This window comes from Hyperolius riggenbachi, chromosome 3 (assembly GCF_040937935.1).
Source record: "Hyperolius riggenbachi isolate aHypRig1 chromosome 3, aHypRig1.pri, whole genome shotgun sequence".
Lineage (NCBI taxonomy): Eukaryota > Metazoa > Chordata > Amphibia > Anura > Hyperoliidae > Hyperolius > Hyperolius riggenbachi.
Window position 1 is genome coordinate 183,596,920 of NC_090648.1, and position 113,886 is coordinate 183,710,805.

Consider the following 113,886-nt stretch of genomic DNA (forward strand, 5'->3'; position numbering starts at 1 on the left):
TATGGGGTACCTAGTTTCAGCGCCCTGCGCTGAGCGCCATGTGCCGAAACCACCTGCTTCGCCTTCTCTCTTCTCTGTCACCCCATCTTACCCTCACAATTTAATCATCCAAATCTTGTTATTAGTAACCTAAAGCAGGCCATACATGCATCAATTGTTACTGACAGATTCTCTCACTATGATCGAATCGTAATGACTTTTCCACCTGGCAGTACTGAGTATGTACAATATGTGGCCTATAGGGTGTCATACTTTAGTGAAATGGGTCGTGGGCTGCCACTGACCACCAATAAAAAGCAGGTAAGCAAGGCATGGATGTTGCTGGGTGGGGGGCGGGGGAATAAATTACCTTACACGTGATGCAATATTCGGGGCCCTAGAAACCGTACATACCTCCATACATACCATGTGATGAGTACATGTAGTGAAAAAGGACCGAATGCTATTGCATTCTTGTCAGTAGTATATTTTTTCACATGGCAGCTTTATCCCTGTGATTTCTGTTTGTTCCTCTGTGTTTTCATTTTTTTGTGATTTTCGATTCTTTTGTTTGCATTTTGTTTTGTTTTTTCAGAATGCAGTTTTTCCATGCATACCAATGAGACCCGATCACCAGTGAGGTTCATAACAGAGTCTTCCATTGATAAGGGGGTGGGGGGGGGCAGGTTTGGAATGATAAGCATTACTTGTCTACAGGGGGCTGCTTCTCTAGCCTCCTGTCCATATGAGATTCAACATTTTCCCCAGAAGAAACTGCAGCTGCCACTTTTTTGAAGCTCCGGTGATGATGTCACGTTTGCGGCGGGCTGGGATCAAGCAACACCACTGCAAGCTTGAAACTGGTACCGGCTATTCCCGGCGGCTGAATTACCTCTTTATTTTCTAATTTGAACTCCAGCTGTTGCTAGCACCCACATTAGTCACTGAGCGCCGTTATAGCTGTAATTATCATTACGGCCTATGGCAATGCCTAAAGCATAGTACCAAAATTAGCTGATTTGCTCTGTGGGGACAGGGGGCTAGAGAAACACTCCCTATTTATTACACTCCCCCAGCAGCACACTTTATGCTCACCTAATGGGGAGGTTCATTTTATACTTTTTACTTACTGCAATCTGGACTCATTAAAACATCCTGTTTGCTCCTCTGAAAGGGAATTTGTAACAAAAAAAAGAGCCCTTGGGTGCTACTTACCCCGGGAGGGGGAAACCTCTGGATCCTGATGAGGCTTCACTCGTCCTCCTAAGCCTCAGGGATCCAGCGCTGGCAGCACCCGAAAAATCAGCCGGCTTGTCAGTGGTGCCTGCAGCGCGCAGCAATATTTACCGCCTGCACAGGTGCAGTAACAGCTTTCTGATAGGGTCCGGCGGAAATAGCCATGCCTGATCTCCGCCGGAGCCCATCGGAAAGCTGCTACTGCACCTGCGCAGGAGCACAGATGGTAAATATTGACATGTGTGCTGTTCGGGGACTGCCAGTGCTGGATCGCCGAGGCTTAGGAGGATGGGGGAAGCCTTATTAGGATCCAGAGGCTTCCCCGTCCCAATGTAAGTACCCCCAGGGGAAGTTTTCTTTATTACAGATTCCCTTAAAATGCAACAGGACCTTTTAATGCATCACTCACTGCAGACGCCGCTGGACATGCGCTCCTGCCGCTCGCACCTGCTGAGACTGACATGTGTTCCCTGGGCCAATTAAAGTGCCTGTATGGAAGGATCATGACGTCAAGGAGAAGCCAATGATCATTCCTGTAACAAACACTTTGTTCAGAGCACACAGACTAAAATGTGTGGGGACATCTAGCGGTAAAAGAAAAATACATAAAAAAAACACAAGCAAAATGAATTGAAGTCCGCACTGTCTTCTAAAATTATCCAAACTTTATTGCATCAAAACAATTAAAACATAATAATAATAATAATAATCCGAACATTTGTATAGTGCTTTTCTCCTGTTGGACTCAAAGCGCTCAAGAGCTGCAGCCACTGGGACGCGCTCAGGAGGCCACCCTGCAGTGTTAGGGAGTCTTGCCTTGAACTCCTTACTGAATAGGAACTGACCCTAGCCAGGATCGAACCCTGGTCTCCCATGTTGGCAGAGCCCTTAACCAGTACTCTATTCAGCCACTATAATGCTGTAAGATAGCGAAAGTCCGCTGTTTAGGGCTCTTGCCCTTTATCAAGCCACCCAGCATAAAATCAGTACAAAAATTACACTGCTATATACAGTATATAGAAGAGTCAACCAGTCACAGGACACCTAGCTGCAAGTGGACCTGATGGGTAACTGAATTAATTTTTGACACTGGCCACAGTAAGACGGCCACTTCTAGTTTTGACTGGCTAAAACCCAAAGTGGCCATATATATAAACTGAACCAAGCAAACTACTAATTAAAGCTAAGGTCATACTCCCTATTTAGACCAGTCCTAATAGTATCAAGCTCACTAATCCATTTATCTTCTGTTTTAAGGAGCATTTTATGGCTATCACCAAATCTAACACTAAGGGGTATCCCTTCAACTCACAGCTGACCAACATTATGCCTAAACATCGTAAAATGTTCAGACACTGCTTATTCCTTATCACCATTGGGCTCCCTGCACACTGCATGCGATTCCGAATCCGATTTTTAATCGTTTTTTACATCCGATTCCGATTTTTCATCGTTACCGCATGCTGCGTTTTTTCTGTTGATTGCATTTTTTCTGTTGATTGCATTTAGGGAAAGTTGGAATTGCAAATCGGAATCGGAAATGGAATTGCAAAACAGATTTGCAGTGTGCAGGGAGCCTAACGTATCGCAGATTTATGCAACAATATTCTTTTCCTAAGTTCTTGAGTAGTCTTCCCGACGTAACATTTTCCACACAGACATTTGATCATATATATACAACCCACTTGGAGTTACATGTATATCTGTCACAGCTTTTGTATTTATTGCCCTTTGTCGGATGAGTGAAGGTGTCCCCATTAATGTTATGACAAAGATGACACTCCAAACATGGAAAAGTGACACAACGGGAATTGACAGATCTCTTGGAGCTAACTTCAGAATGTACTAGTTTACTTCTAAGGAAAGTGGCTCTTTTATAAGAAAATAGAGGAAACCGACTAAATTCCCTAATATGAGGAAGTGAATCACTCAAAATATTCCAACTGTGATGTAAACATTTGTCCACTTCATTACTGACTGTACTATGTGTAGATACAAACTGCACTCTCCCAATAGTACGATGACTTCTCTTAGGTCTGCTCCTTTTTCCTAATTGCTCCTTTAGAACTTTATCAGGATACCCCCAAATTTAAAATCGATCGACCATATCATTAAGTCTTTCTGTCTCTCTGTGTCCCCAACTAGTGTGAGAATAAGGTTACGGTGGGTGTTAGGCGTTAGTATTAGCATAATTCCAGATTTACTACTATTGAGGATATATATCTGTAAAATTACCGATATTCTACTAACAGCATTTCCTCACACTACCATTTTACCAGGCGCCCCTTTTAAGTGTTTAACAGTATTAGGCCAATAAAATCCACTTCATGCTTGGCTATTTTCAAGATTCATATAATGCGCATGCAAACTAAATTGTTAACATCTCTAGTGCTGAGGTTCTGCCAATGTTCTAGGTAGGTGAGCAGTTGAATTGCCACAGTCTGGGCACAATGCCACCTAAAAAGAAGCAGGGAAGTACATGTAAGTCCAGAAAGTCTTGTAAAAAGCCATTTTCTGGTAAGCAGATACACTCCAGCTATGTAACACGTTGATGTATGAATTTGGCGCAGTTTGTATTCAGGGCAAAAATTGACTAGTTAAAAAAGAATACAAATGCATTTCATCGGTCAAATTTATACAAATCACAAAGTCATTAATTTGGAAATGCATTTATTTTCTACTAATAAGTGTTTATTTATACCTACAATGTATGTTCCACCTCTGAAGTACTTTTTATTATTATTTAAAAAAAAACTATAAATCAAACAACAAAGAAATATAGTGCTGAAATAAAGAGACAGTGTGGTGTAAAAATAGTATTTTGCCCAAGAATGGTGGCGTTGTACACAAGATGTTACTTTATTTTCTCTTTTGGTAACCCAAGCAGCAAGAAGAAGTAATTACTTGACAGCTTCCATGCAGAACATACACCTAAAACGACGCGCCCCCTTCTCTGTACTACATCTCCCAATACGCATTTCGGCAAGCGTTTCTACACCGTTGTCATGGTGGCTATGGGTTACGCGCAATATGTCTTGCCTCGGCGCTCCCTGCGTCATCGGGTGCAACTGTAAATTACTTCCTCCCTAAACAACAAGACTTGACCTCTCCGTTCCGGAAAGAAAATAATTTGACGGACGCAAAGGATCGTGGGAGTCCACTGGCTCCAGTTCCTCGGCCAAGATGTCTGACATGGAGGATGACTTCATGTGCGATGATGAGGAAGATTATGATTTGGTAAGTGATAAGCAGCTGCAGATGAAAGTGACTCGTCCGAAGCATCTCATGCTGGCGGTATTTCTTGTGTGTGCGCAGCTGTAGCCGGAGGTGGGGAACTGTGTTGGCGGGACACTGAGCAGATCTCTCCTTCCCCTTCAGTATAAGACAGGTGGAAACATAACGGGCTGCAATGTTCTCGTTCTGGTCGGTCACCCCCTCACTAGCTGTGACAGCAAGATGGCGGTGCGGGGTGTAGGAGGCCCACCTCCAGAGCCCAGCTGTGCAGCGTGTCCCATAGGCCTCAGGAAAACTCTTATCACTTGCATAACCTCGTGTTTGTTGTGTCATGTAGGAAGGTGCAGAAGGGCTTAAGCTTTACTACCTGGCAGTGCCCAGTTTACTTCCTGGTGTGTAGGAGTCCACCTTAGTCTTCCGGTCTCTTCAATCACCCAACAGTTTGCACAGGAGACATCCATAGATTTCCTGTCATTTTCGTCCCCACGTATCTGCACTAGAGACAATCACTACCTTTTTGTCATCAAATGTTTACACAAAAGGGCACAACAAATTTCCTTTACATTTACATCGCCAAGAGTATCTTTGTGTCACTTCCATCATATAAAGTGTCTGCACAGGGGGCCACCTGCCTCTTGCTGTCACTTTCATCACCAAGTGTCTGTGCTGCAGGAGGCCACCTGCATCTTCCTGTCACTTCCTTCACCAAGTGTCTGTGCAGGAGGCAACCTGCAGCTTCCTGTCACTTTTTTTGTCACCAAGTGTCTGTGCAGGAGGCAACCTGCAGCTTCCTGTCACTTTTGTCACCAAGGGCCTGATTCACAAAGCGGTGCAAAGTGTTTGCACGCCTGTGAAAAGCCCTTTAGTGATAAAATGAAACTCGTGCGAAATTCCCGCATGCAAAGTTTTGCGCGCGCAATCGTGCGGCGCACGGTGCAGTGTGCGCGATGCGCCCAATAAACCCTATGGGCGCTGCTTGCGCGCGGGACTTTGCGCGTGATAAAGAGCACAAAGCGGTGCTAACTCAGCGGTACAAAGGTTATCACGCCTAAAGTCATTTAGGCGTGATAACTGAGTTATCACCGCTTTGTGAATCAGGCCCCAAGTGTCTGTGCAGGAGGCCACTTGCATTTTCCAGTCACTTCTGTCACAAAGTGTCTGTGCAAGAGACCCCAGGATCTGTCCCTTTTATCATCAAGTATCTGCACAGGATGCCCCCAGGACCTGTAATTTTCTTAACCAAATCTCTGCACAGGAGGCTGCCTGCATTTCCTGTCACTTACATCACAAAGTGTCTGCACAGGAGACCACTTGCATCTTCCTGTCACTTCCATCACCAAGTGTCTGCACAGGAGGCCTCCACCATCTTCTTGTCACTTCTATCACCAAGTAAATGCACAGGAGGCCACTTGCATCTTCCTGTCCCTTCCATCATGAAGTGTCTGTGCAGGAGGCCACTTGCATCTTCCTGTAACTTCCAACCCCGTGTGACTGCCCAGGAGGCTACCTGCATCTTCCTGTCACTTCAGTCAAGTGTCTGTGCAGGAGGCCACCAGCGTGCTGTAACTTCTGTCACCACTGCACAGTAGGCTACCGCCAACTTCCTATCTTGTCTGCCACCAAGTATCTTCACGGGAGATGACTTCTAGCTTCTAATTTCCATTACTACATATCTGTGCATGAGGCACTGTGCCTACCAAGTGTTTGTACAAGAGAACACAAGCTTCCTGCCCATCACCAAGTATTTCCACAGATGCCCAGCACTAACTTCTCATCACTTCCATTTGGAAGTGTCTGCATATGAGGTTTAGAGCACCTCCTGGCACTTCCATCACTAAGTGGCTGCACAGGAAGGCACAGCTAGCTTCCTATCACTTGTATATTGAAATGTCTGCACAGGAGGTTACCACTAGCTTATTCTCCCTCCCAGTTTTATTTTTACACAGTATTGCTTCTTTCTAATTTAGTAATTGTGCAGGTAACCTACAGATTTCTGGTGTTTTTTCACAACTTTTATTTTATATAACCGTCTCCCAGATTTTTTGCACCTCTGCTTTAATTTACTACTGCAAAAGCCAAATAGCATATGTCTGAGGAAAAAAAACCTGAAGTGAAAATATACTAATAAGATAAACAATTGTATCTATAGTCATAATACTAAATATTGCTGTACTTCCCTGGAATCCCATAGTGGTTTTTTTTTTGTGTGTGTGTTTGTTTTATATAAGAGTTGAAAATCTAAATTTATAGTTTTGACTGTCTTGGGTACTTAAAGGGACTCCGAGCAGTGCAGAAACTATGGAAAGATGCATATCATTTTAAAGCTCTCTTTCTCCTCTTTCCAATGATATATGAACCGCTGCCCTACGTCTTTTAGTTTTCGCTATTTTCGCGATTGAAATTGCCGCGACCGCGATTTCGATCGCGAAAATAGAGAAAACTAAAAGGTGTAGGGCAACGATTTAGGTGTCGTCAGAAAGAGGAGAAAGAGAGCTTTAAAATGATATCCATCAAGCCATAGTTATATTGTATTACACAGGACGACACTTTCCCCAGTGTCAGCAGCTCCATTCTGCTGAATGCAGCTGCTGACTTTGACAAAAAGTCGCCCTGTGTAATACAATATAACTATGGCTTGATGGATATCATTTTAAAGCTCTCTTTCTCCTCTTTCTGACGACACCTACATCGTTGCCCTACGCCTTTTAGTTTTCTCTATTTTCGCGATCGAAATCGCGGCCGCGGCAATTTCAATCGCGAAAATAGCGAAAACTAAAAGGCGTAGGGTGGCGGTTTATATATCATTGGAAAGAGGAGAAAGAGAGCTTTAAAATGATGTGCATCTTTCCATAGTTTCTGCACTGCTCGGAGTCCCTTTAAGTGTAGTTTTTTTTTCCTAACACAGAAATCTTGAACTATTCAACTCAGTTGTGTTTTTGCCCCCTGCACCACAGACTTTTGCATACTCAGCTTTATCGGCGAGAGCTGCCAAATTTACAAACAGATTATAATAATAGAAGACTGGATGAGAACATCAATATCTTTGTCTCTCAGTGTCAAAGACCTGTCATGGTCATATAGGAATAGGCACATGCAAAGTGCTAGGGTCCATTGAGGTTGTTGGTATAATGCTGGCAGGGTGGCAGACACTTTGTCACATCTTTCCCTGGAGAATGTGGTTTGGGATTTTAGGCATGAAGGATTGCGGAGTGTTTCCACTGTGTGAAAGAGTTGAGCTGCTATGCTCTTGGTCGTAGATATTTTGTGTGAGATAGTCATATTTATTTTTTTTTTTTTTTATTTTTTTATTTTTTTTTTTTTTTTTTTGTTCTTGTTTATTGCTTCTTGGTATTGTTTGAGTTGATGTACTAGGCTGGATTTATGCTCCTCAGACTCCAATTTGTGCCACTGTCTTTATCGTCTGCACCCTTTCTTTTTTACATCCATAATTGTTTTGCCAAGTCAATTACCTTTCTAGTTTTTGGCTGTTGATTTGATATACCATGGGGCATTATTGTATGTTTTGTATACCATATTTTTGTACTAGGTGAGTGTTAAGGTCCATAGGACTATGGAGCATATTTGCAAAAATCCAGCTTGGCAGTTACGCTTTCTGAGTTATTCAGGGGACAGTATCTTGATTGTTTCCTTATGCTGGGCATACAAGGGTCGTTTTTTTGTTATCAATCGAGCCGCTGATGGCTCGATTGATAATATTCGATGTGTCCGTTGACCCGCCGGATTGATTCCGCGCTCTATACACGTGGGCGGACAATAGCGGAAAATGGATCGTGTATGCCCAGCATTAGAATGCTGCTTGATAGGGTGATGTTCAATAGAAAACTGTAATATGTGATGGTCTGACCATACCACTGGGGTTACCATCATGGTGCTATTGTTCATCCCCATGTGAAACAGTAAGGGCTCATTCACACTAAGGGCGTTTTTGCCCTTTTTTCAAGCGCAGGCGATTTTCAAAATCGCCCATAATAAAACGCTTGTGCAATGAATCTCTATGAGAAGGTTCATATCGGCGCGTTTTGCCCGTACCATTTTTGGGCGTTTTTTGCTATAAAGGAAGGTATAGGAAAAACGCGAAACGCTCACAACATCGCTTTGTGCAGTGATTGCGTGAACCTTTTTAAGAATAAATTGTATTTATTAATTTCCAGGTCAAAGAGTTCAGTTTCTGACTTGCGTCTGGGAGTGATTTAAAAAAATGCTCTGGAAAAGAGCTTTTACCTGAAGCGCAACGGAGCGCCGGGAGGGGCACAAACGCAAAATGCTTGCATTTTCTATTTTAGGTGTGAATGAGGCCTAAATCTAGGGTATATCATCTTTTGTGGGTAACAGATTTTACAACTTGTGTAAAGCCTAGTCCGCTCATGCAGTTTACTAGTTAATTTGCATCTTGTGATAGATTGTCATGAGCCCAGACGTTGAGGTTACCAAGGATAATCCATCTTGGATAAGACAGTGTCAGTGTGGCCAGTAGTTCTAGGTATTCCTCTAGGAAGGGGCTTAGCATCTCCAGGGAGACGGTAAACCACTGAAATTTTGATGCCTTTTCCAGTTGAGAACTGGGCACCTATATAATTAAAGGGCTTTGTTGGGCCAACATTCAGAGCTCTGAGCTGCAGGGTTGTTTTACCAAGAATTGGTACCCCCTCCCCCCCTCCTCTGCGGTCTCATCTTACCTCACTTAAGACAGAGTAATTGTTTGGAATGGTTGCTTCAAGAATGAGACCTGCATTCGTAATAAAATTATAATGTCTGTATGTAGCTTAACCACTTAACGACTGCCCACTGCACAGGGGCGGTCAGAAAGTGGATGCCGCAAGGACCAGCTCATGCCCAGAAGCGACGGTCCTTGTAGGGGCATGGGCGGCGCGATCGCGTCATTCGTGGCGCGATCGACCGCCGGGGACTGGCTCCGCCCACCTCGCGCTGTAACCCGCCGTCCGTTCGGAAGCGCCGGCGGGTTACTAGCACCCGGATCGCCGCATACAAAGTGTATAATACACTTTGTAATGTATACAAAGTGTATTATACAGGCTGCCTCCTGCCCTGGTGGTCCCAGTGTCCGAGGGACCACCAGGGCAGGCTGCAGCCACCCTAGTCTGCACCCAAGCACACTTATTCCCCCCCCCCCCCCGCCCCTGATCGCCCACAGCACCCCCCAGACCACTGTTTGCACCCAATCACCCCCCTAAACACCCATCAATCACTCCCTGTCACTATCTGTCAACGCTATTTTTTTTAATTCCCTAAACTGCCCCCTGCTCCCTCCTGATCACCCCCCCCCCCCCTGTGTACTGTATGCATCTATCCCCCTGATCACCTGTCAATCACCCATCAATCACCGCCTGTCACTGCCACCCATCAATCAGCCCCTAACCTACCCCTTGCGGGCAATCTGATCACCCACCCACACCAATAGATCGCCCGCAGATCCAACGTCAGATCACCTCCCAAGTGCAGTGTTTACATCTGTTCTCTACCCTAAACACCCACTAATTACCCATCAATCACCCCCTGTCACTGCTACCTATCAGATTAGACCCCTATCTGCCCCTAGGGCACTCAATCACCCGCCCACACCCTCAGACCCCAGCCCTGATCACCTCGCCAGTGCATTGCTTGCATCTATTCCCTCCTCTAATCACACCTTGAGACACCCATCAAGCACCTCCTGTCACCCCCTAGCACACCTACCCATCAGATCACGCCCTAATTTGCCCCATGTGGGCTCCTGATCACTCGGCCAAACCCTCAGATCCCCCTCAGACCCCCTTCCGATCACCTCCCCAGTGCATTGATTGCATCTATTTTCCCCTCTAATCACCCCCTGAGACACCCATCAATCACCTCCTGTCACCCCCCCCCCCCCCCCCCCCCAGCACTCCTATCCATCAGATCAGGCCCAATACACCCTGTCATCTAAAAGGCCACCGTGCTTATGACCGGTTCCACAAAATTCGCCCCCTCATAGACCACCTGTCATCAAAATTTGCAGATGCTTATAACCCTGAACAGTCATTTTGAGACATTTGGTTTCCAGACTACTCACGGTTTTGGGCCCGTAAAATGCCAGGGCGGTATAGGAACCCCACAAGTGACCCCATTTTAGAAAAAAAGACACCCCAAGGTATTCTGTTAGGTGTATGACAAGTTCATAGATTTTATTTTTTTGTCAAAAGTTAGCGGAAATTGATTTTTATCGTTTTTTTTCCACAAAGTGTCATTTTTCACTAACTTGTGACAAAAAATAAAATCTTCTATGAACTCGCCATACACCTAATGGAATACCTTGGGGTGTCTTCTTTCTAAAATGGGGTCACTTGTGGGGTTCCTATACTGCCCTGGCATTTTAGGGGCCCTAAACCGTGAGGAGTAGTCTAGAAAGCAAATGCCTCAAAATGACCTAAGAATAGGACGTTGGGCACCTTAGCGCACCTAGACTGCAAAAAAGTGTCACATGTGGTACCGCCATACTCAGGAAAAGTAGTATAATGTGTTTTGGGGTGTATTTTTACACATACCCATGCTGGGTGGGAGAAATCTCTCTGTAAATGGACAATTGTGTGTAAAAAAAATCAAACAATTATCATTTACAGAGCTATTTCTCCCACCCAGCATGGGGAGGTGTAAAAATACACCCTAAAACACATTATACTACTTCTCTTGAGTACGGCGGTACCACGTGTGGCACTTTTTTACACCCCAAGTGCACTAAGGGGCCCAAAGTCCAATGAGTACCTTTAGGATTTCACAGGTCATTTTGCAACATTTGGTTTCAAGACTACTCCTCACGGTTTAGGGCCCCTAAAATACCAGGGCAGTATAGGAACCCCACAAATGACCCCATTCTAGAAAGAAGACACCCAAAGGTATTCCGTTAGGAGTATGGTGAGTTCATAGATTTTATTTTTTTGTCACAAGTTAGCGGAAAATGACACTTTGTGGAAAAAAAACAATTAAAATCAATTTCCGCTAACTTGTGACAAAAAAATAAAATCTTCTATGAACTCACCATACTCCTAACGGAATACCTTGGGGTGTCTTCTTTCTAAAATGGGGTCATCAGTGGGGTTCCTATACTGCCCTGGCATTTTAGGGGCCCTAAACCTTAAGGAGTAGTCTTGAAACAAAAATGACCTGTGAAATCCTAAAGGTACTCATTGGACTTTGGGCCCCTTAGCGCAGTTAGGGTGCAAGAAAGTGCCACACATGTGGTATCGCCGTACTCAGGAGAAGTAGTATAATGTGTTTTGGGGTGTATATTTACACATACCCATGCTGAGTGGGAGAAATGTCTCTGTAAATGGACAATTGTGTGTAAAAAAAAAAAAATAAATCAAAAAATTGTCATTTACAGAGCTATTTCTCCCACCCAGCATGGGTATGTGTAAAAATACACCCCAAAACACATTATACTACTTCTCCTGAGTATGGCAATACCACATGTGTGGCACTTTTTTGCAGCCTAACTGCGCTAAGGGGTCCAAAGTCCAATGAGCACCTTTAGGCTTTACAGGGGTGCTTACAATTTAGCACCCCCCAAAATGTCAGGACAGTAAACACCCCATAAATGATCCCATTTTGGAAAGTAGACACTTCAAGGTATTCAGAGAGGGGCATGGTGAGTCCGTGGCAGATTTCATTTTTTATTTTTTTTTTGTCGCAAGTTAGAAGAAATGGAAACTTTTTTTTTTGTTTTTGTTTTTTTTGTCACAAAGTGTCATTTTCCGCTTACTTGTGACAAAAAATAATATCTTCTATGAACTCACTATGCCTCTCAGTGAATACTTTGGAATGTCTTCTTTCCAAAAAGGGGTCATTTGGGGGGTATTTATACTATCCTGGAATTCTAGCCCCTCATGAAACATGTCAGGTGGTCAGAAAAGTCAGAGATGCTGGAAAATGGGAAAATTCGCTTTCTGCACCATAGTTTGTAAACGCTATAACTTTTACCCAAACCAATAAATATAGGCTGAATGGGTTTTCTTTTCATTAAAAACATGTTTGTCCACATTTTTGGTGCTGCATGTATACAGAAATTTTACTTTATTTGAAAAATGCCAGCACAGAAAGTTAAAAAAATCATTTTTTTGACAAAATTCATGTCTTTTTTGATGAATATAATAAAAAGTAAAAATCGCAGCAGCATTAAAATTGCACCAAAAGAAAGCTGTATTAGTGACAAGAAAAGGAGCCAAAATTCATTTAGGTGGTAGGTTGTATGAGCGAGCAATAAACCGTGAAAGCTGCAGTGGTCTGAATGGAAAAAAAGTGCCTGGTCCTTAAGGGGGGTAAAGCCCACGGTCCTCAAGTGGTTAAAGGGAGTTGTAACATCCAAAAATAAAAAATTGCCTAACAATAGTGCCCCAATTGTATAGATAAACCCCTTTGTTTCTAAGGAAATAAAGAAGCCCAGCACTCCCAGTGTATTGTTTAATTTTCGCAGATAGAAGCTGACGTTTCGGGACTCGCATGTCCCTTTTTCAGGGCATAATAGGTCTATCCAACAATATCTAGAACAAACAATAATACTGCAATTAGTGGATGGGCACTAAATAACACAAAGGGCTTGATTCACAAAGCAGTGCTAAGTGTTAGCACGCTTGTGATGAGCCCCTTTGGGCGTGATAATTAACACTCGTGCGCAAAGTCCCGCGTGCAAAGCGCGCACGAAACGTCGCTTCGCGGTGCGACTTTAACAACGCACCTGATGCCCCTATGAAGTCGCATGGGGTGCGATTTTTAACGTCGCATTATGCGCCATTAAAGTCGCACCCCATGCGACCTTATAAGGGCATGGGGTGTGTCGTTAAAGTCGCACCACGATGCAACGTTTCTTGCACGCAAGACTTGGCGTGCGATCAGGTGTACACAGTGGTGCTAACCCAGTTAGTGCTATAGTTATCACGCCTAAAAGTTTTTAGGCGTGCTAACTGGGTTAGCACCGCATTGTGAATCAAGCCCAAAGTGTTGCTGCTGGAGATGCGCACACCCACGTGACAACTGCTATAAATTACAGAGACTGGGAAAGATAATGCAACGAATGTCAATACCTGTAAGGAGTCGGAAGTGCTATACTCTGTAGTATAACTACCAAAAGCAGAGAAAACAGCTTATCCAATCAATCAAACAGAAAATCAAAACATAGCTTTCAGAGCAAGGAAGACAAAAATAACAAGTCAAATAACCCCTCCATATCGCTTGACAGCTCCCTAAACCAGCGTAACCAAGTATTCCTAAGGGGCATTTATATCACTGTCCTAACCTAGTTAATGTCCCAAAAATCCCCAAAAAGTTTGCTTCAGTTTCATGGACCAGTGTGGCATTCATGCGTTTTTTTTTAAGAGATTATATACATTTGTTTTATGATCTGCACCATTTGGAATTCCAATCTCATCTATTACAAGCATTTAGTACATATTTGCCTTTTTTGACCATCTTAAGCCGCATCTACACGCGTAGATGCGGCCGCGATGCTCCTTATCAATCGAGCCGCTGATGCGGCTCGATTGATAAGATCCGACAGGACAGATCTTGCTTCCGCCGATTCCCTGCTCGCTCCCCGCTAGGGGACAATGGCAGGGAATCGAGCGGAAGATGCGCGGCGCGGGGACGAGCGGGAATCGAGCGGGTATTGATGCACGCGCGGGGATGCGGCAGGCAAACGGAAGAGGCGATCCGGCGGCTAATTGAGCCGCCGGATCGCTGCAATGTCCCATAGTGTAGATGGGGCTATAAAGTTGCAAGTCCCTTGTCTGTATGTGAAAGCACTGACAGTCATTCACTCAGGGTAAGCTGGATAGCGTACTGGTAAGGCTGTTGCCTTTGACCAGGGTACGAATCCCGGCTCAAGCCAATACGTAAAACAGGAGTCTTTGAGTAAGACTACCTAATGATCCATGTCGAGCGCCCTAAGTGGCTGTTGCTGTCATTGCAGATATTGAAGCAAACGGCCACTATTTCCAGGCTCTGCTCCTTTCACTCTAGGCGAGGAGCTTTGCCCAGAAAAAAACTTTTAGCCATGATCACTGTACAGAGACCAAGCAGAGAGCCTGAGCTCACTTTTCCGCTTCTGTGCATTTTTTAGCAATGCATATCAGTCTGTAACATTGATGTGTTGCTGAAAAATGCATAGAAGCATGTCAGTGTGCTCAGGCCCAAAAGGTCAATTTGTCAATTTTCTTGCCATTCGATTTCATCCTTGTATTGGATTGGGGAGAATAGATTATGTTCCATTGTGCTTGAACGTTGAATATTGGCTAATAGCGGTTTGAATCAACCAGTTTACTCATTTGGACACGATAGAAACTATCGGTCGATCGTGAAGGAATCGGCTACTGATCACATGATTTTAATCGGCACAGAATCCATTTTTGGTTTCAGAGCATGGAGGCACAACATCGTTAAGCTCAATTAGTGAAGGAGAATCGCATAGGATCTATCGCAGTGTATGGGTCACTAGTCGAGCGAATTTCAATCAACTACACAGTTGCTTATTGCCCAATAGTCGACCGCTGAATCGCTCGTAGGAAAATTGAAAATTGAGTAATGTATGGGCACCTTTAGTCGCCAGTACATGAAGGTTCTGTGATCGTTAAATCTGGCGGGGAGGAGGTTATTACATGGTTTTCATTGACTTAAAATTTTGCTATTACACGGTAATAAATGTAATACTCCTTCTATAAAAATGAAAGTGGTGATTTATCTGTCTGTTTCTGTGCATACAGGAATACTCAGAAGACAGTAACTCTGAGCCCAATGTTGATTTGGAAAACCAGTACTATAACTCCAAAGCATTAAAGGAAGATGATCCCAAAGGAGCCCTCTGCAGTTTTCAAAAGGTGAGACTGTCTGTTGGCTTAAAGCTAAGTACACACAATGGTTATCGCCCATTAGGGATTGGGAAATGATTCCTTGGGCGACAATTCAAGAAATGATGCTGTATAGACACAATCCTAGCCTTGAGACTAGCAGCGTGTTTTGTTGCTATGGAGGGGGGCAGAGGGCCGACAATCGGTACACGACAGATCGGTCGTTCTAGAGGGTTTAAATTAGCATTGTGATCAATTGCTGATTTATATTTCCTAGCTGCCAGGTTATGGGTTTTGGCATTGAAAACACAAAATTCCATAGAGTTTTCAAGGTCAAGAAGTGAGAGAAAATCTCTGTGATGGGTAATCAGACAGCAAAATAAACACATTTACATAATTCAAAACTAAAAAGAAAATTTGTGAAGATGAGCTTTAAATGAGTGGTGTATTTGTCAGGGCTGTGGAGTCCGAGTCGAGGAGTCGGAGTCGGGGCAATTTTGGACACCCGGAGTCGGAGTCGTGGTTTCAGAAACTGAGGGGTCTGAGTTGGAGTCGGAAGATTTTTGTACCGACTCCACAGCCCTGGTATTTGTAATCTATAATCTGAACATTTGTCTAGCGCTTTTCTCCTGTTGGACTCAGCGCTCAAGAGCTGCAGCCACTGGGACGCGCTCAAGAGGCAACCCTACAGTGTTAGGGAGTCTTGCCTTGAACTCCTTACTGAATAGGTACTGACCCCAGGATTTGAACCCTGGCCTCCCATGTCAAAGGCAGAGCCCTTAACCAGTACACTATCCAGACTGCTACACTATCCAGCCACTTGTACTTAATGGGCTTAAAGGGACCCAGAGCACAGTAATAAAATTAAAATCTGGACTTACCTGGGGCTTCTTCCAGCCCCCCGTAACCCACGAGGTCTCCTGGCATCCTCTGGGTCCCTTCCACGGCTCCGGTAATCTTGCTGAAGTTGCACGTGTACCGCGTCATCATGCTGGTCAGCGTCCTGTGCGGTGCAGTCTTTAGAGGACCATACATGCGTTGGGTACGGGCACAGGCTGTTGGTCTCTATTACCGGAGCTGCCAGTGGGACCATGGAAGGGACCAAGAGGATGCCAGGAGACATTGCGGGTGGCTGTAGGAAGCCCCAGATAAGTACAGATTTTAATTTTATTCCCGGCTCAGGGACCCTTTAACATAATATTTTTACAGTGCCCATAGACTTACAATTACTGGTTCTTTTCCGTTAGCCGGGCACATCAACTAAGTGGCGATAAAACTCCACCAGAGTTGCATCTTTCCCTACTATCCGTGGCGGCCTGGAGGGGGAATAGTAATTAACGCCACCTGGTGGTTACACCTTGCTAACAGAATAGTACCCAATTACTTTTTCTTTTCTATACCCAACACATTCGATTACTCTGAAATCTGCTAGGAAACTATTCCCTCAATGTCTAGTCGATCTGACTTTTTACCAAAAATCAATCAATAGTATTTAAAGCGCTTGATTTTTACCAAAAATCGATAAAAAGTATCAATCAGACAGGATTGAAAACCTAGGGCGATTGCGTGAAGAGCATGAGTGGCTGTAGATAGATGGAACATATCATTGCACTGCACCATACAGTGCAATGCAGCGGCATGATACATTTTTTTTCCTAAAAGGTTCCCTGCTGTAATCCATTGAAAATTGATATACAGTCTGTGGTAGAAGTCAAATCTAATCGGATAAGAATCAATTGTTTTGCCACATTGGGTGGCAATAAGTGTACAGCCATTTTCTCCTGCAGGCTTAAAGGGACACTTAAGCCAGGAATAAAAAATCAGTTTTACTTTTCTGGTGCTTATACCAGCCCTCTGCAGCCGTTTCCTGCTCTTGCAGTCACTCACGGAGCCTCCGGTCCCCACCGCCAGCTAGTTTCATGTTCGCTGACAGGCCTGGCCACGCATATTTTTCTTCACGTTCCCATCCGCAATAGCGTCTTGCACCTGTGCAGGATGCTAGTGAGGGTGGGAACATGAAGAAGGATACGCGTGGCTAGGCCTGCGCAGGCTCGGAAAGCCCGCCGACTCCCTGTCAGCGAAAACGAAACTAGCTAGCGGCGGGGCACCAGAGGATCCGCGAGTGACTGTGAGGGCACGGGACAGCTGCAAGGGGCTGGTAGAAGCCCCAGCCAAGTAAAACTGATTATATATATATATATATATATATATATATATATATATATATATATATATATATATATATATATATATATATATATATATATATATATATATATATATATATATATATATATATATATATATATATATATATATATATATATATATATATATATATATATATATATATATATATATATATATATATATATATATATATATATATATATATATATATATATTCCTGGCTTAAGTGTCCCTTTAACAGTCACTAAGTTATGTAGCCCTGAACATTTGTTATCTCTGAATTGCAGGAGACGTGCTTCTGTCTGTGAAGCTGCAGTCACACTCTACTCTGTAGCAGTGATGGTTGTGTGGTGCTGTTTCGGGCAAGAGTCTAGTATATTTACATCTGCTCCCACCCACATGGTGTTAAGCAATCTGACCCAGCATTCTGAATATGCTCATTTGATAGAATAGGTATTGTATTTATCACATGTATTAAACTGTTCTTTTTGTTTTAGGTGTTGGAATTGGAAGGTGAGAAAGGAGAATGGGGATTCAAAGCACTGAAACAGATGATCAAAATAAACTTCAAATTGGTAACCACTTTTTGTTGCTTACATTATGCTAAGCTTATGTAGACATTGATGTATCACTTTAGCATGAACTCTACCATTGCACCTTATTAAACCAGTTCAGATTTGAAGGTGTGGGTCTCGCATTCTAATTAGTTCTCCCGTAGATTCCAGTACATGACACATCCTGGTTTAAAAGTCACTGCTCATGCATTCGCTTGCCTGTGGACACTCGGACACTGCATGTGTCTGTGCAAAGCGAATAATTGCTGTTGTAGGAAATTACAGTAATCGTGCATTAAAAGTTTAAAAAAAATAAAGTTTTTTCAAAATTTTAGTAAAGTGACAGTATCGTACTAAAAAAGTGTTCACTGTAGTGAATTGTTAACCTCTACCTAACTAACCACTTTTGTCACATATACTTGGCCTTAAGATTTGTGGAGAACTGTAATTGCTGTCACCTGTAGCGATCGGATGCGATTGCTAAGGTGACAATTTGGGGATTCAATGCTGTAGAGATGCATCACTGCTGTTGCCTAGCAGTATATCTGTACAGCACTGGAGTCCCCAAAGTGTGCAACCTAGCAAGCCAAATAATATATTAAATTGTTCTTTGAAAAAAAAAATGACCCAAAGAAAGCCTAGATTGCTCCTTTAAAAGAAAAAAATTACATTTCGCACTTTGATGGCATAAGTAAAAAGAAAAACAGTGTTGCTGTATCTATAGCTACACAGCTGAATTGCAAAAAATTTCAGCAACCTTGAAGGTAGAAAAAAAAAATGTTTTGTAAAAAATACCTTTTAATGGCTAACTAATAGAGTTAAATGATGCAAGCTTTCTGGGATCTAGTCCCCTTCTTCAGGCATATTTCCAGATGTTAGCTGAACCTTAAAGGAAACCTGAGACAATAAATTTTAAAGCATAAATACTTACCTAGGGCTTCCTTCAGCCTCCTTTAGGCTGTGGTCACCGGGAGCATCCTGTGCCGTAGTACTGGGCCAGCCAGCAGAGCATCGAAGCCTCACAGGAGGATATCGAGGGAGCCCGCGGCCTAAAGGGACCTGAAGGAAGCCCCAGGTAAGTATAAATGCTTTTACATTTTTTGTCTCGGGTACACTTTAAAGTGTACCAGAGCTGTCAGTATAGTAAGATTAAAGGATACCCGAAGTGACATGTGACATGATGAGATAGACATGTGTATGTACAGTGCCTAGCACACAAATAACTATGCTGTGTTCCTTTTCTTTTTTTCTGATCCACAGAACCCCTTTAATCATTAAACCTAGATGTACTTAGTCATTTGTTCTAAACAAAACAAACAAAAAGAACTCTAAGGGCAGACGTTAAAAAAAAAAAAAAAAAAAAAAAAAAAAAGAAGATAAGAAATGTAATGACTGTACAGTTCTGGTGCCATTCAAAAAGAAAAATAACTGTTTGGGTTTCCTTGAGGCCCCGTTCACACTGCACGTGTTGCCGTCAGGATTTCGGCAACGCGAATAGGAGTCAGACACGCACGACTTCAGAAGTGCATAGACTGCACTGTCTGATGTTCCTACTGCATGCGTTCTTGAACAGTGCGGTCCGCGAACGCATGCTGCACGCATTTTTTAACAAAATGCATGGCTGACCCATTCACTTTAAGTGAATGGGATCAGCCACGCAACACATACAAATGTAGATGGCGCGTGCTTGTACATGTTGCCTTCCGAACGCGCGGCCATCCGTGTTTTATGTGAACAGTGCCTAAAGAAAACCTTGACTGGGGGGGGTGGGGAGGAAGAGGTTTAATTTACCTGGGGCCCCCTGCTAATAGCGCAGGACACTATAGCGGGCAGTAATGCAAAGAAAGCTACACGTGGCCCGGGGGCGCAGTTGCCGTGGGCTTACAAGTCGACAGTAACAAAACTTGCTGGCGGCGGTGGAATGGAGGATCGTGGTGGACCAGTGTGAGACAGGAAGGCTGCAAGGGGCTGGCAGAAGCCCCAGGTACGTGAAAAACTTTTTTTTTTTTTTTTTTTTTATAGTTTTACAGTTCCACTTTAATAGCAATACAACAAGATTAAGGTCCCATCTTACATTGAGTCCCCCAGGGGCACAGGTCCCAAACTTAAAAATACAGTGAGCTTCCCTAATGTGCAACAATATATTCTATAAGTCACCACCCCTTTCTTGGAGGGTTGGTAGACACTATCTGTACCCTGAAAAGAAAGAGAAACAAACCATCCCCTTGTGGACTCCAGAAATGTGTATGGCTATGTTAGAGATATCAAAACTCATCCGTGATGAAATGTTCAGCTATGATCAGCCAAAGTAGTCTTATAGTACAGCCCCCAATTAGTAATCTAAAGGTAACAACATAGACCACAGGTGGCGAACTCCAGGCCTGGAGGGCCAGATGCATGCCAGTGTTTAGTATGGACTGAGAAAGAAAGGAATGTGTTCTACCAGATGGACCACACCTTTCCTGAGTCAGACCCATCAATTAATTTGAGCTGTGCCACAAATGTGTGAGGACCTCAGCCCTCGAAGGACCGGTTTGACATCCCTGACATAGACCATACTCTGTTATAAATAATATATTGATTAACCTGGAAAGAGCCTCCACTCTTTACAGTTGCGATGATGCATGAAATCTGCAAGTGATCACACTGCATTTGTAGGACCCTCTTGTCAACCACCAATTGCAGCCTCAGCGGGGGGTTTTGAAAAGAAAAGGCATGAGAGTTAGGATAGGCACTTGCCTATATGCAGATCACTCCATAAATATCAGGGGCATTGCAATAGAGAATGCAGAGGATGTGATTGTTCTGGAGCCCACAAGGGACCCTCTTCATTGGTGCTGCAGTGGTAAAGATCTCTACTCTGTATGTGCTTTGAATACTTGCGATCATGAACTCCCCTCGCTTAAACCTCTCTTGACACTGCAACTTTCCCTGGCATGGTTCTAAATTAAAAAAAAAAATTGTGCTCCGTATCAATTGTAATGTATAGAGCGCTTGAATGGTCCTGATGTAAAGCTTGCACTGGGGCCCATAAATCTGTAGCTACAACACAAATTATTATTTTTAATTTATCATCAACCTCTAAAACCGATAAGAATTTCCAGACGATGCCCAGAGAGAGAGAGCTTGGTTTTAATAAATGTAGAACAGGAAAGGTTATCCCACTTGTGCATGCTCATAACTGAAATGTCACTACAGCAAATTCGCTAACCTTCAAATGATCCTCACAATGTTTTGATTCAGGAGAAGGTTGTACACTTTTCCAACCTAATAACACACATTTTTAATTTTGCAGAGTAACTATCCTGAAATGATGAACAGATACAAACAACTCCTAACTTACATCCGCAGTGCTGTCACCAGAAACTACTCTGAAAAGTCTATCAACTCAATTCTTGACTACATCTCCACATCTAAACAGGTTTGGTATTATTATTATTTTTATTAAGTCATATGTGGGTTTTGTAGTAATCCCGGCAAATCCGAATGCAAGTGAATGAGAATCAAACCACCTGAGGGCCTGTCAAAAATGGCTCTTACTGCATCGATATGATGTTCTCCCTGGAGGTGCTCTTTTACTTGCTGTTCTGCTTTATGACCTTCTATAAAATTTAAGGGAGATACTGTATTTAGCTAGTAAAGGTTCGTATACACGTCCGATAAAGATCGTTCGTTACGAACGATTCGTGACGTTTACACGATATTCAAATTAGACGGAAAAGATCGTTCGTAATGAACGATTGTGTACACACGTGAACGATATAAGTATAAAGTACTGAGCGACGAACGATTAAAAAATGCGTGCGCAAACGGAAGTGACGTTATGACAGGCAATAAGAACATGCGTTATCGGACGATCTTTGTACACACTGCAACGATTGAACGATTATCTTTCGAAAAAATCCGCCGGGTTGGATCGGTCGGATTGAACGATAACGGTCGTTATCGTCCCAAAAAACGATCGTTGGAAAATTTGGAGCGCACGATTATCGGTCCAATTGTCGTTATCGTTCGTTTTTGAACGATCGTTATCGTACGTGTGTACTCAGCTTAAGACTTGCTTTTACTTATATCCGTTTCTGGAGGGAAAACTGGCAGTGATTCTATAACCACGGTTTAGCTGAGTTTTAGAGCAAACCTGTCTGAATTGCATGTCAACAGCTATGCATACTGTCGATAAGATATATATATATATATATATATATATATATATATATATATATATATATATATATATATATATATATATATATATATATATATATATATATATATATATATATATATATATATATATATATATATATATATATATTATAATTTTTTTTTTTTCTTGTTGCTTGCATGTTTTACAATTCATGTTTTAAATCTCTTCCATGCGTGCAGGAATTGGCAACCCTGGTTTTTACTACGTCTGTGTATATGACAGTGACTGTTGGCTTCCCTGAAACATTTGTTCTACCTCCAACTGTAATTAGTACAGTGCTGATTTGCAAATAAAACAAATATATTGGTATGGGTAATAAGAACAAATACTTCTCACATGAGGCCCTGAGCTGTAGTTTTATGTTTCTCTCAAGACCAATGACAAGACATATAACTTTTATATTGCACTTCTCTCCTGGAAGAATCAAAGTGTTTCATAGTTGTTGCCACTTAAAGGGATATGGAGAAGGATATGGATTTTTCCTTTTAAAATACCAGTTGCCCGGCTCTCTTTCTGATCCTGTGTCTCCAATACTTTAGGACACAGCCCCTTAACAAGCATGCAGATTAAATGCTCTGACTGAAGTCAGACTGGATTAGCTGCATGCTTGTTTCAGGTGTGTTATTCAGCCAATAATGCAGCTAATGAGATCAGCAAAACTGCCAGGCAACTGGTATAGCTTACAAGGAAAAATCCACATCCCTCTCAGTTTAGGTTTCCTTTAAGGTGCTCTTCATGAGCGACCAGAAGTGTTGTAGAGCCTTGCCTAAAGACTCCTTGCTTTTTTACATAGAGGCTTGAGCCAGGATTCGCTCCACCTGGTAAAAGGCTAGAACCCTACATCAAAGGGACCACCCTTAACCAATATCCTCTCCAGTCTCCAAGACTAGGAATAGCTAGCTGATGCAGGATTATTCAAATTTGTACAAATTTAGATTAAAAATGGATCAATCAAAACCACCTCTACAGAATTCGACTAGTTAATTTTTCAAGTTGCATGATTTTGCATACAAAATGTGCATAATCTTGTATCAACTCAGAACTCTGCATCTCACTAACAATCCCTGTTATGACCAGAAATGGTGACAGATATCCAATGGGGAAACAAATTAGAAAGGAAGGGATAAACACACATGAAAAATAAAAGCTCTTGTCTAGATGAACACTGGACAGAACCGTTTTTTAAACTCTAGTTTTCATAACTGAACATAATCCTATAATAAAGACCAGCTGAGTAAGAGAAGAGAGTAAGAGGCCAGAGAATTACCTAGTTTTTATGACTTCATCATAGCTATGCAACAAACTGAAGCTATAAGAGTAAATCCATGAAATACATTGTAGTCTCCCTTTCCATAAAGTTTTCCAGCTCTCTCGGGTTTATCATTACTTTAAGTCCTTGCTTCCTCAGGGTCGCATGGACTTACGAGTTACTTACTTTGAAGACGGGTGTAGAAATAGATCATTAGAGGTGGGCATCATTTAATTTTTATATGCGGAGCTATCCACCATGGCTGGTGATCCAATAGCTGGATTCCTCTCAGCTTGGGAGAAAGAGTTGATGACAACTTATAGCCCCACCTCCTGGACATCATGCTATGATATTTTGTTTCGTGGTAGCCTTTATTATTTAACCTTAGAGACGAATTACAAGTTGTTTCACCGTTCTTACATGACTCCCTCCAGATTACATAGGATTTCCTTAGCCAACAATAGAGTGTTTTAGGGGTTGTCCACATGAGGGCACTCTTTATCACATTTGGTGGGACTGCCCCCGTGCTTCCACATTTTGGCATAATATGTGTAACTTCACTACAAATTTCATCTGTCCAAGGTCGCCCTTTTTCTTAACATCCGGCTACCCTACCTTTAGGTTATAGAAAATACAAGGTTAAGTACCCCTCATCACCTGATATAATTTATGGCAGTGAAATTGTATTTGGCCTCCCAGTGGAAACAACCCAGACTGGTCCTTGACTCTGTTATCGCCGGAGTCCACAGACTCATGTTTTTTGAGAGAATGTTAGCTATTTCCTATGACCGTATGGTTCACTTTGAGAAGACCTGGGAACCCTGGCTGACCTATGCTGATGCTCAGGGCCTGACTGACTTGGTCTACTTATCTTGATTCACTTGACCTGTACTCATGCAGATCTTTTTTGTTTGTTTCATGCCTGTTCCAACTACCTCACCTCTCCCTATGTGACCCAGATGCTTCTTTGTTGTTTGTTTTTCTAGTTCAAGCAAATTTAACGGTTCAATACCTTTTGCATTGTATGTTTTTTGCTTTCTTTTTCATCATGAACCGGAAATCAATGGAGATTCCCTATATGCTCTTTGCACTTTCATTTTGTATGTAAAATAAGGGCTACTTACCCGGGGCTTCGTCCAGCCCTAAGCTCCCAGCATGTCCCTCACCGCAGCTCTGTACACAGCCGTTCGCCACCTCTGCCTCCCGGTCCGCGGTGCGCCTGCTGGAGCGGCGGCATCAATCACCGCCACATGGACCGGAGCGTACTGCGCAGGTGCAGAACTACTTTAATGACAAGTTGACTTATAAAAACGTCCTGCTAGATCCTCTTAATGGCTCCAGGACATTTTTATTAGTCAGACGGTGCTACTGCCACTTTTCGCAGGTGCACGTGCACCATGAAAATAGTGGGGAAAAAAACACCAAAGAAAAAATACACCTTTATTTCCAAATACTATATTGTCACCATACTTTGTACTAGGGACATCATTAAAATCTTGTATTAACCAGAACAAATAGGCAGATACAATGTGTGGGTTTTATGCACAGTAGCAGTGTTTATATTAAAACTATAGGGGATGAAATTGGAGAAATAGTGTGTTTTTTGTTTTTTCATTTTTCATTTTTTCCTTGTTTTTCCCTTTAAAATGCATAGAAAATAAAGTAATTACTGAAAACAAATATCAACCCCAAAAAGCTCAATTGGTGGTGAAAAAAAACAAGATATGGATCATTTCATTGTGATTAGTAGTGATTAAGCTATTGGCAAATTAAAGGGATGAGCACTGAAAGGTGAAAATCACTCTTGTCCGTTAGGGTAAAAAACGCCTTTGGGGTGAAGTGGTTAAATAATACCAGTTGCCTGGCAGTCCTGTTGATCTATTTGGCTGCAGTTGTCTTAATCACACCAGAAACAAGCTTGCAGCTAATCTTGTCAGATCTTACAATAATGTCAAACGCCTGATCTGCTGTATGCTTATTCAAGGTCTTTGGCTAAAAGTATTAGAGGAAGAGAGAGGATCAGTATAGTGTGTATTTCATTTTAAGAAACTGTTTTAACCTTTCTGCTTGGCAAGCTTCATGTAGGTTTACTAATCTTTTCCTTTTCCCAGATGGACCTGTTACAAGAATTTTATGAGACGACGCTTGAAGCTCTGAAAGATGCTAAGAATGACCGTTTATGGTTTAAAACAAACACAAAGGTACCTTGAAAAGTGTAATTTTTTTAAATAAAATTTAATGGCGCCCATGAGTTGAGATTGACATGTCAAAAGGAGTGAATTTGTCAGAAATGACTTTCAGCCAGTTAGCTGAAATAGAGGAAGCAGCGTAAACAGTCTGCTGGCTTTCTGCCATTTCTCATGAGAAGCCAGTGCAAATAGTGTTTGTGGTGCATTCAGCATTTTTGGAGCGATTGCATTTTAGTATTATATGATCACAAAACACAATCATTCCTAGATCGCCAGCGATCAGCAAAACGCTACTAAAGCGCCCAGTGTGAACTAGCCCTAACAGCTATTGGATTGTGGTATCTGCAAGAATCCATGAGATATTCATCCAACTGTCATACCTTTTTATAAAAAGTTAAAGGGATACTGTAGGGGGGTCAGGGGAAAATGAGTTGAACTTACCCGGGGCTTCTAACGGTCCCCCGCAGACATCCTGTGTTGGCGCAGCCACTCACCGATGCTCCGGCTCCGCCTCTGGTTTACTTCTGGAATTTCAGACTTTAAAGTCTGAAAACCACTGCGCCTGCGTTGCCGTGTCCTCGATCCGGCTGATGTCATCAAGAGCGCACAGCACAGGCCCAGTATGGTCTGTGTCTGCGCAGTACACTCCTGGTGACATCAGCGGGAGCGAGGACATGGGCGTGCAGGCGCAGTGGTTTTCTGACTTTAAAGTCAGAAATTCCAGAAGTGAACTGGAGGCGGGGCCGGAGCATCGGTGAGTGGCTGCGCCAACACAGGATGTCTGCGGGGGACCATTAGAAGCCCCGGGTAAGTTCAGCTCATTTTCCCCCGACCCCCCCCCCCCCCCCCCCCCCTACAGTATCCCTTTAAGTAAAGTGAATCATGATCCTTGTTGTTACAAATAAAGTTACACATCAGATTTTTTGTGAAAATCTAATTATTGGATGTTTTTTTGCAGCTCGGCAAGTTATATTTGGAAAGAGAAGAGTTCGGCAAGTTACAGAAGATTTTACGTCAGTTACATCAGTCTTGTCAGGTTAGGAGTACATTTTCAGTTTGACTCAGTTCTTTTTCATAATAATCTTTGAGCTTGTTTTCATCTTTAAAGTGTACCTGAGATTTCAAACAAAAGGATTTATACTTACCTGGGGCTTCCTCCAGCCTCCTGTAGCCCGTCTACTTCCTTGCCGTCCTTCCGGTCCTCTCAATTGCGCAGCTTACAGCCCCGGTAAAGTCCCTGACTGATTTTTGGAGATTCCTTAAAGGGAACATTAACTGAGAGGGATATGGATGTTTCCTTATAAACAATACCAGTTGTTCGGCAGTCCTGCTGATGTCTTTGGCTGCAGTGGTGACTAAATCACACACCTGAAACAAGCTTGCAGCTAATCCAGTCTGACTTCAGTCAGAGCACCTGATCTGCATGCTTGTTCAGGGGCTGTGGCTAAAAGTATTAGACACAGGACCAGAAGGAGAGTCAGGAAACTGGTATTGTTTTTAAAAGGAAAAATCCATATCCTTCTCAGTTTAGGTTCCCTTTAACTGAATGCATCTGCATCAGTATGTGATCTGAAAAGTCACCACTTTGGATTGTTTACATCTTACATTACCCCTACCTATGGAGCTTGTTTTTGAAAAATGATTCTATAAGAATTTTGCACCAGTTTTTTTCATATTGTTAGTAGCTGGCACAGGAGAAGTGTAGCCATGCCCTCCTCTTGACTATACAGCAGCCTGTCTGCTTCAGTGTATTGTGAAGGCTGGTGTATGGTCAGATGGGCGAGCGAGAGCAGAGATAAGGTTGGGTCTGTAGTCATACTCCTGAGTGCTGGCAGCAGAACCAGCTGGTTACTACTCCTCATAGACAGACTTTCAGAAAACATCAATGTGAGGAAGATGCCACTCGTAACTGCCTTCATCAGCACTTTCACTTTGATAAAACAGCAGCTTCTCAAAAATTCAAGCGTGCAAATTTAAAAACAATTAATTCGGATTGCTTTTGATCAATAACGCTATTTTATTAAATTTTATTAAATGGAAGAGCCAGAACATTTTGATCACATTGAATCGAGTTAAAGGGATACTTAAGTCAGCTAAAAAATAAAAAATAAATAAAAAAAAAGCAGTGTTACTTACCTGGGGCTTCTACCTCCCCCCTGCAGTCGCCCTGTGCCTGTACCAGTATTCTACGATCCTCCATTCCCCCACCACAGCCCAGTTTTGTTTTCGCCAACTGAGCCTGTCGCCGGCCACTGTGTCCTAGTTTGCGCTGCTGTCACCAGGATCCCCCTGTGCAGGCGCTGTACGAGAAAATCTCTACTGCGTAGAATGCTCCCAGCGACAGGAGCTAGGACGCTCGCTTTGGCCGGCGATAGGCTCAGTCGGCAAAAACAAAACTGAGCCGCAGTGGGGGACCGGAGGATCATGGAGTACCAGCGTGGGCACAGGGTGGTGACGACAGGGGGGGGGGGGGCAGTAGAAGCCCCAGGTAAATAAAGCTGACTTAAGAATCCCTTTGTTTTAAACCATTGAAATAATTAATGTATATCTTTTGCATTCATTTCAAACTGTATAGTTTGAGGATTACATTAAAAACTTTCTGCAAGTAGCTAGCATAACCGTTAGTGGGTATTGTCAAGGGTGACGTACTGAGAGCTAATGAAGTTAGCAACTGCTACATAGGTGTGTGCACAAAGATTTGTCTCCTCCTGGGATCGAGGCTCAATTCCTCGGGCAATGGTTTGGGCAATGGTTTGGGCAATGCATATGTGTTGCCATGCTACTAACACGCATGTTTTCTGTTGCTATGGAGGGTTTATGGATGGTGCACAACAGGGCAGCTTCCAGTGGGATTTGTGAGTAGGGGAACAATGGGCTTGGATGTTGGGTGTAACGGTTACTAAATATCTTTATGCAAAGTTGGGGATATTTTTGAAGTGGCACTATAGTGAACACTTTTTATTCTGATTACCCTGCTAACATGTAGATACAATGGAACCTTGGTTTGCGAGTAGAATTCATTCCAGAAACATGTTTGTAATCCAAAGCACTCTTTTATATCAAAGAAAATTTCCCCATAAGGGTTAATGGAAACTCGGTTGATTCATTCCACAATCCAAAAACAGTTATAGTAAAATAGAATAAAATTAAAAATGTAAACAAGACTTTCATTCGAACTAACAGAATAATTGCCATCTGTTTGCTTGCCCCAACCCTTTTCTTTGTGTGGCTTTAACCACTTAAAACTAATGGGAACCTGTGTAAAAAAAAAAAAAAAAAGTCAGATACTCACCTAAGGAGAGGGAAGGCTCGGTCCTAATGAGCCTTCCCTCTCATCTCCCGGTGCCCGGTCCTGCGCAGGATTCCCCGTAGCCATATTCGACCGTTTCGGTCAAATACTGCCACTTCTGCCGCCGAAGGGAGGTTTCAGAAGTCTTCGGGAGCACTCGGGCTCCCGAAGACGAGCTGCTGCATACTGCGCATGCGCGTTTGCCCTCTATGGTCTGTGACGCACTCTCGCGTGAGCAGTATGGAGCTGCAGGCCGGCGGGAGCCCGAGTGCTCCTGAAGACTTCCGATGTCCCTGCGGCAGCGGATTTGCACGGAGGATCCAATGGGCATCAGGAGAGGGGAGGCTCATTAGGACTCAGAGCCTTCCCTCTCCTTAGGTGAGTATCTGACTTTTTTTTTAATGGGGTTACATTAGCTTTAAGGACTGCAGTCTTAAAACCCCTTAAAGCGGAATATAACCTTGCATTTCAACTTTGCTCTAAAACATTATTTACAGCATATTATATGCAACCAGCATTTTTTTTTTTTTACTAGACCAGCATTGGAAGGGTTACACAGAGTTTTAAAGTTCCTGGAGATTTCTGCAGACGCATCCAAAGCTGAAATAGATACATTTTGTTAACATAAATGTATCTAAGTGTTGAATGTGACTCACTCTCTCTGACTGAGCTGGAGGACAGCCAAAGTGTGTAACATTCAACACTTGTAAACAAAATGTATCTATTTCAGCTTCGGATGCGTCTGCAGAAATCTCCAGGAACTTTAAAACTCTGTGTAACCCTTCCAATGCTGGTCTAGTAAAAAAAAAAAAATACTGGTTGCATATAATATACTGTAAATAATGTTTTAGAGCAAAGTTGAAATGCAGGGTTATATTCCGCTTTAAGGACCAGACACTTTTTATTTATTTTTTTTTCCATTCAGACCACTGCAGCTTTAACGGTTTATTGCTCGGTCACACAACCTACCACCTAAATGAATTTTACCTCCTTTTCTTGTCACTAATACAGCTTTCTTTTGGTGCTATTTGATTGCTTCTGTAATTTTTAGTTTTTATTATATTTATCAAAAAAGACATTGATTTTGTAAAAAATAAAAATGATTTTTTTAACTTTCTGTGCTGACATTTTTCAAATAAAGTACAATTTCTATATACATTTTTGTCCAAATTTATTGTGCTACATGTCTTTGATAAAAAAAATTCCAATAAGTGTATATTTATTGGTTTGGGTAAAAGTTATAGCGTTTACAAACTATGGTGCAAAATGTGAATTTTCCCATTTTGAAGCATCTCTGACTTTTCTGAGCACCTGTCATGTTTCATGAGGTGCTAGAATTCCAGGATAGTATAAATACCCCCCAAATGACCCCATTTTGGAAAGAAGATATCCCAAAGTATTCACTTAAAGGCCTGGTGGGTTCATAGAAGATTTTATTTTTTGTCACAAGTTAGCGGAAAGTGACACCTTGACACTAAAAAAAGTTTCCATTTCTGCTAACTTGTGACAAAAGTTGCCACGGACTCACCATGCCCCTCTCTGAATACCTTGGGGTGTCTACTTTCCAAAATGGGCTCATTTGTGGGGTGTGTTTACTGTCCTGGCATTTTGGGGGGGTGCTAAATTGTAAGCACCCCTGTAAAGCCTAAAGGTGCTCATAGGACTTTGGGCCCCTTAGCGCACCTAGGCTGCAAAAAAGTGTCGCACGTGGTATCGCCGTACTCAGGAGAAATAGTATAATGTGTTTTGGGGTGTATTTTTACACATACCCATGCTGGGTGGGAGAAATATCTCTGTAAATGAGAATTTTGTTTTGTTTGGACACAATTGTCCATTTACAGAGATATTTCGCCCACCCAGCATGGGTATGTGTAAAATGCACCCCAAAACACACTATACTACTTCTCCTGGGTACGGTGATACTACATGTGTGACATTTTTTTTTGCAGCCTAGGTGCAAAAAGGGGCCCAAAGTCCTAGGAGTACCTTTAGGATTTTACAGGTCATTTTGAGGTATTTGGTTTCTAGACTACTCCTCATGGTTTAGGGACCCTAAAATGCCAGGGCAGTATAGGAACCCCACAAGTAACCCCATTTTAGAAAGAAGACACCCCGAGGTATTCTGTTAGGTGTATGGTGAGTTCATAGAAGATTTTATTTTTTTGTCACAAGTTAGCGGAAATTGATTTTTATTGGGGGTTTTTTTTTCAGTGTCATTTTCCATTAACTTGTGGCAAAAAATAAAATCTTCTATGAACTCACCATCCTCCTAACGGTATACCTTGGGGTGTCTTCTTTCTAAAATGGGGTCACTTCTGGGGTTCCTTTACTGCCCTGGCATTTTAGGGACCCAAAACCTTCAGGAGTAGTCTGGAAACCAAATGCCTCAAAATGACTGTTCAGGGGTATAAGCATCTGCAAATTTTGATGACAGGTGGCCTATGAGGGGCCAAATTTTGTGGAACCGGTCATAAGCAGGGTGGCCTCTTAGATGACAGGTTGTATTGGCACTGAAGTGTGGGAAGCGCAGGATGTTCTCAAATCGTGACCTTGACATGGCAGCAGAGAACATGGGCATGTGATGTATTGGGTGCGTAGACCAATAAGACCGCAATACATTCTTTTTGACTAGACCCATGTTAAGGAGAAGGCCCCAAAAAATGTTACGTTCGGAAACTTGGAGCGGTTTCCACCGAAAAGGCTTGGCATGGTAGCTTCTTGGATTGGTGGTTGCATATTGTGTGGCATAACAGTTGGTCTCAGCCACAATTAAGTCGCAGAGACCAACAGTGATCAGAAAAAAAAATTCTGTCACTGCGGTGGGGCGGGTGAGGGTTTTGCCGGGTGATCAGAAGACCACATGGGGCAGATTAGGGCCTGATCTGATGGATAGGAGTGCTAGGAGGTGACAGGAGGTGATTGATGGGTGTCTCAGGGGGTGATTAGAGGGGAGAATAGATGCAATCAATGCACTGGGGAGGTGATCGGAAGTGGGTCTGAGGGGGATCTGAGGGTTTGGCCGAGTGATCAGGAGCCCACACTGGGCTAAATTTAGGCCCTGATCTGATGGGTAGGTGTGCTAGGGGTGACAGGAGGTGATTAATAGGTGATCAGGGTGTGATTAGAGGGGGGAATAGATGCAAGCAATGCACTGCGAGGTGATCGGGGGGGGGGGGTATGAGGGTGATCTGAGGGTGTGGGCGGGTAACTGGGTGCCCGCAAGGGGCAGATTAGGGTCTGATCTTATGGGTAGCAGTGACAGGTGGTGACGGGGTGATTGATGGGTGATCAGTGGGTGATTAGAGGGGAGAACAGATGTAAACAATGCACTTGGGAGGTGATCTGAGGGCGGGTCTGCGGGCGATCTGAGGGTGTGGGCAGGTGATCAGGTGCCCGCAAGGGCAGGTTAGGGTTTGATCTGATGGGTGGCAGTGACAGGGGGTGATTGATGGGTGCTTTACAGGTGAGCAGTGGGTGATTACAGGGGAGAATAGATGTATACAGTACATGGGGGGGGGGGGGGCTGCGGAGGATCTGAGGTTGTGCAGTTTAGGACCTAATCTAAAATATAGCGTTGACAGATAGTGACTAAGTGATTGATGGGTGATTAGGGGGGTGATTGGGTGCAAACAGTGGTCTGAGGGGGGGGGGGGGGTCTGAGGAGTGCTGTGGGCGATCAGGGGGCAGGGGGGGGGCAGGATCAGTGTGTGTGTGTGTGTGTGTGTGTGTGTGTGTGTGTGTGTGTGTGTGTGTGTGTGCGCGCTTTTACTAGAAGGGCTGCCTCCTGCCCTGGTGATACCTCGATCACTGGGACCACCAGGGCAGGAGGCAGCCTGTATAATACTGTTAACTTAACGTATTATACACTTTGTAAGCTGCAGATCGGGGGTTAACAACCCGCCAGCGCTGCTAATTGGCCGGCGGGTTGATGTAGCGGGTGGGCGGAGCCTAATGCCAGCAGATGCGCGAACACCGACTACTCAGTCCCCCAGGTACCGTCGGCGTTACGCGGTCCTGGGGGTGCCACTTTGCCGACGCCCATAGGTAGTAGGAACTTATTCAATGACCGTTACTTTTGAGGATTATATGGAAATGTGACTTTGCACAGTCTCTACACTTAGATCAAGCACAATTAAGTACAATCCCACAGTGCCACAGAACTATCGGCTCAGTTGTGCTGACTTGTATACTTTCTTTTTTTTTTCTTTTTTTTTTTTTGTATATCAAGTCAAAAATTCCCAAAAATGTTTGCTTGTACAGCAAAGCACTCTTAAACCAAGTTACTCTGTCCAGTGTTTTACTGTACTAGGGAAGACGGGAAGACATCAGTTGTCAAACAGAGTTTTCAATTTCAAAACCTTATGAAAGTGCTAATTTGCATCTTGTGACAGCTTTTCTTTGTAGGGAACCAGCCTTAGTGACGAGCTACCCACTTGGTTTGCTCTAACTGCCTTCTTCTGTATGTGTCACTCGCTCAAACCCTCTCTCACACGCTTTTTACCACTGAAATCATTCCTGCACACAGGGCTGTGAAAGTGTGGTGGCCTGTGTAATTGCTGTTTAAATTATGAGAAATATGAAAATGACCAGGCTAAAGAAGAAGGCCTCAAAATTGAACTTCCAAGCTTCTATGTCTGTTTTATGGCTGTTCCTTGACCACTCTACTGTAGCTTCTGCTGTGCTAAGTGGGGACAAAAAGAATGTTTTACTTATTATTTTATATATGTTTTTTTTTCAGCCCAGTCATTCAGCTTATGTAATTCTAACTCTCGGGGGTCCTCCAGGGGTAGGAAAGAGAATTACATGAGCGGGAAATCTGACGTGTTTAAATGTATTCTCTGTATCTGAAAACTGTTATTTTGACTAAAGTCCTAAATGTGTATTTACTATTTGGAAAATACTTTTTTTGTGGATATACCGGTGTTATTGCCTGTAGAACACTAATTAGTTTTGTATGTTTAGACTGATGATGGAGAGGATGATCTAAAGAAGGGAACTCAGTTACTGGAGATCTATGCTTTGGAAATCCAGATGTACACAGCACAGAAAAACAATAAGAAGCTGAAAGCACTCTACGAACAATCCTTACACATAAAATCTGCTATACCACACCCCCTTATTATGGGAGTCATCAGAGGTGAGAACTGAATGCTGTGCATTATTTTACTAATTTGTGACGGCACAGAGGAAAATGGTCCTAGTTTCCTTGTTCTGGATGCTGCAGATGAGCAGGGAATAAGCAAGAGGTGTTTGTCTGTACTCGTGTTTGGCATATAAATAGCAAAATAAGTTTCCTCCCCAGAAATGGTCGTTTCAGTTATTGGTGCAGATGTCATCTCATATTTTTTTTGTATTTTAAAATGATTCTGTACGGTGTAACAAATGAGAATGTCTCCACAGTTTGCAGCAGTTTTTGGTATAGTAGTCTAAGCACACCTTTCCCAGCAGCAATACAAAGGATTGACTATGTAAAAGGCAGGGTTTACACTTGTCAAACTAGAATGCAAATTCACATTTGTACTTGGTGACCCTGAATTGAAAAAATTTACCCTAGGGGGTACTTATCTCAGAAAGGGGAAGCCTCTGGGTCTTAAAGTGAACCTTAAGCCAGAAAAAAAAATGAGTTTTACTCACCTGGGGCTTCTACCAGCCCCCTGCAGCAGTCCTGTGCCCTCGCAGCCACTCACTAATCCTCTGGTCCCCCGCTGCCAGCTAGTTTCGTTTTTGCCGACAGGCCCATCAGGACTGGCTACGCGTAGCTTTTTCCGCATTCCCGACTGTAATTAGCGCTATTGCGGGCCGCAACGCATACAAAAATACGCGTTGCCGCATATGTATGCGTGCGTAATGCGGCAAAAACGAAACTAGCTTGTAGCGGGGGACCAGAGGATTAGTGAGTGGCTGCGAGGGCACAGGACTGCTTCAGGGCGGTGGTAGAAGCCCGAGGTGAGTAAAACTTTTTTTTTTTTTTCTGGCTTAAGTGTCCCTTTAAAGAGGCTTTCCACATCATCCTCTGCAGCCCTGTTCCAGTAGGGAAACCCTAAAGAGGCTTTTCCATGCACCCTAGCTCCATCCTGATCTGCTTTCTACGAGCCGCCTGTGCAGTAGTATGGACCCGACCGGGCTCGACTATTTCCACAGGAACCCGAGTGGGATGGTGGTTAGTGAGCAATGTGCACAGAGGCCACAGTTTGGGGGTCCCGACGGATGAAACCTCTTTAGGATCCAGAGGCTTTCCCTTCCCTAAGTAATTATCAAGAAAAGTGTATTGCAGATATCCTGGGTTTGCTTTAACCACTTAAAGAGACACTGAAGCGGAAAAAAGATGATTTTATGATTTGTATGTGTAGCACAGCTAAGAAATAAAACATTAAGATCAGATACATCAGTCTAATTGTTTCCAGTACAGGAAGAGTTGAGAAACTCTAGTTGTTATCTCTATGCAAACAAGCCATTAATCTCTCCGACTAAGTTAGTCGTGGAGAGGGCTGTTATCTGACTTTTATTATCTCAACTGTTCCTGGACTATTTACTTTTCCTCTGCTAGAGGAGAGTTCATTACTTCACAGACTGCTCTGAAAGACTCATTTTGAATGCTGAGTGTTGTGTAATCTGCACATATTATAGAATGATGCAATGTTAGAAAAAACACTATATACCTGAAAATAAAAGTATGAGAATATTTTCTTTGCTGCTAATCTTCTAGTAATTATTCATAGTACACAACTAATTCACTATATCATTTTTTTTTCGCTTCAGTGTCTCTTTAAAGAGTAACTGTCAGGCTACAAAAGCTAATTTAAACCTCTATTCTCCTGTGTTAAACAGTTGAGAAGGAAGCCAAAAAGGCATTACTGAAGATAAAAATCTCTCTTACATTTGATGTGTGCTTATCAGCAAAGCTGTTATTCCCAAGCTCTTAGGAAGACGCAAGCCGCATACCATACTGCAAAGCATTCTGGGGCTCTCCCCTCGGCTGCTAATGAGAAGTTACAGGGTCAAGTAACAATAGCATGTAACTCAGTCCAGCGCACAGCACTGATAAATCTCCCGGCAGAGTACACTGCAGGAGTCCGCTATTGTTCCTAGCCACATGGCTCATTAATATTCACTGCACACTAGTGTTATTCAGTACGAGCTTTTCTGTGATCAGGAAGCAGGGAGGACATGACGACACATTTGGCTTCATAGGAGACAGACAAACATGGAACCTGCCATGAGCTGTCAGGAGCATCATTCTCTGCATATACTATATAAAAATTCTGTGAAATCCAAACGTGGACAGTGAAATGCATATGTAATGTAAGTACAGCCTATATTTAGCTACTGATATATGTGTTTATTTTCTCTGAGACCTTATACTTAACAGCTCCTCTTTAAGGACTGCAGTCATAAAACCCCTTAAGGACCAGAGCCTTTTTTTCCATTCAGACCACTGCAGCTTTAACGGTTTATTGCTCGCTCATACAACCTACCACCTAAATGAATTTTGGCTCCTTTTCTTGTCACTAATACAGCTTTCTTTTGGTGCTATTTGATTGCTGCTGCGATTTTTACTTTTTATTATATTCATCAAAAAAGACATGAATTTTGTCAAACAAAATGACTTTTTTTACTTTCTGTGCTGACATTTTTCAAATAAAGTAAAATTTCCTATACATTTGAGCGCGAACGTTATTCCAGGGCTGTGGAGTCGGAGTCGTGGAGTCGGAGTCGTGGAGTCGGGCAATTTTGGGTGCCTGGAGTCGGAGTCGGGAAAAAATGCACCGACTCCGACTCTTAATGAATTTGTAACTGTAATTAAAATAGAAAATATGATAAAATGTTCTATTTCTCAGATAATAGTCATTAAAAATAATGTATATATACAGTATATATACAGTAATAGCTGTGCTTAGTATACAAAAATGAAATAAACCAATCAAAATTAGTTACTTGTGCTGCTTCAATAAAGCAGTCCACGTATTTTTAAGGTCAGATATACTGTACATATCTGATTGTGACTGTATATATGATGTGTACACAGGAATCTCTTATATATACTAAATAACATCTATGCTGTAAGAATAAAGCCTGATGTGTAGCTATGTCACTAATAGAGATGGTCAACAAGATGGAAATAATTCTGCATTGATGCTGATTTATGCAAATGTATGCACTCCCTTTGCTGATGAAATAAAATAATTTGATATGTTATTAAAATTTGGTTTGGTGACTACAAATTAAAGGGTAACTGAGACGGATGAAAAGTAAAGTTTTATACATACCTGGGGCTTCCTCCAGCCCCCTTCAGGCTAATCAGTCCCTCACTGTCCTCCACCACCCGGATCTTCTGCTATGAGTCCCGGTAATTCAGTCAGTCAGCGGCTCCCACAGTCAGGAACATTCTGCACCTGCGCAATAGTGCTGCACAGGTGTAGTATGCTCCTGGCGGCGGAGTGTGTGCATGCGCACTACGCCTGACTGGCTCAAGTACCTGGACTCATAGCAGAAGATCCAGGTGGTGGAGGAGGACAACGAGGGACTGATTAGCCTGAAGGGGGCTGGAGGTTACCCCAGGTATGTATAAAACTTTAATTTCATCTGTCTCAGGTTTACTTTGTTACACAGTAGTACTATACTCTACATATGCACTCCCCACAGAGCTGCAGGGAATCCACTGAAAATGCTGTGCACATTGAACACAGAGGTGTTGTCTGTTTACAATCTCCTCATTCCCCTGCAGAGTACCTGCACATCATTCTTACATGTACCCACACTTACATTGCCTAGGGCCTGATAGATGTTCTTTGTTCCGGTTTGTACCTTTTACAAGTACTCTTACCAAGGACTAGTTTTAGTCTAAAGGGAATAAATATAGTAGTCTACATATCCTTCTCACTTCAGTTGTCTTGTAAAATTCCTAAGCGTTGGCAGTTATGAGACGAATTTCATGTTACATACTTTTAATCAACAAAATTGTAATATGCAAATTAGAGGAGTCGGAGTCGTGGAGTCGGAGTCGGTGGAATCCTAAACTGAGGAGTCTGAGTCGGTGGATTTTTGGACCGACTCCACAGCCCTGCGTTATTCTGCTACATGTCTTTGATTAAAGTAAAAACATTCAGTGTATATTTATTGGTTTGGGTAAAAGTTATAGCGTTTACAAACTATGGTGCAAAAAGTGAATTTTCCCATTTTGAAGCATCTCCGACTTTTCTGAGCACCTGTCATGTTTCATGAGGTGCTAAAATTACAGGATAGTATAAATACCCCCCAAATGACCCCTTTTTGGAAAGAAGACATCCCAAAGTATTCACTGAGAGGCATGGTGAGTTCATAGAAGATTTTTATTTTTTGTCACAAGTTAGCGGAAAATGACACTTTCTTCTAACTTGCGACCAAAAAAAATGAAATCTGCCACGGACTCACTATGCGCCTCTCTGAATACCTTGAAGTGTCTACTTTCCAAAATGGGGTCATTTGTGGGGTGTGTTTACTGTCCTGGCATTTTGGGGGGTGCTAAATTTTAAGCACCCCTGTAAAGCCTAACGGTGCTCATTGGACTTAGGGCCCCTTAGCGCAGTTAGGCTGCAAAAAAGTGCCACACGTGGTATTGCCGTACTCAGGAGAAGTAGTATAATGTGTTTTGGGGTGTATTTTTACACATACCCATGCTGAGTGGGAGAAATTTTGGGGTGGGGTGTATTTTTACACATACCCATGCTGGGTGGGAGAAATATCTCTGTAAATGACAATGTTTTGATTTATTTTTTTTTACACACAATTGTCCATTTACAGAGATATTTCTCCCACTCAGCATGGGTATGTGTAAAAATACACCCCAAAACACATTATACTACTTCTCCTGAGTATGGCAATACCACATGTGTGGCACTTTTTTGCACCCTAACTGCGCTAAGGGGCCCAAAGTCCAATGAGTACCTTTAGGATTTCACAGGTCATATTGCGACATTTGGTTTCAAGACTACTCCTCGCGGTTTAGGGCCCCTAAAATGCCAGGGAAGTATAGGAACGCCACAAGTGACCCCATTTTAGAAAGAAGACACCCCAAGGTATTCCGTTAGGTGTATGGTGCGTTCATAGAAGATCTTATTTTTTTGTCACAAGTTAGTGATAAATTACACTTTGTGAAAAAACAATAAAAATCAATTTCCGCTAACTTTTGACAAAAAATTGAATCTTCTATGAACGCTTCATACACCTAACAGAATACCTTGGGGTTTCTTTTTTTCTAAAAAGGGGTCACTTGTGGAGTTCCTATACTGCCCTGGCATTTTACGGGCCCAAAACCGTGAGTAGTCTGGAAACCAAATGTCTCAAAATGACTGTTCAGGGGTATAAGCATCTGCAAATTTTGATGGCAGGTGGTCTATGAGGGGGCGAATTATTGTGGAACCGGTCATAAGCAGGGTGGCCTCTTACATGCTCGGTTGTATTGGGCCTGATCTGATGGATAGGAGTGCTAGGGGGGTGACAGGAGGTGATTGATGGGTGTCTCAGGGGGTGGTAAGAGGGGAAAATAGATGCAATCAGTGCGCTGGGAAGGTGATCGGAAGGGGGTCTGAGGGTTTGGCCGAGTGATCAGGAGCCCACACGGGGCAAATTAGGGCCTGATTTGATGGGTAGGTGTGTTAGGGGGTGACAGGAGGTGATTGATGGGTGTCTCAAGGTGTGATTAGTGGGGGGAATAGATGCAAGCAATGCACTGGTGAGGTGATCAGGGCTGGGGTCTGAGGGTGTGGGCGGGTGATTGGGTGCCCTATGGGCAGATAGGGGTCTAATCTGATGGGTAGCAGTGACAGGGGGTGATTGATGGGTAATTAGTGGGTGTTTAAAGGAGAGAACAGATGTAACCAATGCACTTGGGAGGTGATCTGACGTCGGGTCTGCAGGCGATCTAATGGTGTGGGTGGGTGATCTGATTGCCCGCAAGGGGCAGGTTAGGGGCTGATGGGTGGCAGTGACAGGGGGTGATTGATGGGTGATTGACAGGTGATCAGGGGGGATAGATGCATACAGTACACAGGGGGGGGGGTCTGGGGAGAATCTGAGGGGTGGGGGGGTGATCAGGAGTCCCCAGGGGGCAGTTTAGGGACTAAAAAAAAAAATAGCGTTGACAGATAGTGACAGGGAGTGATTGATGGGTGATTAGTGTGCAAACCGTGGTCTGGGGGGTTGGCAGAGGGGGTGGCCTGCCCTGGTGGTCCCTCGGACACTGGGACCACCAGGGCAGGAGGCAGCCTGTATAATACACTTTGTAAACATTACAAAGCGTATTATACTCTTCCTATGCGGCGATCGTCAGGTTAACAACCCGCCGCCACTTCCGATTGGCCGGCGGGTTGACGTCACGGGTGGGCGGAGCCTATTGCCGGCGGATGCGCGCGCATCCCAGCACGCAATCCCCGGCAAAACAGTGCCCCAGGACCTGACGCCATTCTGCGCTACGTGGTCCTGGGGCTGCTACTTTGCCCCTGCCAATATGCAGTAGGCGGTCAGCAAGTGGTTAAAACCAGTATGTCAATGGATCGTTGAGACTTAAATGCGAATTACACATGCAGGTAAAAAAAATAATTTAGACTCAAGGCTCTGAGATTCAGTTTTATCTCACAGGAAAACTGTCCTAGGCTAATTGACAACCAATGCCCACCACTCCTATTACCAGTATTGTGTAAGCAGAAATGGTTACTGCTGACCTATGGAAGCGGCTTAGTAAGGCAGGAAGAGGCAAGTACAATTTCAACCCAGATTGCAGTCTCACCCCACACACCTTTTTATTTTAGTTTATTTATTTAGTATTTATGTAGCACTATCTTCCACAGCACTTTATAGAGTATATAGTCCTGTCACTAACTATCTCTCAGAGGAGCTCACAATCTAATCCCTACCATACTTATTTGCCTATCACACTCTAAGGCCAAGTTCGGGGAAGGCAATTGAGTTATCTGTATGGTTTTGGGATGTGAGAGGAAACATAGGAGAAGATATACATTCCATGCAAATAGTATTCTGACATATTTTGGACCGTGTACCCAGCACTGAAAGGTAAGAATGCTATCCACTAGGAAAAAACGCATCACAGCAAAGAGAAATGACATGGGGCAGTTGTATCGTAGGAAACTGCAATGTTTACTTTAGGTTGCCTTAGGTTTACTTTACTTCACAGGTTCTCTTTAAAGCGGAACTGAAAAGTCTTTCAAACATATGTTTCACTTACCTGGGGCTTCTGCCAGCCCCCTGCAGCCGACTTGTGTCCACGCCGTGACCTACAGATCTTCTGTTTCCACGGTGCTGCTCACTTTCACTTCCCCTGGCCGCATGCATTCTCATTGACGCTGTCATCGCCGGGAGCGTACTGCGCAGGTGCAGTAGAGATTTTCTGGTAATGCACCCGCGCAGGACGCTCCTGGCCATGGGAACGTGTACGATGATACATGTGGCCAGGGCGCAGTGGAGGTCGACTTAGAAGTCGGCTTCCACTACGAGGAGAAAAGTGAGCAGCGGCGGAGGAACAGAGGATTGTTATGTCGTGGGCACAGGTCTGCTGCAGGGGGCTGGCAGTGGCCCCTTGTAAGTGAAGCTTTTTTTTTTTTTTTTTTTTTTAGACCTTTCAGTTCCACTTTAAATTATTTAGCAAGATCTAACCTTTTAATGTGCTGTAAACTCTGCACCAGTCATGTGGATTTGATAAGTTGTGTTGTTATCAAGGCATAAATAGATTTAACATATCTTTTACTTTCCATGGGTCCCTTTAAGTCGCTGCATTATTCCAAGAGGTATCGTGCTATGGCCTAGTGAATATGACGTAAATGAAATGTTTGCTATGTTTCTTGTACCTACTTCAAGGAAGTGACTCAGCTCTTCTTTGTGATAATCTATTCCTAGACTTTGCTTTGTTTACTCTGTTTATTGTACATTGTATTTTCAACCTTAACTGTAACTGAATAACACTTGCTGTACCAGATAAATGACAGCCACAGGTACACTATATGAGCTGGTCTTTTAAGAAGTTCTAGATTCATTTCAGCAGTTTGATCTAGTGTTTGATTTAAAGAGAGTCTGAAGCGAGAATAGATCTCGCTTCAGACCTCATATATATAGCAGGGGCACGTGTGCCCCTGCTAAAACGCGGCTATCCCGCAGCTAAACGGGGGTCCCTTACCCCCCAAATCCCCTCCGTAATGCAGGGGAGCGCTTCCTGGTTGGGGCAGGGCTAACCGCCGCAGCCCTGCCCCACGCGCGTCTGTCAGCGCGTATCTCCGCCTCTCCCCCGCCCCTCTCAGTCTTCCTTGAGGCAGGGGTCACACTTACCGGCTTTCGTACGCGTTTTCTGCACAGAAAAACTGACTTCAACTAAGAACTCATGTTAATCAATGAGCTAGGTCACACTTTAATGCAGATTTCGCATGCAGAAAAAAAACTGACATCTTGCGCACTTTGTCAGTTTTCTCTATAAATTACATTAGCTGTTGTAAGGTAGAGGTCACATTTGTCTTTGTTTTCTGAAAAGTGTAGAAACTGAAAGGCAAGTGTGACCCCTGCCTCACTGAGAGGGGCGGGGGAGAGGCGGCGATGCGCCGCTGATAGACGCGCTGGGAGGCAGGGCTGCAGCCGTTAGCCCTGCCTCCAGGAAGAGACAGCCAGCGACCATTTTCCGACCAGCTTTTGCGGGGGGTGGGTTGGGGGTGAAGGGACCCCCGTTTAGCCGCGGGATAGCGGCGTTTTAGCAGGGGCACACGTGCCCCCTGCTATATATGAGAGCTGAAGCGAGATTTAGTCTCGCTTCAGTGTCTCTTTAAGCAGCAATACATAAAATATGCAAAAATGTTTCTATGCATAGCCATAATAAAAGTTCCGAAGACATAACAAAAGTTGTTTAGGTGATCTCTTTAATCAGTAACTATATACAAGATTTCTTTGCTAGCTTTCAAAACTTTAAAGTGAATCTGAAGGGGGAAGAAAAAAAACTTAAAGGGGCACTATGTCGAAAAATGTAAAATGATAGATATGTGCAAACATAGACACATAAGAAGCACATTTGTTTTCCAGAGTAAAATGAGCCATAAATTACTATTCTCCTATGTTGCTGTCACTTACAGAAGGCAGTAGAAATCTGACAGAAGTGACAGGTTTTGAACTAGCCCATCTCTTCACAGGGGATTCTCAGGGATTTATTTATTTTCAAAGGCACTTAGTGAATGGCAGTTACTCTGTCTAACTGCTAAAAAACTGTGTAGTGAGCAGGGAATCATTGTTTAACCCCCCCTGCCGTTTCAAAAAAAAAAAAAATCAGCAGGGAGGGGGGCGCAGCTTTTTTTTTTTTTTTTTTTTTAAATTTCATTTTTTTTAATTATGTAGCTAGCCTAGGGCTAGCTACATGATGGCTGCTGTGCAGCGGCATCCCCCTACCCCTTCTGACCGCCTTCAGCGATCAGAGCAAACAAGAAATCCCGTTCAGAATGGGATTTCCTGTTTGGCTTCCCCGTCGCCATAGCGACGATCGGGGTGACGTCATCCACGTCATGGTGTCGGAGGGAGTCCCGATCCACCCCTTAGCGCTGCCTGGCACTGATTGGCCAGGCTGTGCAAGGGGTCTGGGGGGGGGGAGTCGATCGGGAAGTAAAGTGCTAGCTGCGTGTAACAAAAAAAAATTATGCAAATCGGCCCACCAGGGCCTGAGAAATCCTCCTTGGTGGCTTACCCCGAACTCTGTTGGGATAACCGGCAAGGAGGTTAAATCCTTTTTAAAGAATATCTTTATAAAGAATAAAAGCCTTGCTGAGAATCCCCTATGAAGAGATGGACTAGTTCAAAACCTGTCGCTTCTGTCAGATTTCTACTACCTACTGTAAGTGACAGCAACATAGGAGAAAAGTAATTTATGTCTCATTTTACTCCGGGGAAAAAAGTACTTCTTATTTGGCTATGTTTGCACATATTTTAAATTTTTACAATTTTTCGCCATAGTGCCATAGTCCCCCTTTAAGCAGAGGGAAGGCTCTGGGTCCAATGGAGCCTTCCCGTTCCTTTCCTAATCCTTTGGTTCCCCCTTTTTAAATCTCTCACCGCGGGAGGTTTTGGAAGTCTTTTTGGGAGCCTGAGTGCTCCCTAAGAAGGTACTGTACTGTGCATGCGCAAGAGAGAGCGTTCACGTGTGCGGCCTTTCTTCTAGAGCCCAAGTGCTCCCGAAGACTTCTGAAGCCCACCTGCAGCGGAAGAGAGCGGTCGGAGACTGCTAACAGAAGCTAACGCAGGAATGACGGGGCTAGGAGGAGAGGAAAGGGAAAGGCTCTATAGGACCCAGAGCCTTCCCTCTCCTAAGGTAAGTATCTGTTTGTTTGGGTTTTTTTTTGGGGGGGGGGGGGGGGGGGGGAGATGCCTTCAGACTTGCTTTAAAGAGAACCTGAACTAAAAAGTCAAAATAACCATACACAGGTCATACTTACCTCCTGTGTAGTCCACTTCTCAATCTCTTTTTTTTCCTCTCCTGCATCCCATTTGTCCACTGTGATCAATGGAATTCTCCGTCCTCCATTTTAAAAATGGCCATTACCCTCTAATAGCTTCATGGTCAGCACACTGTTAAACTGTAATATCACCCACTTGAGCCATATGCAAACATGGACATTACCTTGCACATTCAGTTGTAACTGACAGCTGCTGATACATAACTGACAGCAACTGGTATATTTCAGTTCTGACAATTATTGTCAGAACTGGAAGGGACCACTGTAAGAAGAAAATGGTGAGCCCCTGAGAGGAACTGACGGTGAGGTAAGTATGTAATATTAATTTGCTGCTATGTTTATTTTAAATCTCCTCGCTTCAGGTTCCCCAAACCTAGGTGAGATCCACTTCTGAAACTTGCCTGAAGATGAAACCCGAGGTGAAAATATCTGATGAGATAAACAATTGTATCTATCCTCCTTCTCCTAAAAATGACTTTTTTTTTTTTTTTAGATATTCCACAGTTTTATATTTAAATATATTTTTTATGTTTTTACTGTTTCATTATCTCTGCTCAATGACATATGCATTGATGTATGCCAGAGCTATTTAACCTTTTTATGTATTTCCTGCTCTCAACAGACATTTATTGACAGGAAAGTGTTTTATGGCTTTAATTCCTTATCGGTGAGGGTTATGCTATAGTCTGACCCAGTCCTGACCCGGACAGGAACTGTTATTTGCATACCTGATGTTTAACTCTTTCAGGCAGAGAAAGACATATGCATGTCTATCACATTATGTCAAATATCACCTCGGTTGTCCTTTAAAGTTTCGAAAGCAAAGAAATCTTGCACAGTTAGTCATTAAAGGTATCCCCTAAACAACTTTTGTCGTTAAGGAAAGCAAACAGGGAACAGAGGTGCCAGCAGGGTAAAAGTGGCTAAAACCTTTAACCAGTTCACCCCCAAGGGTTTTTACTCTAACGGACCAGAGCAATTTTCACTTGTCAGTGCTCCTCCCTTTTATTCCCTAATAACTTTATTACTACTTATCACAAGAAAATGATCTATACCTCGTTTTTTTCACCACCAATTAGGCTTTCTGTGGGTAGTACATTTTGCTAAGAATTTTTTTATTCTAAATGCATTTTAATGAGAAAAAAACAAAAAAGAAAAAAATCATTATTTCTCAGTTTTCAGCCATTATAGTTTTAAAATTAAACATTCTCCTGTGGATAAAACAAACACATTGTATTTGCCCAGTTGTCCCGATTATTAAACCATTTAAATTATGTCCCTATCACAATGTATGGCGACAGTATATTATTTTGAAATATAGGTGTTATTTTTCTGTTCTGGTTTTTTTTTTTTTGTTCTAGCCATAATTACAAGCCCCAATGTAATAAATTAAAATTAATTTTCCCCCATAAAATATAGATTAAAAAAAGCTGAGTCCCTAAGGCAAGTATTTATTTATTTTAAGCTGATTTTTTTTTTTTACAAGTGTTTTCTTTTGGAGGGGGAGTGTTGAGAGTGGGATTTTATTAATTTTATTACTCATGTGTATGTACTTGTAAATGTATGTATTTTGTACGTGTCATATACTTTTTGGCCACAAAATGGTGCTAGTGAACACTCGTTATAGTAAGTGTTCACTTTTTTTTTTTTACACTTTATTTAATTGTTACATTTCCTGTTTTTGTGAATGGACGTAGCCGCTGTTCGCGGTCACGTCCATTCACTCCAGGCACTGCGATTGGGTAGAGGACCGTTTGGTCCTCTTCCCCAATCCCTCAGCACGGGATCCTGATGGAAACGGCGGCCGTAGCGGCGCGCACACGGCGGTAGCAGCGGCGGGAACACGCGACTTATTAATACGTCATGTTGCCGTTAATAGGGTAAAGCATGACGTATTAATGCGTTAGGATGCCACTAAATGGTTAAAATTTGCTTGGAGGAAGCGGTGGACTTACCTCCATAAAGCAGACACGAAAGACTGTATAATAGTAATCACATTTATTATATAGTACCCCAAAAGTGCAACGCGTTTCGCAGGCCAAGTCCGCTTCATCAGGCAATAAACGTGGGGACAAACAGAATTTCAGCAGTAGCAGGAGTAGCGCCTCAGTCAGGCGCTACTCCTGAAATTTTTTCCTAGATGCATTGCATTTGTTTTTCTATGTAGCGGTCATTAACAGTTGTTAGTGTTAATCCTACAGGTCTGGACCTCCTACTGGCAGGCTTTGGACTGGTCTATCTCTTCATGGAGGATTCTCCAGATTTCCTTTATTTTCAAAAGCACTCCCTGGATGCAACAACAATGTGTAGCGCGCATCCATAAACAAGTCTCTTAAAAGTTCATGTGCAGGATCCCAATGCTTCAACCATGTGTGATGCAATCCTCCACCATAGGCACCCAATTTCAGACCGACTGGTCTGTCTGATATCTGGTGAGTCTGTCTGAAATTGGGTGTCTATGGTGGAGGATTGCATCACACATGATTGAAACATTGGGATCTTGCATATGAACGTTTAAGAGATTTGTTTATAGATGTGCGTTACACAATGTTGTTGTATCTTAAATAGGCTTCCGAAGCCTTGTTGCAGCGCACTCCTGAAACTGTTTTGAGATTTGGCTGTAGCGCTTTGATATATTTTAAACACTCCCTGAATGGTAGAGGCATACTTCAACTGCCAGAAGAGTGGGCACACAAAGCAGGCTGGCCAGTATGTTTATACTGGCCCTTTCAAGGGAGTCCTTTTTGAAAAGAATTACATTTTTGAGAATCCTCTTTAGGAGATGGACTAGTCTAAAATCTGATTTAAGCTACTTTCACAGTAGGACATGCGTTTGATGTGATGTTACGGGCGCACAACACGGCCCTATCGCATCGCATATACACTTTCACAGTGCGACGTTAAAGTCGCACCTTAGAAAATGTATTTACTATGGAACGAAAACGGCGCATGCGGAACATTTTTAAAAAGAGAAAAAAAATTACTGAGCATGTACAACACAAGTAACGCAGCAGATTCATTGCTAAACGCACAGCATGCAGCACTTTCTAATAACTCTAAACTACACACTATCGCAACGTGTGCACTGTGAATGTCGCACAGACTTTGCATTGCTGTGCGTTATTCTGCGTTAAAACATTTTATAACGTGCGACTTTAACATCACACTGTGAAAGGGGCCTTAAGAGATTTAGAGCTTTCAGATTAATAATGCCAGTGAAATGGGAAAACATAATTTAACATGCTTTTTACTTTTGGGCAACTGTGTAAGTTTGTGTGTGTGTGTGTGTGTACACACACATGCATTTTATATTTTATTTTACTATATGCATCAAACAGTGTACTTTTTTAATTGTGCTAAACAAATATACCCACAATATATACTGTAAGCAAGCATTTGGACTTTGTAAGACAACAATTTGAACTACTACTCCAGTGTATGATCTGGCATTGTATTACTACCAGTATTGTGTTGTGTATCTTATTACTTATTACCTGTAATGTGTTGTCGGTTACCCTTGTTATCATTGTCTGTAATCTTATGTATTGTACAGTGTTTGTAATGTGTTGGTGCTGTATAAATCCAATAACTAATAACAATGTAAATTTAAACCGTTTAATTATGGTATAGAAGTGCAGTGTTCTTTTATTACCCTCCTGTTTTTTCCATTTCAGAATGTGGAGGAAAAATGCACTTAAGAGAAGGAGAGTTTGAAAAGGCTCACACAGATTTCTTTGAAGCATTTAAAAACTATGATGAGTCTGGGAGCCCGAGGAGGACAACGTGTTTAAAATACCTGGTCCTGGCAAACATGCTCATGAAGTCTGGAATAAATCCATTTGATTCTCAGGAGGTGAGGATCCTTCTCTATTTCCTGTAGACTTCCAGCTAATCTCAGAATGGAACAACGCAAATTTTTAAAGAGAATCTGTAACGTCAAAACGTCCCCTGGGGGGTACTCGCCTCGGGTGGGGAAAGCCTCAGGATCCTAATGAGGCTTCCCACGCCATCCTCCGTCCCTCAGGGGTCTCGCTGCGGCCCTCCGTACAAGATGACGTCATTATTTACCTTCCCGGCTCCTGCGCAGGCGCTCTGACGGCTGTCGGCTCCGAAGTAGGCAGAAATACCCGATCGCCGTCAGGGCTGCTCTACTGCGCAGGTGCAAGTTTCCGGCGCCTGTGCAGTAGAGCGGACCCGACTGAGATCGGGTATTTCCGTGTAGTTTGGAGCCGAAAGCAGCCACAGCGCCCCCGCTGGAGCCAGCAAAGGTAAATATTGAATTGGACAGTCTGGTCTGTCGCCGGCTGTTCGGAGGGCTGCAGCGAGACCCCCGTGGGACTGAGGACGGCGTGGGAAGCCTCATTAGGATCCTGAGGCTTCCCCCACCCGAGGTGAGTAACCCCCCCAGGGGATGTTTTTGATGTTTCAGAGTCTCTTTAAAGCAAAACTTTCATTATAAATTAGAAATGGCAATTTTTGGAACTTTTGGAAAAAGAAAAAACGGCACATGCTCCCCTATGGAGAGGGAAGGCTCTGGATCCTATAGAACAGAGCTCCCCAACCCTGTCCTCAAGGCCCACCAACAGTACATGTTTTGCAGGAAACCACAAACATGCACAGGTGAGGTAATTGGTGTCTCAGTAGAGCTGATTAACTACCTCTGGATTTCCACAAGACATTCACTGTTGGTGGGCCTTGAGGACAGGGTTGGGGAACTATGCTATAGAGCCTTCTCAGTCCTCTTTCGATGTCCTCGTTCCACTCAGCCCTGTTGTATATATTGAACCAACTGGTTGAATTAGCATTCAGGGATCCTTGGAAGCCTGCACAGCATGGAGCTGCTTGTCTTCTGAAGCACTCGGGGACGCAAGTGCATCAGAAAGCTCCCAAAAGCAGCAAATTCAGATGGGGGGGGGGGGGGGGCCCGCACTTGAATTTTATTGCATAAAGGTTTATAATATGGCACTATGTTCCACTGCTATATAAGGTACCTGCATAAATGATACTATGCATGCATCAAATATTGCCAATATACTGGTTACAAAAATTAAACACCATAATATACGGTTGTTTTTAGGGAATATCTCAGTATAGTAATTTCTCTAAACAACTGGTCAATTTTCGTAACCATGTATCGGCGTTATTTGATGCATGCATGCATGCATGGTTAAAGTGGATCCAAGATGAACTTTTATTTATAGCTAGCCAGGTTACTAGCCAGAGATTTCAGAGGCAGAGGGGAGTGATTTTTTTTTTATTTTTTTATTTTATTTTATTTTTTATTGACTGAGGGGTGGAGATGCAGTTGCAGATTACCTTTAAGGCCCACTTTACATTGGCACTAAAACAAACCAGATCCTAATCAAGCCCAATCTACACGATACGATTCTTTGTGTGATTTGATTACGATTCTATTTACGATCCGATTAAACCCGACATGTCCGATCGGGATTCGATTCAGTTCGATTTGTCATTGTTTTGCAATGTCAAATCGAATCGAATCCTGATCTGACATGCCGGATTTAATCGGATCGTAATTGAATCGTACAAAGAATCGTATTGTTTAGATTGGGCTTAACAGGTGAATGATTCCTGTTAATACGAAACATTCATATTACTTCATTAGAATGGATCTGTTGAGCACATTCTGCCGAACGGACCGCAAGTTTGGGGAGCCAGCAATAATTCCGAAACGACTGATGCGCTGCATTGACCGTGTGCTAACGAAATTAATTAAAAACTGATGCCCAATAGAAATAGATCAGTTTTTGATCCGTCCAGTATGAACCGGTCCTTATTTTATGACCATATATAGTGCATGCATGTAAAATTACTGCATAATGTAAAAAGAATAACTTTAGTTGTGCTGCAATACTAGTAGTTCAGGAGTGCTGGGAAATGTAGCAGGGCTGTGGAGTCGGAGTCGGGCAATTTTGGGTGCCTGGAGTCGGAGTCGGGAAAAAATGCACAGACTCCGACTCCTAATGAATTTGTAACTGTAATTAAAATAGAAAATATGATAAAATGTTCTATTTCTCAGATAATAGTCATTAAAAATAATGTATATATACAGTATTTATACAGTAATAGCTGTGCTTAGTCCACAAAAATGAAATAAACCAATCAAAATTAGTTACTTGTGCTGCTTCAATAAAGCAGTCCCCGTACTTTTAAGATCAGATATACATATCTGATTGTGACTGTATATATGATGTGTACACAGGAATCTCTTATATATACTAAATAACATCTATGCTGTAAGAATAAAGCCTGATGTGTAGCTGTGTCACTAATAGAGATGGTCAACGAGATGGAAATAATTCTGCACTGATGCTGATTTATGCAAATGTATGCACTCCCTTTGCTGATGAAATCAAATAATTTGATATGTTGTTAAAATTTGGTTTGGTGACTACAAATTAAAGGGTAACTGAGACGGATGAAAAGTAAAGTTTTATACATACCTGGGGCTTCCTCCAGCCCCCTTCAGGCTAATCAGTCCCTCGCTGTCCTCCACCACCCGGATCTTCTGCTATGAGTCCTGGTAATTCAGCCAGTCAGCGCTGTCCGGCCGCATGCCGCTCCCACAGCCAGGAACATTCTGCACCTGCGCAATAGTGCTGCACAGGTGTAGTATGCTCCTGGCGGCGGAGTGTGTGCATGTGCACTACGCCTGACTGGCTCAAGTACCTGGACTCATAGCAGAAGATCCAGGTGGTGGAGGAGGACAACGAGGGACTGATTATCCTGAAGGTGGCTGGAGGAAGCTCCAGGTATGTATAAAACTTTAATTTCATCTGTCTCAGGTTTACTTTGTTACACAGTAGTACTATACTCTACATATGCACTCCCCACAGAGCTGCAGGGAATCCACTGAGAATGCTGTGCACATTCAACACAGAGGTGTTGTCTGTTTACAATCTCCTCATTCCCCTGCAGAGTACCTGCACATTACTCTTACATGTACCCACACTTACATTGCCTAGGGCCTGATAGATGTTCTTTGTTCCGGTTTGTACCTTTTACAAGTACTCTTACCAAGGACTAGTTTTAGTCTAAAGGGAATAAATATAGTAGTCTACATATCCTTCTCACTTCAGTTGTCTTGTAAAATTCCTAAACGTTGGCAGTTAAGAGACGAATTTCATGTTACATACTTTTAATCAACAAAATTGTAATATGCAAATTAGAGGAGTCGGAGTCGTGGAGTCGGAGTCGGTGGAATCCTAAACGTCGGAGTCGGTGGATTTTTGGACCGACTCCACAGCCCTGAAATGTAGTGTGGCATCTTTGTTTTTCCTATTTTTGGTACTACATTATGACAGCTGATTGCCTTGCCTACTAACTGAAAAAAAGAGGAGAGGAAGCAAGCGAGCTGTACTTTACTGACAACACATTTGGCCAATTAAAATGTATTCTGTCCATCACTTCTAAATAACTTTTGTATAGACTTATCTTGATTACTTTTAGAATTTGCCTTGTTCAATTTTGGGTTTAGTTCTTCCTTCTTTAATTCTAATTATGTATTTTTTTTTTTAACTCCTAGGCTAAACCTTACAAAAATGATCCAGAAATTTTAGCAATGACAAATTTAGTAAGGTAAAGTACCGTGAACAATTTTGGAGCAGTTGGTCACACTTATGTATTATGAAATGGCGCTGTTCTTGATATTTTTTTGTATCCCAAATTAAAGCAAACCTGCAATGTCCAAGAAAAAGAACGTTAGATACTTACCAAAGTAGACCATCTTGGCCCCACCGCTGCTGGCTGGACCCTCTTTATTCAGTAGCTGCTTTAAGGTAGCCATACACTGGTCGATTTGCCATCAGATTCGACCAACAGATAGCTCCCTCTCTGATCGAATCTGATCAGAGAGGCATTGTATGGCTGCCTTTACTGCAAACAGATTGTGAATCGATTTCAGCATGAAACCGATCACAATCTGTGGAGCTGCCGCCTGCCCGCCCGCCAGCTATACATGACCTGATCTGGCCGGCGCGACTCGCCCGGTCTTCCTTTGTCTTCGTCTCTGCGCTGGGTTCCGGAACGGCTGCAGCTTCACTGAACTTCCTGTCCAGGGGAAGTTTAAACAGTAGAGGGCGGTCTACTGTTTAAACTTCCTGCCGGGACAGGAAATTCAGTGAAGCCGGAGCGGAGAAGAAGACAGCGGAGACCAGGGGAGTCGCGCCGGCCGGAACAGGTAATGTATTGCTGCTGTATTGCGTCGGTCGTCGGGCATTCGAACGCCGCTATCGACGCACTCCCGACCCGCCGGCGATCGGGAAAAATCTTCCGCACGGACGGATCGACGGGAACGATTGATTGTGGACGGAAATCGATTGTTCTGTCAGCGTTTGCGTGACGATTTCACAGCAGATTCGATCACAATGATCGAATCTGCTGTATATCGGCGGGAAAATCGTTAGGTGTATGGGCCCCTTAAGTGCTACTACGCAGGCGCGGCCGTATTCATGCATGCACAGTTAAGCCACGCTCGTACACGGAGGGAAGCGTGGCCATGAGAACAAATCTGACAACCTCTTGTCTGATGTGTTCAGAGGGACCCTGCGCACGAACAGTGGGCTCCTGGATGGATCGGGAAGACTCTGGACTATACAGAGGCTTCACCACACTGAGGTAAGTATCAAGCGTTTTTTCTTGTGGAAGTTACAGATCTGCTTTAAAGTTGAAAATGCATTTGCTTTTAACTTTCACCTGCGAAGTATGGAAGTATATTCATGAATTGAGTGCAGGCACAAGAGGGCACTAGGAACCATGAGAGGGACTCCTTTAGAACGCCCCCTAAGGTATCATGAAGCCCCTTCACAGCATCTCCCACTACAGGCACAGTATAGACAAAAAAATGCACTAGAGGACCTACTGAGCATGCCCAGAGCTCAGGCCATCTTGTGCATTATTGTGGATGTGCCGTGACCCCGGAACTACTTCTGGGTTCATGGTCATCTTTGCAAAAAAATAATTAAAAGCTTTTTCATCTGGCTGACGAACGGAGCAACGTGGGACAGCGTGAAGCAGCTCGATCGACTTAGCGACGACTTTTGCTTCAGGTAAATATGTTTTGTTTATTTTTTCACAATGCCTCTTCATGTTCTCTTGGGAGGGATTTGGCGGTTGCCATATCAATTTCTTTTTTTTAATCATTGCCAGTTGCCTGGCATCTTGCTGATCACTCACTCGTCAGTATTGTATGAATCACACACCTGAAAGCATGCAGCTAATCTAGTCAAACATCAGTCAGAAACATCTGATCTGCAAGCTTGTTCAGGATCTATGGCTAAAAGTGTTTAAAGAGACACTGAAGCCACTTTAAAAACTTGGTTTTACCTGTTATTTAGCTTAAGAAATATGGTCAGTGCTAAAATGCCACATTCTCGCTGCAGAATGAGGGTTTTATAACCCCCAAATCCCTGTGTCAATCCCCGCTGATTACCGCCACTCCCTGCCCCTCTCAGTCTTCTTTCACTGAGAGGGGCGGGAGAGGCAGCGATCAGCGGAGGATTGATGCTAATGGAGGCAAAGCTACAGCGCTAAGCTCTGCCTCCCCGGGCAGCAAAATCCACGACTTTCAAAGTTCATTCTGCCATGGGAATGCATTGTTTTAGCACTGGCCATATTCCTTAAGCTAAATAACAGGTAAAAGCTTCCATATACCTCTTGCTTCAGTTGTCCTTTAAAGAGAATCTGTATTGTTAAAATCGCACAAAAGTAAACATACCAGTGCGTTAGGGGACATCTCCTATTACCCTCTGACACAATTTCGCCTCTCCCCGCCGCATTAAAAGTGGTTAAAAACTGTTTTAAAAAGTTTGTTTATAAACAAACAAAATGGCCACCAAAACAGGAAGTAGGTTGATGTACAGCATGTCCACACATAGAAAATACATCCATACACAAGCAGGCTGTATACAGCATTCCTTTTGAATCTCGAGAGATCATTTGTGTGTTTCTTTCCCCCTGCATCTCTCATGCACTGAAGTTTCAGGCTGCTCTTTTCTTCTTGCAAACAGCTTTGCCCTTGTCTGAATTTCCTCAGTATGTGAAAGCCCAGCCAGCTCAGAGGACGATATATCCAGCGTGTAAAAGATAAGAGAGCAGAGAGAAGCTGCACTAATCTAAATAATACACAGGCAGTGTGCACAGAGGGGCCTGGAAGGGGGAGTTTATAGCAGAACCACAACACTGAAGAACTTGGCACCCTTCCAGACACAGGCTGACAAGTCTGACAAGGGAAAGATACATTGATTTATTACAGAGACTGTGATAGCAGAAAGTGTTGCATTAAGCACATTAGAATAGCTTTTGGAACTTGTAGGATGATAAAAAACAGGATGCAATTTTTGTTACGGAGTCTCTTTAAGGCAGAGGATTGGCAGAACACCCAGGCAATTGGCATTTTTTAAAAAGAAAATCAATATGTCAGCCTCCATAATCTTCTGACTTCAGGTGTGCTTTAAGATTGGGAATAATTGTCTCACAGGCCTCTACCCATATGCCCCAAACCCTAAGAAACTCCTCTGGGCTTACCTTGGGTAGCTTTGATTCGGGTCAGGTTTACTATAACAGGTTGTTGGGTTCTGGCCTTCCTCCTCCCACACATTTTAGGTCAGTGTTTGGATCAGATTAGGGTAAGAATAATAGTTAAGGCCTGGGACCTGCAGTGTTTTGGCAAGCGTTTGTGGTTTGAAAAACATTCTCATTCACTTGAATGAGAATCGTGGCAATGTAAACCATTTTTTTTTTTTTATTTAACTTTTTATTGGAACTTGTTAGAAGATAATTACAACATATGAGTTTTATATTGTACCGGTAGAATTTCCTTAACCTCAAACATTCGGTGAAAAATACAAATACAGAACAAAGTAGAACATTGCATACAGTATTTGCTATATAACGTTGTTGCTAAATAGCTAAACCTTTACACATAGCTTTAGCTGTAAACAATTTTGACGCGATTTTCATTCAAGTGAATGACAGCGTTTTTCAAAATGCAAATGTTGCGCATAATGTTGAAAGTGAGTCCCGGACCAAAGAGAAACTATGTGGATCAGGGAAAAGGTTAGGGATGGTTTGAAGGGGATACATTAGATATTCTGCTGAATTTTTACACAACCTTGCTACCATTTCTGCAGTGATTATTCAAAGAATAACTTCCCTTATACACTAAACCAAAATGCTGTCATCTCCCGCTACCAAGTGTTTAACTGTATAATGACCAGCACTCCTAACCTTGGTTGGTCTGATCATTCAAATCAAACTCCTATAATACTGTTTCCTGCTTCATTCTCTTCTCCTGCAGTGACTGTGAGGCCTTGTTCACATTACAGGCGTTTTTGTTAAATTTTAAGCGCGGGCAATTTTCAAAATCGCCCTGAGAGTGGTTGTGCAATGACTCTCTATGAGAGAGTTCATATCAGAGCGGTGCGTTTGCGATCCGCTTCGAAAAGCGGTGCTTGAACCATTTTTAAGGTGTATAGGAAAAACTATAAACGCTCACAAAATCACTTTGGCAAGCGATTGCGTGAGCGTGTTTTATTTTTATTTTTTTTCCGGATCAAAAGATGAAAGCGCTCTGTAAAAGCGCTTACAAAAAACGCCCACAAAAACGAGCGAACGCACAGAAAATCACCGGAAAACTCTTTAAAAAAAAAAAAAGCCCACCGCGGACGGACACGCGAGCCGAACGCAATGTGAACAAGGCCTTACACCGTACTAATACATGGTGATGACTGCTGCAAGATGCTGCTGATCTCTGTAAACAGCTGTACAGAAACATAGTTGTAATCCCTCCAGCCTTACTGACACCATGACAGCAGGGATTATAGAGGAGATAATGAATCGGCTGTGCTGTCACAGAGTGTTATGCTTTTCCCAGCTGACAGAAGGAATAGCAGCTGTATAGTATGCTCTTTCTACTGCATTCCAGGCATTTACTTTGGCTGATTCACAGAAGGTAAACAGAAGTAAATCTCAGGAATGTAATACAAGCAGCACTCTGTACTCATGCTTACAGATTACCTGGCAAGCTCATGGTGAATCAGAACTCCTAGGAGCGTGTATGATGTTGAAAGGGATCAAAAGGTCTCCTTACTAAAATGCATTGTAAAGCAAAATTCTGCCTTCTTTAAACAGCAGGTATTTGCGATTATTCAGGTTGGAGTGAGCATTTCAGATGTCCCACAGTGCAACACTGCTGAATATGCAGATTATCCCTCTTTTTGTCCCTGATGGCTAAACACACCTCCAGAACCGCTGGAATGTGTCAGCTTGGTAATATTAGGCCTGGTGCACATCGAGCAGTTTTTGTAGCGTTTTCCAAACCGCTTCCTCCTGTGAAAACACTTGGCTAATGTATTTCAATGGGATGGTGCACACCAGCGGTTTGAAGTTTTTAGCAAACCACAAACGTAAGTCCTGCAGCACTTTTGCGGTTTGCAGAAGCGTTTCTGCCTCAATGTAATGTATAGCAAAAGCTCAAACTTCTCTGGAAAATGCTAGATCAGAGCGGTTTTCCAGGCGTTTTTGTTACAGAAGCTGTTCAGTAACAGCTTTTACTGTAACAATATTTGTAATCTGCTACACAAAAACGCTCCAGAAAACGCTAAACATGATTAGAAAACGTTTCTAAACATGCCTAGAATCGCTCTGAAATCTGCTCCAAAAACTTCTAGCGTTTTGAGGATCTGCTAGCGGTTTTGGTGTGCACTGGGCTTAACAGAGCCAAACTCGTGCTGTACTCCAAAGGCTGAAGAAACAGCAGATCACAATAGTTTTTGTTTGTTTTTATCACTATTATTTGAAAAAGAAATCAAACTATCCTTTATTTTTTTTTATAATTATTATACAAAACTTGATTGGGAGAGGCAGAAATCTCTACAATTTTCAGAAGCTTGAATGGTGTAGGATAGACTGTTTCCTGAGCTCTTTTAATATGCACATATTATGCGTGTGTTCCTCGGCCTGTTAATTAATGCAGAATTTATGTGCGTTGCCTGTTCACAGTGCCTATCAGAATAATGACATCACTGAATTTGAAAAGATTCTGAAAACAAATCACAGCAACATCATGGATGATCCCTTCATAAGGGAGCACATTGAAGGTACGTAATCCTTCTAGTTACTGTTTTACAGTGTGATCAAATTGTGGAATTGCAAATGTAGATGCATACCTTGACTTGTGCTTGAGTCATTAATAATTTCAGCTTAAAGCGGAATTAAACTCTATACTTATTTTTAAAAAAATAAAAAATAAAAATTTGTCATCCTCACAATAAACGTTCTGTAACACTTTTTCCTGTGTCCATAGCCTGGCACCAATATATTACTCTACTTTGAGCATCCATGAGTTCGCTTCTGCATCAAAAAACACAATCTCTAAAACCGCTCCAAATGTTGCAATTGTAGAGAAATACACTTCCACTTTCCCGACTTCAGAAATAATGGACTTTAGGTTCAAACAGGTACATTGTGTGTAATAATAATTATTAGGGGGGGGGGGGGGGGGGGCATCATCTTTCATTCCCACCTCCCTCTACCTGTCACACTTTACAGCATGATGTCATGCGTACTGTGTGCAAGCTCTTACCTACTTAAGGACCGTGTTAATTGAAAGCTATGCCCTGTTTTGATGGCTATCTGGCTGCCAGGGCGTAGATTTCAATACACAGACGCTGTGCTTTGTCACCACTTTCGTCGCTCTCGACGATCTCGCTGCTGTCTCCCTGCCGCAGCTCAGTCGCTCTTCCGTCTCTAAAACGACCGAGCCCTGTGAGCAGGTCAGGAGCCAATTTCTTTGGCTACTGACCCTGTCTATCAACGTAAGCGGCTTACATTGATGGGCAGGGTCAGGAGCCAATGAAAGCGGCTCCTGACCAGCTCACAGGAACTCTGCCGTCATAGAGATGGCAGAGTGGGTGGCCCAGGTTCCCGACCTGCGGCAGTGATGGCAATTGCGGAGGGTATGTGCTGCGATTCGTCGGTACTCCTCGTTGTTCCGCCATTTCTTGTACCAGCGATCTCTGGTCCTTAAAGAGATTCTGAAGTCTCAAGCAAAACGTCTTTTTATATAACAAATATGTTAGCCCTAACTATACCGCTGCATTCCTTACGCTGTACTCTATCTAAAACTCCCTGGGGGGCAATCCGGGCAGCGCGTCTGTGAGAGGCAGAGCTATGAGCCACAGCTCTGCCTCTCAGAGCGTCTGTCAGCGCGGATCGCCGCCTCTCCACCGACCCTCTCAGTCTTCCTTCACTGAGAGGGGAGAGGCAGAGATCCGCCGCTGACATACGCGTGTAGAGGCAGAGCTGAAGCTCATAGCTCTGCCTCACACGGAAGCGCACAGGGCAGCAAAATCCACGACCAAGAAAGTTGTGGATTTTGCAGGGGAGAGGGAGGGCGAGTTAGCGGGGATTTAGATAGTTTACAGCGGCGGGAATGAGGCGGTTTAGTTAGGGCTAATTTTTTTTGAGACTTCAACGTCTCTTTAAGGGGGTACTTAACCACCTTAGCGGTATGGACGAGCTCAGCTCGTCCATTACCGCCGGTGGCTGCCGCTCAGGCCCTGCTGGGCCGATTTGCTCGCTGTAAAAAGCAGCACACGCAGCCGACACTTTGCCAGCCGCGTGTGCTGCCTGATCGCCGCCGCAGCGCGGCGATCCGCCGCGTGCAGCGGCGAAAGAGGGTCCCCCCAGCCGCCCGAGCCCTGCGCAGCCGGAACAAACAGTTCCGGCCAGCGCTGAGGGCTAGATCGGAGGCGGCTGACGTCAGGACGTCGGCTGACGTCCATGACGTCACTCCGCTCGTCGCCATGGCGACGAGCAAAACGAAACAAGGAAGGCCGCTCATCGCGGCCTTCCTTGTTACTGCGGATCGCCGGAGGCGATCAGAAATATGGGTTAGGAGCAGGGCTGTGGAGTCGGAGTCGTGGAGTCGGGCAATTTTGGGTGCCTGGAGTCGGAGTCGGGAAAAAATGCTCCGACTCCTAATGAATTTGTAACTGTAATTAAAATAGAAAATATGATAAAATGTTCTATTTCTCAGATAATAGTCATTAAAAATAATGTATATATACAGTATATATACAGTAAAAGCTGTGCTTTGTCCACAAAAATGAAATAAACCAATCAAAATTAGTTACTTGTGCTGCTTCAATAAAGCAGTCCCCGTATTTTTAAGGTCAGATATACATATCTGATTGTGACTGTATATATGATGTGTACACAGGAATCTCTTATATATACTAAATAACATCTATGCTGTAAGAATAAAGCCTGATGTGTAGCCATGTCACTAATAGAGATGGTCAACGGGATGGAAATAATTCCGCATTGATGCTGATTTATGCAAATGTACGCACTCCCTTTGCTGATGAAATCAAATAATTTGATAGGTTATTAAAATTTGGTTTGGTGACTACAAATTAAAGGGTAACTGAGACGGATGAAAAGTAAAGTTTTATACATACCTGGGGCTTCCTCCAGCCCCCTTCAGGCTAATAAGTCCCTCGCTGTCCTCCACCACCCGAATCTTCTGCTATGAGTCCTGGTAATTCAGCCAGTCAGCGCAGTCCGGCCGCATGCCGCTCCCACAGCCAGGAACATTCTGCACCTGCGCAATAGTGCTGCACAGGTGTAGTATGCTCCTGGCGGCGGAGTGTGTGCATGCGCACTACGCCTGACTGGCTCAAGTACCTGGACTCATAGCAGAAGATCCAGGTGGTGGAGGAGTACAACGAGGGACTGATTATCCTGAAGGCGGCTGGAGGAAGCCCCAGGTATGTATAAAACTTTAATTTCATCTGTCTCAGGTTTACTTTGTTACACAGTAGTACTATACTCTACATATGCACTCCCCACAGAGCTGCAGGGAATCCACTGAGAATGCTGTGCACATTGAACACAGAGGTGTTGTCTGTTTACAATCTCCTCATTCCCCTGCAGAGTACCTGCACATCATTCTTACATGTACCCACACTTACATTGCCTAGGGCCTGATAGATGTTCTTTGTTCCGGTTTGTACCTTTTACAAGTACTCTTACCAAGGACTAGTTTTAGTCTAAAGGGAATAAATATAGTAGTCTACATATCCTTCTCACTTCAGTTGTCTTGTAAAATTCCTAAGCGTTGGCAGTTAAGAGACGAATTTCATGTTACATACTTTTAATCAACAAAATTCTAATATGCAAATTAGAGGAGTCTGAGTCGTGGAGTCGGAGTCGGTGGAATCCTAAACTGAGGAGTCGGAGTCGGTGGATTTTTGGACCGACTCCACAGCCCTGGTTAGGAGCGCCCTCTAGTGGGCTTTCATGCAGCCAACTTTCAGTTGGCTGCATGAAATCGTTTTTTTTTTATTAAAAAAAAACCCTCCCGCAGCTGCCCTGGCGATCTTAATAGAACGCCAGGGTGGTTAAGTGGTTAAAATTTGGTGCCTACATAAAGTTATGTAACAGAGGATAGTGCCAGGCTGCACTTGGATTCTTATTGCTCTGATTATCCATGCTGGACCGTGAGCGCGCCCACTTGATGTTGCAACATGAGTGAAGATCGGGAAGCCTTTCCAGGGTTATATGATTGTATTGTAGAGGTCCTTCCTGCAACCCCGCTGGGTGCTGCGCTTGTCTTTTTTCTCTTGTACACACAATGATTTATATACATTTCAATCTGCATAGAATTCATTTTTTTATTATATTAAGAAAAAAAAAAAAGTTTAATCCCACTTTAAGAGGGTCTAATGTAGGGGTCAACTTGTACACAAGGATTGTCTGAGGATATACGCTAGTAAGTATTTAGCTAGTATTATTTTGATGCATGGTTTAACGGCACATCGGCTTCCTTGTGAGTTCTATTTAACTCATGCAAGTTTTGAGCCAGGAGCCTCCTGCAACAAATATAAATCACATGTCTCTTTACCTTGAATGCTTACATGGTAGACAGACAACTCTTTGCAATGCTGCAATGTACATGTCACATGATGGGTGGCCCCCTGGGCCAAACCCTGTGTTGGTTGATTTGGACTAATTTAATAAGTATGTCATGAGTCACGGACACTGCATGTGACTGCAGTGCAAAAAATTGATTCTAGTACCGTGTAAGTAACTCGTGCATGGAAAACAATAACAAAATAGCACGTTTCAATAAATTAGAAAGGATTACCCGTATATTCCGGCATATAAGACGACCCCCCAACTCTTCCAGTTAAAATATAGAGTTTGGAATATACTCGCCGTATAAGACTACCCCTCTTCCAACGCGCACCAAATAAAAATTAAAAAAAAAATCATATACTGGTGCCATGTATGAACAGATACTGGTGCTGTACTGTATGTGGTACCAAGTATATAACAGTATATAGGCGATTGACTGTTTGGATTGGTCAACTCTCCCTCTCTCTAAGTGGATTGGTCCGCTCTCCTTGTCTACCTGTTCATCTGAGCGGTATGGAAGAATAGATGGGGCTGTGCCCATTAAACACACCTCTTTCACCCTTCTGGCCCACCCTTGTATCCTATTTACCTCCTTCTCTGCCTCTCAGATCTCACACATGTGTGCCTGTCGGTAACAGGATAGGGCGTATCACCCGGAATCAATGCTACCCAGCGTATAAGACGACCCTGACTTTTCAGATGATTTTCAAGGGTTAAAAAGTAGTCTTACCGTATATACTCGCAAGCAAGCCGACCCGCATGTAAGCCGATCCCCCCCCCCCCCCCCCCCCACTTTTACCCCAAAAAACAGGAAAAAATGATTGACCCTCATACAAGCCGGGGGTAGGAAACGCTGGCCGCGTGATCCCCCCAGTATGTCCCAGTATAGCTAGTATAGTGCCCAGTATGGGTAGGTAGTGCCTCAGTATAGCTAGTATAGTGCCCAGTATAGCTAGTATAGTGCCCAGTATAGGTAGGTAGTGCTCAGTATAGCTAGTAAAATGCCCCAGTATAGCTAGTATAGTGCTCAGTATAGCTAGTATAGTGCTCAGTATAGCTAGTGAAGTGCCCCAGTTTTAGCTAGTATAGTGCTCAGTATAGCCAGTATAGTGCTCAGTATAGCTAGTGAAGTGCCCCAGTTTAGCTAGTATAGTGCTCAGTATAGCCAGTATAGTGCCCCATTATAGCTAGTATAGTGCCCCATTATAGCTAGTATAGTGCCCCAGTATAGCTTGTATAGTGCCCCAGTATAGTCAGTATAGTGCCCCAGTATAGCTAGCATAGTGCCCAATATAGCTAGCATAGTGCCCCAGTATGGGTAGGTGGGTGGGTAGGTGCTGTCCCTCCCCGCTCCCCCCGCGGCCGCCGCTGCTATTACCTTAGGCGGCACCGCTTCCTCTATCCCCGTCCTCCTCCGGTAACTAATTCACAGCAGCGCGCCCCTCGCTGCTGTGATGACGCAGGAAACCATAGAGAGCGGTTCCCATAGTAACGGCCGCTCTCTATGGTTTCCTCCGTCATCACAGCAGCGAGGGGCACGCTGCTGTGAATTAGTAGTTACCGGAGGAGGACCGGGATAGAGGAAGCGGCGCCGCCTAAGGTAATAGCAGCGGCGGCCGCGGGGGGAGCGGGGAGGGACAGCACCTACCCACCCACCCACCCATGACTCGCAAGCAAGCCGACCCCCCAACTTTTGGCCCACTTTTGGGGGGTCAAAAATTCGGCTTGCTTGCGAGTATATACGGTATATGCCAGAATATACTGTATTTTGTTTTCAATTTTTTTTATTCTGTTTTCATAGCAGCACTGTAGCACCAGTGATATTTTTTCCTAGCGTGGCAGTACATTTATTGATGTCTTGTTTGTTTGTCTTTGTTTCTCTAGAGCTTTTACGAAACATCAGAACTCAAGTTCTTATAAAATTAATTAAGCCTTACACCAGAATACATATTCCTTTTATTTCAAAGGTAAGAAACATTATTTTATGATGCAAACTGTGACTGTAGAAAATGATAGAGTACCAGAGGTGGACTTTATAGAGGTTATAGGACACAGAGGCATGCTCTCTGCCCAATGACATGCCTCTGTGTCCTTCTGGTCCCGCTGCCAGTCTTCCCTGGGCTCTGTTGTCGTTCCCCCTCCGCTTGCCTTCTTTTCACCCTTCCAGCCATCAATCACCTGCTCCCCCCGCCTCCTCCATTGCCTCACTCCCCCACCTCCGTCACCTCGCTCCCTGTCTCAGATATCCTCCAATCGGCAGCTAAGCTGTGACCCAGGAAGTACTTCCGGGTAGTGGCCATCTTGGATTTTATCCGCTGGTGATCGGTGGATGAACAGGGCTACGGAGAGAGGCGTGGATCGCCGCAAATTGATCCGGGAGGCGGCGTGGAACAGGTATTATGTTTTTTTTTTTTTTTTCTTTATTCATGCCTCCTTAGGCTCTCTTTAAGGCTCTCTACTTTTTCCCTAGAAATATAAGCAAGATGGCTTGTAGAACTCACAATAATGGCCATGCACTATGATTTTGGGCGATTTTGAATCATGTAAGGACAAATAATATGTACTGTATATGTTAGTGGGACATAGGTTTCCCTCCAAATAAATACAGTCCTGGCCAAAAGTTTTGAGACTGTCAAAAATATGAGTTTTCACAAAGTTTGCTGCTAAACTGCTTTTATATCTTTCAGTTGTTTATGTGCTGTAATGAAATATAATTATAAGCACTTCATACATTTCAAAAGCAAGCTTTTATTGACAATTACATGAGATTTATGCAAAGAGTCAGTTTTTGCAGTGTTGGCCCTTCTTTATCAGGACCTCTGTAATTTGACTGGGCATGCTCTCATTTAACTTCTGGGCCAAATCCTGACTGATGGCAACTCATTCTTTCATAATCACTTCTTTAAATGTTTATCAGAATTAGTTTGTTTTTGTTTGTCCACCTGCTTCTTGAGGAATGACCACAAGTTCTCAATTGGATTAAGATCTGGGGAGTTTCCAGGCCATGGACACAAACTTTCAACGTTTTGGTCCCCAAGCCACTTAGTTATCACTTTAGTATTATGACATTGTGCTCCATCATGTTGGAAAATGCATTGTTCTTCACCAAACTGTTGTTGGATTGTTGGAAGAAGTTGCTGTTGGAGGGTGATTTGGTACCATTCTTTATTCATGGCTGTGTTTTTTTGGCAAAATTGTGAGTGAGCCCACACCCTTGGATGAGAAGCAACTCCGCACATGAATGGTCTCAGGATGCTTTACTGTTGGCATGACACGGGACTAATGGTAGTGCTCACCTTTTCTTCTCCTGACAAGCCTTTTTCCAGATGCCCCAAACAATCGGAAAGGGGCTTCATTGGAGAATATGACTTTGCCCCAGTCCTCAGCAGTCCATTCACCATACTTTCTGCAGAAGATTAATCAGTCCCTGATGTTTTTTGGGGGGGGAGAGAAGTGGCTTATTTGCTGCCCTTCTTGACACCAGGCCATCTCCCAGAAGTCTTCGGCTCACTGTGCCTGCAGATGCGCTCACACCTGCCTGCTGCCATTCCTGAGCAAACTCTGCACTGGTTGCACTCTGATCCCGCAGCTGAATCCTCTTTAGGAGACGATCCTGGCGCTTGCTGGACTTTCTTGGACGCCCTGAAGCCTACTTAACAAGAATTGAACCCTTTTCCTTGAAGTTCTTGATGATCCTAGAAATTGTTCATTTAGGTGCAATCTTAGTAGCCACAATATCCTTGCCTGCGAAGCCATTTTTATGCAACGTAATGATGGCTGTACGCGTTTCTTTGCTGGTCACCATGGTTAACAATGTCAAGTCTGCCATTCTAACCCAATCAGCCTGACATAATGATCTCCAGCCTTGTGCTCGTCAACATTCTCACCTGAGTTAACAAGACGATTACTGAAATGATCTCAGCAGGTAGTTCAATGACAGCAATGAAATGCAGTGGAAAGGTTTTTTGGGATTCGGTTAATTTTCATGGCAAAGAAGGACTATGCAATTCATCTGGACACTCTTCATAACTTTCTGGAGTATATGCAAATTGCTATTATAAAAACTTGTGCACCAACTTTTCTAATTTCCGATATTTTTGACAGTCTCAAAACTTTTGGCCAGGACTGTACTTGGGATTTTTTTCCTTCCTAAAGCAAATCTGAAGTGAAAAATTCACTTCAGGAAGGCTCTGGATACCATAGAGCCCAACTGGTCCTCAGTCTGCCCAGTCATTCCTGCGCCATCCCCCAACTTAAGATTTACACCCGAGGTGAAAATAAACTAATGCCATCAACAATTGTATCTAACTTCCTTCTCTTAAAAAATAAATATCTTAAAAATTCATTTTTATCTAAATCTACGGTTCACATTTTTACTGTTTTATTGTTTTTGCCCAATGGACACATTCATTGAAGTACGCCAAAGCTAAAATTTATGAACTATTGATCCTTTTTATCTATTTCTTGCTCTCAGAAGCCATTTTCTGCTAGGAAAGTGTTTTATAGTTGGAATTTCTTATCAGTGAGGGTCACACTGTAGTCTGACTCAGTCCTGACCCAAACAGGAACTGCCACTTAATTACCTGATTTTTTTCAAGGGCCCGTTTCCACTAGAGTGAACCATTTCCTGCATGCAGATTCCCATAGACAATACAAGTGGATGGGCCTGTTTCCACTTGTCAGGATTTCTGAGCGTTTTTCTGTGCAGAAAAAATCTGCACGGTAGACCCTGCAGAATTCGCATACCGCATACCGCTATGTGATTCGCTTACAATGTATTTAATAGGAAATTCGCATTGTGTTTTCGTATGCTAATTTGACCGCAAATTTGAGGGAGTTTTCGCATAAAATCAATGTAAAAGCACACAGGCACTGACATGGTTAAATTCGCATACTTACTAACCTATGCGAAAGCGCCTGCGAACTCTCTGTAAAATTCGCATACGTGTGCGAATTCGTTTTGCGTTTTCCGCGACTAATTCGCACCGCACAAGTGGAAACGGGCCCTAACTCGTTCAGGCAGAGAAAAAAAAAAAACACTGCACAATTATTTGTGTGCTAGGCACTGTACATACACATTTCTATCTCATCATGTCACGTCACCTCGGGTTTACTTTTAGGCTGCATTTCCACTTGTGCGGTGCGAAACGCCGCGGTAAAAATTTGCGGATGCGAAATTCGCATGCGGGTCCATGCGAATTTTCATGCGAATTCGCATGGATGACGATGTATGCAAATTTAACCATGGCAGTGCTGGTGTGCTTTTCCATTGTTTCTATGCGAATTTGCATGAAAATTCGCATACCCAAACCTCATGTGAATTTCCTATTAAATACATTGTATGCGATTCGCATAGCAGTATGCGAATTCTGATGGCTCTGCCACATGCAAATTTTTTCTGCACAGAAAAACGCATAGGAATCCTGACAAGTGGAAACAGTCCCATTCACTTGTATTGTTATGCGAATTTGCATGCGAAAAACGCATGCGAATTCGCGATAGTGGAAATGGGCCCTAAGAAAGAAATAACGCCAAGAAACTATTTAAAGAACACTTGAACTTAAAGGGATATGGAGGCTGCCATATTTATTTCCTTTTAAACAATACCAGTTGCCTGGCATCCTGCTGATCACTTTGACTCTACAGTGGTGTCTGAATCGCACACCTGAAACAAGTGTGTAGCTCATCCAGTCCAGACTTCAGTCAGAAACATCTGATCTGCATGCTTGTTCTGGGTATATAGCTAAGAGTATAGAGGCAAAGGCTTTTTCCCTCCACCGATAAGAAAATAAGCAAAATCTTGGTCTATACGCGTGTGACACATGGAACTCGGCAGTGGCTCGGGCATTGGCATGTAACAATACAGTCCTGCTCCCCTTGAGCAGTTTTCCCAATTGTTAAGTTCACACTGGGGCCTTATAGTGAACAATATTATTGCATATCAATTGCAATGCAATTCTATTGTAATGGTGCAATGGAATTTGTCTGCATACGCAAAGCAAGCTGTGGGGTATCTGATAACTTGCATGTTTACAGTTGCAGTGAAGCATACTTTTCATGTACTGTATGCTTCACTGTATTCATCACATCGTGCGTATAACGCATGATGCAATCCTGTTTTTACAACCTAGCCTTATACATGTGTGTATATGGTGTCTGACTTGGCATGCCTCAGCAGCTCTGCCAGCTCTTTATCATGGCAGCCCCTGCTGCCTGCCCTTTGCTGATAACTTGCTGTCTTTGTCATTTTGAATGTGCCATAGCAAGTTCCTTATAATGCTTCACACAATTTTATGAGTTCTTAAATTCATCTGTTTAACACTCATCTGGGAGTTCAACTGCAGATCCTGTTGTGCTAATAGTAAAAATATAAGGGGGTCAGATATGTTTTAATACGTAACCTAGCATACCGTATATAATTAGAATTTTCTAAGAATTTATATTAAAATTCTTGCACAATGCCGGTCTTGAGTTCCCATTAAATAAGGCCATTTATAGTCCTCACTATGATTCTATACAGGCAGTATAGCATAATTATGATTTGCAGGAAAGAAAGCTGTAATTGGACAGTAGCTATAGCACATTCCCTGCTTAGCTGCTCTTTTATCGTACATTTCTGCAGGACGTGTACACCGAAAGCAAATCATATATGTTCATGTATTTGGTCTTTGCCTTGTACTATATTTAGAGATTGGATTGCATTGCGTCACACTGCATTAGTTATACATTAAGCCACTGTAAAAGAATGACCAAGTGTAAACTTTCCCCTTCTTGTGTTATTGCCGATTGTGACACACTTAATAAGATAAGGTTTCATATGTCTTTGTTAGCTTTTTCTTTCAGGCAGTCATGTGCTTGACATTTAGCTCTGATTTCATGCTGAACAAACACTGCAGCAATGCTTTTGTACATCTTTGATGTTGTTTAGTAAAGTACCTGTCTCCTGCTATCAGATAACCTGTTAGATTCACTAGACTGCAGTAAGCCAAATAACGTGCGTAAGGTCTTGTGCATTGTTACCACAACGCCCCACTGTGATCATGGCATTCACACAAGTTAAAGGACACCTGAAGTGAGGGGGTTATGGAGGCTGCAATATGTATTTCCTTTTAAGCAATACCAGTTGCCTGGCTGCCTGCTGATGATCTGTCTATAATACTTTTAGCCATAGACCCTGAACAAGCATATGCAGATCAGGTGTTTCTTGCATTATTGTCAGATCTAAGAAGATTAGCCACATGCTTATGTCTAGTGTTATTCAGACACTACTGCAGCCAAATATATTAGCATGGCTGCCAGGCAACTGGTATTGTTTAGCAGGAAATGGGTATAGCAGACTCCATATCTCTCACTACAGTTGTCCTTTAACTCTGTGGAAGCCTGCTCATGAGGCAGAGACTTTATCTGCAGAATTCAGCAGCTAAAGCTAATGTGATCCAAATCTCAGATGTATTGTGAAAGCAGAACTGCAGTCTAGCATAGCATGCAGTTGAATCCAGGCCACCTGCTTGCGTAGTTATTCTACCTGCTTGTTACCCATAGTAATGTTGACTTTGTAAAAATCATAGTTGCCTCCTTAGTGACACCCAGTTCAATCAGGACACTTTGAAGTCAGAAAATGCAATTATAATCAATGTAACTTAAACAGAGAAACTTATTTCTATACATTTAACCTGAGTTTGATCTTAGAATGTAAAATCTGTCTGGCTAATATAGGGGAGCACTAAGATACCTGCTATTGCATTTCAGCTTTAACTTTTTTCTTTCTTTCTTTTTTGCCCATGGAACTTAATTGGCACAGCAGAGCAGGGACAAGGTCCTCCAGCACCCAAGGCTGAGACACCAAAGTGCGCCCCTCCATCCCTGCCACCCGGGCCGTCACACACTGATTGCTATTAGACTAAGAGGCGCCACAGGGCCCACAACCTCCCCAACACCTTAGTATCTAGTTATCTGGCTTGCAGTCACTGCTATGTATCCCCTTTTCTAATTTCTTTCTGCTTAAAACACAATTAGGAATGACAGCTGAATGAATTGTGCGCCCCCTCCTACACTGCGCCCTGAGGCTGGAGCCTCTCCAGCCTATGCCTCGGCCCGGCCCTGCAGCACAGCATTCCATTCACTGCTCTGCATGGTTTTTACTAAATATATAGTAAATCCCCCTAAGTTAATACTTGGACTCGTGCCTTTTGATTCCTTTATTCCTGCCAGGCCAGAAAAAGCTCTGAGCTGCTTAAACTTTAATTGCTGTCTTCCTGTCTGTTCATTTATCAACCGTGTAGAAAAGATGTTGGAGGCTGGCACTTCCAAACGTAGAAAAAGCTCTTTATTGAACCATTAAAAACAGTGGTAATACAGCTGTTTTTAATGGTTCAATAAAGAGCTTTTTCTACGTTTGGAAGTGCCAGCCTCCAACATCTTTTCTACACGTTTTGGATCTATAGGTGTGAGGATCCTTTGAGGCTTGGGCACCCACATCCCTATTGATGAGTGCTACTCTTTTTATCAATATTTCTGTTCATTTATCAACTGCAGATAATAAGTAAATATTCAAGGAAATGTCTGAGTAAAATATTTTGCTAACGTCAGTTCAGTGCAAAGTTGCTTAAAATAGTTTTTTTCCCCTTTATTTCTGGATAATTTGTTTCTATATGCATTTTGTAGGTTCTCATATACTTAGCTTGAATATATTCATTCTGTGACCGCTTGCACCCCACTTGTGTAGGTGTGTGCGGGGAGGGGGGGGGTGCATAGTTATATTTCTATTTCCCCTTTATGGCTTCATTAAATAACTGCCTAATTCTCTTTCTTTTCCTTTTGTCTAGGAGCTTAACATAGATGTATCTGATGTAGAAAGTTTGTTGGTGCAGTGCATATTGGATAAGTAAGTAATTTCATTTCTATATTTTTTTTTTCTTAACTCCGAACTAGGAGTGATCAGTGTGATGCAGGATTATGAAGATGTGTGCAGCTTGGTAATACTCACCAGATCTAGCCAAGATGGAATTTGATTGGGCCATGTGCAATCTGAATAAATGTGCATACAAAATTTGCATGATCCTGCAACAACTCAGTTGCAAATAACACAGTTCTTTGCATCTCTTTGGCCATCCCTCCTCAGAATGCAGATTAATAAAATGCTAAATTCTTATTCAACTGTACAGAGGCCTAAACATGGTTGTCATAAGCTGTGTTCTAATACCATATCTCCATATTAAATTAAATTGAACACAAAAATCAGAGGAGAGCGCACTCATTGTGTGTAGTAGGAAAGCGGGTCAGCCAACCTTAGGCTCCCTGCACACTGCAAATCCATTTTGCGATTCCGATTTTCAATTCCAGTTTTCCCTGAATGCAATCAACAGAAACACGGAGGGAAAAACGCAGCATGCAGTAACATTGAAAAATCGGATTGGATGTAAAACCCGATTAAAAATGGGAAACGTGTGCAGGGAGCCTTAGAGTGATCTCACCTCAGTGATGTGCTGGTGTCCCTGTACGGGCATAACAGCTGACAGGCATGCGTTACACTCAGCCAGGGACCAGGTGCATGGCTGCAGATGAGCTCATCACTCCTCTTCTCCCCGCAAGTTGTAAGTTTGTGTGGCAGCGCTGCTCAGCCTGACCGTGTCACAAGTGTTCTGCACTATGCAGAGGCTCGATGACTGAGGCGGGCGCTGTGAAACTTGCTTCTCCCTTGTGTAAGAGGGGTGTTGTAACACATAGCATCTTCCAACTCTGAGCGGTGCCTGCACTCTGCAGCTGCTCGTTGCCTGGGGGGGGGGGAAATCCCAGGTGTTTTCAATCTCACATATATAAAGTTTTATTAAGCAATCCAATAAATACAGCCATAGAAAAACCCACTCCTATCCCCCCCCCCCCCCCCCCTCTCTAAAAATGTGGCAATTGACGGCCGTCTAGTGCACATCAGCTGATGTTCCACTTGCGCTTCACATGCATACACAGACACACGCAGTTAGGTGGCCACCATAAAGACCCTTTAGGAAAACCGTTCCATGATTCTCAGGAGTTAATTGCTCCTAGGATCCTTTTGGGGCAAGTGTCCATGTCCATAGGGATAAGTAAACTGCGGCTAATGTATTGTTGCAATCAGCGTTATAGGGATAATGCTGCACGTCATGCGTAGCACTAATGCAAAGCAGTCAGTCTTGCGGATACAAGTCTCTATGTAGCACAAGTGATAGAGGCAAGCGAGCCCTACTGCACAGCAAAGTCTTCAACTTTATGATATACACACTCTAAGATGCCCCACTGGTGTTCTAACCACCTGACGGCTCGCATCCATCCGAGTGTTAGGTCACTGGATATCGCGTGTGTTCCTCTTTCCATACTGTAGCTATCCGGACCTGCGTTTGCGTTCTAGACTGCTGTGCTGATCGGTGCTGTGTTCAGCGTATGTTGTCCCGCCGCGTGCAGACGCATCTCTGATCCCAATGGAAGACGCGGCTGCACGCGGCGGACAATGTTCCGCCTTAAGAACAGATTCAGGTTAAGAACAAACCTACAGTCCCTATCTCGTTCGTTAACCGGAGACTACCTGTACGTATGTATATATACAATTTCACTATGATTCTCCTGAATAAGTAAAACTTGCTTTTTTTCTGTTTTGTTTTTAGCACTATTCATGGCCGAATTGATCAAGTGAACCAGCTCCTGGAACTGGACCATCAGAAAAGAGGAGGAGCACGATACACTGCATTAGATAAATGGACCAACCAGCTGAATTCTCTCAATCAGGCTGTTGTCAGCAAGCTTGCTTAACAAAGAACAAATTGTTACTCAGTAGATACAGACGTACTTAAAGGCAACAATGCAGTCATGTAACCCTTAAAAAGAACTGTGGAATGGCAAAGATGAACTACTGTTGGTTGATGTGTGCCCTATAAAAGCGGAGTTTTGGCAGAAGCACTTTCTGATTGGCTGGTATGTGTTTCACTGCTGCATTTGTCCCAAGAGAATAAAGAAAACACAGCTTTAACCTCCAGAAGAATAACCAAAATGTCACAGGATCTATGCTGTATTGTTGTCATCTTGTCCTGTAAAATGCGACACCTTGGTGGTTTGCCACCGGCAAATCAAGACCAGAGAGGAGATTTCGTCCTGATTTTAAATATACACTGACACGTTGTTGGTTCAGTTTAAACATGTTTTACCTGTAGAGAAAAAATCTCTTGCAAAATAACCTGCAATAACTTGAACACATCCATTAAAACACTTCCTTGTATAAATTAATCTGTTTGTGTATATATATATATATATATATATATATATATATATATATATATATATATATATATATATATAGTAAACATTTAAAAGATCCCCCTACAAGTACAGTGGCATAATGTCACTTAGGTTTCAAGCAGCAAAATAAACCGTTCAGAATCTACACTAATTTTCCTGTGTGTTTATTACACTGCAGAAAGAATAGTCAATCATTTTGAGAGTACATGCTGGAGTATCATTCATTCACAATTACTAAATCCTCTTAAAATGTTGATCGCTAATCCTTGAGAATAGGAGTAATTTGATACATCTAAGATTGCAGAAGATGTCGGCACAAGCATTCAGGAAGTTGAGCTCCAGTGTCATGGTGAAATATAATGAATGTGCTTTAATTTGTATGTGTGTATAACAATTTTGTGAATGGGGCAAACCCACTCAGAACTAATATGTCAGACTCTAGTGTTTCCCATGGTATGCTCAACTACCTTCCTTCCAACAGCTTATAAGGACTGAAAAGCTAATTTGCTCATAGACCAAGATAGTGGAGTGAGGCTCCCATATCCACAACAGGGAGGAAGGTGGTTCAGGGGGAAAATGCTGCAATACTGCAGACCTCCAAGAATTGAAATTGAAGCATACAGCATGAAACCATTGTAACTGCAAAGATGATAGATGTTTGTCTATGTAAAGCCAAGCAACATATGAGATGACCGCTAGTGTGTTTGGGACATTGAATCAACCCATCATTCGAGAGATTTGGAGGTGGAAGGGGGTAGAGCCAAGAAGACGTTTGAAAGGAAAAAAAGGTTGAACATTACATACCGTGATTCCCCAAAAGTAGGACATCTCCTTAAAATAAGACCTATCCCTCGAAATATAAGACCTACCCCTAAAATGAGCCCTAGTGGCTGTGCAAGTCCCGTCCGTTCATCCGCCTGCCCCTCCTTCCTCTACTTTCACTCCTGTTGACCCCCTCCTCCTCCAGAAAGACGCATCCTCGTTCTTCACTGCCCAACATACCAGTAATTCAAACCGCAGGACAGCGGTAAACTGGTAATTCCCCCGCTGCTGCTTTATTTCCTGCTGGCCCCGTTCTCCATTGCCCGCCGTCATAATTCAAACTGCTAATCAGCGGTAAACTGCGGTTAAGGAAGTTAGTTGCACTGTAACAGTGCTTCCGTGAACAAGAAGTGACATCTCTATTTACTTCTTGTTCACAGAAGCACTGTTACAGTGTAACTAGCTACCTTAACCGCAGCGGCGGGGGAATCACCAGTTTACCGCTGTCCTGCGGTTTGAATTACTGGTATGTTGGGCAGTGGAGAGCGGGGATGCGTCTTTATGGAGGAGGGGGTCATCAGGAGGTAAGGTGGCGGTGGGGGAATGGGGATCTTGCTACGTTAACAATATATAAGACCTCCCCGAAAATAAGACCTAGCACATCTTTTGAAGGAAAAAAAATATATAAGCACGTGTCTTATTTTCAGGGAAACAGTATTAATGCCTCAAATGATAAGTGATCACGCTGACATGCAGTTTTCTGTGTGTGTGTGTGTGTGTGTGTGTGTGTGTGTGTTTTAGTATAGTCCTTTTTGACTATCCTAGATTGTAATACAAGGCCTAATTTTGTAATATTCACCATGACTGGATAACATGTGGGCCAGTAAACATTTGCAGTTCATCTGGATCATATCACACCATGGTAATGATTGCTAGAAGGTTGGTAAAATAGTGGATGTGCATTTGTACAAATGTGCAAATACCTTAAGTGAGGGATTTTTTTATTACCACCATGTCATTTTAGATTTATTAGAAATGTCTCATTACAGGTGCTGCAAGTGACTAAATTGTTTCACTAGCCTTGACTGCCCATTTAGTCTGATATAATGCATAGTGACTGTTGCAAATTCTTGCCACATAATAGTAAATACAGTATTTTTCATACATCGGTTACAAGGGTTGCTAAATCAGTTATGTTCTCCAGTAGGGGGTGTCAAAAGGTGCAAATAATTGAGTTGATGCAGAATTATGCAAATTTGTACAGCTTGAAAAATCTAATGACTAGGATCGAATTACAAACTGCATAGTAAGAATGGTCAATGAGATGCAAATAATTCTGGGCTGATGTGAAAGGTTGACTCGCTCTAGTGGCAACTACATTGCATTTTATTGTCTTAGGGCATTGCTGATTGCCAGCGATCCACAATGTTCTGAAAATCACCTAGAAAACACTGTAATGTGAACCAGGCCTTAAATTAGAACCTGAAGCGAGTAAAATTGTTAAAAATAAACACATGACGTAGCTGAACATGAATATTACATACTAACCTCACCATCAGTTCCTCTCAGAACCCCACCATTTTCTTCTTACAGTGATCCCTTCCAGTTCTGACAATATTTTGTCAGAACCGACATATACTAGTGGCTGTCAGTTATACATCAGCAGTTGTCCGTTACAAGTGAATGTGCAAGGTAATGTCCATGTTTCCCCATGGCTCAGGTGGGCGATATTACAGTTTAACAGTGTGCTGACCAGGAAGCTGTTATGGTGTAATGGCCATTTTTAAAATATTGGACGGAGAATTCCATTGATCACAGTGGACAAATGGGACACAGGAAAGGAGAAAGAAATTGAGGAGTAGACTACACAGGAGGACCTGTGTCTGGTTATCTTGACTTTTTATTTTCAGTTCAGCTTCTCTTTAAAAGGGAACCTAAACTGAGAGGGATATGGATTTTTCCTTTTAAACAATACCAGTTGCTTGTCAGTCCTACTGATCTCTTTAGCTGCAGTAGTGGCTGAATCACATGCAGCATGCAGCTAATCCAGTCTGACTTCAGTCAGAATACCTGATCTGCATGCTTGTTCAGGGGTTGTGGCTGAAAGTATTAGATACACAGGCTCAATAGGAGAGTCAGGCAACTGGTATTATTTTAAAAGGAAAAATCCATATCCTTCCCAGTTTATGTTCCCTTTAAGGAACAGTGACAATCAGGGCTAGAGTCTCTTTTAAGGCCTGTTTCACATGGGAGACTGAACTGTGTGCTTGTCGGGCAGTTCAGTCGTCTGGCTGCCAGCCACATGCACCTTTCATGTGCAGTTCAGAAATGGCAGCATTTTACAGTATAACCCAACTTGTGTCATTGTATGACACCCGGTGTCAAAAAAGGTGACGTCACATCTGGGCACTGTTTGGACCCTACTTAAATGTGACTCCATGTGAGGGGGGGTGGGGGGGAGCTCTCCATTGTCAGTGCTGAGCTTTAAGAAGTACCTGGCTAGTGCATGGGAGCAGATGACCGGTTGTGAATTCATGGCCTTCAGCCTCATGCTGAGCATTTCAGACCCTTTAGGCCTGGAACCCCCTGGGAGCGCTTTTGCAGCAAAATTCCAGCTTTTGTGAGTAAAAACTGGGATTCCAGTTTGGCTCTCTACAGTATAAAGATTATAATTATTTTAGTATTTATATGGCATCTTTTGCAGTGCTTTTACATAGTGATATCAAATTTTATATCGGCTTGATTACTTACCGGTAGTCCTGTTATGTCATTCTGCAGTGTGTCTGACAGAGGCTGTCAAATAGGATGTCAAAGATAGAAGCCAGTCAGCGTATTAGTCCAGGAGCTAAAAATAGCTAGTCATTGATGACTGCATTTTGATAATGCCACTTACCTAGCAGTTTTGCTAATCTTTGCCTAATAATGCTTGAGTCATGGAATGTGTATGCAAATAAGGCATAGTCAGTGAAGTAACGAATAATTTCACACTCCTATAAATGTTATGTTTTAATGCAAATGTATGCAACTTGGAAATGGGCCAGTCCAGAAATCCAGAAATAAGGATGGCAGTACCATGTTGCTCTGTGGTCAGATAACCTTTTAAATTACAGGTACCTGTGTGGATTAATTTATAGCAGTAATATTGCAGACACTTCTGCACTGACCACCTGCTATATACATAAAATAATAGCTGCCAAATTCACCCTTTACGTCAATGCTGCTCCTACTCCAGTCGGTAAAACAAGCAATCTTTAAAGGACCACTATCGTGAAAAAAGTGGGCAGTTAAAATCTGACAGAACTGACAGGTTTTTAGCCAGTCCATCTCTTCATGGGGGATTCTCAGGGTTTTCTTTGTTTTCAAAAGCTTTGCCTGAACAGCAGTTGCAAAGTCTAACTTCCAACATAGTGTGCAAGTGATTAGGGAGGCTGGCTGGTATCTTACTATTTTGACAGTTAAACTGCTGTTCTGGAAATGCTGTTGAAAACAGACAACCCAGAGAATCCCCCATGAGGAGTGGACTGGCCAAAACCTGTCGGTTCTGTCAGATTTTAACTGCCTACTTTTTTTCGTGATAGTGGTCCTTTAAGTGAGCAAGTCACAAGTGGCTGGACTTTGCACTAGACAGGCAAGACTTTTTTATTCCGCCCATCTGTCAGTCACTTAAGGAGTGAGGGGACCTGGCTCAACTGTGAGTCCCACAGCAGTCATTTAGAACAGTTTACAACAAAGCACAAATAACTCATTATAATAGCAATGACCATAGCTATTTCACTGACTACTAAATTTGGCCTGTGGCTGTAATTTCAACCTGTAAGGTTAGGATTTAGGCAATTTACTGGGGGGGGGGGGGATGAGCCCAATAGACAAAATATACTGTAACCTTTATTTGATGTTTAAATGTAAAACACGGGCATGGACAAATGTCAAAGTAGAGGCTTGAGAGCGTAACCCTGTATAATGGTAGATATGTGATCCTAGTACCAGTATGTCTCTTAAGTGGGTACTGTAAGTGATCCCACTAAATTTCCCAGTAGGATTGCAGATGCAATTACATTTTTTTAAGTCTCTTCAGGTGGGAACACACTAAGGGCTGTTGCACACAAGAGCTTTTCTGAGTGTTTTTAAAAATGCTAGTGCTTTGAAAAGCGCTTGGCTAATGTATTTGAATGGGATGGAACACGCCAAAGCGATGTCCTTTTTACCAAACGCAATCGTGGGTTCTGCAGCATTTCTGCTGATTTCTGAGGCGAATCAGCCTTAATGTTAAATATAGGAAAAATGCTAGAAAAGCGCTAGATCAGAGTGATTTTCCAATCGTTTTTGTTACAGAAGCTGCCTTCAGTTACAGCTCTACTGTAACAAAATATAAAAACCGATACACCAAAACGCTCCAAAAATCGCTAGGCATGCTTAGAAACCTAGGCACATGCCTAGAAACACTTTAAAAATTACTTCAAAAAGCGCTAAGCGTTTGCTTTTACGCTAGCGCTTTTTGGTGTGCACTGGCCCTATGTGAAAAGCTAGTGAAAAATTCTAGCGTTTTTGCTGTTTATGAAAATCTATGGGCTACATATAAAAATGCATATGTGCGTTTTTATAAAATGCACAACTTGCTGCATACCGTATATACTCGCAGCCGAATTTTTGGGTCCAAAAAAGTGGCCCTAAAGTGGGGGTGTCTGCTTCTATGCGAGTCACCAAAAATGTGCCCCTCACGCTAAATGTATAAGTATGACATCAAATAGCCCCCCTCCTTACACAAACACCGCCCGAGTGCCCCCAGGAATTGCAGAGCCGTGTAAAGCATAACCGCATTCTTTTTAACCTCATCCGAATCTGAATGGAGGAAGCACACAACGCTGTGCATTGACTGGGGGGAGGGGGGTTGGCACTCTGGTCAGTTAAGGAAGAACGTGGTTATGCTGCACATGGCTATGCAATGCCTGAGCAGTGTTTTTGCGGAAGGACTATTTTGTCATAATTGTGTTATACATTTTGGTGGGGGGCACTCGGGCAGTGTCTGTGTAGGTGGGAATATTTTATTTTCATTATTGTGTTATTCATGTGGTGGAGGGAATTGTTGCGGGGTGACAATTTTTATGCTGTGGGGCACTTGAGGTGTGTGTGTATGTGGGGGGGGGTTACATTGTCACACCATCAGTGCACTATATAGAGGCACCTGTGACTGTGGTTCTGCTCGCCTGCCTTCGCTGCAATTGCTACCCTTGGCTTATGAGTTCATCAATTTTATCCCTTTTTTAAGTAAAACTTGGGGGGGTCGGCTTATATGCGAGTTGGCTTATATGCGAGTCGGCTAACGTGAGTATATACGGTAATTTTTAAAAATGCATGTGAAATGCACATAATGTATCTCAAGAGGAATGCGTTAATATATGCGTTTTTAATGTTTGTTTGTTTTTTTGTTATATTTTTTTAAGTTACTGTACTTAGTTCCATTGATAAGGTAAATTAATAATGCAAAACATACAAAAAATGTTAAAAATGCGAAGTGTAAACTCATACAAAAACACAGCAAAAAAAAAAATCAATTTTTACTGTGAGTTTCCAAGTCTTGATACAATTGGTACTATTGTTGTAACTGCTACAGAGGATTACACAGCAGCATTAATTAAGAGCGCTTTCACATGGATGGCAAAGCAGCACGATTACCATTTTGCTGTCTAGTTCTCAAGAGAGGTCTGTCATGCAGCCGAATGGGAGCATTTGGGAGTTGACACAAAATACGGTTACTGTCCAGTTAAAAAACAAAAACTACATGTCATGTCTGCCGGATGCTGCTTCCCAGTCAGATATACATACATACATGCATGGATCACTGCCCATGCTAGATGCTTGCAGCTGTCTGCAAGCACACTGCAGATAGGAGTAGCTGAGAGTCAGTAAACTGTACTACTGTCAGCTGCCCATGGGAAAGAGACCTAACTGCTTTGAATTTGATCATGGAAAAAAAATAAAATAAAAATAAGTGAACTGAATCTGTTTTCTTGTCCCTTTCTCAGAATGTGAAAATGATTGACCTGTTTTTGGGAGATTGGGTCAGATCCCTGACTAGACGATAGCATGTAGTAACTTCTGATGACAACAGTCAAAACATCCAGTGTTATGGGATGTGCTTCATAGATGTAAGGCTGCTGGTTTCATATTTTTGACTGACAAGTTCCAGTACAGTTCTTCCATATTTCAGTCTCAGGCAATTACTTATGCTCATTCCGTTTAATGGTAGAGATACACAGTCGGAAAATGTTCCACTGACACTTGAAACCAGTTTCTTCAAAAATGGGAAATGCCCAAGCTGAAAAACCTGTAATTCGTCATATACAGACAGAACTACAGAATTCTTCCCCCTCATAAAAATAGCTAGAATGTAATGCATCTGTAATGGATGGTATGTTTCATAAATTCCATTCACTTTCTGCGACAGTATAGCACATGCAAAGATCTTTATTAAATCTGTCAGCAATATGTTATTTGCTTTTAATGGGAACGTGCACTTAAGATAAGTTTCTGCCAGTAAAGTCTGCTGTGGGAGCAACCATTGTATGACCGCCAGTCTGTGAAATAGTTTAACACACTGTCACTACTAGTATTGAAGGTCAGCAGATAATGTTTCAGATCGGAGCATGCAGGCAGTTGCCCCAGAGCTTGTAGGGGCCCCCCAAAGTTGTCTGCGCCCCCATTCCACACACACACACACACATGCAGAAAGCTCTTGGGCATAGGAGCAGGAGTGGTGCGGCCACGCATTTTCGCAGAATACATCGGCAACGGAGGGGACCCCCAGGACACTGGCTGGGAGTGGAGCTGCAATGAGGGACAGATAGGCTGGAGGAAGTCCCAGTTAAGTAGATCTTGGTTTTCTTTTTAAGCTTGGATGTGTCCTTCAAATGATAATTCATTAAAATACAGCATTAACTGCTGGATCAAATTCAGTGTGGACTATGGAAATGTACATTACTGAGAATGAGATAAATCATGATGTAAAGGAGCACAATAACATTTAGTAGGTAGGTGGAGGAGAAGCAGGGGACTGATATGCTTCAAGTGTTACAAAGCTAACAGAGGCCATAATTTTATCAGTTCTCTTTCTGAACAGTGAGTGATCAATCGCTTACTCGATTTCTTGCTTAAAGGAAAACTTTAAGTCAAATAAAAAAAATGACATTTACTCACCTGGGGCATCCCTCAGCACCCCGAAGCTGGACGGTGCCCTCGCAGCCCCGCTCCGATCGTCCTGTCCCCGCCGGCGGCTACTTCCGGTTCGGCGACAGCCGCCGACAGGCTGGGAACGCGGCTGATTTTCCGCGTTCCCAGCCGCTGCTATCACCCTCTATGCTGCTATAGCGTATATATAGACGCTATAGCAGCATAGAGGGTGATAGCAGCGGCTGGGAACGCGGAAACCGGAAGTAGCCGCCGGCGGGGACAGGACGATCGGAGCGGGGCTGCGAGGGCACCATCCAGCTTCGGGGTGCTGAGGGATCCCCCAGGTGAGTAAATGTCATTTTTTTTATTTGACTTAAGTTTTCCTTTAACCCACTCAGGTTCCGTCGTTTTCACGTGAGAAATCTTCACCTCCCATTCATTAGCCTATAACTTCATCACTACTTATCACAATGCACTGATCTATATCTTGTTTTTTCCGCCACCAATTAGGCTTTCTTTGGGGGGTACATTTTGCTAAGAGCCACTTTACTGTAAATGCATTTTAACAGGAAGAATAAGAAAAAATGGAAAAATTCATTATTTCTCAGTTTTTAGCCATTATAGTTTTAAAATAATACATGCCTCCATAATTAAAACTCATGTATTGTATTTGCCCATATGTCCCGGTTATTACACAGTTAAAATTATGTCCCTATCGCAATGTATGGCGACAATATTTTATTTGGAAATAAAGGTGCATTTTTTCTATTTTGCATCTATCATTTTTTACAAGTTTAAATTAAAAAAAATATAGAAATATTTCATCTTTACATTGATATTTAAAAAGTTTAGACCCTTAGGTAAATATTTCCATGTTTTGTTTTTTTTATTGTAATGTTTTTTGTTTTTTTTATAGTAAACATTTTATTTGGGTAGTTTTGGGAGGGTGGGAGGTAAACAATAGATTTATAATGTAAATGTGTGTTAATTTGTATTTTTTTTTCTTACAGGTGTAGTATTACTTTTTGGCCACAAGATGGCGGCCATGAGTTTGTTTACATGACGTCACTCTAAGCGTAACACACGCTTAGAGTGACTCATCTGAGAGGGAACGGCCAGAAAAGGCGCAGCTTCTGAGAGAAGCTGTCGCTTTTTCAGCGGGGGAGAGGAATCAATGATCGGGCACCATAGCCCGATACATTGATTCCCTGGCTACCGAATCCCGGCCGTGGGAGCGCGCGGTAGCGCGCATGGTTCCTGGACGTAGAAACTACGGCCAGGAACCAAAATAGGTTAAAGGACTTAGGAGCTGAAATAAAAAAAAAAGTTAATTGCCTTAGTGCACTATTAGAGCTCTGTGTAGATGATCTGTGCCTCCCTTGTACTCTCCAGACCCTCTGTTATCTTAATCCTCTTATCATTACAGGCCCCGACCCAGCCCAGGGTCGCCTTATCTCTGTGCACTACGATCGCTGCTTTAAAATCCCTCTGCCTGCTTAGCTCAAAGAGGCGTTGCTGCGTAGGATTACAGCCCTGCTCGCAGCCCATCGTCATTCCGTACACTTAAGACTCATACACACATCAGACCATAGTCTTTGGAAAATGAAAGATCACAGACCAATTTTACCCCCTTCCATGTAGTCTGAGAGCCATACCTACACAGTCTATTATATGGAGCTGAACTCCCCATCAGACAGAAATCTTTGCAAGATGCTGCACACCTTCAAAAGATCAGTATCTGCAAAAGATCTGTTCCTGCAAAATGCATTCATAGTCTGATATCTGCAGATCATCATACACACCTTGTTTGACATTCATCTGCAGATCAGATCCACCAGGATGGATTTTCAGATCTGCAGATGATTGTCTGATCTGCAGATGAATGTCAGTTAAACAAGATCTGTTCCTGCCAAAGATCCGTTCCTGCAAATGGCATTCATAGTCTATGAGATCTGGAACTTCAGCCTAAACAAACATACTGTCATCAAGTTACATTAGTTATGTTAATTAGAATAGATAGGTAATATAATCTCTTACCCACCCTGTTTTGTTTGTGATTCATGGGGGCTGCCATCTTTTTGGTTGAAAGGAGGTGGCAAGGAGCAGGAGACACAGTTCCAACTGTCCTGATTACCCCTCCCAGCTGCACACGCTAGGCTTCAAATGTCGAATTCAAAATGTAAAAAAGAAAAGAAAAAAATTGCACCAAAACAGCAGAACGAGAACAACAACATCAGAAATCCCATCATGCTTTGCACAGCATCAGGGGAAAAAAGCCCGGCAGTTTTCTTCTGAGCATCTAAAAATGAGGCTTGTATAAGAGAAACAAAGTTCTGATGCTGTGAAACTTAAACACCAAGCCTTTTCAGTGCTGCTGAGTAGATTTTTAGTCCGGAGGTTCACTTTAACTGACATTCATCTGCAGATCAGACAATCATCTGCAGATCTGAAAATCCACCCTGGTGCATCTGATCTGCAGATGAATGTCTGTTAAACAAGGTGTGTATGATGATCTGCAGATCTCATTGACTATGAATGCATTTTGCAGGAACGGATCTTTTGCAGGAACAGATCTTTTGAATGTCTACAGCATCTTTGCGTGCAGCATCTTGCAAATATTTCTGTCTGATGGGGAGTTCAGCTCCATAGAATAGACTGTCGGTATGGCTCTCATACTACATGGAAGGGGGTCAAATTGGTCTGTGATCTTTCATTTTCCAAAGACTATGGTCTGATGTGTGTATGAGCCTTTAGTCATAAATCATGTGGACGTCACCACATGACTGCCCACATGACTGATTTCACTTCAAGCCAGCGAGCAGGTCTGTAATCCTACGCAGCAATGCCTCTTTGAGCTAAGCAGGCAGAGGGATTTTAAAGCAGCAATTGTAGTGCACAGAGATAAGGCGACCCTGGGCTGGGTCGGGGCCTGTAATGATAAGAGGATTAAGATAACAGAGGGTCTGGAAAGTACAAGGGAGGCACAGATCATCTACACAGAGCTCTAATAGTGCACTAAGGTCATTAACTTTTTTTTTTTATTTCAGCTCGCAACCTAGGATTGTTAACCTAGGATTGAACTTCACCCCATCAGAAGCTGATACCTCATTTCCCACAAGAAATCTTTACCTTTTCTCAAATAGATCATCAAATATACCAAGGGGTGAGCAGCACAAACCAAATTTTATGCAATTCTATGCAAAGCATGCACGCAGCACTGGAGGTCCCCAGACTCCATAAGAAATATATAAATATAGAGGGGCTGCAGCACACAACAGGAAAACCGTGACAGGGACTCTTGGTTACGCTTGAATGCGCTTAAGCTCACCAACTGCGCCAAAGTGTCCCCAATCTGGTGAGTCCTACTCTACCATGCAAAATGCCAGTTTTTATAAGCAGTCTAGTGGGAACTAATCCAAAAACCCAAGAGAGTCAACTAAATGGGAAAAAAGGAAATTAAAAACATCTCACCTTTCACTAGCTATCAAATGAACTCTCTGAACATGTGCAATGCACTCATTTATATGCTTAACTGTGCTAGAGGTGGGCGTGGTTATGCAGGCTTACAGGGAAAAATTATAAATAAATACCAAGGGGTGAGCAGCACAAACCAAATTTTAAGCAATTCTATGCAAAGCATGCACGCAGCACTGGAGGTCCCCAGACTCCATAAGAAATATATAAATACAGAGGGTCTGCAGCACACAACAGGAAAACAGTGACAGGGGCTCTTGATTACGCTTTAAAGCGCTTAAGCTCACCAACTGCGCCAAAGTGTCCCCAATCTGGTGAGTCCTAATCTACCATGCAAAATGCTAGTTTTTATAAGCAGTCTAGTGGGAACTAATCCAAAAACCCAAGAGTCAACTAAATGGGAAAAAAGGAAATTAACCATTTCCGCCGCCCGGACGTGAAGCTCACGTCCGGGCGGCAGCTTTGCAGCACTCCCGCGCTTGGGCGCGCTCCCGCCCACGATCGCGGGCGTGCCCCCTGCGTCCTTGTTGTGTCTCCCGGTAGCCCATGGGATCAGTGAAAGGGACCATGGTTCCCGATCACCGATCCCTTTCCCCCGCAGAAAAACCGAAGCGCTCACCTGTGAGGCTTCAGTTCTTCTGCCCGGACAGATTTCCGCATCCCCCTTGTACTTCCGCTTAGCGAGAAGTAAAAGGAGGGTAAACAAAAATGAAGGTGGCCATCTTGTGGCCAAATAGTAAAACTACTACAAATTTTTTACATTACAATTTACACATAAAGCAACATTAAAAATTGACTGTTTATGTCCCACACCAAAATATTCCCCACATAAAATTTTTAATAGAAAACAAAAAAAAAATTACAATTAAAAAAAATAAATAAAAGACATAAATAGTTACCTAAGGGTCTGAACGTTTTAAATATGCATTTGAAGGGGGAATACAACAAACATTTTTTAAATTATAAGCTTGTAAATAGTGATGGACGCAAAACGGAAACAATGCACCTTTATTTCCAAACAAAATATTGGCGCCATACATTGTGATAGGGACAAAATTTAAATGGTATAATAACCGAGACATACGGGCAAATAAAATACATAGGTTTTAGTTATGGTAGCGTGGATTATTTTAAAGCTATAATGGCCGAAAACTGAGAAATAATGAATTTTTTTTAAGTTTTTCTTATTAATCCTGTTAAAATGCATTTACGGTAAAGTGGCTCTTAGCAAAATGTACCACCCACAGAAATCCTAATTAGGCGGCGGAAAAAACAAGATATAGATCAATAAATTGTGATAAGTAGTGATAAAGTTATTAGCGAATGAATGGGAGGTGAAAATTGCTCCGATGCATAAGGTGAAAAATCCCCACGGGCTGAAATGGTTAAAAACACCTCACCTTTAACTAGCTACCAGATGAACTCTCTGAACATGTGCAATGCACTCATTTATATGCTTAACTGTGCTAGAGGTGGGCGTGGTTATGCAGGCTCACAGGGGGAAATTATAAATAAATACCAAGGGGTGAGCAGCACAAACCAAATTTTATGCACATGTTCAGAGAGTTCATTTGGTAGCTAGTGAAAGGTGAAGTGTTTTTAATTTCCTTTTTTCCCATTTAGTTGACTCTTGGGTTTTTGGATTAGTTCCCATTAGATTGCTTATAAAAACTAGCATTTTGCATGGTAGAGTAGGACTCACCAGATTGGGGACACTTTGGCGCAGTTGGTGAGCTTAAGTGCGTTAAAGCGTAACCAAGAGCTCCTGTCACTGTTTTCCTGTTGTGTGCTGCAGCCCCTCTGTATTTATATATTTCTTATGGAGTCTGGGGACCTCCAGTGCTGCTTGCATGTTTGCATAGAATTGCATAAAATTTGGTTTGTGCTGCTCACCCCTTGGTATTTATTTATAATTTTCCCCTGTGAGCCTGCATAACCACGCCCACCTCTAGCACAGTTAAGCATATAAATGAGTGCATTGCACATGTTCAGGGAGTTCATTTGGTAGCTAGTGAAAGGTGAGGTGTTTTTAACTTCCTTTTTTACCATTTAGTTGACTCATGTTTTTTTTTTAATTAGTTCCCACTAGACTGCTTATAAAAACTAGCATTTTGCATGGTAGAGTAGGACTCACCAGATTGGGGACACTTTGGCGCGGTTGGTGAGCTTAAGCGCGTTAAAGCGTAACCAAGAGCCCCTGTCGCAGGTTTCCTGTTGCGTGCTGCAGCCCCTCTGTGTGTATATATATATATATATATATATATATATATATATATATATATATATATATATATATATAATGATGATCTACCATCGGTCTCACGGTGGGGTGGGAGTGATCCGTGCGGATGGGGCTGGAGGAAGCCCCAGGTATGTATAAAACTTTTATATTAGGTCTCAGATACACTTTAATGTCTGCCAGTAGGAAGGATTATTACTTGCAGGCTTACAGTGGATAACACAACATGAATGATTATGTCACAATCTCACCTCAGTCTGGTTCCAGCAATGTGTCTACAGTCTTCGGGTGCTTGGGCAGACAGATGCTTGGCTCCTGACGTGCAGATTATGTCTCATAAAGTCCCACGGGCTCATGTGGACTGGCTTCCTTCTCTTGTTGCTAGGCAACGCAGGCGTGCTGGATGCTTGGCGTATGCTCTCTGGTGTTGTTTCTGAACCAGGAAGTGATTGACTAGTGCATAGTCAATCACTAGAGACAGGCTGTGCATTCCATTGGATGGCTGACTAAGTTGGGCTTCCTGATTGGCTGCAGTCAGTATTTAAACCTGGCTGGCACAGCTGTTAGTTGCCTGTGATAGCATTTAGTCGCGCGAGCTAGCTGCTGAGTGTGCCTGGGTATCTCCTGCCTGTTACCTTGCCTGAAACTTGTCAGTTTACCTGACAATTTTGCTGATTGCTGCCTGGACCATCCTTTGCTAGTATTTGACCACTCTTCTGTCTCATCACTTAAACCTGGTATTGTCTGTGTTTATAACCTCTGGCTTGCTGACAACAACATTGTATACCCATTTGAGTGACTGCCAACTGACTTACTATGTATGACCCTGGACTCCTAGACTGCTTGACTACAATTATTCCCTGTATCTCTGCCAAGTGAGTCTTGGTGGTACCACTGTCTTACAGCCTTCAGTTCCTATACCTTGCACATTAAGGGCTCGTTTCCATGCAGCGCAGAGCCCCGTGGCTCTGCACTGCGCATAACTCCCGGCATTGAATCGCCATGCATGAATGGAAACGGCAGACAATGCAGTCTATACACTGTCTGCTGTCCCTGTGATCGCGTTTCCACAAGCGCGCATGAAACGAGCCCTAAGGCCTGGGTGTATCCGCATGCTCGGTAGACTCATCTCCCGAGGCTGAGTGTGGACACGCCACATAGGTGGAAGACTGCATTGGAGATTGGGCAATAGGTACTGATATAGGCGGTGGAGTCACTAGTCCTTACAATGATGAGTACCAATCATTTCTTGATCTATCTTTTATTTTTTAACTTCTTACTTTGCAATGTATTGATTATTTTTCCCCCTCACGACTGTCTTTCGGTAAAGTTCCTCTTTAAGTCTAGTCATAAACGAGCAGATCTCTGTGGCATTTACCAGATCTACCAATTTCCTATATTTTTCCAAGGTCCTCAGATTACTACCTACAACCCAAGATTAAAGACACTGAGTAAGGTATCGAAAGCCCCGCAACCGATACTTGACAAAGACAAATGCCTGAAAGAAGTTTTTCCTGATTTACCAGTTACCACTGCTTGCTTTCAGACAACCTCCCAATTTGAGACAAATGATTATCAGAAGTGCATTATCTACACCAGAAACTCCTGGCACATTACCCTGCAATAACACAAGGTGTGAGACCTGCCCTTATATCTTGTGCACAAGCCAAATACAAATCAAGATCTCAAAGTACTTATTCTTAAGGGTAACTTCAAAAATGAACAAGCAATAAAGATTTCTGAGTACAAATACATTAACAGAAGGTTTAAATTGTGGAATTGGTTTTATGATCTTCACAAACCTGTTAGATTTCATGTTTGCTTGCATGAACTCACTGGCTCCAGCCTACTGATCACTTGACATCTAACTGATAAACAGTAATCAGCACAACTGCCATCTACGTGTTTACTATTTACCTGCATCAGTGTTTTAGTTCAGCTATCATCTGGAAATATGCCTGAAGAAGGGGACTAGATCCTAGAAAGCTTGCATAATTTAACCACTTAATCCCAACTGGACGAACATTCTCGTCCAGTTGGGCTGCGCGCACTCCCGCGGGCCGGGCATGCTCCCGCCGCCGGCCATTAGCCCAGCGATCAATGAAAGGGATTATAGATCCCTTTCATTGATGGAAGCCCCCCGCAAAAAAGCCGACAGCGTCTCATCACACGCTGCGGTTTTTCTGAGTTACAAAAAGTTCCCTGTCTACATTCTTCTTCCTGGAAGCATACGATCACGCTTCCAGGACTTTTTCACTCTGGTCATCTTGTGGCCAAATAGTAAAGCTACACACACATCCATTTTTTAATAAATAAATACATTTTTTTACATTTAAAATTAGCTGTTTACCTCCCACACCAAAAATTACCCACATACAATTTTTAATACAAAACAAAAATAAAAAAACAAATAGTTACCTAAGGGTCTGAACGTTTTAAATATGCATGTCAAAGGAGTATATTAATATAATTTTTAAAATTATGGGCTTGTAAATAGTGATGGACGCAAATTGAAAACATGCACCTTTATTTCCAAATAAAATATCAGCGCCATACATTGTCATAGGGACATACCGTATTTTTCAGACCATAAGACGCACTTTTTCTTCCCCAAACATGGGGGGAAAAAGTGCCTGCGTCTTATGGTCCGAATGTTGCAAATTCTGCCCAGCGCCAGTTGTCCCTGTCCTTAAAATCTCGAGTCCCCGCAGCTGTCCTGTCCTCCCGTCTGTCTAAAGGTGGCCACACACCATACAATTTTTTAAATATCTGTTCAATTCAAGAATTGCAATCAATTTTTCTGACTGATTGTAGCATTTCAAAAATCTGACCAATGTACCACACACCTATTTTCAATTTTTCCCCAAATATGATAAAAATGATTGGAAACTCTGGGAAAAATTGCTTGAGTATATATAATAATAAACTGGCAATCTACCACACACTATTCAATTTTCATAAAAATTGATCAGAAAAATCCAGCACTCCCATTTAACTTTTATCGAATAAAAACCGGAAATTCGATCTGATTTTTCAGTTGAATGAAAAAAAAGCTTTTGATTTTTCAGGAAATCCGATCTTATTTATCGAATTGCTGTAAAATCGGATCATTTTATTGTATCGTGTGTGGCCACCTTAAAGAGAACCCGAGGTGTGTTTAAAGAATGTTATCTGCATACAGAGGCTGGATCTGCCTATACAGCCCAGCCTCTGTTGCTATCCCAAACCCCACTAAGGTCCCCCTGCACTCTGCAATCCCTCATAAATCACAGCCGTGCTGTGAGGCTGTGTTTACATCTGTAGTGTCAGTCTCAGCTGCTCCCCCGCCTCCTGCATAGCTCCGGTCCCTGCCCCCGTCCCTTCCCTCCAATCAGCATGGAGGGAAGGGATGCAGGCGGGGACTGGAGTTCTGCAGGAGGCGGGGAGAGCAGCAGACTGAAACTATAGAGATAAACACAGCCAGCTCTGACAAGCTGTTTGTCAGCAGCGTGCCTGTGATTTATGAGGGATTGCAGAGTGCAGGGGGACCTTAGGGAGGTTTGGGATAGCAACAGAGGCTGGGCTGTATAGGCAGATCCAGCCTCTGTATGCAGATAATTACATAGTTACATAGTTATTTTGGCTGAAAAAAAGACATACGTCCATCGAGTTCAACCAGTACAAAGTACAACTCCAGCCCGTCCCCCACATACCCCTGTTGATCCAGAGGAAGGCGAAAAAAACCCCACCAGGCATGGTCCAATTAGCCCCAAATGGGAAAAATTCCTTCCTGACTCCAGATGGCAATCAGATAAAATCCCTGGATCAACATCATTAGGCATAACCTAGTAATTGTAGCCATGGATGTCTTTCAACGCAAGGAAAGCATCTAAGCCCCCTTTAAATGCAGGTATAGAGTTTGCCATAACGACTTCCTGTGGCAATGCATTCCACATCTTAACCACTCTTACTGTAAAGAACCCTTTCCTAAATAAATGGCTAAAACGTTTTTCCTCCATGCGCAGCTCATGTCCTCTAGTCCTTTGAGAAGGCCTAGGGACAAAAAGCTCATCCGCCAAGCTATTATATTGCCCTCTAATGTATTTATACATGTTAATTAGATCTCCTCTAAGGCGTCTTTTCTCTAGACTAAATAAACCCAGTTTATCTAACCTTTCTTGGTAAGCGAGACCTTCCATCCCACGTATCAATTTTGTAGCTCGTCTCTGCACCTGCTCTAAAACTGCAATATCTTTTTTGTAATGTGGTGCCCAGAACTGAATTCCATATTCCAGATGTGGCCTTACTAGAGAGTTAAACAGGGGCAATATTATGCTAGCATCTCGAGTTTTTATTTCCCTTTTAATGCATCCCAAAATTTTGTTCGCTTTAGCTGCAGCGGCTTGGCATTGAGTACGATTATTTAACTTGTTGTCGATGAGTACTCCTAAGTCCTTCTCCAAGTTTGATGTTCCCAACTGTATCCCATTTATTTTGTATGGTGCTAGACCATTGGTACGACCAAAATGCATGACTTTACATTTGTCAACATTGAATTTCATCTGCCATGTATGTGCCCATATAGCCATCCTATCCAGATCCTGTTGCAATATGACACTATCTTCCTGAGAGTTGATGATTCTGCACAATTTTGTATATATGCAAAAATAGCAACATTGCTCACTACTGCATCTACTAGGTCATTAATAAATAAATTGAAGAGCACTGGACCCAGTACAGACCCCTGTGGGACCCCACTGCTAAAAGTCTCCCATTTTGAGTACGATCCATTGACCACAACTCTTTGTTTTCTGTCCATTAGCCAGTTCCCTATCCATGCACACAAACTCTTCCCCAGTCCTTGCATCCTCAACTTTTGCACCAGACTTCTGTGGGGAACAGTGTCGAAGGCCTTTGCAAAGTCCAAGTATATCACATCTACAGCATTCCCAATATCCATATTAGCATTCACTACCTCATAAAAGCTGAGCATGTTAGTCAAACAGGACCTGTCTTTAGTAAACCCATGTTGATGCTGAGAAATAAGAATATTTTCTACTATGAAGTCATGTATAGTATCTCTTAGTAACCCCTCAAATAGTTTGCATACAACTGATGTTAAGCTTACAGGTCTATAATTTCCAGGATCAGATTTTTTGCCCTTCTTAAATAATGGGAAAACGTGGGCTGTACGCCAATCCACTGGGACTCTGCTAGTTGTAAGAGAGTCACAAAAGATAAGATAAAGGGGCTTAGCTATAACTGAACTTAATTCTCTTAGGACCCGAGGATGCATGCCATCCGGGCCAGGTGCCTTGTCTATTTTTAATTTATTTAGTCTTGCCTTTACTTCTTCCTGCGTTAAGTATTTAATATTACAGTTAGAAGATTGAGACTCTTCTGTCTCTGTAATTTGCAACAGTGCTGTTTCCTTTGTGAAGACAGAAGCAAAGAAAGCATTTAATAACTCTGCCTTACCTTGGTCGTCCACCATTGAGTTCCCACCCTCATCCTTTAGGATTCCTATACAGTCAACCTTTCTTTTTTTAGAGTTGATGTACTTGTAAAACTTTTTTGGGTTAGATTTGATATCCCTAGCGATTTGATTTTCAGCTTCGATCTTTGCCAGCCTAATTTCTTTTTTACAATTTTTATTGCACTCCTTATAATTGCTTAGTGCAGCCTCAGGCCCCTCCTGTTTTAGGACCTTATAGGCATTCTTTTTCCTCTTCATTTTATCCCTAACCTTTCTATTCATCCATAGAGGCCTTTTTTTATTCCTAGACATTTTGTTTCCATATGGGATATACATACTACAATATTGATTGAGAATACGTTTAAAAGCTTGCCATTTCCCTTCAGTGTCGTCCCCTTGTAGTACATTATCCCAGTTCACCAAACTTAGTGCCTGCCTAATTTGATTAAACTTTGCTTTTCTAAAATTCATAGTTTTAGTGGTCCCGCTGCCCCGTGGCCTATCAGTCACCAGATCAAACGTTATCATGTTGTGATCACTATTTCCCAAATGTTCTTGAACCTGCACATTTGATACATTATCTGGTCTATTAGAAATGATCAGATCCAGTAACGCATTCCCCCTAGTTGGTTCCGTTACCATTTGAGTCAAGTAATTGTCCTGTAGTGCTGCCAGAAATCTGCTGCTTTTACCAGAATGGGTAGCCTCAATACCCCAGTCAATGTCTGGAAAGTTGAAGTTGCCCATAATTATGACCTCGTTTTTACTTGCAGCTTTTTCAATCTGCTGTAGTAATCGCAGTTCTGCAGCTTCATTAATAAGAGGTGGTCTGTAGCATACCCCAATAAGCAATTGGCAACTTTTATTTCCACCATGAATATTTACTCAAACGGACTCCACATCTTCGCAATCTTCCTCCATCTCATCGTTGAGGACAGCTGTAAAAGAATTCTTAACAAAGAGACAAACCCCTCCACCTTTTTTCCCTGTTCTATCCCTCCTAAACACATTGTATCCTTTTAAATTAGCTATCCAGTCATGGCTTTCATCCATCCATGTCTCGGTTATTCCCACAATGTCATAGCCTTTGTCATTCAGAATGAACTCTAGTTCATCTATTTTATTTGCAAGGCTCCGAGCATTGGTTACCATGCACTTTATATTTTTACCAATAATAATATTCTTCAAACCCGCCTCGGGTTCTCTTTAAGGCATCTGTGGGGGTTTGCAGTCTGTGGGGGGGGGGGCTTGCAGGATCGTAATCTGTCTAGCTCTCCCGGCCCTCTATATAAGTGTGTTCCCGCCCCCAAACACCGCCCCCACCGGTCCTCCTCTGCCTGGGCCCCTCTGACGCCTTTCCCCGACTCTCTAAAGGTTATGTGGGGAGTGGGAAGGCTGCGGCTTACCGCTGGATGATAGCGATGAACAGCGGTAATCCTCGGTGTTAACAGCTGCTGCTGATGGGTGGTCCAGGCACGATGCGGAAGCCTCTCTTCCTTCACTTTCCGCTTACATCACCAATGCGGAAGTGAAGGAAGAGAGGCTTCCGCATCGTGCCCGGACAACCCAGCGGCTGTTAACTCCGAGGATTACCGCTGTTCATTGCTATCATCCAGCGGTAAGTCGCAGCCTTCCCACTCTCCACACCTAAAAGCACATGGGGGCACTTTAGAGGATATGGTGGCCACTTAAGAGGACACAGAGAGCACTTTAGGCGACACAGGGGCACTTAAGAGTACATGGGGGCATTTAAGTGGACACAAGGAGCACATATGAAGACACGGACAGAGGAGGATACAAGGGAGACACTAATGGTACACTTAGGGGACAAAGGAGGTACAAGGGGGGCATATTAATTGGGGAGGGGAGAAGATTCATAAGATGCCCCTGCATCATGGATGCACCAGGTTTAGTATTATTTTTTTCCCTGGTTTTTATCCTCTAAACCTAGGTGCGTCTTATGGTCCGAAAAATACAGTAATTTAAATGGTGTAATAAGCGGGACAAATGGGCAAATAAAATACATGGGTTTTAATTACGGTAGCATGTATTAATTTCAAACTATAATGGCCAAAAACTGAGAAATAATTATTTGTTTTCCATTTCTTTCTTAATATTCCTGTTAAAATGGATTTAGAATAAAATCATTCTTAGCAAAATGTATCACCCAAAGAAAGTTTAATTGGTGGCGGAAAAAGCAAGATATAGCCCAATTTATTGTGATGTGTAGTGATAAAGTTATTGGACAATGAATAGGAGGTAAAAGTTGCTCAGATGCAAAAAATAAACAACCCTTCGGGTTTAACTTTATCAGTTTGCCAATAAAAGCTATTATTTTTTACAAGACTTTGTTTTTTTCTACCTACATTCTGTAACATAACAAAGTGAAAGGTCACTGACTCAAATTCTACTGCTTCAGAATTACTAATCTACCCCATATTGGCAAAGTATGCCTGTCTAGTACTATTTATGGAGAATACTACTGACTGGCAGCAGAATGCAGGGCATGGAGTGCATGGTTCTGTAACTATATATACACCTCATTTACATAGAAAAGACATAAATTTAACATTGTAGGAAAAAAGGAAAATAGCGTATTGTCTTGCAAACAAAGCTCTTTCTTTAGAGGCCACACTAAGCTTCAGTGATGGGGCTAGTGGGAAAATCTCGGATGCAGCTACACATTTTAGAGCTGGAGAATAAGAAGCTGAATGTGCAAAGTATGAACAATGCCAGTGGGTGAGTCTTAACCCTGTTTTAACAAGAATGGCATAATAATATACAGCAGTATGTTTCTACTTGTATAAAGATGGTGCTGAATTTAAGTCTGTACATTTTTATCAATACAACTAAAACAATTTACAAAAGAGGAATTGTCGCAAAACTCTTAAAATTTAAAACACATACAAATAAGAAGTACATTTCTTCCAGAGTAAAATGAGCCATAAATTACTTTTCTCCTATGTTGCTGTCACTTATAGTAGGTGTAACGATCGGTGTAACACAGAGAGGATCTGATTATCGGTGATCTGCAGTATAACCGAGAATACAGATATATACCCGATTATTGATGATCTGCAGTATCACCGATAATCAGATATATTTCTAACCTCTGGACACCTGAGAAATATGAGTGTTTGTGCAACAGTAATACTTTGAGGAGAGCACCCGTATAGAAGGTGCTAGGCAGTAAGAGATACTGCTCAGAGAACAGGTTCCTTCCAATGGTCTGATGCTCCCCAAGGGGCGGAGCCAGGCTGAGAGTGAGAAGGACCGGCGTGTGTGTGACACCAAATGGTGAAGTGTCACTGACAGGTCTGTGAACTATCTCCAAACAGGGAAGATAGTTCTTGAGGTCGGACAGGCCAGGTCGGCAACAGACAAACAGATCAGATACAGAGACAGGAGACAGATTCGGAATCCAAAGACAAGCAGGGTTCAGCAACAGTGTATCAGTTATAGCGAAGTACCAAATCAGAGATCAAGAGAGTGGTCAGGAAAGCAGAAAGTCATAACAGATAATAACAATGCCTAATCTTAGGTGTGAGTTCCGTGATCATCAACACCCTGGAACTAGTCTGATATATAACAGAGTGATAATACAGTTCCCTAGTCTTGGGTGTGAGTTCCTTGATCATCAACACCCTGGAACTAGTCTGAAGTATAACAGAATGGTAATACAGTTCCCTAATCTTGGGTGTGAGTTCCTTGATCATCAACACCCTGGAACTAGTCTGAAGTAATAACACAGAAAATATCACAGATACTGACAAGGTCTGAGTGCTACCACGTAGTGATCGCAACGCCAGACATCAGAGAAATGACCAGCACCCAGTATATATACTATAGCGCTCTCCAGCGCCTCCCCTAATTGCTGGACCAATCAGAAATGGTTGAATTGTCAGTTGACCGGCTTGGTCAGCTGACACCCTTCTGGCTGTCATAAAAGTTCTGCCTCTTCACGAGCGCGCGCGTCCTTCTGAATCTGTGTGGACGATCAGTCCCAGCCACACCAGACATGTCTTGCAATGTATCTGCTGTGCAGGGCGCGGAACCAGCCGCACCGCTATCCGGGCATGCGGCGGTTTCTCCGCGTTCAGCCATGCTGACCGATGTAGGCCTATGCGTGCAAACCGCCGCGTCAGATGCGGAATCCGCCGCATTGGACGCGGAAACAGCCGCCTTGCTCTGAGCACCCGTGGTGGCTTTTCCGCGTTTTCTCACAGTAGGTAGTAGAAATTTGACATTACCAACAGATTTTGGGTTAGTCCATCTCTCCATAGGGGATTCTTAGCATGACCTTTATTCTTCATAAAGACATTCCCTGAAGAATCTTTATACAAAGATGCTAGCCAGCCTACCTGCTCGCTGTACAATATTTTGGCAGTTGGACGGAGCAACTGCCATTCACTAAGTGCTTTTAAAAATAAAGAAAACCCTAAGAACCCCCTATGAGAAGATGGGCTAGTCTTTAAAGAGAAACTTTAAGGTGGCCATACATCTGGTGATAATGGGCAGACTCACAAGAGACACAGAACTCTCTCTGATCGAATCTGGAGAGAGATCGGTCAGCTGGCCACACACCACAGGCCAATTCTTGATCTATTTCAGTACGAAATCTTGTGGGAATCGGCTTTTTGACGCCGCCACAGTGCCCCGGCCACTGTCCCTTGTTTTATGTGCCTCATGCAGTTATACTTCACCTGTCATGCCACCCGCTGGTGTCCACGGCATCCACCAAACTTCCACATTCTAGTCCCATGTGGCTACTGCCGTTATAGCACTTGGGGTGCGTGTGTGACGTCACACATGTTCCCCAATGTGCTATAACGCTGGTAGTCACATGGGGCTAGAATGGGAAGTACGGCGGACACCAGCAGGCAGCGTGACAGGTAAATTATAACTGCAAGGGACACCAGGAGGGGAGGCACATAAAACATAAGGGGGGACAGCAGCCAGGGGTCTCTGTTGCGTTTGTCATTTGTTGTTATCACACGCGGTTACCGCCGCACACCCGATCGAGCATGTTGATATCTTGCAGCACTAGTTTTCATCCAATTCTATTATAATAATCTAATCAGCTGCTCAATCAGCCAAGTCCCCTGATGTATGGCCACCTTAAGTATTTCATTATTGGCACAATTGGGTGTGGCTTGGCACGAGACCTCTGGCCTCATTAGTTTGAACAATTGACTTTATTAACTGTAAGGGGGGAAAATAGTCTGGAAGCATTTGGGCCCATTCGCCCTGTATTTGCTTTGGTTACATTATCAAAGTGTATGAGGTTTGCCAATCGCAGTGCCTTTTTCATAGTGGTGCAATGTGATTTTAACCCAAATGAAAAAGTACTGCTTGCAGAATTTTTCCTGCATTTGCAATTGAGTTAAATCAATGGAAGAGCAAATGTTACAATCCCGTCGTCCGCAGATGTCTATGCACTCACGGTAGTTAGGGTTAAGCATCAGAGGTGGGAGGGTCCTGTATGAGAGTAGGGTTAGGTTTAGCTGTAGTAAAATATTGGTAACATATACTGATATCTTACTGATGGAATTACCACTGTAAAATTGTAGCATATCGGTAAATGTTACCAATATTCTACTTTTTCCGGGCACCCAAATTTCCTCTCACCTTTATTTTGCATACACAGTTGAAATTCTGATGTTATTTAATGCAGGAAAACAAAAGAATGGCTCCTACACTCGCACTCACCAAACAAATGGGAACAGGAAAATCAAATGCCATAGTCCAGTAACAAACGAAGGAATATCCCGCTGCACCAGAAGATGGGGTGTAGTAGAAAATTCTTTATTCTTTAATCCAACATCATAGCATACAGATGAAAGCTCACACGTATCAGAGCGAGAATGGCTCCTCAATCATAGCTCTTGATTGAGGAGCCATTCTCGCTCCGATACCCGTGAGCTTTTATCTGTATGCTATGATGTTGGATTAAAGAATAAAGAATTTTCTACTTCACCCCATCATCTGGTGCAGCGAGATATTCCTTCGTTTGTTACTGGACTATGTTATTTAATGCAGTTGCTAAAAACTATGGCACACCAGTGTACTCATGACTACCCAGACATGTATGTTGGCCAGCTATCAAATCTCCTATGTGACATGAGTTTAATATTAGATGCATTTCCCTAACTCTAATAACTAACATAACTAATCTTTTAACTCATGAGGTGCTTTTAAAAAGAGAGGTGTGTGGTTTTATTGTGTTCACTTTAAACATCCATTTAGGTGCACAAGAATTTACAAGATGAAGATACTTATAAAATGCTTATACTAAATCAAACCTAAATTGTCCCCTGATCAAAAATGTAATTATAGCACAGTACTAAAGCTAGTTACACAAGCTACATGATGACACTCGTTTAGTGAATCTAGCATCTGTACAGGTGACCCCCAACATTGAACTATAAATCTGGCATTTTCGATCTCTACTGAAAACTATGCCCAAAGAATGCCCTTTCGCATTGTTTTCCTCCTCAGCCCAACCTCCGGAAGCTGAATCATTGTCTGCCACAATGTTGTCCCTCCTCCCCCATCATAGCAACAAAACGCATTGCTAGCCTGTAGGTTAGAGTTGCATCTGTACAGCACACTGCCCAAACTGTTAGCTGAGGGATCACGTCTCCTTCCTTGCAGGCGACAGTGATAGTGTGTGTGTATGCACCTTTAGAGAATCCCTAGCTGTCCATTGTTTACATAATTTTCCCATTAATCAGCTTACTTTGTACATCCACCTTATCGTTCTGTTGTGGCTGATAACAGCATTCCTGTACTCCCTTTGCAATTAAAATTCCCTAAACCCGACATTAGTATTAATAAGTGATCTCAATCTCATATCTGTAAACTGTCATTAGGCTAAAGAGTGCAGATAGAAACCACAACCTCCTTATCTATCTATCTATGCCTAGAATAGATCTGACACACAGTTGGCTGTTCAAAGACATGAGACTAGATTACAAATAAGTAGGAAATGCTTAAAGGATACCCAAGATGAAGTGTAACATGTGACATGATAAGATAGACATGTGTTAACAGTGCTAAGCATACAAATAACTAGGCTATGTCCCTTTCTTTCTTTTTCTGCCTAAAAGAGTTAACATTTAGGCATGCAAGTTTCTCTCAAGTCGAGATTTGGTCAGACTACAGCAACCCTCACTGATAAGGAATTACAGACATAAAACACTTTCCTAGCAGAGAATGGCTTCTGAGTGCAGGGGATAGATATAAAAAAGTCAATCGTTCATATATTTTAGTTTCTGGGACCATATGAGAAGATACAACATTAAACATTTTTTTCTTAGCTGATAAACAGAAAACAAAATTGCAGAATTCTAAAACGAAAAGGGTAATATTTAGGAGTAGGAGGATAGATACCCTTTTTTGTCTCATCAATTTATTTTCACCTCTGGTTTCATTTAACCCCTTCCATAACACCAACAGGCATTGCGAAGGTGGCAGCCCCAGGACCACCTAACGCCGAAAGGCGTCAAGTCCTGGGGTGGGGTTTTACAGGGGATTGTGCGCACTGATGCGTGCGCATCCCTGGTGAGTGACGGAGCCGAGCTCCGTGATCAGCCTGCCAAGCCTGATTGCGGCTTGCAGGCTGTTAAATGTAAAAAAAAAGGAAAAAAACTGTTTGTTTACATTTGTATAGTGCTGGGATCTAGCGCAGCGCTGTACAGGGGACAATTAGCTGTCCCCCCGAGTGGCTTTGTAAACTTCAAAGAGCAAAGCTGCTGGGCACTTCCAGATAAAACTCACATTTATTGAAAAAATCCATAAAATCCATAAAATAACATTTGCATCATACAGACCACAGCAGCATAGGAGAGAGAGTACAGCAAGTAGGGAGGTCGACAGCTGTTTCGCACCCACTCAAATGGGACGCTTCATCAGGACCTTATGCCTTAAGCCTTATACACACACTAGAAAGAACTCAGCTAAGTAAGCCGTTTAGAGCCAACTCAGCCAAGCCAATATGGTGTGTGTACAACTACTTCTTGACATAGTTTATAGATTCGACACATCATTTGCATCCCATGTTAGGTTTAAGAAGGTTGTGGACCCACGGAATTTCAATGACTCTGTCTAACAACTGATCTGTTTAAGACCTGGTTTCCACTTGTGCGTTTTGTTTCAGATTTTCCTCTCAGAAAATTCGCATTGATTTTGCAACATTTTGCAACTAATGGTAGTGAATGGGGCTGTTTCCATCCAATGCGAATTTCCGTTATTGTTCGTACGCATGAAAAAATCTGAGGTCCTGTATCATTTTTTCAGACATCGCGTACGATTCAAGTATAATGCTTTGTATAGTCAATGCAAATTTTCGCATGACTTGCCCGAAAATTTGCATTAGATCCATGGTTACAGGAAGTTGTCAGCAGTCATGACTAAGATGTTACTAGGTAGATTATGTTATAATATTAAAAAATTTGAACCGCGCTTAGAGTATATATATATATATATATATATATATATATATATATATATATATATATATATATATATACACCAGTCTCAATGATTATAGTGGAGTGCAATAATAAAAAGTCACTTAAACTTTAAAAGGCAATAGGATTAGTATAATCGCGCTACTAGCTCACAGTCCCTTTGGATGTAGAAACTTCCAGATGATCGCCAGAACAGTCCATCCATGGCCACTGTGTCAAACACTTCAAAAGACAAGAAAAATTCCATAGGGTAGTACTGTAAATACTCAGAAATCCCCTTCACCAGTAAACACCTGATTCCACTCCCCGCTTACAGGCACCAAGTGAGTGATAGGCACCCCCCCCCCCCCCCCAAATAGCCCGCACTCACCCAGTTAACCTCTCAAACAAGAGGTATACAAGCGCTCAGGGGGGTAGACACCAGGTCCTGCAAGCAGCTTCATCTTTAGAAGGGATCCGTCACAGACCTCAATACAATCCCAGACACTAGGACTCGAGCAGGTAGCATATAGTGAAGTACAGTTTAATAAGTTTAAAAACAGCCAGTATTACACTCACAAACATCGGAGATAGTCAGGCATATCACAAAGTGGTGTTCCCGGGACACCACTCCCAATGTATCCACCTCCGGTAGTTCTAGTAAGCCAAACCGCGCTGCTGCATAGATCCCACTTCTCGTGCATCTCCAAGCTCCGCCCGACACAGTGGCCATGGATGGACTGTTCTGGTGATCATCTGGAAGTTTCTACATCCAAAGGGACTGTGAGCTTGTAGCGCGATAATACTAATCCTATAGATTATGTTATACTTAACTAATGCCAATTTTTGAAAATACGCATAAAAACACGTAAAAATTTACATGTGAATTTTCACCAATCAGAAAAATCTTGTACGATTTTTGCATTTTGAAAATGTCATGCTATAGTGGAAACGTAGCCTAATACGGGTAGAGCAGCCTTTCTCAACCTTTCTACCCTGGAGGAACCCTGCAAATAACTTTTTGATCCCAAGGAACCCCTGCAAACAATGTTTTGATCTCAAGGAACCCCTGCAGTTATTTTGCAGGAGGCATGGTCTTTAAAAGTATGTGTAGCTGTTTATTTCACTACCCCCTATTACACTGCCACTCATTATACTGTCTCCTGACCCCCCAAATTACTGCTTCTTGTTATAGTGCCACCTATTATTGTGTGCTCTATATACTTCCACCATGATGGGGGAAAATGCCAAGGAACCCCTGCAGAGTACTCAAGGAACCCTGGTTGAGAAAGCTTGGGGTAGAGAGTGGAATGTTGTTCCTCTGACACCTATTGTCATCTTTATTGTATTCAGAACATTTTGTTCCAAATTCTCGCAGCTGCACCAAAAACAGAACTTGCCCCGTACATAACTGGTCCTATACAGACCTGAATGCTCAGTGTATGAATCCAGATAATGTTTTATCATCTACAAATTTACAAATATTTGCAGATGAGTAGAGCAGGGGGAGGTCACACAGCCCTCAGGTTCTCCAGTGTGGAGGATCAGAGAATCTGCTATGTGCTTTACCAGCTTAACCAGTTACCTCTTATCATTCTGGAAATCACTTATCCACATGCAGATGGAGTCAGGTACAGCCATTTGTAAAATGTTGCTATGTGCTATGTAACAATACTGTGATTATAGAGATAAAAGCAGAACACAATCTGAGCAGAGGCAATTTAAATGCCTTTCTGACAGCGAGCAGAGCATACATGCAAAAAGAGCGTCTGGAAAAAGGGGATCGGGATATACAAGAAATTTTAAGATATCATCTATAACAATTTTTATGGTTTCTAAATCATAATCTAAAATCAAGTATAAATATGTTGAAATAACGGTGATAAAATCGGTAAATTATATTAAGCATAGGAAATTGTAAATATTACAGATGTTTTACTGCAACTATACCTAACCCTACTCTAACACAGAACCCCCCTTTACCTAACCCTGAGACCCCCTGGTGGTGCCTAAACCTACCCCCCCCCCCCCCCCGGTGGTGCCTAACCCTAAAAACCCACCTACTTTGCTGCAAATAACATAAATATAAAAAGCTATATATTTTTAATAGTAAAAGCCTAACAATAATGTACGCTTTAAAAATCTTACAATAACGGTAATATAAAAAACAACAAAAAGCAATATATTTCTAATAGAATAAATAGCCTAACAATAATGTACGCATTAAAATACTTGAAATAACGGTAATATAAAAATCAATATATTAAGTTATAAATGTAAAAACTATAATTGTACACAATGTAATTCCGAAAACAAGGTTAATTCAAAAAGCGATATATTTGTACTCCTAAAAAGTTATTTGAAAACGCTAAACCAACTTAAAACGAGTCAAAATGTATTTCTAAACGATATTTGTTACAAAACTTACTCTGTAAACAAGAAATGTTGATTTCACGTTCCCAGCAACCGCTATTTAACGGGTGCCCTAATTTCTTCTTTGGAGCCAAATAGCCTATATTTTGCATTGGAGCCTATGGAGCTCCCTTTTAGTCCATTAGCCATATGCACCCTTTTTTTTTCCTGTTCCCCCGGGCAGCACCATTGACTAGTGACCTTTGCATTCCTGTTAATTCTTATTTAGGATTGCTTTAGTAAGAGGGCCTTTTGGTGCCTTTCAGCATCTTATAATTTCTGGGTCACAATGTATCCAATCCTACCAGCTGAGTCTTCTGACTTCCGTGTTCTATCTCTTGAGGCATTTTTTGCTTTCCCTGTCACTAGCGGGAGAATCCATGTGGCCATGATGCGGGGGATTCTGTCGATCACTAGGGAAAGTGGTCCATTGATTCTTGCATGCCGCTCTGCTGCAGACTGGGTGACCACTCGGACTTCACTGGTCCCTGGAAGAACCCAAGCCAGCCACTGGTGACATAGGCATAGTCAACAGTGCCCATAATAGCATAAGTGTAAAAAAATACATTATTATTGATTTATAAAGAGCCAACATATTCCGTGGCGCTGTACAACGTAGGAAAACAACAAGAGGTACATAATGATACAGACAATGATATACATCATGTATGGACACTGGTACAAAATACAGAACTGGTGATTACAATGAAAGATGTAACATGATGAACAGAGTGTGAGCTATGATATGAGCAACAAAATCGAAGACACAAAAGGGTGAGAGAGCCCTGCCCTTGCGAGCTTACAATCTAAAGGGTGTATGGTTAACTGGTAGAGGTAGGCTGAGAATTTTTACAGTACTGACTAAGGGCCTGTACACACGCTTGGCTGATGTCACTCAATGGGGATCGGAACCTAATCCCTCAGGCGGTATCGCTGGGCTGGGGCTGTCCCGGACTTTGCAGGCTGACTACGTGCTCTGTTTCAATGCGGGCCGACGGAGGGCCAAGAGGGCGTCGCAGATGTGATGTCACATGGGGTCAGGGCAGCAGGGAGTTGAAAGCAATCGGCTGTCACTCAGCTAAGTTCATCCGCCTATTCGATCGCTGGCCAGGCAGCGGTTGCTGTCCGGAGGGGCGATGTACACACGCTTTATTGGGTCATTATTGGCCATCTTAGCCAACTTTAATCTAGCATGTGTTAGGCTTTAGGCTTGGTTTAAACTCACTGTGAAAACTAACACTGTTTGCCTGATTCACCGAAAGGGGAAACGGATGTGTCAATAGATCTTATGTTACATGTAGGAACTGTTCTCATTTGGCATTTTCAATGGATCTGTTGAACCTGTTCCAGAAATCAGAACGCACACAGAATGCAAAGTCCCATGCTGCACCATCTTTCCAGACACATTTATACACCCTCCCAGATATTCATGTCACTATCAACAGCACTACCATCCGCCCTACCTTCCAGGCCCGCTGCCTGGGCATCATCCTAGACACTGCCCTCTACTTCAGCCCACACATCCAAAATGTTACCAGAACCTGCAACTTCCACCTTCGCAACATCTCCAAAATCCGCCCCTTTCTGAGTGATCTCTGCCTGACCTCCCCACGCATCTCTCATTCCCATGCACGCTTACAAGACTTCTCAAGAGCTGCGCCCACCCTATGGAACTCCCTTCCACTCCCCCTCAGACTCGCTCCTTCCTTCAACACCTTCAAGCAAGCCCTTAAACACATTTATTTAAATTGGCCAACCCCACATCTACCACACTCTAACTCTCTCAGTCAATCACCTTTTGCACAGTCCTACCTGATGTGTCCCCCCCCCTCCCTTTAGTTTGTAAGCCTTAGCAGGGCCTCCCCCTCCCTTAGTGTGTCCTTGTTAATTTTTGTACCCCAGCAATGACACCCTTCTCATGGACTAATTCGGACTTGTTTTGCCGGGTCTCTGTAAAACGCATTTTATACCCCGATTGTATGTATAACCTTGTGCTATGTTGTATAACCGTTTGCTACCTCTCTGTCTGTCACTCCTTGTTGCAATGTATGTATCCCTATTTATTGTCCAGCGCTGCGTAATATGTTAGCGCTTTCTAAATACAATAAATAATAATAATACACAAATTGTGAAATAATGAAAGTGTATACAAAACATGTGTAACTATTCAAACCAAGCATTTTAAACAGAAACCCTATGTAATAATTTCCTGTTTTTCCTCCCCTGGAATTATTGCAGTGGCGGATCGTTCAGGAACAGCCTTATCAGTCCGCCGACAGTGCATACACACGCACTACAGTCTGCTGAAAACCCACCCAGCGGGAGGTGCTGACGGACCAATCTTTGGCTGCAGTAGTGCGTGTGTACGCACCTTAAGTCAGAATAGGGGTAGGGAAGTATCAAGGATACCAATAGACTGTATGGTAGGATAGATTGGGTTGAGAATTTGAATAGATAATAACAGAACAATGGGAATCGTTAGATTAGAGTACAATTTACACTGGGGCCCAGGGCTCTCTAGCTATGATCCTGACAGGATAAACAAATAAAGAATATCTTATAGAAGACTCAGTTTGTGAGGACTGCTTCTAACCCCTCACACTCCCTCTATCTTTTGGAGTTCTAGAGACTGAAAGGTTGCAGCATATTTTACAGAATTCCTCAGTTAATTTATGTGACAGCTTAACAGCTATGGTTAGTATGAATACTGCAAGATATGCATCTTCTGTGAAAAGAAATGACATTTTCAGCTTTTGCTATGGACAGTCCTACAAAATGTCAAAGCACAGAGGTTACATTTGGTGCAGAACTTTTAACCAGTTTTAATGCATTCCTTCAACTCTGTTCTTGTGCACAAGAGGTCTTTTGTTTGGGGCGAGGAAACAAAGGACTATAGATGTAGGTTTCCACATACAGTTCCTACACTCATGGTGTCATTTATTAAAATATTTGAAGAAGAAAAAGAGTGTTTGCATTAGATGGAAAGCAGATTTAAATGACTGCTATTAAGTCAAAACAGAGATCATGAATTGATTCAAAACATTTGAAATTAAAAGTGTCTTGACAGTAAGTTCTCTGCATTCCAGTATGTTTTAATGCCTCCTGAGTGTGAGAAGTCTCAAATAACAATTTTAATATAATACATTAATATAATACACTAATAAATACAGTGGCTTGCATAAGTATTCAGCCCCCTTGAAGTTTTCCACATTTTGGGCCATATTCTATTGCCGAACTCGCCAGCGCTAAGCACTGGCGAGTTCTTAACTTAGGCGATGGGGGCATCGCCTAATCTAATAAAACTTTAGACCCCCCCAGGCGGAAAAGAACTCGCTTGAGCGATATAATCGCCCAGCGAGTTCTTAACACCGAATCCAATTACCCTTATCATGTCTCCGGGAAGCGATGCTTCCTGGCAGACATGAGCGTTAGCTTAGACCTGCAAAAAGCAGGTCTAAACTAGCTAACGCACGTCGTCGCCGCTGCATCTGGGGGTCTCCTTTAATAAGGAGACCCCCAGAGCTCCCCGTCGGGTCGCCGCACAGTTTAGAATCCCCCGCGCAGCTCTGCACCGGCACCCCTGCATACATACCTCCGCAGATCACCCGCCGCCTCTCGCCGCAAAATCCGTCGCGTAATTACAGTGTATCTAACACTGTAATTACTGTCGGCATAGAAGGAGCCCGGGCAAAGCATCTTTGAATCTGCAGCCTGGGCTCCCCATTGGTCCGCTGTCTAAACCAATAAAATGGCTCAGACAGCGGACCAATGGGGAGCCCCGGCTGCAGATTCAAAGATGCTTTGCCCGGGCTCCTTCTATGCCGACAGTAATTATAGTGTTAGATACACTGTAATTACGCGACGGATTTTGCGGCGAGAGGCGGCGGGTGATCTGCGGCGGTATGTATGCAGGGGTGCCGGTGCAGAGCTGCGCGGGGGATTCTAAACTGTGCGGCGACCCGACGGGGAGCTCTGGGGGTCTCCTTATTAAAGGAGACCCCCAGATGCAGCGGCGGAAGATGGCGGCGGGCCAGTGCGCATGTGTGGGGAGTGAGGCCGTGGTGCTGATGGACAGCACCACAGCGTAAACCTCACTCCCCATCGCTCGGTAAAAGGGAGCATCGCTCAGGCTTTCGCCTGAGTAATGCTCCCTAACGATCGGCCATCGCGCGAAGGATATGGGCAATAGGATTTGCCGGTAATCCTCACGCGATGGCAAGGTGATAAGTAGCTCGCATCTGCAAGCTACTTATCACCTTGAATAGGATATGGCCCTTTGTCACATTACTGCCACAAACATGAATCAATTTTATTGGAATTCCACATGAAAGACCAATACAAAGTGGTGTACATGTGAGAAGTGGAACGAAAATCATACATTATTCCAAACATTTTTTACAAATCAATAACTGCAAAGTGGGGTGTGCGTAATTATTCAGCCCCCTGAGTCAATACTTTGTAGAACCAAGAATTTCATTCTCTAGATGTGCAAAGCTGGTAGAGACATACCCTAAAGACTGGCAGCTGTAATTCCAGCAAAAGGTGGTTCTACAAAGTATTGACTTAGGGGGCTGAATAATTACGCACACCCAACTTTGCAGTTATTGATTTGTAAAAAATGTTTGGAATGATGTATGATTTTCGTTCCACTTCTCACATGTACACCACTTTGTGTTGGTCTTTCATGTGGAATTCCAATAAAATTGATTCATGTTTGTGGCGGTAATATGACAAAATGTGGAAAACTTCAAGGGGGCCGAATACTTTTGCAAGCCACTGTAACACACAATTATGAGAGGAGCCTGGTGGTCAAAGTTAACCCTTGGTTTCTTGTATTCCTCTTGGGAATTCAATAGGCAAATCTACTTCATAGTTCTACACCACATCCCCCCAACTTCAGGTGGTCCCACTTCTGCTTTATACGCCCAAACAGAAAACCTGGTACAACAGTAGTACTCCCCTCCCTGCGTTGGGCAGGGCTATTTCTAGCTATTGTGATGTCCAAAACAAACCATTAGAGACTCAACCCCTACACATCAAAAATAAACTACTACCCCAAATTCCATACAGCTGTAAATCCATTGATTCCCTGCCTCACATGCATTCAGACAGAACTGTTAAAATGCATCGCTCTTTTCAGCAGGATTAATGCTTATCTGTTTTGCATGTGTTTCCCCACATGCAAATTTGCATTAGAACTAACAACTAATGTAGGTCAATAGGCTTGTTCACATCTAATGCATTTTTTGCATGCAGGAAAAAACGTACAATCCTGTGCAGCATAATTCTGCACATTGCGCATTTTCTCACAAACAATTATTTAGCTACTGTGGCAAAACATGAGCCTTGTAACACAGATGAATCTACACAGTGTCTGTGTGTGAAAAAACATGCGTGTTTTCCACACAACAAATGTTTTAATGATGCAGAGTGTTTGCAGATGATCTTGTAGTTTGTGGACATTGATCACAACAGTGATCACAACAGTTAATTACAGTTCTAAAATGCTGCATGGCAAGTAGTGTTTATCAAATGGTTCAGTTAACGAATCACAAGGCTTGTAGTGAAATATCAGGCATTACTGTCACACTATATCAGGCCTCCTGCCCTATTTGCCACTACAGTCCTGTACTGTCTGCTCTACAGTCCCTCACAATCTGCCATTACCCACTATCTGCACTGACATCCTACATTATCAGCCACTACCATCTCCCACTATGACATGGTATTACCGCCGGGCGGATCGCTCAAAATCAGTCTTATCACCCGAATGACAGTCTGTACACACACCTGATTTCGCGTGCGGACTGCGGACGACTGAACGACGGGACGTTCAAATGACCCGTCGTTCGCAAAAGTCCGACGTGTGTATGGGCCTTTACTACCTTCAACCACTATCAGCTACTAACATGCCTATCTAAACTGCAGTAGCGTAAGTCCCTCACTATGTCCTACTAAAATCACCCACTACCTGCAGTATACTGTGTCGCGCTGTCTTCCCCAACATCACCCACTATCTGCCCCCACCATCTGCACTACTGTCCCCCACCAACTGCACTTCTGTCTCTTTCTGACACTACTGTCTTCCACACGCCTGACTTAAGTCAGCTGAAGCGGGTGATAATGACTGTCTCAGCCGACAATCAGGCATGTGTACGGCACCCGACAACCATTTGGCACCCAACCTGTGAGCGATTCGCCGGATGGATCTACCCAAGCAACACCGATCCCATTGTTTGCGCAGCTCCCCTGCCTGCCGCGTGACGTCACACATGTGCCACTAGTCGTCCCTCCAGCCACCAGCATACAAACACAGCGTGTCGTCAGCTACACAGCTGACAAGCGTTTGTGCAGCCCGGCCCAACGATGGCACCCAAGGGGATCAGCTCCGGATCCCTGACGGGCTACAACTTATGGGCATGTGCTCAAACCCTTAAGTTGTCACTTCTTATCATCTGCTATCTGCCACTTCTCATCACCCACTTGCTGTCAATTCTTGTCAAAAGAAACACAGTGATAGGAAATACATTATATATACACACACACACATTTTGCTGGCCACTTTATTAGGAACATTTTGCTACTATCGGGTTGGACCCCCTTTTGCCTTTAGGCTACTTTCACACTAAGACGTTGCGTTAGATGCTACGTTAAGGTCGCATAACGTGCACCTAACGCAACGCATAGTGTGGTAGAAGCTGGATGTCAGATCGAGCCGTGTTAAGCGGCTCTTCATACGTCCTGTGATGCCGTGATGCGTACTCTTGGACGCATGCGGCATCACGTGGTCCCGCCGGCCAATCGCCGCACAGAGCGGCGCTCCACCGTGCAGTGAATATTAATTAGCCATGTGCCTGGCCGAGGAGGAGGAGGGGGAGACCTCCTCCTCCAATACTACTGAGCATGTGCATACAGTCTAACGAGGCTTAGCCGGGTAGATGCACAGCATGCAGCACTTTGAAATAACGTGAAGCGTTACAATGTAACGCAACGTGGGCACTGTGAACAGCCCATTGATTTTTCATTGCTATGCGGTGGGCTGCGTTACAGGCTGCTCTAACGTGCGCCTGTATGTCTTACTGTGAAAGCAGCCTTAGAACTGCCTTTATTCTTCGTGGCATTCCTTAGGAACATTTACATGATAGCATTACACAGGTGCTGCAGATTTGTCATCTGCACATCCATGATGTGAATCTCCCGCTCCACCACATACCATGGACTTGCACACCCCACTATGCCCCAACTTACCATACTTTAACCTATAATAATAAGACAGACACCAAATTGGAGAAAGGCCGCGGACATATTTATTGGGGATACCAAATATCCATCTTTTATTTTCTTAAATCTTGAACCAAATAAATGAAAACAATGTATCTTTATTGAGTCATAAAGCCAAAACCACAACACACCAAATGTCCGCCCACCGGGTAACATTACCCATGACTTATCCCCAATATAAGGCTGCGACAGGATGGTGTGGGGGCACAGATCTTTTCTTGAAATTCACGGGCACAGCTGGTCTCATCAGCCAGACTTATACTGGATCTTCTCAAAAAATTAGCATATTGTGATAAAGTTCATTATTTTCTGTAATGTACTGATAAACATTAGACTTTCATATATTTTAGATTCAAATACACACAACTGCAGTAGTTCAAGCCTTTTATTGTTTTAATATTGATGATTTTGGCACACAGCTCATAAAAACCCAAATTTCCTATCTCAAAAAATTAGCATATTTGATCCAACCAATAAAAGAAAAGTGTTTTTAAAACAAAAAAAGTCAACCTTCAAATAATTATGTTCAGTTATGCACTCAATACTTGGTCGGGAATCCTTTTGCAGAAATGACTGCTTCAATGCGGCGTGGCATGGAGGCAATCAGCCTGTGGCACTGCTCAGGTGTTATGGAGGCCCAGGATGCTTCGATAGCGGCCTTAAGCTCATCCAGAGTGTCGGGTCTTACGTCTCTCAACTTTCTCTTCACAATATCCCACAGATTCTCTATGGGGTTCAGGTCAGGAGAGTTGGCAGGCCAATTGAGCACAGTAATACCATGGTCAGTAAACCATTTACCAGTGGTTTTGGCACTGTGAGCAGGTGCCAGGTCGTGCTGAAAAATGAAATCTTCATCTCCATAAAGCTTTTCAGCAGATGGAAGCATGAACCCACTTTTGAACCAGAAACAGCGGCAGAAGCGCCTGACCTGGGCTACAAAAAAGCAGCACTGGACTGTTGCTCAGTGGTCCAAAGTACTTTTTTCAGATGAAAGCCACTTTTGCATGTCATTCGGAAATCAAGGTGCCATAGTCTGGAGGAAGACTGGGGAGAGGGAAATGCCAAAATGCCTGAAGTCCAGTGTCAAGTACCCACAGTCAGTGATGGTCTGGGATGCCATGTCAGCTGCTGGTGTTGGTCCACTGTGTTTTATCAAGGGCAGGGTCAAAGCAGCTAGCTATCAGGAGATTTTGGAGCACTTCATGCTTCCATCTGCTGAAAAGCTTTATGGAGATGAAGATTTCATTTTTCAGCACGACCTGGCACCTGCTCACAGTGCCAAAACCACTGGTAAATGGTTTACTGACCATGGTATTACTGTGCTCAATTGACCTGCCAACTCTCCTGACCTGAACCCCATAGAAAATCTGTGGGGTATTGTGAAGAGAAAGTTGAGAGACGCAAGACCCAACACTCTGGATGAGCTTAAAGAGAACCCGAGGTGGCATTTCATGACGTTAGTGGGGCACAGAGGCTGGTTGGGCACACTAACACCAGCCTCTGTTGCCCCATCGTGTGCCTCAAAGACCCCCCTGCTCGCCGCTGTAGCCCCCGCAGTGCTGGCGACACGCAGCGCGTCGCCAGCACAATGTTTACCCTAGCGCTGTCTGTCAGCGCCGCTCCCCCGCCTCCTCCGCATCGCCGCTACCCGCCCGCGTCCCTTCCCTCCTATCAGCAGGAGGAAAGGGACATGGGCGGGTAGCGGCGATGCGGAGGAGGCAGGGGAGCGGCGCTGACAGACAGCGCTAGGGTAAACATTGTGCTGGTGACACGCTGCGTGTCGCCAGCACTGCGGGGGCTACAGCGGCGAGCAGGGGGGTCTTTGAGGCACACGATGGGGCAACAGAGGCTGGTGTTAGTGTGCCCAACCAGCCTCTGTGCTCCACTAACGTAATAAAAAGCCACCCCGGGTTATCTTTAAGGCCTCTATCGAAGCATCCTGGGCCTCCATAACACCTGAGCAGTGCCTCAGGCTGATTGCCTCCATGCCACGCCGCATTGAAGCAGTCATTTCTGCAAAAGGATTCCCGACCAAGTATTGAGTGCATAACTGAACATACCGTATTTGTTGCCGTATAAGACGCACTTTTTCTCCCCCAAAAAATAGGGGGAAAAAGTCCCTGCGTCCTATACGGCAAAGGCAGGGAATCCCCGACATATAAATGCCCGCCGATACGGACCGCGACCCGCCGCCACGTCGGGAATTCCCTGCCTGTGCGTGTCAACTGTGGCTGCAAGTGATGTGTGCCTCTGCCCTCTCCCGATGCCTGCTAAGTGTGTGGCTGCGTGTCCCCCGCGAGTGTATAGTATGCCCGCTCCCCCCGTGTTCCTTATCTCCCTCCCCCATGTGGTTGCTGGCCCCCCCCCGGGTGTTAATCTGCAGCGGGCTTACCTCTCCGCCATGCCCGCGAGGATTGGAGACTTTCATCACAGCCGCGCATCTCGCTCTAGTGATCAGCATGTGATGATTGCGTCATCATCACATGCCGATCACTAGAGCGAAATGCGCGGCTGTGATGGAAGTCTCCAATCCTCGCGGGCATGGCGGAGAGGTAAGCCCGCTGCAGATTAACACCCGGGGGGGCCAGCAACCACATGGGGGAGGGAGATAAGGAACACGGGGGGAGCGGGCATACTATACACTCGCGGGGGACACGCAGCCACACACTTAGCAGGCATCGGGAGAGGGCAGAGGCACACATCACTTGCAGCCACAGTTGACACACACACAGGGACACAGGCACAAAAGGCAGGCATGAGGGACATGAGGCATTCATAGGTAACACAAGGGGACACAGGCACATCGGGCAGGCATGAGGGACACATAGAGGACACAGGGCATGCATGGGGGACACAGAGGACACATGGGGGACACAGGCACATGGGGCAGGCATGAGGGACACACAGAGGGCATGCAGGGTTGCCACAGAGGACACATGGGGAAGGTATTGGGGACACAGAGGACACATAGTGCATGCATGAGGGACACATAGGGCAGGCATGGGTGACACATAGGGCATGTATGAGGGACACAGAGGACACATGGGGAGACAATGGGACACAGGAGGACACTTAGGGCAGACATGGGAAACAATGTTGGAGGCATGAGGACAACATTTGAGGGGTAACATGTATAAGACTCTCCTGGAATATGGACGCACCAGGTTTAGTATATATTTTTTTTCCCTGGATTTTGCCCTCTAAACCTGGGTGCGTCTTATATTCCGGAGCGTCTTATACGGTGCGAAATACGGTAATTATTTGAAGGTTGACTTTTTTTGTTTTAAAAACACTTTTCTTTTATTGGTCGGATGAAATATGCTAATTTTTTGAGATAGGAAATTTGGGTTTTCATGAGCTGTATGCCGAAATCATCAATATTAAAACAATAAAAGGCTTGAACTACTTCAGTTGTTTGTATTTGAATCTAAAATATATGAAAGTCTAATGTTTATCAGTACATTACAGAAAATAATGAACTTTATCACAATATGCTAATTTTTTTAGAAGATCCTGTATATCTCCCAGCAGGCGATGATTGGCTTCAGTGCAAAGCCCACCAATACTCTGACCAATCCCGCTCTCTGGCACTCTTCCTCTCCCCAGCTACCTGGGGAAGCACACTTGGCCCTGCAATTACAAAGGACAGGGGCCAGCACAAGCAGATTAACCCTTGAAGGGGCAGGGGGGGGGGGGGCAATTCCATGTGCCACCAGGATAATGCCTGCTATACATAAGTCAGAAACGCAGAAATGACCCTGGGAAGGAGAATGGTGAGAGCACTTGAAGGTTATTTTAAAAATGGTAAGAATGATAGATTATTATGGGTAGGAGGTGAAATGAGGGCCACACTTCCTTCTGCAGGGAAGGAAGTTGCATGGAGGGAGGGGAGGTAATAGTAGTTAAAAAAAAAAAGGACAGATTTATAACTTTTCCACCCCTAAGCCTAACACCCATGTATAGCAGCCTCTCTTCCATGCCCAGCTCCCTTGGAAAGCTGTCCCCCCTTCC

General features: G+C 43.1%; 1 protein-coding gene and 1 long non-coding RNA gene across 2 annotated transcripts; one reads left to right on the forward strand and one right to left on the reverse strand.

The window, feature by feature from the left end:
* Positions 1-4,278: 4,278 nt before the first annotated feature.
* COPS2 (COP9 signalosome subunit 2) lies at positions 4,279-72,619 on the forward strand. The gene is made up of 13 exons (XM_068275417.1): positions 4,279-4,452; positions 15,198-15,311; positions 17,969-18,046; positions 21,321-21,446; positions 25,593-25,682; positions 26,629-26,706; positions 33,922-34,096; positions 48,104-48,282; positions 51,976-52,028; positions 57,450-57,547; positions 63,255-63,337; positions 70,196-70,254; positions 72,008-72,619. The coding sequence occupies exons 1-13, from the start codon at positions 4,399-4,401 to the stop codon at positions 72,150-72,152; spliced, it is 1,332 nt and encodes a 443-aa protein (XP_068131518.1). The 5' UTR covers positions 4,279-4,398; the 3' UTR covers positions 72,153-72,619.
* On the reverse strand, positions 21,448-86,897 carry LOC137563225 (uncharacterized). The gene is made up of 2 exons (XR_011030295.1): positions 86,529-86,897; positions 21,448-21,627 (listed from the first exon to the last, which is right to left on the reverse strand). It is a non-coding gene; the product is annotated as an uncharacterized lncRNA (long non-coding RNA).
* Positions 86,898-113,886: the final 26,989 nt, after the last annotated feature.

What these genes read in the sequence shown, in the direction of transcription:
- COPS2 (XM_068275417.1), top strand. Translation starts at nt 4,399, where the DNA reads ATGTCTGACATGGAGGATGACTTCATGTGCGATGATGAGGAAGATTAT. An exon ending in TATTATGGGAGTCATCAGAG is followed by an intron (nt 34,097 to 48,103) that starts GTGAGAACTGAA and finishes TTTCCATTTCAG; the next exon opens with AATGTGGAGGAAAAATGCAC. An exon ending in CATAAGGGAGCACATTGAAG is followed by an intron (nt 57,548 to 63,254) that starts GTACGTAATCCT and finishes TTGTTTCTCTAG; the next exon opens with AGCTTTTACGAAACATCAGA.